General features: G+C 40.1%; 2 protein-coding genes across 3 annotated transcripts; one reads left to right on the top strand and one right to left on the bottom strand.

Moving 5' to 3' along the window:
* Positions 1–34762: 34762 nt before the first annotated feature.
* LOC139458763 (uncharacterized) lies at positions 34763–117421 on the bottom strand. Of its 2 annotated transcripts, XM_071240175.1 has the most exons (6): positions 117276–117421; positions 45764–45871; positions 39492–39558; positions 38842–38922; positions 37379–37423; positions 34763–36138 (listed from the first exon to the last, which is right to left on the bottom strand). In XM_071240175.1, the coding sequence occupies exons 2-6, from the start codon at positions 45831–45833 to the stop codon at positions 35925–35927; spliced, it is 477 nt and encodes a 158-aa protein (XP_071096276.1). In that variant the 5' UTR covers positions 45834–45871; positions 117276–117421; the 3' UTR covers positions 34763–35924. The 2 variants fall into 2 exon arrangements, with proteins under 2 accessions (XP_071096276.1, XP_071096277.1); XM_071240176.1 differs by lacking the exon at positions 37379–37423.
* On the top strand, positions 60414–63858 carry LOC139459415 (uncharacterized). The gene is made up of 2 exons (XM_071240866.1): positions 60414–60461; positions 63478–63858. Exons 1-2 carry the CDS (start codon positions 60414–60416, stop codon positions 63856–63858), a joined length of 429 nt encoding a protein of 142 aa, XP_071096967.1.
* Positions 117422–138518: the final 21097 nt, after the last annotated feature.

The raw sequence follows: 138518 nt of genomic DNA, 5'->3' as shown, positions 1-138518 counted from the left end.
TCAAGCTTATACCATCCATTCACTCATAAGAGCTTATATGTAATTCGTCAAAAGTCATCGTTTAATATTGAGGAATTCAGTCTTTGTCACATGGGAATATATAACTCACTGACACACACACATACACACCCTTGTTATATTCCCTATAATTAGCAAACCAGACAGGGACACGCCACACAATTGGACCAGGTGGTCAGACTCTGTGACTTGACTCATTGGGTGTAATTTTGCTAAGTCTTTTTAACAATATTTTGTCAGGTCTAAACATACTTATTTTAGGCTGTTGTGATATAGATGGACTATTGTTGACTGCAAACTTGAACATTGACTCACTCTATTCCCCCAGCCATCTACGGAGCTGCAATCTGCTGTGCAGAGTTGCCTCCCTTAGCAGTACCAGAAACCTATGATCACAGGTTCAAATCTAAGATTCATACTGATAGTGTTTCTAGGGTATGTGACCCAATACCATGCTCGTGGTTTCATCAATTTGGCGAACATCTAAGACCTGCATCACTTTGGGCCTTCCTCCCACATTAAGTGGACACGCTGACATATATCTGTAATACTGTTCAAAGCAACGTTGGACCAAATCGCACTTCACACATGATCGCACTTCACACATAAATAAGTACAAAACCTCTTTGTCGTATGATCAGTATGATTTATCAAAGAGAATCAATAACCTGACAAGCACACGAAATCATGTCTTGAGATAGGTTTCATCTGTTTTATATCAGCTCAGAATCAGTTTGCTGGCATATGTTTGGAATGATCTGGCTGTTCTAGAAACGCACCCACGGGGCTTTTTGATATATGTTGTGTATATGTGAAATACAAGATGAGTCATTCCAGTTGTGTTAATAGCACTTGCTTCAGGTAACAGTGGATTAATATATGTCACAAATGATAAATATCCATGTAAGACTCCACCTGCTGCACCACCCCCTTCTGTGATACAACATTCCACACAGATGGCAGATTTGCGAGTCCGTTGTTACATGGCGTTGTGTCAATCTGCTGCACATTCCCCTTCTGTGATACAACATTCCAAACAGATGGCAGATTTGCGAGTCCGTTGTTACATGGCGTTGTGTCAATCTGCTGCACATTCCCCTTCTGTGATACAACCTTCCAAACAGTTGGCAGATTTGCGAGTCCGTTGTTACATGGCATTGTGTCAATCTGCTGCACCATCCCCTTCTGTGATACAACCTTGCATACAGATGGTAGCTTTGCGAGTCCGTTGTAACATGGCGTTGTGTCAATCTGCTGCACCACCCCCTTCTGTGTCACAACATTCCACACAGATGGCAGATTGCGAGTCCGTTGTTACATGGCGTTGTGTCAATCTGCTGCACCACCCCCTTCTGTGTCACAACATTCCACACAGATGGCAGATTGCGAGTCCGTTGTTACATGGCGTTGTGTCAATCTGCTGCACCACCCCCTTCTGTGTCACAACATTCCACACAGATGGCAGATTGCGAGTGCGTTGTTACATGGCGTTGTGTCAATCTGCTGCACATTCCCCTTCTGTGATACAACATTCCACACAGATGGCAGATTTGCGAGTCCGTTGTTACATGGCGTTGTGTCAATCTGCTGCACCACCCCCTTCTGTGATACAACATTCCACACGGATGGCAGATTTGCGAGTCCGTTGTTACATGGCGTTGTGTCAATCTGCTGCACCACCCCCTTCTGTGTCACAGCATCCTTGACTGAATGTGAGAGACATTACTGTGTCGGTCTCTTCCACTGATAAATATGTATGTTATAGGAAAAGGCCAAAATTCAAGGCATAAAAAAGGAGTTTGGCCAATACCCTAATTAAACCAGTGATCTCTGAATGTAGTTTGCAGGGACAATGGATTATTTCCATTGTCTGCTTGTGTGTAGTGTTACAGACAAACCTATACTTTTCATTTTTATGTTTAGTAAACATACATGTGTAAACCTGCCAGCTGCAGCTGCTCCCGGGGAAATAGAAATAACAATTATAACATATTTCTGTGGCAGAAAGTTTTACATCAACTGACCTAGAGCTGAGAGTGATACAAAATATGGTATGGAAACATTTTCAAGAGTTTAATATTTTTTATGACCGACCCCATTGGTTTAACTTGGAAGACATAGAATATATTCAGTTTCAAACCTTCCCCCAAGGACAGAGAAGATTTTTAAGAAATCATTTCTTTGTTTTTAGGATGTTCGTAGGAGGCAAAAGTGAATGGAATTGAATGGATGTTAAGGTTGATTGTAAGTTAATGTCCTGCTTAAATATGAAAAAAGTGGTGTTAAAAAGAGCATAATGTCTATCAACGAAACCATTTTGTATTATTATTTTTTTCTTTTTGCAACATCTCAGCGGTGAAGAAAAAGAATAAAGATGATGAGAGGTGAGAAACTGTTGTTCAACACAGTCTTGATTTCAGTGTAGCTATTAATATTTCATGACTGAAGCACAGTTCTGTGTGATATTTCACAGAAACCTAACCATTTTTGTGGAGTTGTTTTCTTTTGTTTGTCAGCATACTGGTATGGATTTGGTGATATGGTTTTCTTGACCACTTTTGCAGAATAAATCACAAACTCTTATCATTTATTGGAAACTGACAAAGTGAAGTCTTTGGCACAGTACTTTAATAAAATCACACATTTGATGCAGAAATGTGAATTGTGAATTCTGCATATTGTTTTTCTTTATTTCCCCATCGCCTTTTAACCTTGATATCTGTCTCAAATACCTAATAACTGAGTGACACAGTCAACAACACGAGGCTGATATCTATGGAGTCCTCACGCAATACAAATCTCCTTGGATCAAGTTTTCATTTCGTGAGCAGATAAATTGGGTTGAGAATAAATTTTATCGTTTTGAAATGCATGGAATTTAATACTTGCAGCTCAGAGTTGTGAGAAATAAATTACAAATAGGTTGTCACAGCTCTAGAACTTTCAACTTAACCAAGTTACGGATTATTGAACAAAATGAGGTGCCAGTCGCACTAACTGAGTGGCATCTTCTTGTTCATATATTGACCCAGTGATAGTTGGAAATATATTTACTGGAGCAGTCATAATTTTGTCTGACTTTAACTGGTATTTTCTGTGGCAAAGTGCTACCATGACTTGAGATATGTCTGGTAAACATAATGTAGGAATGGTTGGTATTGCTTGCTATGGTAACACCATTAAAGCTAGTTTTAATAAATACCTAGCACTGGATAATCTGGTCCAATCGCATTAAAATCAGATCTTTGTACTCGCTTTGGATATAATTGTACTATATACTCTAATGACATGCTCACATTGATCCAGAGTCTCTAGCTGCTCTGATATATTCTGAAATATTGTTGTCATGACACCTAGTTTGTAAACTTTTATTACCCTGGTAATAACCATACAGCATTATGAATTATATTATATAATGGTTTGGAATATCAATTGTCAGGGTTGTCAGTGTATTGTTTTTTTTGATACAGTATTTTCTTCTTGCCACAATATGCCTTGTCCCCTTTGTAACACTATGTATCGTGACAAACCCTCAACAACACCAAACTCTATATAATTCCAATCTTTAATAATACCAAACCCTCTATGATACCAAACCCTCTATAATACCAAACCCTCTATGATGCCAACCCTCTATAATGTCATTCTGCTTTGCCAAACCCTCTATAATGCTAACGTGCTATAATACTAAACCCTCTATAATGCCAACTATATCTAAAGCCAAACCCAATATAGTGCCAAACTCTCTATAATGTAGATGTCCTTTTGTGTGTAGATTTTAATTGTAGAAGCTAGTTTTAAATGTGATACTTTTATGGGCCAGTTGACCACCAGACAATAATATTCATTTTTAAAACAATTGCATGTGTGTATATTAACATGATTGTTTAAATAGATGTGAGTTTATTTGGTTAAAAATTGCTGTAAAGGTGCAAGATAAGATTTGCATCTATTTTCCCTTTGTCCCTCGTTTGTGTATTCTCTTGGCACATCTTTTAATGACATATTTCGTCAACACACAAAATTCCTTACTGAACACAAAGAAGTCAGATCAAACACGCTCAGTCAAGGACACTGACAATCATGATTTGTGAGTCCATCAGATAGCATCAGATCTGCACAGCAATATGAGTTGCATATGTGACATATGTTACATTTGGGATTACATTTACTTATTAAAGTAAACATTTTAGTACTTTTCCTTTTGAGTGGGGTCCCATCCGTGATTTGGACCTACACTCTCAGAGTAAGGCATTTTATCACCAGAGCACAAAGTCAGCGACCTAACTCCACAGAATGGAAGTTAAACAACTGGTAGTCTAGATCACCTACTTTGTATACCCCTTAGTACAAATGGGTGCACGTCACATGCTGCAATGAAGCTACCCGTGGTTCCTGTTTGTTTTTGCATGGCATCACCTTAGAGCCCTGGAGACCGAGACAATTATCATATATTCTTTTTAGACAGCTATATTCAAAGATCTGTTTTGTTTAATGCTTCATAAATTCCTTCATTTTAATTTGTTCTGTAAATTTACAAAATGCAAAAACTTGGAAAGACAATCTTGCACCCTTGAGCTAAAACTTCAGTTTGTTCCTTCTGTGGTCAAATCTGCTGATTGATACCTTTAATCATTATATTATGTCTCCAGAAGATGTCCTTTATGAGCATTTTGTTTTGTTAAAGAAGAACTGCTGAGAATGGTTTCTATTTGTGAAATAAACATTAATTATATCTTTGTTTGGACTTGTTCTAATTTGTGACTTGTCAGTTGTCATCAGTGACAGGCTGGTCTTGTTCAAGAAGTATGGCCAGCTTCCGATAAACACTCCACGTTACAGGTCCCCTTTCGTAAGTCGATCGTTGCTTCTGCAGTTCAACAAACACATATAGACGTCGTAGAGCTAAGACGGCTTCCTGGATATCCGTCTCCAACGCCAACGTAATCGGCTACAAACATCACAGACATTGTCATGGGATTCCAATACGCCAGTCACGTCACTGGACCGCTGAGAAGTACTGTGATACCAGCAACGACACCATCACACGTGACTACAGTTTACCCTGCAACGACAGACAGTAACTGCCGCTGTTCTTCAGTGGAATGATAGTCTATGATAGTCTCCTTTCTGTGTTTTCCTTGATGGTGGAATGAAATAAAGCCACAAGGCACTGTAGCTCAGATTTATTCTGCAATATCATTTAAGATCAGAATGGTTATACAAGGGCAAAGATGGATACGCAAAAGAAAAGAAACCCAGAAGTTTCTACTTAGGCATCCTCGCAGCATGTTCATTGAATGAGACGATGACACATGAATAACTGTCTATGCAGAGGGACGATTGGCACCAACAGCAGTACATAAATGTGGAAGTTGAAGTTCTGACAAATCCCAACACACAGCAAATTATAATTACTGTCTATACGACTTCATAATAATGACTCAGAAATGGATGTGCACATTTTTTCCACCTGACTGCCACCTTGAAAGATGGATCAGAATGATGTGACCAAAATTTAGGAACCATTTTTGAGACGATCCAGCTTCAGAGGAGAAAATGCCGTCACACTAGAAAAGATTTAGGGGTGTGCGAAGGTCAAAGGTAGAAGCTGCATGGACACAAAACTTAAGATTTGCTGCATATCAAATTTCACAATGATGCACGCGGACCTGTCTGAGGAATGGGCCTTTTTAAATATCAATAGCATCGGAATTCTGATAGACACCGTAAGTGGACTCATTCATGCCTTGTAGTTTCAGAGGAGATGCCTTAAATGTATAAAGCGAATAACGGATAGAGACAGGGAGACAGGCATGATACCAGATGTTCGTGAAAAGGTGAACGTATCCTGCCCCGCCGTTGGCTCCCATCACAAACACATGCAAAGGCGAGTCAAGTGTGCATCTAAAAGTAACACGGAAACATATGCTACAAGCCAACATGGGAATTGCATTGGACACCACTGTCACTGAAAATACGTCCAAATGTCTACTTTTTGAAACCTTTTGAAAGCTTTGCTGAGGCCTTGAATGTTGTAACCCTCACGCATGTCCTGTCTTACACAAGCACAAGCATTTCTGAATTAAACAAACATCTGGGTCATCAACTGGCTGTCTGTGTCACGAGATGTTGATCGGATTAAGCACTTCAAGGACGATCGTGAACTACATGTTTTGTGAAAGTTATTCATGTTATGATGTGTAATTTAATCACATGCGTGGGGTTAACTGAGTTACCAGCCTTGCCGAACTTGGCTGGAATTTCTGAGCTCGATCGGAGCGCCACCAGTGGCCAATATGAGTTATGCCCCTTTTATGTCCCACCTACTGACCAATCAGATTCCACCTCTCACATCACTTTTCATCGGGGCGGGCGGGTAGCCTAGTGGTTAAAGCGCTCGCTCGTCACGCCGAAGACCCGGGTTCGAATCCCGACATGGGTACAATGTGTGAAGCCCATTTCTGGTGTCCCACGCTGTGATATTGCTGGAATATTGCTCAAAGCGGCGTAAAACCATACTCAATCACTGTATTTGCTTCAAACAAAATGGCGGCGCTCAGTTAATAAAGATCTTAATTGCAACAAAACGGAATTTACTTCGCGATGTGCATCATTTGGAAAATATGTGTCGACGCCCAGTTGGTGGTGTACATGCCCTGTTATTCCTGCAATCCAACAAATTCGGCAAGGCAGTTGCCATGTTCTTCATGAACCGGATTTCGATATCGTTACGGATCTTGATCGGACTGTGCATAGACTCGTTAGTCCAGCGGAACTCCATAATTTCAGCATGGTTCGGCAAGGGTACAAACTGAACATTTTAAGTCAGTAATCGCTTTTGACACGGGAAGATGACAGGTTGTTGGTTGAAACTTTTTATATAATCAAGACTTACATCCCCTGTCTTTGCAGTCAGAAAATCACCCGGAACTGAGATGTTTACAGAGATAAAAGGGGTCTTTAGTTTTGTATATCGAGACTCTGGTCAAGTTGAAATGTCAGAAATGCACACATTTATCTATCTAGTCTATGTACCTAGTTATTTCACAGTCTTGGCATTTATAAAAAACGAGTCAGGAGTTTTTAACATTGAAACTTAGATCTAATTTCAAATCAAAGTACGAGAAAGGTCTAGATGTAGACAGAGGAGTCTTCGTGATTGCATTTTTTAATGGCGGTATCAGGTCGATTTCAGAAACAATTCGTCGTTTTCCAACGTGAACTGGCATTTTCTAATTTATCGCATTCTCATTTTTTTGTAAAGATTTAACGAATAACAGATGCACAGTGGTTAGGGTGAGTTGAAATGGGATTAATGTCACGTTCAAGATTATGACACTTTCAAAGCAACATGCATACCCTATTCAGACAAAGCATGATGACTCCAAGCCGACCATTCCTTGTTTTATGTATGTAGGTATGACGAGAACCACAAGTACGTCTTTTGGTAGTCCGGTCCTCGCGCAGACGCTCTCTCTAGTGACCACTGATAGGGTCACGGTGCATGGCAATTAGAAATGTAACAACTTCTTTACCCTAGTCACATTAAAACGGGCACCGTGCAGATTCCGGGTTAGCATTTATCAACCCACGCCTGTCTGAAGAGGCGACTAACGGGAACGGGTGGTCAGGCTCGCTGACTTGGTTGATGAATGTCATCGTATCCCAATTGCGTAGATCGATGCTCATGATCTCAATCACGGGATTGTCTGGTCTGGACTTGAATATTTACAGACCGCCGTCATATAGCTGGAATATTGAGTGCTGAGTGCTGAACAAACAAAATGTCTTGACAAGGGTATGTTGTTTACACATTAATCAATCAGAAGAGCTATTTGTTATCGTTATAATTGTTATTGATTTTCAGTTGTCAATTTATGTGTCACTACATTACAGTCGAATGTGAAGAAGCTGTTAAGAAAGTTTTGTGCCATAGGCTTCTGGTTCTCGGACGAAAAAATGACAACAAGATGATCCTTTTACAGTACTTACTTGATACTTTCAGAGCTCGAATAACGAAGGAGACGTTTCTTATGTTTCATTATTTTGCTGCTAGAAAATATATACACGAAGATACATGAGAAGGCATTTAGAAGTTGGAAAAGCATGAAACATGACACTTTTGATGGATATCATCTTTTTTTTTGTCGTTGTCGCGAGCTACTACTTGCTCCTTCATCAGGTGAAAGCTGAGTACTTGCATATTGGCAAGTGGGATTTCTGAAAAAGGCCCAGTATAAGGTTCAAGGAGCATTTTGGGGTGGAAAGTGGGAACGAGACTTTTATTTACATAATTCAGGTATGCTGAATCCGATAAACCCGGTTCCCAAGTAAAAGTATGAGTTTTTTACCATCTAATTTGCATAAACAAAATGGCCGCCAAATTTCCAATTTATTACCTTTCTTAAACCATTAACTCTGTACCCAGGTAAGCAACAATGACATATAAAGTAGCTATACCTATGTATTGAAGGTCATAGAATAGGATTAGGACATATCTGAAAATAATTAATGGTAAACAATACTCATGAATATGCAAATTAGTGGCAGCCATTATAAAAATATCTTTTATTTCAATATCTAGGCAAGTAAACATGACAAATGAAGTGTCTTTATCTATGTTTTCAGAGTCAGGCTAGATACCTAATTATGCAAATTCAAACAATTGAAACAATGAGTTTGATTATCAATCTGTTGCTGAAATGCACACATTGCTGTGCATCGTAACCCAGATTTGTGGCATATGTAACGATGCGTCCTCCATTGTTTCTGGCATGCACACGAATCATTTTCATGAAACTTTCAGGGATTGGACTCAATGACATCAGTATGGGATGTAAACCTGAATCACTATGTCCACTGGCATAAATATATATTGAGATATATATATGGTAGTGTATGTTGTGATCGCAACTGTATTACTGTTTCTGTTGAGATTCGGCAGAGGCTCATTGCATTGTGTTTGGCCAATAATTTGTTGTCTGGGATGCAGTACTATATAATGTAAGCAGCTGTGAGGAAGTAACTATAGTTAGATGCTTGTGTGCAGTGTAAACTGCTCCAATACCGCAGACTGTTGACTGTTGATAAACAAAGACATTGCCTGCCACAGAAATGGGCTTCACACATTTTACCCATGTCGGGAATCGAACCCGGGTCTTCGGCGTGACAAGCGAACGCTTTAACCACCAGGCTACCCGACCGCCCCTTTTCTCTTAGAAATTCAGGTTCATAGTTTTGGTTAATAAAATATATCTGGTTTGGTAGCTGTAGCTGAAATTAATATCTAATCTCAATACAAAATGTTAAACAATAAAGTTTTATTCATGATATTACCCCGCACAGGATATTTGAATTTGAATCCTCCCCGTAATAATTTCCCTGCAGCTAAAGGCTGCCTTGCATTCCGTCCTTATTAGAAATTGTATGTCATTTTGGAAATGATTACACACTTTGTTCGATATAATTTCAACTTCTGACTTTGTAACTTGCGATGAGTAAGACATGATATGTAAAATGTCATCTGTGGACGATGCATTCACATTTTACAAGACTTACATCTGAAGCAATACAGGTCGTCGTTTGAAAGGTCGCTATCAAGACATATGAGCCGCATACCAACATATACCTCCAAAGAATACACCGGTATAATTAGTTATGTATCTGACAGGAAAGATTGTATTTGGGAAATTGCGACCACTGGCACGCAAAAGAAACGCAAAATTAATTTAATTAATTGAGCATGAGTTTTTGTAGGCAAATTGTACATGACGCAAGACGTCAGACGAGATGCAAGACATTTGCCCGGGGTCTGAACTTTCCCAAGCAAGTAATGAACAATCGGTTTGACTGATGCAAACGCAGTATGCCGAAGGAGAAGTTTAAATTCGAGGGAAGGTATTTGTGTACTCCTCGACCTTTGGATGAGATGGTGGTATGGAAACCGAGAGCTAAGTCCGACGATTTTCTTAGAGATCCCTGCTACACGAGGGATTTGCAATCCCGTCCAAATCGAGGAGGGGTGTTTTGATTTAGCTTTAATAAATAACTATCAAATTTGTGAGAATAAATTGAGAAAATATGTCAAATATGAAAAAAACAAAGTGATGATTTTAACCCCAGACAGAAGTGTACTTGACAAGCCCCTAGCCGGGTTCGCACGTGCAACACATGTTTCTCGTGACAACAACACGCTCTTAGGTGTTCCTTTCAAAAACGAAGAATGCAATCGCAGTTTGACAGCATAACAGAAATATTTAAAAAAAATGCCTTATAAGTTATATGCATACTGCATACGTACTGCATATAAAATTCCATGCAGAAGTGCCCAGATATGGCCAAAAATTATCATTTCAATATGGCTGTCGTGGCCGCCATGTTTAAAATCAGATCGGAATTCTATGAGCACCACAGGAGTTTCATTTATACAAAGTTACAGCACCATAGGTTTTGTAGTTTTAAGAGGTGATCTCTAACATCAACGACGGACGGACAACGAACAACTCCCCACGACATAAACACGCTTGTCCTTCAGTTATTTGAGCTAACATTTAAGGCCCAGGCAGATGTTTGTATATATCAATAACAACCCATTCATATCACTTCCGTGTATCGCAATGAAGAGCGTCGACAAACAGCATATCAGCACTACTAGTTTCACATAATTTTTATAGTACTTGCTAGGACAACATACACAGTTTGCAAAACTGAAGTCATCAGCGGCATATTTGATATTTACATACTTTCATGATCAGGCAATAGATTTGTAAATATTTAGAAATGGAAATTATCTGGTCCCGTAGCTGTTAAGTAATGTGACACCTCGTTAACTCGAAATCGACAATGAATTTGTACTGGCTTATATTAATGCCTCTTCATAAAATCTAATAAAATTAATTTTTACCCACCTATATTCATGACGCATGTTCACACTGGGGAAGTGTGTCGGATCTGTTATGTACCTTAGTACCTATATAAACTCGAGTTCAATTAATTGAATTATATGTGCGTTTCGTTTTCGGTTCAGTACAGATAGATACAAACGTGTTCACAAAGCGTATCGAAAAAGCTGTAGATCGAGATCAAACCCTAGAGCTGTGAAGCTGTGGACTTGTATATCGTTACAGTTATAAATGATACTGGACCACCTCTCTCACATCTCTGGATGTTTCTTCACAATTGCAGGCTGGTGGTATGCATAGGGGGCTCACTTCTGAATACATGGAGAACCCGCGTGTCCAAGTCCATATCAGACGTGCTGTAGTTCGTCTTTTTGTTCCACTGAACCACGTTCAAGATATCGGGACAACGTTATGGGGGAGAGTCCGGAATCTAAGAAAGTAGTCTTCAACGTCCAGCTGAAAAACAAGACCTTCAAGGCCAACCGAATACCTTCCTATTTGTGACGCACATCAAGAACGTGGTAACAGTAAACAGGTCAAAGCGCGCTCAACAATATGAATCACTATCAAAGAGCCATGATACCAGATGTTCGTATCCTGCCCCACCGATGGCACTCGTAACAAACACCTGCAAAGGCAAGTCAATTGTACACTTGAAAAAACACGGAAACATATGTTACAAGTCAAAATGGAGGATTCATTCTTGTCATTGATGCGTCAAATTTGGAAATGTCCCCCACATGTCCACCCTAAAACGTTTTAAAAGATAAACATTTGTTTCTATTATTTCGAATTCTATTGCAGTCCTACAAAACCCAATAGGGGCGGTCGGGTAGCCTAGTGGTTAAAGCGTTCGATTCCCGACATGGGTACAATGTGTGAAGCCCATTTTGCTGGAATATTGCTAAAAGCGGCGTAAAACCATGTTCACTCACTCACTCCACTGCAACGCGTCACATCGTGATATAACTTATATATTGTTCAAAGTGGCTTAAACTAAATTCGCTCACTGACCCTTAAACCGCCACATTGTGGGTGAGCGAGTCGAGATTTAACACTGCTATGAACAGAATATCAGTTTATTAAGGCGTGTCAACTTGAGTTGGACACGTCCGAAGTGATGCAGGTTGCAGATATTTACCATTTTGGTGATATCCACAAATATGGGTGTAGTGCTATCAATCCTAGACACATAATCAGAGAGAATCTGGGATTCGAACCCACGATCATGTTCTGGCCTGCGTAAGGGACTCAACTCTGCAGGGCGAGCTGGACAAGTCAAGAATAACCGAAAACTCAAAACCATTCCAAGAGCTGAGTAAATGAGAGACACAACCCATAGCTAGTGGCGGCGACCTTGACCCAAGGGCCATCCGTGCCCCATTCCCGATTGAATACCATCATCAGGCATGAGGACGTTGAAGTGCAATGCATTGTTCAAATGATCTGATTAACATGATTGGAATGATTAAAATCGCAAATCCTTCTTTAATGCAAAAGTATGGTTCAGTGGATAACCTACAGAGACGGCATGCAACAGCTCAGACACCAGCGTCACGACAAGAGCAGACAACGGACTTTCCCGGATTTTAAATGTCCTCAGGCGTGGTGTTTAAGCTTTCTTTAATCGACCTGGTCTCAAGATGGCGAGGCCTGCTGTGTCTGTAGCTGGAGACGTGGATGCTTGCTGCTGACGTTATCCCGACTGCGCAATCAGATAAGAACACACTGAAGCAATGCAAGAAGACGCCAGGAACCTGGTATCGTTAAACTGAAAATAGTGCAGATGTTCCACTGCTGGAATGAGTGCGACAAACGACAAACAAACGTTCCGCCGTGGTCTGCAATATGACAGCTATATCTCCGCGGCCTATAATTTATTTGTATGTTTTTTTTGTTTAACGCCGCACTCAGCAATGTTCTAACTACATGACAACGGATTGTAAATAATAAAGTATAGAACAGACAATCTAGTGATTGAGCATCAGTAATTAATTCAGCAGTAGACGACTAAATGGGTACTCAGTCTTTGTAGCTTTTCGATTGTGTGTGAACGCCGTTGTGATATTGGTGAAATATAGCTGACTGTGGCATTAAACAACAAATCAACGCATATTAAATAAAGCGACAAAACCATGTCCATATCCAACAGAAAGTCTCCATAAAGCAGAGTCGATTGCACAATTCCGACTATATCATGAACATGTGTTTATGAATCACTATCAAATAGTAATGATACCAGGTGTTCGCGAAAAGGTGAGCGTATCCTGCCCCACCGGTGGCACCTGATACAAACACATGCAAAGGCAAGTCAATTGTATATCTGAAAAAAACATTGGAACATATGGTACAAAGTCAAAGTCTTTTAATTAATAATGTAAAATGTCATCATGGGTGTTTATTCCTTGATATCCATATTTATAAGCAATCTCTGACAAAAGTGAATTTACAATTCCGACTAAATCATGAGCATGGGTCCATGAATCAATATCAAATAGTAATAACACCAGGTGTTCGCGAAAGGATGAGCGTATCCTGTACCCATGACAAACACATGCAATAGCAAGTCAATTGATCACTTGATGAGACACAGGAATATATGGTACAGAGCTACTTTGAAATCTTGGTAGAAAGGCCTTTTCAAGGCGTGCTAACAATCAAACGTTTTCCAAGGCTGAATGAAATATGATATGCATCCATATTATGTAGTTTGCAGTTATCATCCAACATGAAATAAAACCTTCAACTGCATCAGTTACGACAACGATCATATCCTCTAACCATCCTCTATGACTCCACTGAAGGAAAACTAGCAGGAGAAGAAAGAAGAAGAATACCATTTATTCTCATAAACCACAGCAGTGATACAGAGAAAGGTGTACACCGGTAACACACTACTAATAGAGCATAAGCATACCTTTTTCAACATAGTTTATCAGTTTAACTAGCAAGGGCTTAAATATGAACATTTAACAGTGGTGGGATATTTACAGTAATAATCTGGTATTAACATATTCTCATACATGAAAAATTGGAACATTCCAATAAAAAATGCATCTCCTCACCGATTCCATTTCTACACAATGTACTTGTTTTCTCTTCTTTAACAACATTGTTGACCACCATTAACCATCTCCTAGTTTCAGCAGCTAGCCTGTGATGAGAAGTTCTAAAGCGAGTAAGACAAAATAACCGGTAATTATATTATGTATAGCTCAGTATACATATCATAATAATGGCCTTTTGATGAATTTTCTTTGGAATCTCTCAAATAGTGAAAACAAACTATCAAATAGAATTGTTTTAACCTAAGCTTCCACTCTGGATAACTCTGAGATAACCAGATGTAATTTAAACCTGTAATTTGCAGAACAGTTTTTATTTCATTCAGAAGTGGAAAGTTGTAGTCTTAATTTACATTTGATAAATGAACATCAGTTGTAAACAATACTTGAGAGAGTATTATCAGATGATAATAATTTACACCAATATGATGTCATTCTCACTGTATTGACAATGCAAAGAGGATATGTTCCCAGTTCACCATACACCATATTCTCTGGCATTGACTGTTTTAGCTTAAGTTTATATTTACAAAATGTTAAATGTACACCTTCCAAAAAGTATTAATTTCTCAAAGCCCCATATTTCTGAAACTCATTACAATATGGGCTGAACAAGTTGGTCGCAAAATTTAAGCTGACTCTCGATAGGTATTTCTAACAGTCTAATCTGTCTGATTACTGCATACATATCCCTGATCATTGCCTGATCGGTCGGTCTTTTCCAGGCTTTACAAAATCTACCAGTGTTTGTATACATTACATCAAGATAAGCAAAATCATTTAACATAAAATTATATGCTTTATTTGACGACCATTTAGAAAATATTACCGCCTTTGTTTTACCTACATTGACCTTGAGTTTCCATTTATTACAGTATTTTTCAAATATAGTGAAATAAATCTCAGCAAATCGGGAGTTTCTTTCATTAACAGCATATAATACCAAAACAAGGGAAATACAGTTATTTACACTTTGCAGTCCATTAAAACCATTAAACCCATTCTGAGAGAGAAGGTTTCTCAGTACAGTGCAAACAAGAAGGGTGTCTCGTGTTCGCCTTGTCGTACACTAGTATTACTACTGAAAAAAAAATCACCATTGTGTAAAATACAAGATTTAATATTCTGATACATGCTATACATTTCTTTGAAACATTTTCCTTTGATGTTTGATTTTATCAATTTGTTCCATGGACCACATCTGTATCAAAGGTTTTACTAAAATCAACACACACAATCCTATATAATTATTAGAAATATCTATCAGTGCTTTTTAGAATAAGCACATTGTCAATGTTTGAGCATTGTTTCAGAACCCTGGTTGCACCAGTATCAAGGATTACTTGATTGTTGCAAAGTTGCAAAGTTTAACATAGACTGGTAGTATTACATTCACAGAAATTTATTTTTTCATTGTCTATACAACCTTAACTACAAGCCTTGTTATTCTGTTCAATCTTGTGATTTCTTTGTCCGTAATCTTACAATCTAGAATTTCATTGAAGTCAACATCATTGTGACAAACAATTTCTGCTTCCTCACTTTGCCATCCTTTATTAAGCTCTTAAAAAAAGTCTGTACATATTTGATCGTATGCTTTATACTCCTTATCAAATGATTTTGACATTTTCCAAAAGTTCTTTGGTTTACTATTCTTATTTTGCCGCAGTTGTTGAGTATATTTGTCTTTGTAGCATCTGAATGCACTTTGAAGTGTTTTACTGTAGTGTTTCCTTCAAGATAGGTGCAGCTGTTTGTTGGCTTGAAACAGAAGCAGCCCAGAATCGCCGCCATAATCCATCAATCAACAGAGGCTATTTCATCCCATTTGCCTACTATGAACTCATTAAGCAATCGCTCCATCTCCCTAATCCAATTATCCCACCTATGTGTACTTAATCCTGTTGAATTGGCTTCCTCATCATGTGCTCTCTGTCCATCATAAGACGTAAGCAATACATACAAATTACCCGATAAATCGAATATATATGTATACATAAGGTTAAGTGATAATAGTGATGGCCTTGATGTTCTTTATAGTCAGATGTTGGACACTAAGCTGATGACAGATTGTTATTAACAGGTTTTAACCTCATGGGACGACGCAGCAATGTTTAAGTTGATTAACATCGCTAGCTAATACGGAATCCAGTGCCCCGGGATATATATATCCCTATTGGGTCTGGAAGTGTGGAGGTTGCGTTGCAAAAACTGTCACCTCAAAATTGAATGTTACCTAAATCTGTAAGAGATGAGATAGATTTTCTCTTAAGTTTGGCTTTCAAATCTATATAGACGTCCACGAGATTGGTTGGTATGAGAGGGAATGTTAAGAGGATGATTCAGTAGGAGCTGTAATGTCGTGCATAGAAGGTTATTTCAATTTCATGGAAAGCCGTATAGAAGGAGTCTCCCAAACACTTTAATCGCAAGAGCGGGCAAATATTTAGCAGAGTTGCGCACGCCAGATATCTACAAGCCTAGGTTCGAATCCCCGTTCGCCCCTATTATGTTTCTAGGTTTGTCTGCACCATATCCCTGCTCGTGAATTTCCCCAAAGTGGTAAACGTCCGAGACGTGCATCACTTCGGGCTTTCCTCCCACATGATGCTGACACGGCGTGACGTAACAGGAATACTATTCAAAGTGGCACTAAACCCACCTCAACCACTCACTTATCGAAGAGTTCGGTTGGTAACAAATGCTGATAGACGATGGAGCTTCCGGCTTTAAACTGATCCCAAGTACTCTGTTGTTTATCGTAAGAGGCGACTAGATGGATCAGGTGATAAGGCTCGTAAATATGTTATTGGCGCGTTCTCGTACCACGACGGCGTGGATGTTTGTTCATAAAATCAACCACTGGGTTTCCTGGTCAAGACTCGATTATTTACTGGCTGTGATGTGGCTGGAATATTGCCGAGTCTGGCATGAACCAAATTCGCCAAATTACTATATGCTTGTCTCCAAAGGAAGCAAAATGCAGAAATGACGTGAGTTGACATTGAAATAGTTCCCAACATGAGCACAATGTGTGAAGCCCATTTCTGGTGACCCCCGGAATGCTGATATTGCTGGAATATCGTTAAGAACGGCGAACAGCTCAAAACTCTCACTCAGATTACTGACATGAATAAGAAAAATAGACTATATAATACTAGTATATAAATGTGAGCAATTAAACTATTCATCTGATATCTTATGTAAATAATGCATCCACATCTAATACCATGACATGAAAACATGTCGACATTGACGAAAAGGGTTTTCAACTGCATGTAAGTGCTAAGGTACTTTGTATGTCGTCATATCACCATATACGTAGCGTCACGCTATTGTATTTTACCTAAATGATACATACATGTACAATTTCACGATAAAATAATGCTTAAAGGTAAAGGAAACTAAGTTAAACAAAAAGACTTTGTGGAAATTACTTTATGAAGAAAATCATTTGTTGGAACTGTTGTATATATAACAAAAGCGCCAAATATTTTTTCTATAATCATAAGAACTCTCTAATAAATATCTATTATTGTACGATTCCGACTATTTCATATTCATGTGTTTATGATCACTATCAAATAGTGATAATGCCTTGTGTTCGCGAAAATGTGAGCGTGTCCTGCCCCACTATGTCACAAACACATGCAAAAGCAAGTCAATTGTCACTAATGCTTCAAATTTGGAAATATCTTCAAACATTTTGAAAACTTTACTGTTGAGTACTATTTTTAGTGCTCTGTTTGATGTCTGGGCCATTTGTATCACAGCGCCTCCATACCTCACCAAAGTATAATTAATTTGTAAAGCAACAGGAGCATGAATACCTCTTCAAGTTGACCATGTCGCTGATCACAACATTTGACTCATGTTAATAAAGCCTGCAGCATGTGTGTCATACTGATTTTACGAAAAGAGTGTCCGTGTTCTTGTTTATCCCGGGGGAGAGCGAGTGTTAGACATAATTCTTACACGAGTTTCCATGTTCGTAAAATCAGAATGTTTTTGTTTTGTTTGTTGTTTATTGTCACACGCAGCAATATTCCAGATATATTGGAGGCACGAGGGGCCCAGTCGTCTAAGGCGCCGCGATTCGCGTGCAGAGTTGCGTCCCTTGGGCACGCCAGTAACCTATGATTGTGGGTTCGAATCCCTGACCGCACCGATTATGTTGCTAGGTTTGTTTCACCGTAGTGGTAAACGTCAGAGACCTGCATCACTTCGGGCTTTCCTCCCGCATTAAGCTGACACGCTGTGATAAAACTGGAATACTGTTAAAAGCGGCTTTAAACCCAACTCACTCACTCACTCCAGATATATGACGGAGGTCTGTAAATCGAGTCTGGACCAGACAATCCATGATTGACATCATAAGCATCGATCTACTCATTTGGGATACGATGAATGCATCAACCAAGTCCCTGACCAAGCAATATCAAATCAGTATGACACACATGCGAGTGCAATTTTTTCTTTATTACCCATTGTTTCTTATTCCTTTTGATCTCTCCTTCAGAAACATGCACTGATCACGACAAACCACAATTGTCGAATGACGTCAACAATCTTCAGTTATCACATCGTTTCCAACATAAAATCACACTAAGATTCGAATGACGTTCAACAATGGCTACCTGATGACGGAAACAATACACTGGTACGCGCGGAGTGATATTTGCAAAAGTGCTCATACAATTTTTATAAACCCTATTTCTAACCCTATAGGTAATAACAGATGATAGGCCAATAACATTATTTTAGAATGAAATGATCAAAACAAATCAGATGATGATATTCTCCTGAGTATTATGAGGTATAAATAATAGACTATTGTTGGCATATATGTTTGAACTTTGTGAACATTTCTTCCCCGTTGATGAATATATTAGAAAGCAATGTTACATCTGAATCTTTCTCTTCTTTTCGACAATAGCGTGCAAAAATATAGAAAGTTTAAGATGACTGGTTGTGTGAGTGGTTGGGTGAGTGGTTGGGTAAGTGGTTGCGTGAGTGGTTGGGTGAGTGGTTGGGTGAGTGGTTGGGTGAGTGGTTGCATGAGTGGTTGCATGAGTGGTTGCGTGAGTGGCTGGGTGAGTGGTTGCGTGAGTGGTTGGGTGAGTGGTTGGGTGAGTGGTTGGGTAAGTGGTTGCGTGAGTGGTTGCATGAGTGGTTGGGTGAGTGGTTGGGTGAGTGGTTGCGTGAGTGGCTGGGTGAGTGGTTGTGTTAGTGGTTGCATGAGTGGTTGGGTGAGTGGTTGGGTGAGTGGTTGCGTTAGTGGTTGCATGAGTGGTTGGGTGAGTGGTTGGGTGAGTGGTTGCGTTAGTGGTTGCATGAGTGGTTGGGTGAGTGGTTGGGTGAGTGGTTGCGTGAGTGGTTGCGTGAGTGGTTGCATGAGTGGTTGGGTGAGTGGTTGGGTGAGTGGTTGCGTTAGTGGTTGGGTGAGTGGTTGCGTTAGTGGTTGCATGAGTGGTTGCGTGAGTGGCTGGGTGAGTGGTTGCGTTAGTGGTTGCGTGAGTGGTTGCGTGAGTGGTTGGGTGAGTGGTTGGGTAAGTGGTTGCGTGAGTGGTTGCATGAGTGGTTGGGTGAGTGGTTGGGTGAGTGGTTGCGTGAGTGGTTGCGTGAGTGGCTGGGTGAGTGGTTGCGTGAGTGGTTGGATGAGTGGTTGGGTGAGTGGTTGCGTGAGTGGTTGGGTGAGTGGCTGGGTGAGTGGTTGCGTTAGTGGTTGCATGAGTGGTTGGGTGAGTGGTTGGGTGAGTGGTTGGGTGAGTGGTTAAGTGAGAGGTTGGGTGAGTGGTTGGTTGAATGGTTGAGTGTGTGGGTGAACGAGCGTGAGCGCGAGCGCGTTCCGAATGCACATTACACTGTAAATGTGGTTCTCACATGAAAGCTATAATAATGTTTGGTGCTGAAAGAAAAGATAATGACAGCATAACATTTATTGCGCCCATAACTCTATATGCTACGTTGAGTGACTGATTAATATCATAAAGGACCGCCAGCAGCTATGCCATGAATGTAACCATTTGCAACAGTGTACATTGTGTGAAGGAGTTTTATTAATAGAGGCTCACAATGCGCAAGCAATCCTCCGTCACTGTACTCTACAGCTGGTCAATATACAGTCAAAGACAAAGTAGCCATGGTTGAAGTTCGAGAACATACTCGTTACTGTTGGCTGGTGAATAAGAATCCCTCACCAATGACAATTACCGTATTCGACGTAATAAGCGCCCTGCTCTAATAAGCGCCCACGGCCATATTTGCTAACATATTGGATAGTGAACAATCCCAATTAGCACCCGTTCCGATTGCTCAATGTACAAAGGACTTATCTATTCGCGTATAATGCGCACTCGTGTGTTATATGCGACCTTAATTGTGGGTATTTAAATTCTGGAAAAATATATCTGTCGTCTATAAACATTTCAGGCTGTCAGCATTAACCACGAAATTTATCTTTTTAGCTCAGGTTTTTTTCACCAAAATAATATTCTAATAAGAGGCCCCTATTTTTAATTTGGAGAGTGCCCTGCATGGGCGCTTATTACGTCGAATACGGTACTCGTTATTCTCCTCAACGAACTGTTGGTTAAACAGCATTTGGCAATGAAGGAACCTCTTTTTCCCCCATCATATCCCTTGATGATAGGGCAACATGTGTTGCCAGCGGGATTGGAACCCGCGAAGACCAAGACTAATAGTTTATCTTTTATAGCTATTCGATAAATCGCAAAGAACAATGAAGAACGAAGCGTGGTTTATATCACAATAAAACATTCTTCTATCATGATGTCATTTCTGGACATTCGAATATGCGCTTGCAGCGCGATGACGTCATATATTGGACGACGTTATTGTTGAGAGGGAGGTGTCCAGTGAGATGTTCCCCATCGATGTAGCTTGGCAACACAGATAAACGCAATGGCCGAACGATCGCAACCAAAAGTGGGAGAGATACGACAATCAGGGGTATTAGGAGAAAAGTACAGATAAATGACGTGAGGATTATGAAAATATGCTGGAAATACCAAAATCTTAATTTAACCTTCCTGTTCATAAAATGGACTTGTCCGACATTGCCGACATCTGATTCTACTCAGGGAGTCATCATTATTTAAATTAATGTAACTATTTTTAAAGCTTGCACATTTTATCATCATCCTTAAAGAGGCTGTACATAATGTTGATATATCATCTAAGAAATAAACGACACGTGGTCATTGTTTATCGTTCAATAAAACACTGCAGGAAGAATAAAACACTCGCGGCTGTGACCCTCACGGCTTATTCTCCCTTCAGTGTTTTATGTACGATAAACAACGCCCACTCGTTGTTTATTTCTTAAATGAACAGTGAAATGTGTGTTTTAATGTAATTCTATGCATTGTATGCACTCGTGATTTGGCAGTGTTTCGTTTAAAGAAACGCACATATGCATTATGGAAAGAAATTACTTTTATCCTGATCAGGGCAATGTTTGCTCATCATTGGCCCACCAACATGGGCAAGTAATATCTTGGCGATCAATAAATGTGCCCGACTAGGTCCTTATATGAACTGTATACTTGCCCCGGAACATGCATTTCATAAACCGAGTCGCCAAAGAGCGAGGTGCACGTGCGAAAAGCCAAGGAAGCACATTTCACGTGGATCCCATGCAGTGTTCCTCAACTTAAGCATGACGTTCTTGAACCTGCTCTAACCCGTACACGCATTCCTATTTTCGCAAACTTAAAATATACATCCCTCCTTTAAGACTTTAACAAAACATTCTTTCGTGGAAAATACTGTATGAGTCGTCTTTGCGTGGTATATGCTCTCTGCAGGTTTATTCGCCGCCTCCTCGTTTTGAATACATGCTCTGTGCTAACAACATGAGAACGGGTTAAACATAACTGATCATACGACAGATGTATTATAAGTCATATCATCTTTCCGTCTGGCTCATCACTCCACGTTTGTAATAATATAACATATTGATCCGTTCCGCGTTGGAATATAGCCATAATGACGTCACAAACTTGTAATATAATTTGTAAGGACACACCGTCAAAGGTTGCAAATGGGTGGATAAAACCCCAATCAATTTGTATTTAGGTATTTCAACCCGAGAAGATCCGGGTTAGAATATAACAAATCTTATATTTGGGATAACACATATCTAGTACAAGAACAGATTCCCAGGGGGCACGGGTGGCCCAGTCGTCTAAGGCGCCGCGATTCGCTGTGCAGAGTTGCGTCCCTTGGGCACGCCAGAAACCTATGATTGTGTGTCGAATCCCGGTTCGCCCCAACTATATTTCTAGGTTTGTCAGCACCGTGCTCGTGGGTTTCACCGAAGTGGTAAACGTCTAAGACCTGCATCACTTCGGGCTTTCCTCCCACATTAAGCTGACACGCCGCGATATGACTGGAATAATGTTAAAAGCGGCGTTAAACCCAACTCACTCACTCACTCACTCACAGATTCCCAGGGGTGGGGGTCGGTTGATCGCCAGCACACCAAGTTCAGCGATCTAACCCACTCAGCCACCTTGGCTTCCACAAAAAATGAAAGTCCGACAATTTACACTTAGCAGAGGGGTACACAAAGTTAGTGATCTAAACTAGTTGTCGGACTTTCATTTTTTTGTGGATGCCTCGGTAGCTGAGTTGGTTATCCGAAATATACAATTGACCACTTTCTAAATGACATTGGGTGTTCAGGGGATAGAGTAGATCTTCAGCAGCCCATGCTCGTCGAAAGAGGCCAACTGGATCGGGTGGTCAGGCTCGCTGACTTGGTTTGATGCATGTCATCGTATCCCAACTGCGTATAACCTCCTCCGTGGTCTAGTGCTAGAGCGTCCGCCCGGAGATCGTCAGGTCCGGGGTTTGAACCCCGGCCGCATCTTACCAAAATACGTTGAATTATGGTTCTTGTTGTTAAACTGGTATTATGGAATTGTGCCAGGGAATATCGCACAATGGAATATCGCGCAGACCGTTTTAAAACAACCATACAATTAACAGTAGTTAAAATCTACCTCTGCCCACAAATGTCATTTTAGGGAGGTTAACGTCTTTTCAATGGAATTTGGATTATGAAATAAAAATAATTAGTCAATTTCGCTCTACAATTGTTTCTGTTTTCTGCAGATATTCAGATTTAATATATTTTACGTTTCGCTCATAACAATACCAGCAGAAGGTCATGCGTGTCACCATTAACATCCATAGCAGCTTTGACGAATTGTCAGGACTGAGGAAGCTGTCACCATCGTTATCAATTTCGCCCATATTCTGAGCTGCAAACTGTGTTTTTGTTACCTTCCTCCAGGAATCTATCCTACAGGGAAATCAGTGGAGCTGGGTATAAGGCTGCAATACATTCACAACACGATCCACTCATTATGTGATGTAGGGGTCTGTGTTGCAGGTGCTGAACCATGTTTTCGTCATCATTCTGTGCGGACAGAGGGGCTTTAATGAACTATCAGAGAAATAATAATAATAAAAAAGAAATGAACCATATATACTGTTTTAAAAATAATAATGATGTAATTAACCGGACTGAATTTGTCATTTGCGGAACCATCTTCTGTTAAACCTCGTAAGGGACCCACCATTTAATATATATTAATGAACATATTTTCTTTACTTTTTTATTTTTTGGAGAAGGTTTCTGTTACTACTGAAAAGCGTGCAATTTCGTTTCGGCGAAATGAGGTGCCTATTTGTCCAAACACTTAAAACACACTTTGAGACATATTAAAAAGATGAAACTTCTGATACTGATCATCAAGGTTGAAATTAAATTGTCAAATGTTCCTAAAGTGAAACACAACATTAGTCTCTTAGAAAATGGCATCACAAGTCAGTATCCCGTGTGTCTGCCATGTAAATTGATAACTGCCTTGCAACGTCGATACTTGAGCCCACATTCTGAGGAACGCCCGACGCAGTTCAGCTGCAGTTGTCGGCCTTGGTCGGACGTCATTCAGCCGTCTTTGAATCTCGTCCCACAAGTGCCCAATGGGATTTAAATCGGGACTGAGGGCAGATCACTGCATGGTTCTGATGCCATTCTGATGGAGGAAGTCTCTTGTTGCTCTCGCAGTGTGGGCACGGCGTTATCATGCTGAAACTTATCATGGCGACGTGCCAAATGAGGTTTGGCGTGTGGTCTCAAGACTTGATCAATGTACCGAGCTGCTGTGACACCATTGCCTATCCCTGGATCCATGTTCTGGAAGACCACAGGGTCGACGCTTTGTGCAAGTCCAATTTAATCCCACACCATGATGCTCATACCACCCCACGAGTCTCTCTCTCTCTCTCTCTCTCTCTCTCTCTCTGTCTCTCTCAACAATACAAGCATCCGAATAACGTTTCCCACGGCGTCGCCAGACTCTCTCTCTCTCTCTCTCTCTCTCTCTCTCTGTCTCTCTCAACAATACAAGCATCCGAATAACGTCTCCCACGGCGTCGCCAGACTCTCTCTCTCTCTCTCTCTCTCTCTCTCTTTCTCTCTCTCTGCCATCTGCTGTTGAGATACAGTAACGGCTCTCGTCTTAGAAGAGTACTCTGGTGGCGTCAATGCTGGTGCTGTGTTGCCCATTGAAGAAGGTCCTTGGTCCTCGGTGTGGCCTGTGACAGTGGAGGTGTCTGCTCGGCAATCGTCGACGCACGGTGTCCACACTAATGTGTCGCTGGTGTGTCCCAATGGGCTGTCGAGCAGTTTCCGCAGCAGTAACAAAGCGATCTTGAAGATGCTGTCGCACAATCTGACGATCCTGACGTCGGTTGGTGACCCTTGGTCTTCCACTGCGTGGTCGGTCATCTGTAGTGTTGGTGGCCTGGTACCGTTGCTGGAGCCTGTATATGGTCCTTACGTGGACTTGAAATGCATTGGCTACTTCCCGGGCGGTTTATCTAGCTTGCAATAGTCCAAGGGCTTTGTGTCGCAGATTTCTTGTCAATCTTGGCATGTGGTAGCAATTCAATATCGAATGAATGTTATCCGATCTGGGTGGATTTTTATAGTGCAAGAAATGGGGGAACGCATGTGCATTTCAATTTGCACGGAACTCACGTGCATCGGGTTACCATGGCCGTTGCCGAGATGCGTTTGGTCGATCGGTTTTATTGTCGTCTCCTTTGTTTTTTATCATCAAATTTCATTTTTCCGGACAATGTAACGTTAAATTTTAGAAATTTTGACAAAAAGTGCTCAGATATTTATATGTTAACTTCATGCAATGTTACTTGGGGTTACTTTTGTGGGTCTGTATATCTCCGTGGTGGAGATCCGGGGTAGAATATGTCTTCAGGAACCCATGCTTGCCGTAAAAGGCGACTATGCTTGTCGTAAAAGGCGACTAACGGGATCGGGTGGTCGGGCTCGCTGACTTGGTTGAATCATGTCATTGTATTCCAATTGCGTGGATCGATGCTCATGATATTAATCACTGGATTGTCTGGTCCAGACTCGATTATTTACAGACCGCCGTCATATAGCTGGAATATTGCTGAGTGCGGCATTAAACAATAAACCAACTGACTAACCATAACCTTGCCCTTCAATTACCAGTAAGCTTACTTCTAAGACCATCCACCACCCACCATCAATAGCCGGAACTGTGACACTAAAGCATTAAAGTTGTGGGTTCAAAGTGTCGTTGGGTCCTACTTTCTCAATAAGGATGCCAAAAGAAAATAAGTTCTCATGGGAATTTGGTTCTCCATTTTTGTTGAAAGCATCTCGTGTGAGGGCTTCCCAAAAGGACGGTGCATTTCAGTTTATAAGCCCTCTCTTTGTAAGAGTGTAAACCAGAATCACTCTCATCCATTACATGCTTCTGAACAAGGATCATATCACTGTTTATGTACATTGAAATCCACATTTAATCACTATCAGCTTGAATGAGAATTAATTCTCGAAATTGGTAGGATTACTTCAACATTTTATACAGCAGGTGTGTTCAGTGGAAAGCAATACATCATCATAAGTTATAGATTATTTTCTTTGTCTCCCAGTGACAACAGAAAATTAGCTTTTGGAACTTCATTCCAGTTAATTCACTTTGACAAAGTGGCAGTAACCCAGTTATTGTTAATTGGTGTACAATGTGTTTGCTGTAGGCATGCGACTGGCATGGAAGTCGTTTGTAACTTTGACAGTACCAGTACACTTACAACTGAGCTACGGTACTGAAACTTACCCAGTTATAATGTAAAAGGCTTAAATGTTACGAAATGCAGATGCTTATTTTAGTTGTAAGTATCTCAAATTAATACCATAAGATGTGACACTGGATTGCCATGTTGCCATGCACTCTAGATATGTTTCCTTAACACAATGTATAACATTGTTGTCATGCTCACTACATGTTTCCTTCAGACAGTGTATAACATTGTTGTCATGCACACTACATGTTTCCTTCAGACAGCGTATAACATTGTTGTCATGCTCACTACATGTTTCCTTCAGACAGTGTATAACATTGTTGTCATGCTCACTACATGTTTCCTTCAGACAGTGTATAACATTGTTGTCATGCACACTACATGTTTCCTTCAGACAGTGTATAACATTGTTGTCATGCACACTACATGTTTCCTTCACACAGTGTATAAGATTGTTGTCATGCACACTACATGTTTCCTTCACACAATGTATAACATTGTTGTCATGCACACTACATGTTTCCTTCACACAATGTATAACATTGTTGTCATGCACACTACATGTTTCCTTCACACAGTGTATAACATTGTTGTCATGCACACTACATGTTTCCTTCACACAATCTATAACATTGTTGTCATGCACACAAGATAGACATTATTCGCACAATGTATAGTATTATTGCCATGCACACAAAATAGAATTGCTACAACACAATGTGTAACACACTGAAGCTATGCCAAACTGTAAAATGGTACTGATTCATTTCTCGCACTTTTCTTACACAGTGATAACATAACGCGGTATCCGACGAGAACTGAAGAAACATAAAACTATAGTTATCATCTTTCACTTGAAAAAAATCTTTGCGAACGTCAAATTAATTCAGTTTGATAAAGTAGCAGAAGCTGGTAAATTAAGCGGTTGAGTTTTTTCTTTGCGAGCGGATGTGCCGACCCTAAACTTGACAAATATGGAATATGATTGAATTATGAGGATAGTCATTATATTTCCTCCAATTTGTTTTCAGTCGCGATCATAAGGCCCCAAATAAAAAAAACAACATTCTGAAAACCAGGTACTATAAAAAAAACGCAAAGTAACAAGTTACTCGGAATTAGATCATAAAAATTGGATTTCATTTGTAAAATATACATTGTTTAGATACGGCTTTGGTAATGGTGTGTATAATAAGTTGACTTGGAGATATATGACATTATTTTATAATAGTCCTTATTTTTTATTATTGTATAAATCGATTAATAAAATATATTATTGACGCGTTAAATTAGTAATTGAAATTCAATTCCAATGGTTTCGAAGATCAGACACAAGTGAATCACACCGTCAACGTTAAACAGCCATGTTCGGTTGCTGTGTGTCTGTCGATTTAAGATTGTAACTATGACAACTTATCCGATGATGGGAAGAAATATTGACATACGTAAAAAGCTTCACTGATGATGATGAATATTATAAAATATTCACTTCGTAAGGCTGTTAAACGAGAAATGTCGTGGTTAGTGTATGGCTTTGAAACAAAAGTAAAACATTTGTTTCCATTTCACTGATTGCTTATGTCTTAGATAACATGAGTGTCAATTGCAAAGCTTCCGTTGGTCTACTGTGTCTCCAAGTGTGTAGACGGCCTGTGAAGCAACAATGAATGTGTGTGTTACAAAGATACAAAAACTAAAGTAAACAGTTTATGATACAAGTGATAAGGTAACACAGAAAAAAAGAATAATTCGTACATCGGGTTTTATTAATCGAGCACCTGGTGTATGTTAGGGGGCATTACTATTCTGTCAATCAAACGATAAAAAAAACAATTTTGAAACAAACAATTGTTATCTTCTAAAATTGCGAACACATAATTCAAAATGTTATCAAATTTATTAAAGTAATATACACTGATCCGCAAACGAAACCTCACCCCAAATAACATTGCATGAAAAGTTGTTATTTAAATATCTGGGTAATTTAACATTACCTTTTCCGGAAAAATGAAACGATAAAAAACAAAGCAGATGACAATAAAACCGATCGGCCAAACGCATCTCGACAACGACCATGGTAACCCGATGCACGTGAGTTCCGTGCAAATTGAAATGCACATGCGTTCCCCCATTTCTTGCACTATAAAAATCCACCCAGATCGGATAACATTCATTCGTTAATGAATTGCTACCACATGCCAAGATTGATAAGAACTCAGCGACACCAAGCTCTTGGGCGAATGCAGGCTTGACAAACCGCCCGACAAGAAGCCAATGCATTTCAAGTCCACGTAAGGACCATATACAGGCTCCAGCAACGGTACCAGGCCACCAACACTACAGATGACCGACCACGTAGTGGAAGACCAAGGGTCACCAACCGACGTCAGGATCGTCAGATTGTGCGACAGCATCTTCAAGATCGCTTTGTTACTGCTGCGGAAACTGCTCGACAGACCATGGGGACACACCAGCGACACATTAGTGTGGACACCGTGCGTCGACGATTAACGAGCAGACAAATCCACTGTCACAGGCCACACCGAGGACCCATTCTGACACAACGCCATCGCCGGGACCTTCTTCAATGGGCAACACAGCACCAGCATTGGCGCCACCAGCAATGGAGAAGAGCCCTCAGCCGTTACTGTATCTCAACAGAGAGAGAGAGAGAGAGAGAGAGAGAGAGAGAGAGAGAGAGAGAGAGAGAGAGAGAGAGAGAGAGAGAGAGAGAGAGAGAGAGAGAGAGAGAGAGGCGACGCCGTGGAAACGTTATTCGGATGCTTGTGCTGTTGAGAGAGACTCGTGGGGTGGTCCGAGCATCATGGTTTTGGGGTGGAATTGGACTTGCACAGAGGGTCGGCCCTGTTGACTTCCAACACATAGATCCAGGGAGAGGCAATGGTGTCACAGCAGTTCGGTACATTGAACAAGTCTTGAGACCACACGCCATACCTCATTTGGCACGTCGCAGCAACCACGAGTTTCAGCATGATAACGCCCGTGCCCACACTGCGAGAGCAACAGGAGACTTCCTCCGTCAGAATGGCATCAGAACCACGCAGTGATCTGCTCTCAGTCCCGATTTAAATCCCTTTGAGCACCTGTGGGACGAGATTCAAATTCGGCTGAATGACGTCCGACCAGGCGTTCCTCAGAGTTTGGGCTCAAGTGCCTATGGCCTTCATCAACCGCCTCATCCATTCCATGTATCGACGGCAGTCATCGATGCACATGGCGGGCACACGTGATACTGACTTGTAATGCTATTTTCTCTACGTCTCAAAGTATGTATAAAGTGTTTGGACAAATAAGGTTTCTCAGATATCTTTCCATGGTGACGTTTCTTTTACGGTTCAGTATATGTTTAATTTTAATTCAAAGATAAAATAAATGTCTTTTTGACCTATTTATATTACCAGAATATGACACCCCGAATTGCTTAATGCTGTAGTTTTAGTCAGTAAGATGTCTTCTCCTGACGGTTAGAAATAGAGTATGCGGCGCGACATTTGTCTTCTTCTCTTGTAAACAATGTTCAAACAAACAGGGTGTACGGGTCTGAGGCGCAGCAATTCGCTGTGCACTCCAGAAACCTATGATTACGCCTTCGAATCCTGTTTGGCCCCGAAAGTGTTTCTACGTTTGTCAGCACCATATCCGTGCTCATGGGTAAACGTCTGAGATCTGCACAGCATCACTTCAGGCTTACCTGCCACATTAAGTTGACACACCGTGTTATAACTGGAATATTATTAAAAGCAGCGTTAAACCCAGCTCACTCACTGACTCAAAAAGTTGAGCATAAACGTTTTATATATTTTTTGTCTGTGATAATGAACACATCTGTAATTGATAACTATAGTGTCATGTAATTCAAAATTATGATTGACACTAACTGATTCAAATATACGCTAATGATGGCAAAAGTATCAATAATTAGGATGTACCTAATTAAATTTCCAAAGGCAGTTTAATTGTCTCATTTAGAGTTTAGTTGTAGTTTAGAGGTCTATTTTGTGAACTGATGATATCACAGAACAGCGCTTCTTGAACTCAAAACTCATAAGAGTATCATTGTGTGGGTATATCTTGTGTTTTATTCAACTTCAAAGAGAGTGTTAAAATGAGGAAAGACATGTTGTCATTTTGTCATCAAGAAGGTTAAAATCATGCTTCAACCAATCAGATTACAACACACACTCCCATTCGTTTGACAGTTCTGGGTGAACTCCAGTTCGCTTGAAAACAACGACCCTTATCAATACTGGCACTTGAAACTGAGACCATACCAATCTGGAAAAAAACCTAACCCACTAACGACATCAGTGTATGGGTTGGTCTCCCATGGGAGCAGAGAACGATCCGGTTCTTCCGTTTGCCCTATATTGCCACACAGATAACGGGAGACCTGGGGCTTTATAGTAACACTTTCAATTATTAATGACCAAGAGCTTTCAGGGCGTACCTTCTTCACTCATGTAGTCCATGTGGACATTACTGAATGGTTTTAATGATAAGCTGTGGACACGTTGACGTGCACTAGGCAATAATTCATTCAGGTCGATATGTTTTGTCACCCTTTGGACTGATGGTTTTCGGGCTCTTCAGTGAAGACCCACTACCAGCTATTCACGTATAGGTCCCACAATCTTAATGTTATATTAATGCTCTGGTTGTATAACGTGTGCGTTTGATAATAGAACCAGCCAGGCTAGCTGCGGAAACCGACATCATGCAAGAGTGGACGTCTTACGTCGTTACTATATCTGGCATACAATGATTTCTGTTCAGGACTACCAGGGGTAAGGACTTCTTGCGATCACCGAGCGTTTAGCTTTACTTTTCGAAGATTAGTGAGGCTGTATGTCCCTTTTAGCAATATTCCAAAAACATCATGAATGGGGATGCCAGAAATGGAACACAAATGAAATAATGAACACATGAGGAGAATCGAACCCGGCTCTTTGGCGTGAGGAGCGAACTCTTTAGCTGATAGGGTACCCCACCACCTCTTAGATGACGGTAAATGTACACGGCCAATGCTAACGCTCAACGTCGCCTCTGACGAAAATAATTATGACTTTGGGATGAATGATTGAGCATTTTATCCTTTGGAAACTTTCATTTCGCAACAATAATTTGCCTATGAAGGTAGTTGTGAAAGTATAATCAAGTTGTTTGGCTTCCTGTAATGGTCAATCTGATCACTTCATGGCTACGATAGCCGCAGATACATCAGCCGGCGAGCTTGTCAAGCGTTCCAGAAACCGTCCTCCATGCGTTCTAAAACTGCGAAAGCTAATCAGGGTAATTTAGTACCATATGAAATTTAAGATTGTTTGTGACTGTCTTCAAAGTACATGAACTCGAATTACGGAGCAGATAAAAAAATAACTTCTTATGTTTTGAGAAATCAATCTTTTCCTCTTTGTTATGAGTAACACCATATTCAGCTGAATCAGACACTCATGGATTGAACAACGATCAACGCCGTCTGGGTGTGATCAACACAGTCACCGAGCCTGACCCACCGATCTATTCAGTCACATACAGTCAAACACCGCTGTGTCGCAGTTGAAGGGACCTAGATAAATACTTTGAGTTATCCAAGGTTCGAAATAACCGAAAATGATGAATAAAGAAGGAATACGCAGGATATGTGCCTCATATCAGCCATTTTATTGAGTTTGTATCCGGTGTCTGAGCAATCCCCCCTTTCAGAATTTGATTCAGTTTGTATCAATCTTCCCGAGGCAAAAGAGTTAACTGATTTTAAAAGTCCAGTTTCCACCTTTGCCGAACTTGGCTGGAATATCTGGGCTCGATTGCAGCGCCATCAGTGGCTATTACGACTTATGTCCCTTCTATGTTCCCCAACTGACCAATCAGATTCCTGCTCTCATATGACTTGCATTTGCTTCAAACAAATGGCGGCGCTCGGTCAAGACGATCTCACCGATAATAAAAACCTTTATTGTAACAAAACGGGTTTTAATTCACGAAGTGCATCATATCACTTGAGCACCTTGGTTAAAAACATGAAAAGGTTTGGAAAATATATGTCGATGCCCAGTTGACGGTACACATGCTCTGCAAATCCTGCAATCAAACAAATTCGGCACGGACATGGTGTTTATGAACCGGATGTCGATATCGTTACGGGATCTTGCCATATACATAGACTCGTTAACCCAGCCAAAACTCCACTATTGCAGCCTAGTTCGGCAAAATTGGATGAATGGTTGTTGATTAAAACGTTTTGTATCATGAAGACTTCCCTCCCCTGTCTATGTAGTCAGAAAAGCACCCGGACACCAGCAATGTCTACAGAGATAAAAGCGAAAGTTAGTCTTTAGTTTTGCATAAAGAGCCTCTGGCCACGTTGAAATGTCAGTCTGCACTCATATACCTGATTTGTCTATGTACTTGGTTATTTTGCAATCTTGGCATTTAGTAGTGCAAATTAGTAAGTTGGAGTTGTTGTTTTTTTAAAATTTGAAACTTAGATCTAATTTCAAATTAAAGTACGAGAAAGATCTAGCTGTAAACAGAGGAGACTTCGTGATTGCATTTTGTTATGGTGGTATTCTGTCGATTTCAGAAGCAACTGATGGTTTTCCGACGCAAACTGTCATGTTCTAATTTGTCACATTGACTAATATCAAAAGTGTGATTTACTTTGACTCATGTGTCTGAACAATGCCTCACATTAAAAGTTTGATTCAGTTTATATCATGTAAATGCATATCATGTGTCTGAACAATGTCCAATATCAGAAGTTGGATTCATTCTTTATGGAACTGGTGATGTCGGACATTGCTCAGACACATGATCCAGACTGTATGGAACTGGTGATGTCTGACATTGCTCAGACACATGATACATACTGTATGGACCTGGTGATGTCGGACATTGACTAGACACATGATACAGACTGTATGGAACTGGTGATGTCGGACATCGCTCAGACACATGATGCAGACTGTATGGAACTGGTGATGTCGGACATTGACGTGACACATGATACATACTGTATGGAACTCGTCATGTCTGACATCGCTCAGACACATGATACAGACTGTATGGAACTGGTGATGTCGGACATTGCCCAGACACATGATACAGACTGTATGGAACTGGAGATGTCGGACATTGACGAGACACATGATACAGATTGTATGGAACTGGTGATGTCGGACATTGCTCAGACACATGATACAGACTGTATGGACCTGGAGATGTCGGACATTGACGTGACACATGATACAGACTGTATGGAACTGGAGATGTCTGACTTTGACGAGACACATGATACAGACTGTATGGAACTGGTGATGTCAGACATTGACGAGACACATGATACAGACTGTATGGAACTGGAGATTTCGGACACTGCAGAGACACATGATACAGACTGTATGGAACTCATGATGTCGGACATTGACCAGACACATGATACAGACTGTATGGAACTGGTGATGTCTGACATTGCTCAGACACATGATACAGACTGTATGGAGCTCGTGATGTCGGACATTGACAAGAAACAGGATACAGACTGTATGGAACTGGTGATGTCGGACATTGCTCAGACACATGATACAGACTGTATGGAACTCATGATGTCGGACATTGACCAGACACATGATACATACTGCATGGAACTGGTGATGTCGGACATTGCTCAGACACATGATACATACTGTATGGAACTGGTGATGTCGGACATTGACCAGACACATGATACAGACTGTATGGAACTGGTGATGTCGGACATTGACGTGACACATGATACAGACTGTATGGAACTGGTGATGTCGGACATTGCTCAGACACATGATACAGACTGTATGGAACTGGTGATGTCGGACATTGAACAGACACATGATACAGACTGTATGGAACTCATGATGTCGGACATTGAACAGACACATGATACAGACTGTATGGAACTGGTGATGTCGGACATTGACTAGACACATGATACATACTGTATGGAACTGGTGATGTCTGACATTGACCAGACACATGATACAGACTGTATGGAGCTCGTGATGTCGGACATTGACAAGAAACAGGATACAGACTGTATGGAACTGGTGATGTCGGACATTGCTCAGACACATGATACAGACTGTATGGAACTCATGATGTCGGACATTGACCAGACACATGATACATACTGCATGGAACTGGTGATGTCGGACATTGCTCAGACACATGATACATACTGTACGGAACTGGTGATGTCGGACATTGACCAGACACATGATACAGACTGTATGGAACTGGTGATGTCGGACATTGACCAGACACATGATACAGACTGTATGGAACTCATGATGTCTGACATTGCTCAGACACATGATACAGACTGTATGGAACTGGTGATGTTGGACATTGCTCATACACATGATACACACTGTATGGTATTGCTTTGTATACTGTATACTGGATATTTCATAAAAGCTTTGAGTCAAACTAAATATAGCTACCCTGGAGTTAGGATCCACGTATTTTACTAATATTCAACACACTGATATCTCCCATTAAAGCCATTACAACAAGACACAATAGACCTCAAATTATAGTTTATTCATGATGTTTTGAAAAGCTGATAATCTGATGTACATAGCACAACCTTGTCACTGTGAGCGAAATGATGATATGAGTGTTTTTCTGTTTCTTAAAATATTGATGAAATGAGATTCATACATCTGACTTTCGACTGGCCTTGAAACGAATTGAACCACTGGTAATTATGAGGGTCATAATACCAATTAAACTCACTCTAATTAGTCAAATCGAACGAATATACAATAAAATAACATAAGAAAGACTCTTCAGATTATAAATCACGTATTCATCAAATACAAGGCCCAAATCTAGAAAACACTTCGTTTAAAGAATGTGTAGATGAAGTAACTAACGACCTCTAGATAATGTGTCCTTATACAAAACAATTTAGGACATGAATAATGACCTCACATGATTACTGGGACGATAATCATGAACACAACCTCTTGACCTGAAAAGTTTGGCAGTATATAATTTTCAAAACGATATACATATACATAAAATAGAATTATAAAATATACAGTAATAAGTATCTGAATATCCTAATTACAATTTACTTTTGCAAGGGTGTCAACGCGTTCGTATATATATGCATATACTTTGTCTGAATCACTTCGTGAAGTTCGTTGACCCGCTTCCATTTTCTTTGGAAAAGCATGTCTGAAATATTTTTTCTATGCATTGATCTAAATGTATGACTGTGACTTTGTAGCAATCACCTTTTGCAATACACATACTCAGTATATGTATTTGCATATGAAAATAAGTATTTTAGCCGATGCTATAAGGCTAAATAATCAGGCATAAACCAACAAATGAAGACAAAAACATGTTAATTGAAGCGATTTTCTCCATGATTTTGAAATTATCCTGGAATAATTTCTAGCCATACACTCTTTGGAATGTTGGACATCATGGCGACAGCTTTACGTTTAAGATAGGCGTTGCAGAGAACTGATTTTTGCGTTTGCGTTCTTTGTGTTGTTTTGGCCATGTTTTTTTCTCTACTGAAAATAGTAGAATATATATCATATCAAACTGATCTTTTTTACTTAATTTTGTTCTGGTGTACGGATTTAAAATCACAAGGCATAACGTGAATGTCGGAATTAATTGCAATACCATACTTAAAGCAAAGCCATCTCATGACAGTTTTTGGAACCGTGTATCAAGTTCAAGTGTATCTTTAATCCACACACATGCCCCTGTGCTTGTTGCAAGTGGGGTATTTTGCACAGCAGTCTTCATTGCGCCTGCACGGGTGCCCGTACCAGCAATCATAGCACAGTTTAGCAGCTGGGTTGCACAAGTTGTATTTTTTGCAGCAGTCAAAGTTGGATCGGCATCGGTTGCGGAAGCAGTAGTTGTCTGGAAGGTACTCCCATGGCATCTTGGGACGGCTGGTAAAAACATATACATATTTAGATGCATGAAAGAATGTTCAAGTCATTTGGAGAAACATGGTTTTCCTTGTGGAGCCAAGTTGAGGTTTAACAGGAGTTTCAAGTTAAGACTACGGAATACCCCATAAAGAGAAGAAAGATTACCAATCAACAAATATGTTTACTTTGATTTTGTATTATTTCCAAATAACCATGTCTTTGTGTATTTAGTTTGAGATTACGGAATACGGGAAAAGTTCCATTAAATTGTATGGACCGTCCCTACTTCGTTTCGTCATTTTACCTCTAAAATAAAATCATGACCCGATCATGCTATGCAACACGTTTGTTTCTTGGTACGTGGGTTTCAAGTATGACTTACAACAATAATTGCTGTTTTCAATATGGGAAAGTCACAGATGATTTGGCGCTTGTAATACATCTCTGTTGCAATTTGATGAAATTGCAAAATCAGAGTGCATCACTGGTGATCAAAACACCGAATATTTGATTTTAACTGTTTATATCCCCTCCGATGTTACACACGGTTGACCGTAGGGAGCCATTAATTTTGACACCGTACAACTGAAAATGAAAATTCCCCTAAGGCTTTCCGCGAATTGAAAACAGAAATATTAAATAAAAAGGCAAAGTTTTAGATGCTTCGAAGTAGTAATCTTTTTCAATGAGTGATATCTCAAATTAAAAAAAAAATATGAATGAAATAGAGCTATTACTATCTTATTCCACAGAAATTTATAGAAAACCGTAAAGCAGGTTAATAACATGTTATTGACTGAACTCTAGCCAACCGTAAACACCATACTGCACTAAACTGTATTAAAATATACGCATATCAAAACGTTGTTTTTAGATGAATAGGAAACGTAAAGTTTAGCTTGATAATATTAAAGGAATATTTTCACATTGCAAAGAGTAGTCTGTGAATCATATGTTTTGAATCTGCAATCGAACTATTTACTAAACGTGTATACAAAAATGCAGAGGAGTAAAATTAAATATAATTAAATAAATGTTACATATACCTTATAAAACAACAAATGATAGTGATCACTTGATCATTAACGAGACGAAAAGACAACAAAACAGACCATTTCCAATTCTACAATATATATATATGTGTGTGTGATTATGTTTTACTATATCTTAAACTCGATTGCAGGTTCTGAAATGCAAAGAAAGATAAAAGTATGAAAAATAGTTGCCACTTATTCTGTTTAGTGGCCCCAACAAATACCTTGAACGATGCCTCCATCCGTACATAGGTGATCTCTGTACAGGTCTGAAATACGGACATGGTTGTTCAAAGTGGATACAATGCTACAAAAACTACAACAGTTCTGTGCACAAAGTAACTTAAATTAACCATGCATTCTGGAACATACACAACGTTAACGTTAAGGGGAGTTTGTTAGAAGGGTACGTTAGAGGATTATGGGCACAAAGGGTAGTGATACAATTAAAGACGTACTACAGGTGATTTGGTTTGAATCAACTCAAGTTGGCTATTTAGTACGGCAGTTCAAACTAGACCTGTTGATTGTGACTACAATGCCATCTACAATGAACGATCAATATGTCTGGATGCAAATACATTATTTGTCCACAGTATACAGGTATAGTCATGCTAATTTCTAGTGTGGGAGACCGAGTTAAAAGAACATTTAACAAAGAGGAAACAACGGGAAATGCTACTGGTAGGCACTCTAACAAAGAAACTAACTATGCAGTTATACTATTTACTACATTTTCCAATGATAAACATGCACACAAAAACTCATTTCGAAAACGATTTACTTCTACACGTATATGCTCTATTCCAAGCAATGCCATCTCTTCTCGCAATCAAAATGATTGTCTGTTAACGCAATTTCAGACATGTCAGACTCTCCACATAAATATCAAAGTATCAATAAGTGTCAGTTTAAGTATTTTCTAAACCTTTTATCTGTTTGAATGACGATGTATTATTTTCAGATAAGTCAGAGTCTTTAAATTACGAAAAAGAGCACGAAGTTATCATAGCTACGCCTCTAGACAAAACATTATCTTTTCTTGTGCCATTTGTTCTGACATTTACAGAAAATACACCACGTTCAACCAAAATGATTTATCTATGACGATACCCCTTGACAGTAATGGTTGGTGATATTAACGAAGAAATGTATCTATACATATATAGATATAAAACATCCTTCATTACGACCATAGAGACACATCGTTATTCGCAAATTGATATTTTGACAACTGATTGACATTTAAGAGAATATCGGAAACAATGTGTTTTTTTCTAATACGGAACTGATTCAAATGAAGGATGTGTAACGTGTCATAGAGCTGTGTAAACAATACAAAGTCATTGCCGATGTGCAGCACGTTATGCACTCCACTGTGACGTGTACACTACAAGCAGGTGACACACCATGATGCTCTACAAAATCACTTGGCAGCATTGGTATGCTAGGTGGCATTGGCATCATTCCGTGTTTCCGTCTACGCAAAATGTAAATTGTTGAAGATGCAAATACATCAGTACCAAATGACATCCATTTGGAATTATAGCAAATTGGACTTGGGGTTATCGTATGGCAGCAAGAACCGCTTTCAAGACGTATGGCGACATTGCGTGTACAGAAATTTGGAAAGATGTTTTTCTGCCGTGATAAGGGAGGTAACTACCAACAACCCTTTAATCCTCACCTAGAGTAGCGTCCTCTTCCTCTATTGTTCCAGCCGTAACGTGGACGTGAAGGTGACCGGAAGTAGGATAGACGAGCGTACCTGGAAGAAGAAATTAAAGACTAATTATCTAAAAGGTTATGCATTAAGAAACCTTAAAAGACATGCTAAACTATGCCACGTGACCATTATATAATTTTTTTTGTTAGGGACAGAATATTTTTCGGTTATTTTGTTCTGTGAAAGGAGGAGTCTGTGGTGGTCTAGAAATTTATTACAAATTGTTAACAAAGTATTTATTGGGAGGGTTGGCGAACATTTTTGTCCCCCAAAAGTCCTAGCCCAAAACACCCCACGCACAGAATACCCAACGGTCGGTCCCTAAAGGATTATCATATTCTTTCACAGAAAATGAATTTTCCTCGGCTGCAATTCCCTTTTTAATGGTCTTTTGATTAGTATCTTTTTTACAGATTAATTTGGAAACCTATTAGATATATTGTTTAAAGTTCCCATTGAAGACAGCCATTCTTCACTTCCCCATGAAGATGGGGGCTAGAATTCAGCAGCCCATGCTTGTTGTGGGAGCCGACTAACGGGATCGGTTGGTAAGGATGGCTGACTTAGTTGATTAACATTAACCAAACAAACAAACAAAAATCATTGCTCACTTTTTCTCAATATTCTGTGCACTTTGCTGGTCCTCTTTAGTGTCCTCGCGACCAAACAAATTCATATCTGTTGAGAAAACAGCATACGTAAGAAAATATGGTTAAGGAAAAAACTAACATTTGATATATTATAACATATATAATTATTCACGAAAAATATATTCATATGAATGTCTGCGTTTCATTCCACTGCCTTTACCTGGATCTTGAGCAAATGAAAAAATCAAAATACCTGCAATGATGGGTCACACCAGACCTTTGCAGAAGAACCGTGAAGATCCGGGGTAGAATAGATCTTCAGCAACCCATGCTTACCGTAAAAGGCGACTATGCTTGTCGTAAGAGGCGACTAACGGGATCGGGTGGTCAGACTCGTTGACTTGGTTGATGCATGTCATCGTATCCCAATTGCGTGGAGCGATGCTCATGATATCAATCACTGGATTGTCTGGTCCAGACTCGATTATTTACAGAACGCCGACATATAGCTGGAATATTGCTGAGTGCGGCGTAAAACAACAAACAAGCTGACCAACCAACCTTTCCAAAAAATAAGTGCAACCTATCAAATACATGTATCAGAAACACGAAACCACACACATTACCTATGTTTCGCTTTACCTTCAGGCATGGTGACTGGTGGACCATATGTTACTCCGAAGGGACATACTACTACCAAGTATGATACAGGCACGAGCCATGTGTATAAGAACTCTGTTGTAGAAGTAAATCATAAGATATCTCTGCTAAAAGCAGAATCCATTGTAGGATTCCGATAATATCATGAGAATGTGTTCATGAATCACTATTAAATCGTGATGACACCAGGTGTTCGCGAAAAGGTGAGCGTATCCTGCCCCACCGGCGGTCCTATTTATAAACAACAGGCAAGTCAATTATTCACCTAAAAACACGGAAATATATGGTACAAGTCAAAATGGGGAATTGCATCAGACATCATTCTTGTCACTGATGTGTCAGCTTAGAAAATGTCCTTTAGAATCTATAAATCTTCGAAGAAAGAATATTCCTGATTGTACCTCAAAGTTTGTGACACCTGGACACCAAATGCTGGAGCTGGTGGAATATTAAAAGGGAGAATTGACTATTGGAAAGTTGAAGCCACCCCTCTTGTAATACATCCCTTTGGAATGTTTCTGTAACTGTAATCTGTATGCATCGATCAAAATATTCAAACGATGAAGAAGTTTTACTGATCTCGTTTATTTCTAGAACAGGTAGATAATCAGTGGAAGGGAATTGACAATTTGACCATTATTGAGCGATATCAGATTATCGACATACAATGTACCTGAGGCTTAGACAAAACTTCTTGGCCCAAATTGCCTCGTTTTGGCAATCATATCTATAAAGAAACAGAAGTGAGAAGGGAAGAACAGTTGGTGGCCATGGGCATGCCAACTTGAATTAGTCAAGCATTTCACGTAATGGTTTCTCAGTAAATGTCAGATGACATTGAGTTTTTGAAAAACCACATTGTCATGAATTGACTTGTCTCAAATACTTTCTGTTTACTTAAAGAAAGCCCTTCATTAGTGCTATTTAGGATTATGGTTAATCTTTGAGACAAGGATTCGGTGGCACTTTGCAGGACCCAGCAAAATCGCTCTTTGTACGTATCTTATGGAGATTTGGAATCTAGCGCAAATGAGGAGGGGACTTGTCTTCACGTTTTAGAGTCAATTCAAAAGTACTGTGCGTGGTTCCTGCGTGGATTTCTTCCACAGTAAACATACAGGCCTTATGTGAGGCATTATTTGATATGGTCCATATTTAAATAATAATTGACGAATGTTCTCATTGTCAACAATAGAGAAATTACCTGAGGTAATATTTACCAACACGTAACAGGTTGGTTGCAGTTTAATGAGTCTTCGCAGCCACAAGATTTGGAATGTACATCACTAGCTACACATACGCTGGATATGTATATCTTGTGGTGAACATTAAAATCAGACATAGGGTCTTATATGTGCAATGGCACCATCGGGACGACTCATTCCACAACATAGTGGCAGGTGGCATCTGTAGAGTATGAACTGTGATGAGACAGTGGTAAGTGGCACCTTTAGGGTCGAACATCCGACATTGTGATAAGAAGGGTCTGTGAGGTATTGCATGTTAGATATTCCATCTGGACGCCTCTCCAAGACTTCGTGTACAACATCGAACCATACAGCAAATACCGAATATTGCAGTGAATGAGTGAGTTAGCTTTCACTCTACTCTTAGCAATCTCATGGCGTGGTAAACAATGGAGTGGCATGATAAATTGGAGCCATTCCGTTTATACGACTCATTAAACAGCGAACCTTGTTGTCTCGAACGCCTTGGGACCTGGAAACTAGTTCGACTTATGCGGGTCTGACCACGCCTAACCTAGGAATCTCAATGGTTCCAGTACGTTTTCGTTCTTTTCTGTTTGGTTCTCAAATGAAGCCATGTGCTTTGCTGTAACACATTTTAAATAGTGAACACTCTATCAAATACTGTAGCAAGAACATCATAACAACACACTTCTCAATTGTAATCACATTGACATACGTGCTATTGTTGGGCATGGATATTGACTCTCAAATGTTAAAAGTCATCACTGCAATCTTGATGTCACAGCTAAAGTCAGCAAGACACGTTTTTGTTCGGTCCGAAAATGAGAAATATGAAACTAAAATAAAGCAAAAACGTGCATATGCAATCCATCCATAGGCAATCTGTCAGAAGTAGTTAATGTTCTAGCACTGCTTTGTTTTGCACAAGAATATTAAATGGTCTACACCTAAGTACTAAAATAATATAAAAGTGAAAATGAGCCCCGTAGATAATCATTAGCAGTGAAATTGCATTCTTCCTTATTATGTATGGTTTAACGGTAATAAGTTATCTGTATAACAATGCTTAACGATAATACATTGATGGGAATATCCTGCTCAGTGACCGGTTATCATTTTATTAATCAAGACTTGGACCATCCTTAGTAGGTTCTCACTAAACCATACAGAAATCTACAGGATACCAGATGCTCCCTTGAGATCCCCTTGACAGGCGAATTATATGACAGCGGTCTCATATTTCACATTACCTAAAAGCCTTATATTTGACATGACCTATATACAAAAGACTATTTGAAGTGCACACATTTCTAAAGTATTAAATTCCTATACTGAAATCGGTAGAAGCTATGATTATCCTTTACTACACATTGCAAGGCATGTGAAAATTGTGAAGTAATATTGTTTGTTTGTTTGTTTATTTGTTGTTTAACGCCGCACTCAGCACTATTCCAGCTATATGGCTGCGATCTGCGACAAAATTGAACAACCAAATCGCAAACTAAAAGGCAATGGATGTCTTCATGAATTCTGCAGAAATTCTACATAAGCTACAAACAACTATTCATGATGTTAAGGCTTAAGTGTCAGTGTGCCAGTTGAAAGCCACCTTAAACAGTAGTTCGTTTATATCACCATGTGTCAGCCTAATGTGGGAGGAAAGGGCAAAGTGGCGCAGGTGAAAGACGTTCACCATCTTGGTGAAACCCACGAACCTGGGCATGGTCTTGGCAGGCCGCGGATACTGCCTTGGTTAATGGTTGCGACGCCTGCCACGACTTTGTCACTATATCTGTACTTTAAGCACTACATGTTACTGTTTCAAACTGCATGATTCCCAACGTCATTTGTGCATGGAATTACATTCTACTTATTGTGATGCGTTAAGTTAGTCAAGAGTTTTAAGAGTGGTGTTCTTGTCACGCCGAAATTCCGGTGTGATATAAAAAATGATTAATAATTAATTATTAAAAACAATAATATTTTTTAAGTGAAGAACATATCTCGATAAGAATATAACTAATGAAACGTATTCCATGAAGATGGACACCTTCGTATTCTCCTGTTCCCAATTGCTAAACCCCTAAGAGATATGGAATTAAAGTTGATTTTATCTTGAGCTTTTGACTCCTTTCCACTATCCAAATTATAGTTTGAGAAATATTAAAATAACTCATTTGATAGACCCTATCTAATGAATCTGTCAATTATTTACCACCCCTGTAATGAAAGGCACGGCAAAATGTAAATAATCGAGTCTGGGTTTACACAATTAGGATACGATGACATGAAATCAACCACATCATCGACCCTGACCACCTGTTCTATTTAGTCGACTCTTACGACAAGCATAGCTGTAGATCCAAATTGTTAACCTCAACCCCCACAGCTTGACATAATATGCCAAACTGAGACCTGTTTACTGGATAAGAAGATCTGGTTATGTAACGGTTTAAATAATCAAATTCTGCACACTGGTTCTAGTATAATACTACCTGATGTAAATTTCATTTCCACTTTCTTAATCACATGCTTGAAAACTTCACATGAAGAGGAATAGAGAAGACAATATAACATCGCTTCCTCCTTTTTCATATAGCATTGTCATTACATATCTTATTGAGATAATGACAATGTTCCTTCTAAAGGAAGTGTTTCATATTGAATAAATCCAATAATTATAATCAGGAATCCATTCTAAATGGATACGTTCACATATGATACGCACAAACACATTTTGTTGTCCTTTTTGGATGAAAATAATGTTTTACATATAAGAGCGACATTGAAGCATTAATATTTTAATGGGATATATATAGATATTTCAGAATCAATTCTGGGCGATAATGCTGAGTTGACATTCTGTGTGGATCGATACTGAAGAGTAAGACAAGTCTGTGATTTGTGAGCTTTATTTAACCGTGCTCTAATGTAAAGGCATTCTACCATAATGGCTAATCCATCAGCACATTACAAATGGACACGACACAGAATGGACACCCCAGCTATATTTAACAGTATGTAGTGCCTTGTTGTCTACCAGAGGAAAGTCTTTGTCGGATTATTTCTGAACATGCTGCTAAAACGGACGTTGTAAACATGTACCATGTTGAAATGCTGATCAACAGTTTCAAGAACTGGTATATGCCATTTATTTGCCTCAGTCCCTTTAAATAAAGAGTTATGTCGATAGGCATTGTTATCATAGCACCAGAATTTCTAACAGTCGTTGCGTTATTTCCGTTTGAGACAAAATTAGTTCAAAGAAATATATTCAAATCATGTAGTTTGATCTCACAAGATTTAGAAATTTGCATATTTCCTCGTTTCCTTCATTATATATTGAACTGGCCGGTCCTAATTTGGTGCATTAGGTGCACACACACCCAGAAAAAAGAAACATGTATCCATTTCATCTTTTTCATACCAATATTTATCCTGAAATCCAGCGTTTACTTAGTTACATCTCATTGACACATATCCTGAAACCCATCGCTAGTTTCATCGTATTCTCATACAGTAAACAACGTTTATAACGAACACGCTTATAACGAACTTACGGATATACTTTTTGTATATATATATATATATATATATATATATATATATATATATATATATATATATATATATATATATATATGTATGTATGTATGTATGTATGTATGTATGTACGTACGTATATATATATATATATATATCCTAAAACCCAGGGTTCTTTTCATCTTATTCACATATATCCTGAAATCCTGAGTTAGTATGGTGTTGTATGGCAGTGTAATTTATTGTCAAACAGTGATTGTAACTGTATTACATTGTTCCTGTTGAACAAGTTCATTGCATTGTATTTGGACAATGATTAGTTGTCAGGAATGTAGTACTTGGTAATAAAAGCAGTGGTGAGGAAGTTTAGATGCTCGAATTATCAGAAACGTACGGGATAGCATGGTGGATGTCAAGTGTTCCACTGTTCTCACACTGTATTCTGCCATTGAATATTGCACAACCATTTTGCAAATTGTAATTGCTATGCAGTAATATGTATTGATTTGTTAATCTTGTAAATTTGTAATACAATTGTTGACTGGACATTTGTTGCTTGTTTTTTGTCTTTACACTGGTACAGATTTCTGGGTGAACATATCGTTTCAATTATCGACACTTAAAAAGATTGGGTGGGTGGGATAGTGAGTATCAGCCATAAAAGACTGAGGTTTCATCATTGCTGGAACACATATGTAAAGTTCCAGCTTCAATGGTACATTGGTTTCTGAGGGGAATATGTTCACGCTGTTGAACGATCGACAGACAAACATAAGCTCACTTGACTTACATTTTACCAATATCTGTAGCAGCTTATCAAAACCTGACATCATTACGGACACCTTGAAAACAGCTTCAGTGATTGTTTTACACGCTTACCTTGAGCACCGGCGATGACAAGCACCATTGCGAAGATTGCACATACGGCTAAGGCATAGTAGGGTTTCATTATGATGTGGAGGCCAATACTTATGGCAGGCGATGGACCTGAAATCATACAAAACTAATCATTCAGCTGTTGTCTCATCCACGTTTCTGCTCGATGGGCAATCTGCGCTATGCATATTGAGAAAGTTAGATGTTTTGAGAAGAAGCAAACAAAGGAAAATTAGCAAGAACCATGAAACTGGGTGACAGAGTCTAATCTCACTCTGATGGCCTCTTTCTTTGTGGGCAGCAGTTGTTAGAAATACTAGACTAGTTCAGATTCTTGCAAATATGTCCAGTACCCAGTCCAATGTGTTTTTTTGTCAGATATGATGTAACTATTGTCTATTCCAAAATTTCTGATAAAGGTTTTCAAATCATTCTTCAGGAACTGTGATGTTTTCTTGATGTTCTGGTTTAAGCTCTTATGTTCGACTTTTAAAAATGTATGACATGTATTTCCTGAGGTCAATCTCAGCAATTCCATGTTTAACGTTCTTTTGTCAGAGGTATCACTTGCACCCATTCATGTTAAATCCACATTTTCATATGTGCAATGCAACCTCGTTCACTCTATCAGTCATCGCCCCACATACACTATAGCATTATATCTGTCTTCTGTTATATCTTCCAGGGTCCTCATGGCTTAGCTATAACGAAGTGTCGGTGCTTGTATAATGTCCAGGCCAAAGCAGGCATGATTTTATGAAGAAAGATTCAAAGGGAACACATGTTTATCTTATTATGTCTAATCGTATGTGCAAAGTTCCCGTATAAATACAACACGCTCATATACAGTGAAACGTGGTTTATGGCAAATTCGTCTGGAGTAAAACAATTCTGGATTGACGAATTCATCGATATGTTGTAATGTATTTTGATATAGATGGGCATCCAACGGTCCTGTTTCCGGATTACCTAGGACAGGACAAACCATGTACATGGTACCGCCAGCATGTAAATAAAACAAAAGGTTCAGAAGAACAAACAAAGGTGTCATTTACCCAACGTCGTGTACCGTTGTTCATGTCATAAGAGGCGACTAACGGGATCGGGTGGTCAGGCTCGCTGATTTGGTTGATGCATGTCATCGTATCCCAATTGTGTAGATCGATGCTCATGATATCAATTTCTGTATTGTCTGGTCCAGATTGATTATGTACAGACCGCCGTAATATAGCTGGAATATTGCTGAGTGCGGCGTTAAACAACAAACAAACCAACAAAAATCATAATATCAATAATTGAATTGTCTGGTCCAGACTCGATTAGTTACACTCCGTCGTCATATAGCTGGACTGCTCTCTGTTTAATATCGGACGAAACGCACACACAAGATAACGTGAAATCTGAATACACATGCTGCAATATTCACAGGTCAGCAGTTCCATTTATAAACAAAACCATTACAAGTAAACAAGGAAGAACCTCATTAGCCGAAACCTTCATCGCAAGCCAAAATATAAAGATCGATGGGATGGAACAGTAAATCCGCTTGATAAAAAGTGCAGAGAGGTGAGCTTTTGAACAGAACTCAGAGAATGTCGTGACTCTAGTCTCAGATGTCCCGATAAGCTGTTCGTAACATCTGTATTCCATATGGACAATGAGGTGCAATGCTGTGTGATTGATGAACACCTATAATGAAATCTGGGAATGACCGATGGTGTCTGAGCTGTCAGTTGCATGCCAACCGATAGCCCAATCTTAAGGGGATAATCATCTCCAATCTGTCTTGTCTCTTAAGGCTAGCTTTCTAATGAAAATTGTCAATTAGATAGATTGACCATAGAACGAAACTTATGATTTGGTGATTTCCATGTTTGTTGCTGAATAGTGGTTTCATGTCATTGACCATAGTACGTTACTAATGATTTGGTGATATCCATGTTTGTCGCTGAATAGTGGTTTCATTTCATTGACCATAGTACGTTACTTATGATTTCGTGATGTCTATGTTTGTCGCTGAATAGTGGTTTCATGTCATTGACCACAGTACGTTACATATGATTTGGGGATGTCCATGTTTGTCGCTGAATAGTGGTTTCATGTCATTGACCATAGAACGTTACTTATATTATGATTTGGTGATGTCCATGTTTGTCGCTGAATAGTGGTTTCACGTCATTGACCGTAGTACGTTACATATGATTTGGTGATGTCCATGTTTGTTGCTGAATAGTGGTTTCACGTCATTGACCATAGTACGTTACATATGATTTGGTGATGTCCATGTTTGTTGCTGAATAGTGGTTTCATGTCATTGACAATAGTACGTTACATATGATTTGGGGATGTCCATGTTTGTTGCTGAATAGTGGTTTCATGTCATTGACAATAGTACGTTACATATGATTTGGTGATGTCCATGTTTGTTGCTGAATAGTGGTTTCATGTCATTGACAATAGTACGTTACATATGATTTGGGGATGTCCATGTTTGTTGCTGAATAGTGGTTTCACGTCATTGACCATAGAACGTTACATATGATTTGGTGATGTCCATGTTTGTCGCTGAATAGTGGTTTCACGTCATTGACCGTAGTACGTTACATATGATTTGGTGATGTCCATGTTTGTCGCTGAATAGTGGTTTCACGTCATTGACCATAGTACGTTACATATGATTTGGTGATGTCCATGTTTGTTGCTGAATAGTGGTTTCACGTCATTGACAATAGTACGTTACATATGATTTGGTGATGTCCATGTTTGTTGCTGAATAGTGGTTTCATGTCATTGACAATAGTACGTTACATATGATTTGGTGATGTCCATGTTTGTTGCTGAATAGTGGTTTCATGTCATTGACAATAGTACGTTACATATGATTTGGTGATGTCCATGTTTGTTGCTGAATAGTGGTTTCATGTCATTGACAATAGTACGTTACATATGATTTGGGGATGTCCATGTTTGTTGCTGAATAGTGGTTTCACGTCATTGACCATAGTACGTTACATATGATTTGGTGATGTCCATGTTTGTTGCTGAATAGTGGTTTCATGTCATTGACAATAGTACGTTACATATGATTTGGTGATGTCCATGTTTGTTGCTGAATAGTGGTTTCATGTCATTGACAATAGTACGTTACATATGATTTGGTGATGTCCATGTTTGTTGCTGAATAGTGGTTTCATGTCATTGACAATAGTACGTTACATATGATTTGGGGATGTCCATGTTTGTTGCTGAATAGTGGTTTCATGTCATTGACAATAGTACGTTACATATGATTTGGGGATGTCCATGTTTGTTGCTGAATAGTGGTTTCATGTCATTGACCATAGTACGTTACATATGATTTGGTGATGTCCATGTTTGTTGCTGAATAGTGGTTTCATGTCATTGACAATAGTACGTTACTTATGATTTGGGAATGTCTATGTTTGTTGCTGAATAGTGGTTTCATGTCATTGACCATAGTACGTTACATATGATTTGGTGATGTCCATGTTTGTTGCTGAATAGTGGTTTCATGTCATTGACAATAGTACGTTACATATGATTTGGTGATGTCCATGTTTGTTGCTGAATAGTGGTTTCATGTCATTGACAATAGTACGTTACATATGATTTGGGGATGTCCATGTTTGTTGCTGAATAGTGGTTTCATGTCATTGACAATAGTACGTTACATATGATTTGGTGATGTCCATGTTTGTTGCTGAATAGTGGTTTCATGTCATTGACAATAGTACGTTACTTATGATTTGGGAATGTCTATGTTTGTTGCTGAATAGTGGTTTCATGTCATTGACCATAGTACGTTACATATGATTTGGTGATGTCCATGTTTGTCGCTGAATAGTGGTTTCACGTCATTGACCATAGTATGTTACTTATGATTTGGTGATGCGTAAACTAACAAGTGCATCTACAGATTGCGATATCACGTTCAGATCTACACAGTGATTGCACATTGAAATACGCCAGGAATACTCTCATAACACTATGCACATTTATCCTTATAATATGTGCTGGATAATGTATGTATTCCGCAGTGAACACACCGACGTATTTCAATCTGCTTAGCTTTTTATATCAGTACAAAAACATAATTAAGTCTAAGTATAACATTATTTTTAAAACATCTCGTAATCCAATCATAATAGCTGTAGTGATTTAGTCCATGGATATCTGACATTTCTAAATTGTCTTTCTGTTGTTTTTTCGCACTACACAGATTTTGAGTATTAGATCTTCATGTGTGTGATGTTTACCTACTGTTTTATGTGAATTCTTATTTGCTTATATATTATCTTATTTCAGGTTTTGACATTTAGACATATGGCTATGGATACTCTGATAAATATATGCCTGATGCAGAAATATGTTGCATTAGTGAGTGAGTTGGGTTTAACGCCACGTTGAACAGTATTACGGCGTCTCGGCTTGGTGTGGGAGGAAAGCCCGAAGTGATGCAGGTCTTAGACGTTTTCCACTTTTGTGAAACCAACGAGCATGGATACGGTGCTAATCGGGGCGAATCGTATTGGTGTATTGAGCTTAGTTTCTCCTTAGAAACTACAGTTGAATATTTATCGGATTGTGATGCAAAATTGGTTTATGCATTGATAGCACCATTGATACGGTAAATAGTTTTATTATCTTTGAACTGCACACATTTATAGGCACATACGTACAAGAGTCACATGTGAGTCGTTTTGTGAATGATGATGGGGGATCTATAATGAACATGCTAACCGATGACATTAGCTACTGATAATGATAATCACAAACGGGAGTAGTATAGGGTAGCCCTGTCGTCTAAGCCTCCGCTCGTCACGATTCCCGAGAACGAACCCCCAACATGGATATTCTGTACAGATGAGATTTCCAGCTGTTGTGAAATGCGGATTTAAACCCTTCAAAGTCTCTTGGTAGAACTAATCGATATGTGTGGTGGTCGTGCCAGCTACTGTACTGACAAACACAAACATATCTAAACGTCCACTTAGAATACCACGCTTGCTTGTTATGAATAATGAACGTTTTAAAAGTATATACACCACAGAAACGCCTTCTTTATACAGGAAGCATGTTGAGCCACATTTATTCCGCAGCATTTGTGCCTGCAAAATTAAAGCTTCCAACAAAAACGTTTGATCGATGTATAAAGCAGCACCTTGAAAACATGCATCACTGGTCTGGTCTTCTATATCTTCAAGACAACGTGCAATGCCTGGATATGCTCAGGGCTAACTGTCTGCATAAAATGCAGCAGGCAGACAATAATGCCTCCATCATCAAATCAGTGACAGTAATTTAAATTCGATAATGCTTATCTTTCTTTATCTGTAAAGTAGAGTGGCAACGTCCTCTGCAATTGTATTCAGTGTTCTGGATCAGGTTCCCGTGACATATTACTAGGGTAACTTGATTGGTGTCTGTGTAGTTATGAAACATTATAAGTATTATTGCTTTACATGATGTGTATGTGTTTACATTGACGATATAAATATTGTTTAAAGCATATTATTAATGACGATCGACTGGACAAAACAAGTATATACATACTTAATTCTGAAAATAAAATAAACCGAAAAAGTGTGTACTTATAATTCTTCGACTTTGTATCTTGAATGTCAATCAAAGTCTCCAATCCATTGCCGCATCAAGTACTCATGTATACATTCCCCCAATCCTTCCTTTCAAAGCCATCTCCGAACTAAGCCTGTACTCTGTGCATGTAATAGCTGTTGCTGGTTAACGGTGAGCCCTCCAGATCTCCTCGTCACTACATGTCTGTCCCCCCTTCACATTTTGCTTTTGTCAGTTTATTCATTGTTGTCCCGACTGACGGTATCGCGTTCCTACTGTTCGGTCGTAGTTAGACTATGAAGCCAAAGTGGCGTTTATGTCACTTTTCGTACATACTATCATTATATTTTTATTCATTTCCAAATCGCCGCGTCTCCATGAAGAGTTTCCCACTAATTTATCTCAAAATGAGGGAGCAAAAGTTTTATTTTACGAGGAGGGAGTTGGGGTGAACATGTTATTTTTTCCTACAGAAACGGTATTTAGTTAATAGTTTTAAATAAACAGAAATAACGAACTGCATTCTTTGGACACTTTAATAAAGGCTGTAGGAAAAGATCACCTTAATTTTTACCGATAAATTTTTACTGTAAAACAAGAGCCTTGATTAGTTTTTGGAAAAATCCCGTTCCCCCTGTGAAAATCAAATGTTTGCTCCCTAGATATGGAAGACCCTTTGCAGAACAGAACAAGAACACAACATTTTGGATATTATCTGGGTCATCTTCAAAAGTCAAATGATCAGACACCAGTCTGGTTTCACATAGTTTATAGATTATGTCCAATCCTCTTGCTTGTGCGACAAACATCAATCTAGCTTCACATAATTCATAAATATTGCCCCATTCTCTTCCTTGTAAAGCAATCATCAATAACATTCAAAATAAACGTTTCTAACGTGTCTATGCAAGAATAAATTTCATTCATTTGATTATTCAAAAACCCAAGTCTTGGTAACACTTTTCACGCACGTATTAACCAAGAGTTCCAAACTTAATAGGAAGTTGCAATTAGGGTACAAGAAACTAAGGTCATAAACAGGTGATTTGAAACCTTAAAGATACTCACTAAATTTTAGCTTTCCCCTTGAGCGGTCTATCCTTCACGTCTTTCAGTTGTTGAGTTGAGTAAATGTTTGACAACTGGAGGTCTGAATGGCTTCGACCCACGCATCCAGATTCTCTCAGCTGTAAATCTTTATGCAGGACAGTAGCCCTGGCTATTTAATTTCCGCTATTTAATGGTAGACGCTCCCGCGACTTGATGCAATGTACAGATCAATTAAGTCTCCTGCGTTGAAACATGCTAAACACAATTAGACACCTTATTTTTCGTCTTCACCCACACGCCCGAGTAATTGCCTTCATTCAATAGATATAACTTTGAGATTACTGAAATGACTTTACGAGTAGAACAGTAAGTATTGTGGTTGTCAGGCAAGGAAACAATCAGTGCGACGTAACTCTTTCATCTATTGTATACTAGATACATGCTACTTGTTTTATATGCGACTCGGGTGTGCATTTGAAAGAGAATGTTTCAGTGTCTAGTGGTTGGATCATCACTTATTCATATATACTCGGAGAACGTGATGGCTACATAAGCCTTCAAAGACTAGGAAACAGGTGTTTGGAATTGTTAGTATCCAGCAACCTATGGCGACCAAATGGATCGTGTGGTCAGATTTGTTGACTTGACTTGTGAGCATGTAATCACAGTCAGTGGATCGTTACTCATACTATCAATCACTAGATTGTCTGGTCCAGACATATATATCTTAAGGCGATAACTGACTGTTTGTCTGTTCCCTGTTTCTAAGTGATCACTTTTATATGAGCAGCGGTGTTGCTTTAGACAGTAGTGTACCATACAGTAAGAATCGCACACCAATTCGAGACATCAATTTGACCCTCCAACATATTCAGAAGAAGTGTACTGTCATTCACACAGACGGGATTGGGTGAATGTGGTTTTCGATACAGGTGACGTTATTCCAGATACGAATATGTCACAGAGGCTTTTAAATAATCGGATCTGACCAGGTAAACCGTGAGGCTATAGTGGCACACAATCAGTCAGGTAACACCTTGTAACAAGCCGATCTTCGCTTCCTCATCTTTCACGACAGGCGTGGGGCACTGGGCCACGGAAATCCAACAGGTTAGAAACGAAAACAAAAGTCACATGCTTTATTTACCAAAACATGTTAATATTATACGGAACTCATGAAAAAAATACCTACTTATCAAATAAAAAGATGAATAATAGGTTGGCAAATGAAGAAATCAACCTTTCTTGTCATCAAATTATGTATAACTCTATGCTAAACTAAATACATTGAAAGTGCCAAGTTTTTAATAGTATGGTGAATATACGGTTATTAATAACATACAAAGCACACCAATAACGCACGGTCATGTCTATTACGCCCCTGTTCTACTTTGCTATGTTCAAGGTTTCCCAGAAGTCCCCCTGAAGACCGCTTCTCAACACATCTGTGTTCAAGGTTTCCCAGAAGTTCCCCTGAAGACCGCTTCTCAACACATCTATGTTCAAGGTTTCCCAGAAGTTCCCCCGAAGACCGCTTCTCAACACATCTATGTTCAAGGTTTCCCAGAAGTTCCCCCGAAGACCTTTTCTCAACACATCTGTGTTCAAGGTTAGCCAGAAGTCCCCCTGAAGACCGCTTCTCAACACATATGTGTTTAAGGTTTCCCAGAAGTTCCCCCGAAGACCGTTTCTCAACACATCTGGTCACACTAAGGGGATTACAATTTCAAAGCTACAGGGCAGCAAATATATTTCTTCAATACAACAACAGCTGTACCAGAGAAGAATATAACTGATATCAACAAAATAATATAAGACTTAAACAGGGTACTAATATAGTCGTTAAAAAACACTTACTGTCTTGCGTACTTTCAACATTGCGTTTATTTTCCTTTCGTGTAACAGGAATAAAAACAAAACAAAACGGCCCCATAATGTACTGTATACTACTGTGTGTAAATCGTTCCCTTAAATTTGTACATTGTGTTTTCCATAGAATTTGATACAATTTCAGGTTTTATCAGTGTAATCCCATGCCCAATAGCAATAAATGTGCAAACATAAAATACTAAAATGTTTCTTCAAAGTATTATATTGATGGTAGATGCCGATAGTTATATCAGCGTATGTCTACTCCACCTCCATACTATTCACGTCTGTTACAAAGAATGATGTACAACAATCGACGTAGTGCTTGATTTCCGTGTCCGTTAATATCTCATCCTATTCGCGACTCACACATAGACGGTTCTGATCAATGCTACTGACAATCTTACCTTGTGCTGTTCAGATCAAAGGGACAAGACGCAAAGACACTCAGTCATCAATCGCGCTGGTTGTGGCTAAGATAATTAATAGCAAGAATTTTCGCAACATGAGTGTTGCCGATATTGAACATTCCATTAGATTAATAAGAATAAGCTGCAATGCTGGGCAAGAAAGTCATTTAGTATTCATTAACCGTAATCATGACAGCAATATACAATGCATGATATATGCATACATCAATTGAACCTACACATTAATATACATCTATAGCTGTATTGAGATTATAGGGTTTTAACGGTAACCTTATTTAGCAAGAGAACAACCACTCAATGGATAATGCATGCGTACATCATTCGAACTTACTAAAACGTAGTATAGGGCGGATAGAGTTTAAATATGCAGCAAGTGCACAGCCACACAGAGCATTATGTATGCAAATATTATTCGAACTTACAAAAGAATATGGCTGTATTGGTGGATAGGGTCTCTACCGTACTCAACAAGAGCACAATCATACAGCGGCATGCAAACAACGAACATTGGCCAGACAGGCTTAGGCTAAAAGTGGCAAGAACAGCCAGGCTAGGGGATACAATGACTTACATCAATTAAGCCACCGGTCTGCAAACGCTACAGCGATTACTCGCCAACTCTATATTCATGGTAATACACAGACGCACGCAATCGACTCCTGAAACATGGGCCTAAGGTACCATGTACATGTAGATGTACCATGAGTTAACATGGTCACATTAAAGTTTCTCCAGGCTCAGTGTCTCGTTTAATGTTTCATCCGTCAGTGTCCAGGAGGTCTATTGAAGCACAAAAATTAACCATTTGAAGTGGGTGAGTCATGAAACGTTCAATTTGATCAGATACTGAATTTTTTAAGGACACTTGATGATTATTGCGTTTCCTCAGATACGCAAAGATGCAGGATAGCATTTCAATATCGGTTGGATCAGGTGAATTGAAAGAAGGACATCACTGGACAAAAAATTCACTTGGCTGTAAAGCGTTTTAAGAACCGGATTTATGAGGGGGGATAAGAGCCACGTGTGGCTACTGGGAATGTGGAGAGTTCAACTGTTAAAGAAAGGGTTTAGGAGAAGGATGGTACGGATGTGCCTTTCGGGAAACATATCCTCGGGGCAACGAAATTTACTTTTTCTAGCACTCTTCCAGCAATATTGCAGGAAAGGACACCAGAGATGGGCTTCTGTGGAAACAGTACAGGTCGTAGTTTGACATTATCAGTATCAGTGTAGTATGTGGAACACATGTAGCCCAGTCCTCGATGTCGCGACAATTTGTCATGCAGAGTTGAGACCCTTATGCGTTCCAGAAACATACCATGATAGGCGATAGGTTTGTTTCAAGGGTTGGCAACCCGTGCTCATGGGTTTCAAGTGGTTAACGTTCAAAACACGAATCACTTCGGACCTTTTTCCGCCATCGCTCTTGCATGAAAAGACTGAAGTTCTTTTCAAAGCGGCGTTAAAAAAAACTCAAATTAGGCATTGAAATTAAGAAACATACATAGCTGATCCGAACCCCACAACGTATTGGCATATACAATAAATAGTAGAACAGATAATATGATATGGCAGACGTGGGACAATATCCCGTGTCTACAATATCCCGCATTGCCGAAACTAATGCACCTCATTCAATTCAAATCCCCTTCCACGCAAGTTTTGTGTAACGAACTTGGAAAATCGAACTTCATTTCAGAGGCTTTCAAAATTCTGATGCCAAATCTAATCATCGCTGCTACTGTGTTTTCGCGTTTTTTTTGGAATTCAGCTTGTTCGTAAGGACAAAAAACACGCAATTGTATTGTCGTAGACGGTGGACGTTTGCAGCATGGATCGCAAATGTGATAACAGCTTCAGTGGTCATTCATCTGGTGCGTCCTATCACAACTGTGACAAGATTGCTTCAGCATATATTTGAATTAAAGCCAGATTTGTATGGTTGCGAAATGAAATAATATTATCGTGGATTCGTTTTGTTATTTCACACCAAAGTGTCATCAAACTACTATCCAATTTGAATACATACTTCAAAGTACTAGTAATGTCTCAGATGTTTACATCCAATGGCCTCTGTTGGGGTCCCGGGTTAGAATTGGTCCCAAGAAACCTATGCTGGCTGTAAGAGGCGATTTAATGGATCGGGAGGTCAAACTTGGTTGATTGGTCACTAATTACCCACAAAACTTGAACAGTGCGGGTTTAAAAGACACGCACGCACGCACGCACGCATGCAGGCAGGAACGCACGTACACACACACGCACGCATGCACGCACACACGCACGCACGCATGCAGGCAGACACGCACACACACACGCACGCACGCACGCATACACGCACGCACGCACGCATACACGCACGTACGCATGCAGACAGGCACGCACGCACACACACACACACACACACACGCACGCACGCACACACGCACGCATGCAGGCAGGCACGCACGCACACACACACGCACGCGCGCAAACACGCAGAAACGCACACACACTCAATCAGTCTACAAACTAGAACAATATATAAAACCGCTTCAAAATTATGCCAGTTCAATCTATTTGAAAGCCTTTCACATACACGACAAAATCACCGGCTATACATACTGTAACATAAATCAATAATTTAATATTGAAAGATCTCCCTGGAAACGCGTCTGAGAATGCTTCAGCACCTTAATTCAGTTCAGTCACTTCAATGGTTCACCTAACTGTACCCTGACTCAATGAATAAAGTCACGCTTTCATCATCTGACAAAGGGTTGACTGTCGACACGTCGAAGTAATGAAAGCTTCGTGGAAATTTAACAGACGCAACGAAATGGGAGAGTGAAACATGTTCCACATAGCCAATCGAATCACAACCAGCGCAGCCGTTCATTTGATTATAATCAAATATCCCTTACTAAAGTATCTGACCCTTGAAGATCCGGATTAGAATGGGTCTTCCGCAACTCATGCTTGCCTTTGAGGCGACTATGCTTGCCGTAAGAAGCGACTAACGGGATCGAATGGTCAGGCTCTCTGACTTGGTTGATGCATGTCATCGATCCCAATTTCGTGGATCAATGCTCATGATATCAATCACTGGATTGTCTGGTTCATAGTCGATTCTTTACAGATCGCTGTCATATAGCTGGAATATAGCCGCGTGCGGCGTGAAACAACAAACAAACGAAACAATCCCAATACATCGTCAACTGGTCATACATATCGTTTTGCCCGCCGTGATATTGCTGGAATATTGCTAAAAGCGGCGTAAAACCATACTCACTCACTCACATATCGTTTTGTTCAAATGGACACATTCAATCGGTTATAAAAAACACGTTAGCTATGCACTTAGTGGCTTGAGCACCCATCAGATGATGGATAACGTTTTGTTACAAAGGAAGGTACTCCCTGCCAACCAACGCAATCAGATGACCTGATTAAGCCAATATCTGATCCAACAACCAGACTATGCCACCTGGGCAGGTTGACAGCTTATTTTGTTATTTCGGGCTCCTATTTTATCTTTTTTACTGTATAATCAACTGGAAATTGAATTGCAAGGAACACTTTGGGGTTAATTCAAAGTAAACTGCAATAAACCCAAGCCATAAGAACGAAAACACCGTAAACTAACACCAAATTTACTCTGTGAGCACCATTCATGTGAATTATTTTACTAAAGCAATATTTATCATTCCCAGTTGGATTTGTCTTAACGCTTTGAATTTCCTCGTCGTTATTGATTGGTACGGAGCGCCGAGGTTGGAGAACCAGAGAAATATGGAGGTCTACGTAGGCCTCACATCGAGAAGTGATAACCTGGGTTATTATTGGAGTCATGTATGGTTTACTGAGCAAAGGGCTTGTGAGAGAGTCGTCTTACTGGTATTAATACTGTTTATTCTAGCAGGGCTCCTGATCACAACCAACAACGGAGGACCTATTTGAAAGAGAGATACTTCAAACAACGATTCGGTTACAGTTTTGACAAATAAATGATATTATGTATGCTGGGTAGTTCGAATCTGATTTCCTTTTTTTCCATAGGTTTGAGCATTAATTTGTTTTTGAATTGCATGATCAAAGCCGTTGGTATTATTTATTATCTTTGAAGTTAATGCAACATTAGAATTCATTAATCTTCTAACTGTATGTCCTGTTAACTATGATCACAACTGTTTTATTCACATTTATCCCATGAACTTCGCACACAGTTAATGTGATAATTAACCAACGCAATAATACAGCACTGCCGTGTTTTTAGTGTTAAATGGCTCCATAGGTCTCCGTGATAGGATGTTTATTCCCCCTGGAGATTCTTTCCAGGAGAAAGTACTATCCAAGGTAAACATTTCCAGTGGAATTTTTTGCCAAGGACATTATTTCCGCAGTCAGTATCTTACTAACACTGGAATATTTCCCCATTACTCCGGAAACAACAATTGTTCACACTTGTACTGAACTTTCTACATTAGGGACCGACATTTGATATTCAGGGTAGTGGGATCGTTTTCAATCTGATTCGTCTGATCCACATTTGATTCTTTTGAGGCCTTTTTGATAGAGCTTGAATAATGTTGGTTGGCTGTAACGCCCCACTCAGCAATATTCCAGCTATATGACGGCGGTCTGTGAATAATCGAGTCTGGGCCAGACAATCGCTTGAATAATGAGTGCAGCTTTAAACAACAAATCAACAACTTCTTTGATAGGCATTTAAAAGTTGGAGTACTAAACAGGGTAAGAATTTATGGATGAACAACTTCTTTATTACAATTAAGCGCGACGTTTCGGTGTAAGTTCTAACACCGTTATCAAGCAAATCACTTGCTTGATAACGGTGTTAGAACCTCCACCGAAACGTGACCGAAGCGTTATCAAGCAAGTCACTTGCACCACTTGCTTGATAACGGTGTTAGAACCTACACCGAAACGTCGCTCTTAATTGTAATAAAGAAGTTGTTCATCCATAAATTCTTACCCTACAAATCAACAAGTCCAAGTATTGATATGAGGTACACATGACGTCATGCATATGACGTCATAATATGTATGTAACAGAAGAAGAAAAAGTATGTCGTTGTCCTTCGTCGTTGTTAGTTTTGTTCTCCGTCTTTGTTGCCCGTGAAGACCGTGGTTAAAATCGGTCTTCAGCAACCCATGCTTGCCGTAACAGATGACTATTCTTGTCGTAAGAGACGACTAACGGGATCGGATGGTCGGGCTCGCTGTCTTGGTTGCTACATGTCATCTTATCCCAGTTGCGATTATTTACAGACCGCCGTCATATAGTTGGAATAGTGCGGCGTAAAACAACAAACACCATCAATCTCTGTCTAACATATTCAAACACTGCTTTAAATGATCATGGACCGGCATTTCGATATTTCGCAATGTTTATCAAGTAAAATCGCTATTTGAAATTGCCTACCGGTCGGATTATTGAAAGAGGTGATTTCAAGCGATTTTCCTTCAGAAAAATCATAATCAAGCGTAGATTCAATGCAGAATCCAGGATTCCAAATGTCACGGTGGAATTAATGGGTGATGGAGCCAAAGGCCCTTTCCTGCCCAACGGGAATGAATTCAGCCACTTTGGTCCAATTCCAAAATGTCTTCTGAAGGAAAACTTCTTGGGTGTTTCTAAAATTCTCAAGAGCGACCTCAGTCTCAAATCACCCACACCCGCCACGGCATTCATGTATTAAAAGATGATAACTGGTGCCGGTGCCGGTATTGGTCATAGGAGTTTCAAGAGGGTAGTGCATCTTATGTTACTTTCTGACTGTTTGAAAATCACGGTGATTTTCACATCAAAGTTCCATGACGTGTCTTTGTTTTCCCACTGAGCCACCGAGGCTGGTGTTTCTCGCCGACTGTTTTCGAGTTCGTTATTTACCGCGAATACACTATTGTTTCACTGTAAGGTATTCCGATGTTTCATAATAATTGTTTTTGGTATTTTTTGCATTTCGACTGTAAACAAGTTTGATAAAACACTTCTGTTATTTTGGTTGAAAAGTAATGGAATCACGATGTACGTGGGCTATTCCCTATCCCCCGGGTTAAATTTTCAATCGAAACCTCGCAGTTGTGGAGGAAATTTCCAAATTTCAAGACAAATCGACTTTGATCTCAGCAGAGATTTCTTATGAATATGGAATGGTTTTCTTCGGTATTATTATTATTATTATCATTATTATTATTATTATTATTATTATTATTACACAAGTTGTATTGTTACATAACTACTTAACTCCCTTGGAGATATGTTTCCACCAAATAATAACACAACCAAGCGCAAAACCCGTGAAGATCCGAGTTACAATAGGTCTTCAGCAACCCAAGCTTGTCCTAACGACAGACCGCTATCATATATCTGGAACATTGCTGAGTACAGCTTTTAAAAAGAAAAATAACCAACTACAAACCAAACGCAAATTATTTCAACGGAAATCTGCATTCATTTGGCCCTTGTACGTTTGATTGAAGTAGTTCACGTGTACCTGTCTCAATATGAATTTTGGGTTAGACGAGTAAGTAATTTTTTGTTTGTTTGTTGCTTAAAGCCGCACTCGGCAATATTCCAGCTATATGACGGCGGTCGGAAATGAAAAGCTAGTCTGGACCAGACAATCCAGTGATTGACATCACGAGTATCGATTAACGCAATTGGGATATGATGACATGCATCAACCAAGTTAGCGAGCCTCACCACCCAATCCCGCTCGTCGCCTCTTACGACAAATCATAGTCGCCTCTTACGGCAAGCATGGCTTGCTGAAGACCTATTCTACCCCGGACCTTCACGGGGAGAGCGAGTAAATGAAACAAATGGGGTATGTTCATGGAATGTGTTTGTGATTTTTATAACAATGGACTCTATTTCCATAACTATGGACACATGCACCATATGTTTCTAACATGACGTAAAGTACAACGTCATAATGCTTGACTAAAGAAATCAATTATAGTTTAAGATGTGAATCCAACACGTCACAAACACCATCGTCCCTGACTAAACATTGTCCCCGACAAGAGATACACACCAGGCACACTGAAGATGAATACAATGACTCATTGATTACATCAGCAAACTCTGCAACGACACTTTGAATCTATTATTGATGCACCCTGGCATATTCCATTCATTATCTGTCTTCTTAAAACACACGCCTGTCACGAGAAATACGCGCTTCTAACCGACGTTCAATATCTCGCTTGCGTATGTCATTCTAAATAAAGACTTAAGAAATCAGAATGATATTGTAAGAGCGCCTTGGGGATACCTGTCCAGTTTATCTCCAAGACGGTTGAGATTTTTTCACTTGAAGCAGATTTTTTTTCAGATGGAACTTATAAATGTATGTGCTTCACTTTACTTGTTTTTAAGGCGTCGTTGAATACATATTTTGATGGAGGCAGCGTTGTTTCTTCAGGGTTTACATTATGTTTTTGAAATATTTAAATCCAAAAGTTGGATTGCATGACCCTAGGCAATAATCCAGACCATACCGTTTAATTTTGATTTGTGATAGAGACATATAGATTATCAATAGAAAAAAACAAAAACGTGTTCTGCGAAAACAACAATTTGTCTGTAACAAAATGCAAAGGTCACCGCAGATACAATGGTCAGTCTCTTGACCATGAAAGAGTAAACATTCATTTTGTTCTAAATGACCATATTCCAAAATGACAGAATGCAGCCTTCCATTAGCATGACAGTAGGATATCTGTATCCTGAAGTAACCATTTACCAAAGGTTATCACTGACACGGTGGTCTCAAGGATAGTCTAGGATATAGGAGCGTAATTTGTAGGTACCCGATGCGTCTTTGACGAGACTCGTGTATACGTATGGTAATAATGAATGGTCTAGAATGACATGCCGTCAGTGTGAAAGAGAAAAACAAACAGCACAGAACGAATTATGGAGGAAAGAGGGGGCAGAAATATCCATTTCCCTATAGGACAATGATCCCTTGCACTTGGGCAATGATCTGGGATCAGTCAAAGGCCAGCCTTACGTTTGAACGTGCCAGACACGTCGACACATTGTACACAGTTAGTGAGCCCATCAGATCTTGAAATCAACATCACCAAAGGTATAATAGGGATATATCTACGCTGAGAAGGCTTCAGAAGATTACTGATGGTTATCTTCCAATCCAAACACGATGGTGGCCGACGCTCTAATTTGATAAACATGTTTGATCAATGCTGTAGCAACCTCGCGTCCCTTGTCCCTTAAGACTTGCAGTGATGGACTAAACAAGTCGAGTTAAAATCTCATAAACAAACCTTCTGTAAGAGGTCAAATTGATAGGGGCAGTGGAGATAGGTCGTTATTTATGTTGGTGCTATTATTCATCCAGTGCAGGGATAGAGACGCTCACGGATCTGTGTAGCGTTAGTGTGACGGGGAAGGGTTTAACGTCATTAAACTCCGACCACAACACACGCGGCTACTGGTATGGTTTCTACAGTTACAATAATTAATCTCATGATAGATAGCTATCAGATATCTAGATAAGAACTGTTTCGGTGACGTTTCACATTTGCATTAATAAAAAGCACTTTGGACGTGGGAATACGTTTTGCTATGAAATGTATCCCGAATGTATTATATACTATTTGAGAACTAGCTATCATAAACAATCCCACATGATGTGCATCGTCGTCCATACATATGTACTTGAAATGGTCTTTGCTGAGTTCAGCTTTGAATAATGTTTCAGCATTATATATCACAACTCGTCTTCTTCGTTTCAGAGGAAGTCCCAAAGGGAGAGGAAGTCCCAAAGGGAGAGGAAGTCCCAAAGGAAGAGGAAGTCCCAAAGGAAGAGGAAGACCAAAAGGGAGAGGAAGTCCCAAAGGGAGAGGAAGTCCCAAAGGAAGAGGAAGCCCCAAAGGAAGAGGAAAACCAAAAGGGAGAGGAAGTCCCAAAGGAAGAGGAAGTCCCAAAGGGAGAGGAAGTCCCAAAGGAAGAGGAAGCCCCAAAGGAAGAGGAAGACCAAAAGGGAGAGGAAGTCCCAAAGGAAGAGGAAGTCCCAAAGTGAGAGGAAGTCCCAAAGGAAGAGGAAGTCTCAAAGGAAGAGGAAGTCCCAAAGGAAGAGGAAGTCCCGAAAGGGAGAGGAAGTCCTAAAGGAATAGGAAGTCCCAAAAGGGAGAGGATGTCCCAAAAGGGAGAGGATGTCCCAAAGGGAGATTAAGCTCCAAAGTGAGATTAAGTCCTAAAGGGAGAGGAAGTCCCAAAGGTCGAACAAAAGATAACCTGATTCTGCAACGACTAAGGAATGCACAACGAACTGTGGTGTCTTAAGACCTCTTTGTTACCCTTCCAGTGACCAACCTGTTGAAGCAAGGAGCATGAGGTGGTGAGGTGAAATGGGGTTTAACGTCGCGTCCAAGATTATTGCACTTTTATAGCGACGTGCATGTACAAGTACGTGTGTGTGTTTGTGTGGCTGCTTGTACTAGTCCGGACTGATACCGATTTATAGTGCTAGCTCACTGAGATACCATGCCGCAGTTTAACATGAATACCCCACTCAGACACAGTATACTGACTCCGAGCCGACCAGTCCTTGTTTTAGCTCCTTAATGCCGAGCGCCAGACAGGGTAACAACAAGTACCATCTTTTAACGTCTTTTGGTATGAGGCGGACGGGGATCGAACCCCGGACCTTCCGCTCTCCGGGCGGACGCTCTACCAGCAAGGAGCATGAAGACAATAAACTTTATCAATAATATTATTAACCATCAGAACTAATTTGGTGAGTGATTAACGGCCAGGAAGAGGCCATGAAAAGTCAGAGTTACTGGGCTTAATCCAAGTAACATTTCCTGCTCTAATTGTATTTATTAGAAGAACTTGTGGAGTCATCTGCTCCTCTGACAATTTGTCTGGATCACTCAGGCCTTGTCTGTTGCCTTCAGTGCTGAGGCCAACAGCTTACTGGATCCGCCTGCAAATTTTGATTTAAGACTTTCAACCTTTTACGCACGATAATAAATTTTCGGGTAGGCCAAAGAAAGGCACCTCAGACGACTGTGTCTCCTGAATATATAGATTCGTGTGTGTAAATGTTAATGAATTTGTCGCTCCCTATTTAGCCTTGACACTTTTCATCAGAGATGCCACTATGAAAACGGACGTTTTAGACGATTGATTTATAAGATTTTTTCTAGAAAAAGTGAAAATATATACTTCAAAACTAACTCGAAAAGCAAACATGTTTTTGGAAAGTCCGCTGAAAGACGAACAGGTTTTGAGTTTTTGTATGTGTTAACGTATAAACCACCATTCCATCGGGGGACCATTTGCTCAGTTTCTAATGACGCCGCCCTCTCTGCACGGGGATGCGTCCCTTAGCTTTGCCAGGATCCGCTGATCGTATTTGTTTCAAGGCCATTTCTAATATGTATATTTCTTAGTCTTTACATTTCTTCGCCACTATCACTATCCCGCGGTTGCTAACATTCTCGAATAGAGTACAACTATTATGGTCCAATCAGTTTAATACAGATGGGAATACCTAACAGGTGCCCCAAGAGAGATCCTATTAGGCCCCAAATTCGTATCATCAGATATAGTCCGCCCACTTCGGCTGAAAAAATCCGTGAAAACCTGAAAGTGACACTGAGAAGGACGAATGCTCTTCCACGCGAGATAAATCCGCACTTAAACTCCCTATCTCTTAAACGTGACACACGTTTTATACATACACAGTAAATTGTCTGGAATCATCCATTCTAAAGGACAGATTAAGAGTCAGTAACATTACCCTATAGAGTAAAGTACTCACATGGCATTTAGGAACGACCAACCATCCAGTTAATCTGTCCATAGTGATTGGTGCTCCCAGTGTAATGCTTCCGGATACTGTGAACTAACCAGCGTCTAGACTTAAAAGAGGCACCTCACATTTGTTGATTCAAAATAAATATGTAGCTATAAGGAACTAGGCTTTATAAAACCATTTCCGGTGCCACCGGAAGTAGCGATAGTTTTCGGGCAATTTGGTTCCTCTTGGGGTATTGCACTTTCATTTGCTTTTACTAAAGGACACGAAAGGTAACGCTACACCAAGAAGAAGTGTAGACACAAAGTCATTAAAATATGAAGCCATGATGGCGTATATCAATATCTGTATGAGAATTGTCGACTGCAACATACGTCTCGTTGGAATCTCGTCTTACGGATCGATAATTTGTCATCAACTGCACTGAGAGTCAAAATGAGGAGGAATATGGGTTAATCGGTGTATTGCGATGGGCATAGTTTTCGCGTTTATAAGATTTCCTTTTCGTGAACACCTGGTATCATCACTATTTGATAGTGATTCATAAATACGTCAACGCCAGAGAATAACCAGTCTCGATTATCCGACGCAATTGATTCCATTGGGGTGAAAGGCGGTCAAAATTATATCAATGGATTACTGAAAATTAGTGATGACCCAAGAGGGTCAGAACGTCCATCCCTAGGGGTAGCACCCGCCATACACATAACTTGTGTAAAAAGTATGTACATGTATTTTTAAACACATGTTTAAAATATTGCCGTGTTCGTACAATGTGTTCGTGTTCGATTATGGAATTGTTGTGTCGCTTCTATTTATATGTCGTAGTCTGCAATAATCCATCAATGTCAGATGAAATTGTAAATCATCGAGTCTGGATCACGCAAACCAATGAATGAGAAGCATAAGCAACGTGGAAACGCTATCATTTCATGTGCGAGATAAATTCTGGGGGGAGTTGATGATTATAAAGATGAAGATGGCGACATTACTTCCCAAACGGGACAGCCTCTGTGGTCTAGTGGTAGAACGTCTGCCCGGAGAGCGAAGGTCGGGGGTTCGATCCCCGGTTGCGTCATACCAAAACACGTTAAAAGATGGCACTGTGTCTGAGTGCAGTATTCCTGTTACACTGCGGCATGGTATCTCAGTGGGCTAGCATTATTAAATCGGCATTAGTCCAGGCGTGTACAGGCTCCCATACACATATATAAGTGCAATAATCTTAACGCAAAGTTAATCCCCATTTCACCTCACCTCATTTCCCAAACGAAGCTCCTAAGATTTCCAACGCCACCAGAGATGTACATGTTACTGACAATAACAATATTGGATCCTTTTCTGATTACTGGCGTTGTATTGTACAATATTAGACTTGCGTCACCAAGTCTGGGGCAGAATAGAAGCACTTACACAATCAGTCCTGATTCCGTTGCTAGTCAGCTGTCCTATAGGATGCTATGAATATTGCTAACAAGGATGTTCCTTCAAATGTGGATGGGCTCAAAAGTATCTGTCTAAAAGAAGCATTACAACGGAAAACTACTACTAGATCGTGACATAGTAGTTGCTTCATCAACTGGTCACAAACAGTTGATCATTGGTCACAGCAACACATAGTCCCATTGTCATGGTAACACATCTGGTCATAGCAACCCATAGTCACTTGTCATGGTAACAGCTGGTCACTGGTCACATCAACACATAGTCCGATTGTCATGGTAACACATCTGGTCACAGCAACATATAGTCACTTGTCATGGTAACACACCTGGTCACAGCAACACATAGTCACTTGTCATAGCTACAGAGCTGGTTACAGCAGCACATAGTCACTTGTCATAACTACAGAGTTGGTTACAGCAACACATAGTCACTTGTCATAGCTACAGAGCTGGTTACAGCAGCACATAGTCACTTGTCATAGTAACACATCTGGTCACAGCAACCCATAGTCACTTGTCATAGTAACAGCTAGTCACAGCAGCACACTGTCACTTGTCATAGTAACAGCTGGTTACAGCAACCTGTAGTCACTTGTCATAGTTACCCATCTGGTCACAGCAACACATAGTCACTTGTCATAGTGACACATCTGGTCACAGCAATACATAGTCACTTGTCATAGTGACACATCTGGTCACAGCAATACATAGTCACTTGTCATAGTGACACATCTGGTCACAGCAATACATAGTCACTTGTCATAGTGACACATCTGGTCACAGCAACACATTGTCACTTACCATTGTAACAGCTGATCACTGGTCACAAAAACTGGTCATAGTCACAAATGAACCCTGACCATAGTAACTTCCCAATCCGATTGTCAATTCCAGTGGACAATACAATATAATTGATTTGCGCTTTATACACGCTAGGACATAAGCCGACATCCTTTAAGTCACAATATCAAAGAACCGAACCCTGGGACAAGCTTCTATATTTGTTTTGTTTTTTCCATATTTTTATATGAATTTGTCGTCTTCTTTCCCAACCAATGACCTTTAGTTGTACTTTGTTGTCGTCCATACTGGCCATCAGCTTCAATTAACCTTCTGCGAGTAGTACGCCTATGGCTTTTGACCAACCGCAATCAGACAGCCACTAAAAATGGATGTTTTATTGCGACAGTTGGGGCTATTCAATAGAGGTCAGAAGGAACACCATGTTTCTCGACTTTTGTTTTTAAGGGGTAACATGTCTTATGTCAAAATGCTAGACACTTTGATATGCAATCCATACGGCTATTATTGGTGGTGGAATTATTACGACTATTGGACTTATAGCGGGTATTGTATCCTTTACGAATTGGGCATCTATATACGTATGCACTCATAACGGATATTGCATCCATTACGGGTGGTGCATGTCTATTTCGTGTAATGCATCAAATACGGATATCGCATCCATTACGGGTGGTGCATCCACTGCAGATGGTGCAATCATAACGGATGGTGCAATCATTACGGGTGGCGCAAATACTACGGGTGGCGCATCTATTAAGGCCGGTGCATCCACTGCGGGTGGTGCAATCATTGCATGTTTTTTTCCACCAAGGGTGGTGCAATCATTACGGGTGGTGCATCCACTACGGGTGCAAATATTGTGGGAGGTGCATCCCTTGCAGATGGTGCAATCATTACGGGTGGTGCATCCACCAAGGGTGATGCAATCATCACGGATGGTGCCTTAATTACGGGTGGTGCATCCACTACGGGTGGAGCAATCATTATGGCGTTTTTTTACCAAGGGTGGAGCAATCATTACGAGTGGTGCATCCACTACGGGTGCAAATATTATGGGAGGTGCATCCCTTGTAGATAGTGCAATCATTACGGGTGGTGCATCTACCAAGGGTGGTGCAATCATTACGGTTGCTGCATCCACGACTTGTGATGCAATCATTTCGGGTGGTACAGTTAATACGGTTGGTCAAGCGCGTGACGCCGAAGGCGAAGATCGATGTTCGCTATTTCAGCCACTGGATTGACTGGTTCAGGCTCTATAAATTATTATAAATTCATATAGCCGGAATACTAATGGTTGTATTGTTAAACTAGGAACAAACAAACATAAACAAACTATGGTACCTCAAACACGTAGGGTAACACAAACTGTATTTTTATGGTGGACGAACATACACCAAGTCAAAAAAGGTGTATGGGCAAGGCAAGCAAGTCATTAGTGGTTTGTTTGTTTGTTTGTTGTTGAACGCAGCGCTCGGCAATATTCCAGCTGTATGACTGTGGTTTGTAAATAATCAAGTCTGGACCCGACAAACGAGCATCGATCATGACCATCCATCTACCCAATTTGGAAACGATGACATGCATCAACCAAATTACCGAGCATGACCTCCCGGCAAGCATGGGTTGCTAAAAAACAATTCTAAACCGGATCTTCACGAGTCTCAAGCCAGTGGTTTGAAATGTGTGCATCGTACCACGTCGGTGTCCTGTGACGCACAATCAACTAAATCAACGAGCGTAAACACCCATGCATTCCCTTACGTCGCCTCCTCAGACAAGCATGGGTTGCTCGGGACCAATTATAAGCAGGGTCTTCAAGAAGTTTGTTTGTAGCTTTTAAAATACTTGAAACTTAAGTGTCATAACAATACATGCTTAAGCCTGAACAAAATAAAGACAGAAATCATTGTGTCAGTGGGTAAAATGAAAATATTCCCAAATCACTTGTGTAAGGACATCATCAAACCAGTCTTTACGAATTCAGGTGCATCTCTAGATTTCAAAACCAATGGTCCTGAGTGATGATTCGTGTCAGCACTCAGCAGAAGACGGCCAAGCCGATCAGTAGATTGCGTATCGTAATATCGATAATGACCATCTTCATCCAAAAAACCACACGTTTGACGTATGTGCACGAAATATCGGCTGGGTATTTTGGTAACAACATCAAAAGACACTGACGAAAATACCTCTCATCAGAAATTCAAACACGCGAAAGCTAACCCCTGGGGGATAAGCGCACCTTGCATTAGCGATGGAATTGTATGGTTTTCTAGATTGCGTATGTCAGGCTTTGGATAAAACGGTTTAATACGCTCATGGGTTCGGGGTCTACGTTTGGTTTGATATTTCCATGATAATCGAGTCCTGACCAGAGATTGATAGTATGATAGCTGTTAACAAAGAGATGCTTATGATGTATTCGGAATCGTGCAATGGGATCTGCTTTAAGGGTATATTTCTTATGATTATGGAAAGGATTTTGTCAATTTTATTTAAGTCAGTCGTATCAAGGTGGCCTGTGATTAAACGAATCTTGATACCGGGGGGTTGCCATGTTGGAGTAAGTCCTCAACAACTTTAGCTGGTCGTAACTGGCCAAGTGGTCAGGCTCGGTTACATATCCCGACGACGTATATCGTTACTCAAACAGTGATGCCAGGTGTTCGCGACAAGATGGTCTACTCAAACAGTGATGCCAGGTGTTCGTGACAAGAGGGTCTACTCAAACAGTGATGCCAGATGTTCTTGACAAGAGGGTCTACTCAAACAGTGATGCCAGGTGTATGTGACAAGAGGGTCTACTCAAACAGTGATGCCAGGTGTTCGTGACAAGAGGGTCTACTAAAACAGTGATGCCAGATGTTCGTGACAAGAGGGTCTACTCAAACAGTGATGCCAGATGTTCGCGACAAGAGGGTCTACTCAAACAGTGATGCCAGGTGTTCGTGACAAGAGGGTCTACTCAAACCGTGATGCCAGATATTCGTGACAAGAGGGTCTACTCAAACAGTGATGCCAGATGTTCGTGACAAGAGGGTCTACTCAAACAGTGATGCCAGGTGTTCGTGACAAGAGGGTCTACTCAAACAGTGATGTCAGGTGTTTGCGACAAGAAGGTCTACTCAAACAGTGATGCCAGGTGTTCGCGACAAGAGTGTCTACTCAAACAGTGATGCCAGATGTTCGTGACAAGAGGGTCTACTCAAAAAGTGATGCCAGGTGTTCGCGACAAGATGGTCTACTCAAACAGTGATGCCAGGTGTTCGTGACAAGAGGGTCTAGTCAAACAGTGATGCCAGATGTTCGCGACAAGAAGGTCTACTCAAACAGTGATGCCAGATGTTCGTGACAAGAGGGTCTACTCAATCAGTGATGCCAGATGTTCGCGACAAGAGGGTCTACTCAAACAGTGATGCCAGGTGTTCGCGACAAGAGGGTCTCATTACCAGTGGCTTCCCTGATGCGTCAAATTTAGAAATCTCATCAATATGTCAATACTACAACAGTTCTTTACTGAGGCCTAGAATGTCGTACCCCTGATCAAACAACTTTTGAGCAAGTACATTTCCTCGGGATCTAATATTAATGGCATTTTTTCTCAATCAAATTCGGTAGACAGTTAAATTTGGTGGTAATGTTATCAGTCGGCAAAAGGAAAAGAAGATTCCAACGTTCCAAGTTTCAAGTGTAAATGATATCAGCTATCGGCATTTTTGGAACCTGAATCCGGCATCATCTTTTCAACAGCCTCTGAAAAATTTGAACGTGTGTAGAATAATGGCTCTTTTTTTGCTAACCAGTCTACAATGGTATTCACAGAATCGGTATACTTGGGAAAGAATGCAACTCAAATCTGGTTCAACATTAATTATTTTGTCTTGATACCAGAGAGAAAATATAAAGATTCCGAAGGGTAACACGATCGACTCTGTTGTTACCCTATCTCCATACGAAATGTAATAAAAAGCCTTTAGGATTTAAATGCCAGTACAAGCGAGTTTTAATATTGAATTTTATGGAGATGAACGCAGTATGATAGCATTAATCATAGCAAAACTATGTTGGTTAGAGATTCACCATGTGTCGTTAGTATAAATGATTTATAAATAAAAATACAACCAAGTAATTTGAAATATGGTTTTGTGAGCGTGCGCAAACCAGGGCTCAGAAATTTCATTTACTGTCAGAAGTAGAAACAGATAATTGTATACGCAGATGAAGTATCGCGGATGAGGGGTATTTTTCCAGTTTCATGTTTCAAGACCTGAGAGAACGGAAGAAACTCATTCTGATTGATGGAAAAAAGTTTGTGTTCACTACTTTCAAATAACATGGCACTGTATATGTTATAGGGCGGTCGGGTAGCCTTATGGTTAAAGCGTTCGCTCGTCACGCCGAAGACCCGGGTTCGATTCCCGACATGGGTACAATGTGTGAAGCCCATTTCTGGTGTCCCCCGCCGTGATATTGCTGGAATATTTCTAAAAGCGGCGTAAAACCATACTCAATCACTGTAAATGTTATAACTTTTGTTTAACGCAACATTCAGCAATACTGCTTGTAAGTGGTCGAGTCGGGACAAACCAGTGATTGATGTTATGAGCAACGACGTCTCATAACAAGCACAGAAGCACATTCTCGATTATCCAGGGTATGATGTAGATTCTGTAGTGACAAATACCCTGGACCCCTTTGTCACCATAGCTTCGTTTTCAGCTCGATTCGAAGGCAGGATTCTAAAAGTAGCCGTTCAATCAAATTACTCTCCTCTGCGGACTTATTACCGTAAGTCCCGATGTGTTTTAAATAGCAACTGCCAAATATATGTATGTGGGGAAAATCATCTTCCCGAGGCAAGAGAGTTAACTGACTATAAAAGTCCAGTTTTCACCCTTGCCGAACTAGGCTGGTATTATGGAGTTACATTTTGGCTGGACTAACGAGTCTACGCATAGTCCAATCAAATACGCGCACCGAAATCGAAATCCGGTTCGTAAACTGTCGTGCAGATTTCGGTCGATTTCAAGATTTGCAAAGCATGTGCACCGCCAACTCCTTGTCAGCAGATATTTTCCAAATCTTTTCATGTTTTTAATCGAGGAGCTCACGTGATTTGATGCATTTCGCGATGTAAGACCCGTTTTATCACAATATAGATCTTGGTTATCGATCAGATCGTTTTGACTGGGCGCCACCATTTTGTGTGAAGCAAACGCAAGTGATACGAGAGGTGGAATCTGATTGGTCCATAGGAGAGGTTTAGAAGGGACATACCTTGTAATAGCCACTGGTGGCGCTACGATCGAGCCCAGTAATTCCAGTCAAGTTCGGCAAGGGTGGAAACTGGACTTTTATAGTCAGTTAACTCTCTTGCCTCGGGAAGATTGGGGAAAATATACGTGAATCATTACGCAACGAGTTGACACTTCTTTTAGCTATGCCCGTTTGCGCTGAGACGGAACCCAGTTGCAAAACATGGCCGCGAGAAGGGCACGAGTCGCTATTCGGCTTGTCCCGGAATAATGCGAGCAGGTCACGAACGTCATGTGCTGAGAACGAGATACGGGAGATTGAGATCGTGGCTTCCGAAACGACATTATTGTGGAGACTGGGTCTAGGGCATTATTCATAAACATAGAATGAAGGTATTATACCCTAAATAATCGAGGATGTATTGACGACGGCTTCGGACTAATCTCCGGTGAGAACGGAGGTCTTGACTTTGTGATAAGCAACATTTGTGAAACTGGGACGGTGTTTCTTTGCAAGACTGTTGTAATCATCAACTATAAGGATGCTAGACACGTTCATCGTCAACACTGACAGCAGACACACACAATGGGTTTGAGTGACTGAAACAAGGGATGTAAAATTGACCGGAGTTGTTAACACAGAAGCGTTATTTTAGTCCCAGTATCAACAAGTCCAGCAAGATAATCACATAAACACGGCCGAGTCCCGCCATGTAACTTAGTTTCCTTGATCGGTAGGATTCTCACAGGCTGGGATAACACAATACAAGTTCTACCTGACGGATCTTTGCTGTTGTACATTCCAAGTAACTTGTTTTCTTTGAGATTGATATTGTCTCAAAATATATTAGTTACTCTCACTGTCGTAATGCATTGTACTACAATGGACCGGCTCATTAAATATCCCGCTAAATGCACAAAATTCATTTACAGTTTGACTAAAAGTATAATTAATATTATTCACTTTTTAGATATTTTACCCCACATTGAGAAAACGTTCAACTATTAAAAGAAAATATCTATAGATTTTATGGGCGAAAGAATATGTACAACTTATGTACGTCCCTCCATTTCTAACCTGCAGCGTCATTTATTGGATGGCGTCACTCAGTGTCATGACATCACGCACAGAGGTTGCAAGACCAAGACAAACTTCCCTCAGCTTTTTTTTGTTTGACATATAGCGCCGTGTCTTTAGCAATGTTACGTTCAGTTTATGATTATCAGTTCCAGTGATTCGTTTTGGCTTCAGATATGATTTAACGGACATACACGGCAATCAGAGTTGCGCAGTCATCACAAACATGAACGGATATTCTGTTAAAGCAAATGAGAACAGTAGAGAAAGTCTATTAATTTCCATGAACTGTGGTTGATCTTTGTGCAAAAAATAGCATCCTTAAAATATTGAGCTGCAACCTTTTCCCCGCATGTCAGGATTGGAGCTGAGATATTGAAAAAGATAAAGATTGTTTTTTGGCCATAGAGTTCAATCAACCAATACAATTAAACAGAAAAAGGTGCCGCTCTGTGTGCCCCATGATTATCGATCAGGCACCATATGGCAGGACGAGCAGACTCATCAACTGTAGGTTGACCGGCAATTTAACCAACGCGGTTACGACACGACTTTAGAAGCTACGAAGTCATTGGCATTCTGTCGCCATGACACCTGTTATTTCTTCCCGATCCTTCTTTCAGACCAAATTTGGGATGAGGGGCAAATTGGACTGTTTGGAAGGTTGCATGAAATGGGATAACTATGAAATTATTTCCATTTGACTTTGGGGATGATTTATCGATCAATGTTTTCTATAACTGATTGAGACTGTGTGTCTGTCAGACAGCAAATCTTCAATCTACTTGATGTGTTCTGTCAAATTGATTTTCTGTTGTTGGAACTCTTGACACGTAATGGAACTTTATTTGAAGATTGTCCTGACTGCGTCATGTGGAGTAGTGGCATCATTATTCATGATCACTTTACCAAACAACTTAAACCCTCCTCTTAAAACTTTAAAAACGGTGTTGTGATACTAACTGGGGCCTGTAAAGGTTAAAAGGTCTCAACAACGCCTTCGTCTACTCTTGTATACGTAATGCAAACAATATCAACATCTCTTTTTCGAAATAAACGTCTTAGAATAGTTATAAAGGTAAAGTAGTACTTTAAATGACGATCAATACGATATTTTTCTCAACAAGCGACGACCTGAACGCGTAGGTGGGCACATTACAAGGAATGACCTCTGTAACCCTTTCCGAAAGAAGTGCAAAAAGATGTGGAATGTTAAGCACCATAAGAGAAACAAGCTTCAATAAGTATCACATCAAACGAAGTACCTACAAGCATTTTATTTTCTGATCAGCTCGTATCAGTTTGGACGTTGCTTAAAGGAAACTTAAAAATGAAATCAAAATTCTTCCCCCCCCCCCCCCCCCCCCCACAAATCTGTAATGAGGTGTACTTCATATTTGTTTACTATGAAGTCTTTGATAGGCATTTTAAAGTTGGCAAAACTTGAATAAGTGACACTTTTTCTGGATAGCAGCTTCCTTTGTTCTTTGTCATGACGTTTCAGAACCACTTGGTGAGTGAAGGAGCAAGAAGTTGCTCTGAAACGTCGTGACAAAGAATAGCAGATGTTGCTATCCATAAAAGCGTCATTTATTTGTTTATTGTGTTTAGATATTTATACAATAATTCAGACAGTTACACGAAACCATAATTGGAACCGTTAATGTTCTTCGCGGTGGGTTGATGTTCTTGTCTATTGGCATCTGGGCGTATTGACCATATTGTTGTAGTTTGTAGAGATACATTAATCAAAATATGATTAGTCCCAAGATTTATTGGCAATATGATATTCTATATACACCACGATGCTTACTTTGGTTGTAACCTTTGGGACTGGCGATGAATCACAATACAAATGAACAACCCGAGACGACAACTGGCATTTCATGTTCACTCCTGACTTTCATTAATCTCCATACAACTTTTGTCTGTTCTTACCGGCGTCAATCGGCTTACCTGGCTTAAATGACCGATAGACATCTTGTGAGTGATGGGTGGCGGATATTAACAACTGTTGTTTAGGATAGATACGTCATGAACAAATCAAATCTGTGTTCATATTTCCATCATATTCTACTGTAGTTTCTTTCGGTTGTATTCCAATTTAATTTCAATGTGATCACTGACTTAAGTTGGAATCAAATGATCAAGAGCCAAACCTGAAACTAATGTGCCCTAGGCCTGAACCCAAATTAAATTATATGGACTTTGTCGTTTGTCACCGTAATAAATACAGTTTGCCACGTTGATATTGTGGTGACTCATTCAGTAAATGAGCACAACGCACTGGGGTTATTTCACAATAACGTCAGTGTAGCTAAAATATGTTATCAGGCTACTTTTTCCAATTTCAAGAGGAAATCGTAGGGAAAGCCCGTGTGTGTGTGTGTGTGTGTGTGTGTGTGTGTGTGTGTGTGTGTGTGTGTGTGACCTCATATAAAATACTGTAACAATTATTTTTACATTTGATTCTGTTAAAGGTCTAAAGGTCTACCACCTGCAAGTATTAGAAACACGAAGACTGTCAATCATATTAACAAATCCAATTTCTCCCCTGTCGTATTCCAAACGCTTTTTCTGATTTCCCAACCTATGCAGATCTTATGGGCGAAAACACATAATAGTAGCTTTATTCCATCAATTTTTGTCAATAAATACTAAATAATTCTAACAGATCTTGTTTTACTTTGATGTACGTGGGAATCAACCGAAGGCAGATTAAGTATCGATCCCCGCGAAGGTAGTTTTCTTTACGAAAATACCACACTTTTTTCTTTACAGATGATAGACCCATGACGATACATGTCTTAAAAGGCGACTAACGGGATCGGGTGGTCTGGCTCGCTGACTTGGTTGATGCATGGTAATCCCAACTGCGTAGATCGATCCTCATGATGTCATCACTGGATTGTCTGGGCCAGACACGATTTTTTACAGACCGCCTTATTGCTGGAATACTGCAGAGTTAAACAACAACAGGTGATGTACTGTTATTATATGCCATGTTATTGTACTGTCGGTTTAGGTCACATGGATATACAAATAGCTACAGTAAAATATCCCTTGCCACAGCAACATAACCCTAGACACAGCATGACCCAAGGCGCAACGTAAAAACGCTAGACATAACACAATAAATAACACCAGACACGGTAAAATAACCTTTAACACAACACAGTAACCTTTGACACAAAACAATACCCAGGGCTCTTGACCACATATATAGTATGGCTCCAATGTTAATAATAATATTAATATATAATTTTATTAAGGAATACCAATTAAACTGGAAGTCGTGGAAGTTAATTTAACATACTTTGCATATGAAATAAAAGAAACAAGACTATTGAATTGTCAGTATTAAAATCTAAACTTATGGCAGGGCACGTTTACTTGTACGTGATAAGCATCTTGAATTAACTTTGTAACGATACCGATAGGATTTTCTTTCTTTGTATTTACGTCATTCGGTTATCTGTGCTACAATACAGCAACACAAGCATTACCGATACGAACAGTTTGACTACTTGATGAAGATCTCTAACAAGGGTCCTCTTCAGATTTCAAAGACATTGCCCTGCCTTTCTTCCAAACACTACCAATGTAAATGATTGTTTCGCAATTTGTAAGGTTCAAGACATTACTAGGCTGTTCTTGTTGAATGGTTATTTGGACGAAAGTTTTCAGTGTATTGTGACGGTTTATCTCAGTTTCCGGATACTACATTCAACACAAACGCCAAGAACAAATGCCACAGCCAGTGTTTATACGTCCTATTTCTATTGTTTCCAAATTATAACATATATTGGACATGCTTGTATGAGTGGTCACTATCTTTTTCTTTCTATCGCTTGCAAGTTGTAAACTTCAGTATGGCTACAATGTGGGAACAGAATAATTGGTTTCAACTTCAGAAAAAAGAGAAAGTCCGTGACCGCAGATTTGTACCATGTGTGTTTGCTGACTTTACCACATCTACTGAGAAAATCAGCTTAGGGCAAAGTCTTGACATGTTCAAAAACTATTCCTGAAATCTCTTTCGATACATTACAGTCTTAAATTTAGATTTGATGTTAAAAGTCTAAACATGCAAGTCTGCACCCACTCAGTGTTTGGGTTCTGCTGCCAGAAAATGTAGACGTCAGATGAATGACAACATATAAAACGAAGAAGATTTCCCTTGGGACCAGCATCTGTTTTATCAATGACGTAGTTCAGGACAATGGTGTGGGTGTCATTGAGGGGGAGGACGACAGTTAACAGGATAGTGCCACTCTTTATATCAATAACTGGAAGGAAATATTACTTTTTAACCAGCTCCGGTGATCATATAGTAGTTCAAAACGAAAAAGGTATCAATTTCACATCACATTCTATTTATTATAACTTGAAAAATGTTTAAGAATAAAAGTTTTGTATGAATGATTGATATTTAAGCTTCATTTATGTTCAAGCTCTCTTTAAAGCTTTCATTGACGTAAAGCAGCCTCAGATATTCAAGTTTTTGAAAAACAACAAATAACAGATAAATAGCGTAGTTTGATACTCATACATCGAGGTGACGAATTAACAATTTGTGGGAAACATCTACAATGACATTCTTTTTTTCAAAAATCATTGACAGCTAGAGCGACATCTCTTATGAACCTACTCTATTCGCATGTGCCAAGTGGTCAACACTGATAATTTAATCGAAATTTGTGAACTATAAATTTATTAACTGGCTTAACAATATTCGAAATTATTCAATTTCGTTCATATGACAAAAGTAGTATATCCCCTGATCTGTGATCTGAGCCCAAATCAAACTGTCTTCTTCACTCACTTAAGGTACTGTATTTATCATATACATATGAATGAAATACTGGAATTTATCAGCGACGATAGATCAAGTTATCAGTCACTAGTGACTTATATAAAAAAGTTATATCAGTCACTAGTGAGAATAGTGGGGAGAGTCTAATATTTTCACGAGTGACGCAGTCACGAGATGAGATAAAAGTGGTATTTGAGAAAACACATTAAATATCCTCTATGTACTGTATCAAACTTGGCTAACAACGCTGAAGTTAACTAGTGTCTGGAGTTCCGCCCCGGGGACAACATATTGTTTAGTCTTCCCTGTACTTATATGTGCATCTACTTGTTAATGTACGCCTGACTCTGAGGGAATTCAAAGACACAAATAATGCAGATATACAGTAATCATATTAGCTTCGACGCGAGTAGTCATCATATAGATAAATATATGACAACACATTCCCATTTGGGAAATATCAGTATTGTAAGGCGCTGTCGTAGCTGCGGATTGATGCACTGCTTCAGCCTCCATTGGGAAATTCATAGTCATAGATCACCTTCCTATCATCAACCGATGTCCTGAAGTGAGATATTGAACTAATTCACGCGGTGAGATAATAAGATTTTCAGAGTTCTAGGTAATAAGATTTATTGAAACATTGTACTATTGCACCTCTTATTGTGGCCTTTATGGCCTGTATAGAACATTGTACATTGTTCTCTTTACAAGCATTAGACATTATTCATAGTTCTCGCAACACATATGAAACATTGTGATCTAACATGTATAGAAGAACATTTTACATTGTTTTCCTTATACATACAGAACATTGTACATCGTTCTCTTGACACACATAGAGCATTGTTCATTGTTTTCATAACACATACAGAACATTGTTCATTGTCCCAATAATACGTATGGAACAGTCTATATTGTTCTGATAACATTATGCATTGGAAGGTATGTCTTGTTGTAACGTTTTATTATGTGTCTGGCATCTATGTTTTCTCAACGCATGGTGAATTATTACGAGAAGGGTATGAAGAAGGGTTTTTTTAGTCCAAAGAAGATTTTAACGTACTGTACAAGGTCAAAAGGATACAGACAATGGCATGAACATGAGGGTATAGCCAATGACATCATAAGGGAACAGCCAATGACATATCTATGTGGGATACCTGTTGGTATGAAGTACAGACATGGAATACCAATCTAGTACTATCTCGTGCACATAATAAGAATAAAAAAGTAATAATGTAAATAAGTAAAAGTAATAATTCAGTTATATATTTTTGTAAAAAGGCTGAGTCTATGGTGGTTAAATTCCAACAAAGCACATACATCAACATGTCCGGAACCTATAGAGAACTATTTCTTATGTCCTGAACACATTGTTCACAACTGACGCTTTCATTTGATCGAGAGAGTGGATAGTTGTCGATGTCGGTTTTAGCATTATTCCATGAACATCAAGGCAGGGGTCACCAAGAAAGGGATTCACATGATGTAGAGATCCGAACCCGTTTCTTCTTCGTGACGAGCGAACGCTTAAACCATTAGATTATCCCATCTCAATCTGAATGGGACATTATCGTTGATAGAAACGATGACACTGTCCCAACTTGTAACTCTGTTCTAATTGCATGTGTCTGGAATATAGTCCAATAACACCCTTGTGTCAAATACCAGCTGCAGTTGGCAGGCAGGGCATTCTTAACCTTTAAATAATCGAACTTGACACTGCCAACTTCTAATCTGAAATTGATGTATGTGTGCACAATGTCTGGGAACACAGCTGATCTTTAGATGGCAGATGGTATCAACAGGTCACAAAAGCCCTTCTCTGAACGCATAAATTCAGCATAATAACCTCTGTACCGATGAAGCATTAACTAACACATTCTTCTCGACTCTCAGCATCACCTAATAGTTTACTGCTAGTCTTGCAACTTTGAAACCCTCGCCAGAGGTCGTAAAATGTAATTATCAGTCAGAGGAACGTCAATAATTGTCCTTGTTTTTCTTTTCGTATTTCCGTCCGACCTTGTCATATTGTGAACATTAGGTGTGGTTGAATGGTCATAATGGTGATTGTCCTCTGCGAACGGTGTCATGACACCGACAGGAAAAGAAGTGACGTGATTACATTTTTTGTTCAGGTTTACAATGACGTCCTTGGAAAGTAAGAGAAAATGAACTTAACTTTGCCTCAGTTCATATATAATGGCTCAGTTATGTAAGTGGGACAAAGTGGTGTATCAGGTTACTTGCAAACAGGTTTATTCTAAATCTATCTCTTGAAATATGTTTTACAAGCTTCTGTGGAACAATGCGATCCTTTCGCTACTGCAAATGGACGTGAAGGTTCAGTCGGTCGGCTGCTGAAGTTTTCGAACGTCATTCGCGATCGAGGGATTCCTATTTTGAACAGTAGAGTGTATACTATGAACAAATACATATGTTTAGGACAATGAAACGATGGAATTACTGGGACATTGGTTGGAGATTGGAAGTAGGCACTCTTTGATTATTGTTGATCTGATTTCATATATAATTGGTGTTGGGAGCACGGGTAGCTCAGTAGTTTAAGCTAAGTTTAATTCTTTGTGCATGCAAGGAACCTATGATTTCGGGTTCGAATCTCAGTTTGACGTTATTATTTTTACAGGTTCGACAACACTGCACCCATGCTCATTGGTTTCACAATATGCTAAGCGTCTATCACTTGTCTTTTTTCCCCAAAACATAAACCTGACACACCTTGATATAAATGAAAATATACTACTGTTCAGAGAAGAATAAACACACCCACTGCTGATGTGTGTGCATGACGGTCCAGGTTATAAGAACGTGAGAGTTGACAGTGTATCAACCTACATGTACATGTACCCAAATCTAAAGCACACGCGTACTAAGCATCGCGTCGTTAAAACCCCATTTCACCCCACCTTCACATGAAAGAAAGTGTAGTGTTTTACATCATTTGTCTCCACAATCAAATTACCAAACGGAGTGACTCATATCCATTATCCGATCCCATTACAGCTTACACAAAACATTTGGATTCTATTTCAATTCTTGAAAAAAAATCATTGCGACTTTTCTGTATTTCGATCGTATGTATTACAACTAACACTGGGAAACATGTGGTACAATTGTACAACATTGCAAGTCCCGGCTGATGTGAGTAACGTACTTTCCATTGACCGTTAGAAGATAGATTGTATTATCACCCCTATCCAAAGTTCAATTAGCGGTATGTGGTCCTGCATACAGTTCACAGATGGCAAATCAGGCGAATTAAAGAAACAATGGTTGCGGAGTGTAGGTGGATGGGTGACCATGTTCAGCAAGATGTCTCCTGAGAGTTTCTTGGGATTCGGTCCTGTCCCACAATGATCTCCACTGAGTGACATTGTTCGAAATATGCCCTGTTCACCTATTAAAGAATGGGTACCCGTCAGGATGAGATGGTAATGTGGCGGTTATCTTTAAGCGTCTCATCGGCAGATTTGGTTGTGTACTGCCCAGGTATCTGAATATTAAATTCGAGTGTACATTGATGACGTGACCGGGGTAATACCAATGTGTGTCGTCGCTGAACATCTATCCCTGTTGGAAGTCAGGTGATTAATAAATTATAATTCATAACACGTTTCAACCTCAATACAAATTTGGACATCACTTACACAATAAACCGTGCGCAGACAAGACTGAATGGATGGCCGATGGATTAAAGTAGCCAAGTGAATACACCTGAGCTTTGCCTCACTGATACTCTGTCAAATATTGATTAACCATGTTTTGTCCTGGCATTCTTAACGGCCAAAATGAAAGCAAGCAAACGTGAATTTGTGTTCTTTACGAGAAGGTTTTAATAACATATAACCCATTTTGAAAATCGCTTTTCATTCTTTGATGTTGTCGCAGCTCATCAATGGTTAATGTTACAGAGAACGAAATAATATTCAACGTCAGTCTTATTGCCTTTTGATGTTGAGTTGGAAATGACATGTAAATGTGATCGGTGTACAATTACTCTCGGCAGCTGTTACATATAGTTTAACAATGGAGTTCATATAAATTTAGAATGCTTACAGTTGCCAAGAATTGTGGGGAGGGAGAAAATTTATCGATCACCTGACATCATCGTCATAAAGAGGATCATGTTTTTCTGCCATTATTTGTTCTTGGAAATACCTTTTGAGATATAAATGTGCTTCATCAGATTCCTCGCAGTGAGGAATTAACCCAGCACCACCCGGGTCTTGTGTTTCAAACCGAGCATTTCTCGTCGCATTTATTGATTTGGTAAAATTTAATAAACTGGTTCCATTCCCTTTGTGTCTTAAATCGATAGTTGTCGTTGAGCGGGAAGGAACCGCCCTTGTTACACATCCATCGATATTGAAATATACTGTCCAGCATTAAACTCGGTATTTGAGATAAGGCACCATATATCGTATGTTTTCATGAACATGTATACGAGTAATGTGTAAAATGTTTTCAAATGCTTTATCCTCAATGGAACACAAGGGCGGTGTTGTAGCCTAGTGATGAAATATTTCGCTCACCACGCCAAGGATCAAGATTCCATTCCTAAAATGGTCAACACAGATGAAGCCAATTCTCGGTGTGATGCTGCTGTACAATGTAACTGTTTTACTTCCTTCTTGGAGTCATGGTGCCGAAATGGATTCTGCGGGCACCAGTATGTGACACCGTCTTATATAATATAAATGTAATAAATATTGTTGCTTTATTCTTTAGTTGTTTAACTTCCACACCCAGCAATATTCGAGTCTGTAAATAACCTGGATCAAACCAGTGATTGATATTATGAGCAACGATCGACGTCTTTCTGGGTATGATGACACGCAAACTAGTCACTAAAGCAGACCGCATGATCCATCAGGTCGCCGCTTTCAACCAGCAAAGGCATCTTCCCGAGACAAGGTGTCCAGTTTCTAGACTTGCTGAACTAGGCTGGATTCCAGCCTCGATCGTAACGCCACCAGTGGCTATTACGAGCTATGTTCCTTTTATGTCCCTCCTATTGACCAATCAGATTCTATCTCTCATATCACTTGCATTTGCTTAAAAAAAAATGGCGGCGCCAAGTCAAGACGATCTGATCGCTAATCAAGATTTATATTGTAAATAAAACGGGTCTTAGCACACGAAGTGCATCAAATCACTTGAGCACTTTGATTAAAGGCATGAAAAGATTTGCAAATATCGGTCGACGCCCAGTTGGCGGTACACATGCTTTGCAAATACTGCAGTCGACCGAATTCTGCGCGTTCAAATCCATGTTGTTTACGAACCGGATGTCAAGTTTGTTTAGCGATTGTGATTGGGTGGAAACTTGAGTTTTAAAGACAGTTAACACCCTTGCATCGGGAACTTGCTAGACTAGTTGGCAAGGGTGGAAACCTTGAGTTTTAAAGACAGTTAACGCCCTTGCATCAGGAACTTGCTAGACGAATTGGCAAGGGTGGAGACTTGAGTTTAAAGACATTTAACGCCCTTGCATGGGGAACTTGCTAGACTAGTTGGCAAGGGTGGAAACTTGAGTTTAAAGGCATTCAACGCCCTTGCATCGGGAACTTGCTAGACTAGTTGGCAAGGGTGGAAAATTGAGTTTTAAAGACAGTTAACGCTCTTGCATCGTGAACTTGCTAGACTAGTTGGCAAGGGTGGAAACTTGAGTTTTAAAGACAGTTAACGCCCTTGCATCGGGAAGATGAGCCAATCTTTTCGGGGGCCTACTCCAACACAGACAGCGGATTTATACGAAATATAGAATTTATATTATTTGAGTTGACATATGAAATCAAAAACGATTCGACCTAACAAATCTAGAGGAACACATACACAAGGAAGAATATCATAAGACCCTATAATTTACAGTGTCACCAGAGGCACCATGATTCTGTTCACAATCTATCTGTGATTGTGAAGAAGCACATACAATTACCATTTAAAACTAATCTTATGCTTGATGGACAAGTTGTTTTGTCTTTGTCCTTGTCTTTTTCATCAGAACATCGCACAACATCCAATCCTAACTGCAAAGAGAATGGCACTTAGGGGAAATGTTTGATGGCTCCAACTGTGTTGTCTCTCAAATAAATACAAATCTATCCGTATATGACAAAGGTTTAACTTCATCGGAAAACCGTTTGCGATTAAATATTTTCTGCTCTATCATAACTGTGAAAAGATAATGTATCGTCTTTTGAATCTATTTTTATTAATATTTGACAGAAAGAAGTTTTAATTTCTTGTCACAAAATACAAATACAGTAACTTTATTTGATTACTTTGCATGACACGCATGTTGTATAATGATCACAAGGTAACGCATTTGGCTGGTTCGTGGTTGAAATCTATATGAAATTTTAATGTAAGACATTAAGGAAAAAAGAAGATATATTTTTGCAGATCTGTTTCTTTATGCCTTTGATTCAGAATTTCTGCTCGGATTAGAAAAATCAAAACATGGGAATTAGGCCAAGAAAAATCTTTCCACAAGATTGTATGACTTTAACTTTCTCTTCATTGAGACATCTTCCAGCAGCTCCGGTCTTTGGCATCTACATTTTACAAATTGTATGGTACAATTAAGCATGCTCTTTCTTATCAAAGGGCGTCATACGACTCAACATTCAATGCTGCAGTAACGCTTTCAAAACGTTATATGGAAGGCAGATGGAAGGCGTTTCCAAATGAGACGCATCAGTGACAAAAATGATGCCCGATACAATTTTCTTGGTTGACTTGTACCATATGTTTTTTTTTTTTGGTGAACATTTGACTAGCCTTTGCATGCGTTTGTAACCAATGCAACCGATGGGGCAGGATACGCTCACCTTTTCGTGAACTCCTGGTATCATGACTATTTCATAGGGGGCGTTCAGGTAGCCTGGTGGTTAAAGCGTTCGCTCGTCACGCCGAAGACTCGGGTTCGATTCCCGACATGGGTACAATGTGTGAAGCCCATTTCTGGTGTCCCCCGCCGTGATATTGCTGGAATATTGCTAAACGTGGCGTAAAACCATACTCACTCATTCACTCACTATTGGATAGGGACTAAAAAACTACGTGCTTATGGTAAAGTCGCGATCGTACAGAGGACTCTGCTTTCAGTATAGATTCCTATGATCATGGAAATGTCTCTTTTGGCTTCTATTTAGGATAGGTTTCCATAAAAAAGATTTACATAAATGCGTCGTTACGAGTTATGTAGGAATACATTACCTACATGTTACATTATGTTGCACATAACCGTGTGGGGGGCACGGGTGGCCCAGTCGTCTAAGGCGCCGCGATTCGCTATGCAGAGTTGCGTCCCTTGGGCACGCCAGAAACCTATGATTGTGGGTTCGAATCCCGGTTATGTTTCTATGTTTGTCAGCCCCATACCCGTGCTCGTGGGTTTCACCGAAGTGGTAAACGTCTTAGACCTGCATCACTTCGGGCTTTCCTCCCACATTAAGCTGACACGCCGTGATATAACTGGAATAATGTTAAAAGCGGCGTTAAACACCCAACTCACTCAATCACTCACACCATACCGTGTGTCGACACGGGCGGCTGTTTCCAATAATCGCATCGACAAGTGCATTATGTATTCCTGAATAGGTCTTGCCGCACGAGACATACTGGTCAGGCTCGGTGACTGGATTCATTGGGCGACACCCTGACGGCGAGGAACGTTGCTCATGATATCAATCACTGGTATGACTTGTACAGGCATCCAGTATATAGCTGGAATATCGTCCAGTGCGACGTTAAACAACCTAAAAAACACAAATCGCACAAAACAACTTGTCAACAACTAGTATTCACTGTTTCTGTTCGTGACTGCAGCTGTCTGTTCGTCCGACCGTCCGTACAAGTGTATGAAAGCGTTACCCGCTTCTCGTCACTCCTTGAAGTCTTCAAGATGGCTTCCAATACCTTCTTCAAATCATCTGGCAATGTTCAGCTTAGTTGTAGCTGCACAAATCTGACACTACCTAAGAGGATCACAGTGACGATGTTACCATCTACACAAAGCGATCTTAGCGCTAAGATGATCGTAACTCCCATTTTTTAACATAGACTTACGACAGTCGAAGCTCTACGATCGCTTTGTGGAACAGGCCCCCGGTGCAATTAATGACGTCATGACGTGTCTTCCTTAATGCTTAAAATCTTGCACGTCGCTGTAAAGGGCAAATTCAGTTGGATGCTGGAGTTAAGAAGTTTCGCTCTTTTCAGGCGGGTCTTCATTGATACCATCTCTCAATTAACTAGTGCGCGGCACGACACCGTCGTAGTCGTCAGTCGACAATGAGGAGTATGGGCAACATCCACCACTAATTTACCTTCATTGGAGGTCGTGACGTATAATAGATTGTGGAGATGTCCACAGAGAACGAAGTCGACGGGACGTCTCAACAATTAATTGACTATAGGTCAACCACGTTTACTGTTGTCTGGGTATGCCCAGTAATCAAGACGCCGTGAATTCGTGAATGTAAGTTTCCAAGTTTTGCAGATGGAGCCAACGTCGCTTTGAACAGTATATTTAGTTTTACCAGGGCGTGTCAGCTTGAGGTGGGAGGTGAGGTGGGGTGAAACTCGCTTACACACACACACAATGCATGTATTAACACGAGGATTTAACTTTTTTTTATGTCAGTTTATGTCGGACATCTTCCCGGTGAGCGAAAGGTCGGTGGTTCGATTCCCTATCCGCGTCATACAAAAAGACGTTAACAGACTTACCCTGCATGGGGCTCGGCATTCTTGGGATTAAAAAGGACCGGTCGACTCGGGGTATAATGTGTTGAAGTGGGATAGACATGACCGATGCATAGTGTCTCAGTGGGCTGGCGCTTTAAAACTGGCAGAAGTTCTGACTAGCACAAGTAGACACTCGCTATATAAGTGCAATAATCACATCGCCGCATCTGTTCTATGAGGATTCATATGCTAAACTGACATTTCAGGTTTATTTTAATGCCACTTTCCCACTCCACTCCTAAACATTCTGTTTCATCGGGAGAAGCAAGACCAGTACCAGTTGTCATCAATCTGCGAATTGTGAAATGTTTGGAATCTTTAGTTATTATTAATATTTGTCAACGTGGTATTGTTAATCAGATGTGTCAAGATCTATAATCTAAACATGTGGGACAATTAACCAGGCATTATCAAGTCTGAAATTACCACTTAATGTTTTTGCTTCAGCAGATTAATGCATCCCTAAAGCACATGAACACGAAAAGTGAAACGGTTAAAACATCAAGCTGCAGCTCCCCTGATACATAAACTTTAATTACATAATTCTCAGAAATTCCTTCGAGGTGTTTCTCCAATCACGAACCAACACTAGACCTTGAGTCAATAATAACCTCATCTATAACGCATCACTCGTTGGAATGTTCATGGACGCTTCATTGTTGTGCCTTCACGAACAGCAGAGAGGTAACCTTCCATCATGACAATGAATGGTAACGTTGCATGCCCGGGTGTAATGTTACGTCTATCAACCATAATGAACCACTCTCGTCTTTATTGGCATCCTCTGTACATGAATGTTTAAAGCTTCCCCTGCCCACGGTTTTCCATTTCTACACGATCCCGTCTTACCCCTTGCTTGGGGTTGGCTCTCTGAGAGATGAAAACAAAGCTCTTGGGAATACCGTCCTATTTCGCACATCATTAATAGATAGACACCCAAATCTGTGATTTCCTTCTTGCTGTTCGAAGATTGTCTCGCTAGCCATCCTGAGCCTCTAAGATCATTATGATGGATGTTTTTTCAGCAACATAGGATGTCAGAATAACCACGTCTCGTCTTTTGAGTAAGCATTATGATCTAAGAATGATAAGGAGGACTACAAGACATGCCCAGTATGAATAATTGAAGCAAGTATGGTTGCATTGCCAAGAAGGTGCCAGCAAAGCCATGGTGTTAGTGATCTTTTCTTTGTAATCACAATCCTATATGAATCATTTACAATACGTTGTCAAGTATAGGCACTCTCTCAAACACCTTTGTGATTAATAACCTGTCATTGGCAGAGATGAGGTAGGCCAGTGCTTCACTTTGACACACGGAAGGATAGCAGTTTCCCACATGGGCATAAATCGTAATTAATCGTAACTTGATGTGTTCCCGGTCGCAATTTGGTTCCGTTGTGGCTGGAATTAATTTTGTAAAAATAAAAGACTCCATGTGTCTGCTGTCTGCAGTCCAGGTATCACCCACTGTTGCCGTTGATGAAGTTTCAACACGAGTGAGTGAGTGAGTTGGGTTTAACGCCGCGTTGTACCATAGTTCACTTGTATTAGCTTGGGGTGTGAGGACATTGATGTTTGTTGGTTTGTTGGTTTGTTTAACGCCGCACCCAGCTATATTCCAGCTATATGACGGCGGTCTTGAAATAATCGAATCTGGACAAGACAATCCGGTGATTGATGCCATGAGCACCAGTCCTCGCCATAGGGATACGATGACATGCATTAACCAAGTCAGCGAGCCTCATCACCCGATTCCGTTAGTCGCCTCTTCGACAAGCATGGGTTGCTAAAGACCAATTCTAACCCGGATCTTCACTGGTCGGAAATGAAGAATATGGGAATCGAACTCACGATAAGAGGTTTCTGTTTAAGGGAATCACCTCTACACAGCGAATTTCGGCTCCTAATATAACTAGGCACCCCTGCCCCATTTATCGATAAGTGTCAAATACGTATGCAGCTTATACGATATACGCCGCATTTTATTTTGACAACACCAACACAAGAACTGGATAATTATCCTACAAGAGTCCGCTTACAGACTGCATGGCCTGTGGGTCAGATAACTCATCCATAATATCTAGCGCCTTGCGTGTGACATTAACTTTTGGGGTTTAGGGTTAGGATAGGTCCCCAGGAATATATGCTTATAAATGAAATTTTTTAATTAACCTAAGAATATGTAAAGCGCATATTCCAATTAACAACTGTTCAAATGCGCTTTGACCTTGATGATCAAGTCAAAGGCAGAGACAATCTTGGAGAGACAGGTTTTGGTTGTCTTATTAAAATTTGTCGGACTTTCTGTTTCTCTGATTTCTTGTGGCAGATTGGGTCGGCATGTTGAAATGACCTAACCCATAAGATTTGGTATGTGACTTTTTTGACTTGGGTATCAACACTAGCAGATGTTGATCTGATCACAAAAGACATAATGGCTCGGGTTTGTCTGAGCCAGATTCTATTATTTACAGGCCGCCGTGATATTGCCGATTGAAGCGTTGAACAACAAAGAACTCAGAACGTTGTTCAGGAAAATGAATTTTACTCTGATATTTCACCAAACATTAGCAAGTATGACACCCTAATGTCAGAAAAAAATAAACGTTAGCACCGAAATACATTTTTTCAACATAAAACCAAGAAACTTGAAATCTCCAAGGTAAATTTACACAATTCACAGTCATTAATTCCTTGAGCAGTGATACACATGAAATGCATATATATGTGAAGGCGAATGCCAGAGATCATTTGCAAAACGTTGTCATTAATTAAATACTCATCAGCTTCCACCGAGACTTCATCTGTTGTGTTGACCTAAACGAAACACTCTATTTGGATACGTCAAAACCAGATGAATAAATGTTGAAACTGATAACGCTACTAATCACCAATCACTGTCATGGCCGCAATAAGACCGGTCTGGTGTCGGGTGTTGTCTGATGATGATTAAGATTCAGTGATGTATTCATGAAATAACCAATATTAACCTTAAAACACGACGGGTGTTGACTGCGCAGAGGCTGTAAGACCTGATCACGTTCAGTGATTGAGGTTCCACTTTCGTCGCTTCTAGTTCTGTTGCATGAGATAAGACTATGCTTTTGAATATCCTCTTGACAGTGTAATTGACAAAGTAATTGAGATCCATTAAAAACAGTTTTTGAATGATTCATCAAATATATTTCGACGGATTGGTTTTATTTCAATACCTTTTTAAATAATTAACACAAGGGGAAGGAATGAAAGTGACTTCACACACGCAAACATCTAAATCGTCATCATGATCTAACTGTATAACTAGAATTAATAACCCATTGTGTTTCATGTAACGTGTTCAACTGTTTAACTAAGTATGGCATAACTTTTTTTAAATTTCCAAGAGCGCTCAATCTTTGGTTTATAAATATGATCCGCCGAAGACCCGGGTTCGATTCCAGACATGGGTACAATGAGTGAAGCCCATTTCTGGTGTCCCCCGTCGTGATATTGCTGGAATATTGCTAAAAGCGGCGTACAACCATACTCCCTCACTTATAAACATGATCAGACAAACCTGAGGCCATGACATGAGCAGCCATCTAAACCATCTGGGAAGGGAGCAATGCCACGCAATCAAATAGTCACCTTGCCTTACCCTCCTGTCCATTAAGTTACCCTTACGACCAGCAGTGTTTGTTGGGCCTATCCTGACCCGGAATCCCCACGGGGTGCAAATTAAAGAATAGCGTGGACATTCATGTGTGCACAGCAGCAGACACATTATGCATGTGCCGTTGGTTTTACGCCTCATTTTTAGCAATACCCCAGCCATCAGGTCGGGGGAAATTGGTTATTTTGGACCAAATCTAATCCCTGCGTGCACACCGTGATCAAATCAATTTATATTGTATTATAACGAACTAAACTCCCTGTAATTTCAACAGACCGAGCCAAACATCTTCGCACCAAATTAATATTAAAAACAACATTGGCCTACAGAAACTTATTTTCATTTTCATTTCGACCGACCCAATCATTGTGGTTTCCACAATTTCGCCTCTGGGACAAGGAACCTCAAACATATTGGCACAGGTAACTTCCTGCTTGCTGTCTGAAACGCGCACCGACTTATCAAAAGGGGCATATTTGTCATAGGCGGATCCAGATGAAAACGTTGTTATGGGATTCGAATACCGGAAACATCTCGTATTGCTGAATATTTTTCATGATAATGGTCGCGTCCCCAGTTTGAAAAACGCGACACAGGGCATTGCAACAAGAACACCACATTCATTATGTATGTTTTATTACAATCAGAAAAACTTCAAGTTTTTTTTTTCTTGCATTCTGCAAACAAGGCGGAGTCAAGGCGGAGAATCCATGGAAACATATGGCGTCATCACTTATATCATTACGTCATAGTATTCCGAGCTGACGTCATATATGTCTTACAGCTGTTTGCGCATGCGCTTAAAGAGAATTTAACGGGAAATAACAGATATCATTTATAATGTTGACAAACGTATGCTTTGAGATTTGGAGGTTGTTATCGTGTATTGATGCCCGGAGATTTATTATTGAGTATTGAGGTGATTTATGAGGTAAATATAATTGAATTGATGTGATGACTACAGGGACAGGAAGCTTAAGTAAGACGCGGTGTGAATCCACATTTAATCCATTTACTATCAGTCTGCAGTGGAGTGCGATAATCCGATCAACGATACATGTGTTGCCTCCTACAACCAACGCTCGAGATCCGGCGAGTGGCCGAGGTTCCAATAGGGTACGTGTACGCATCAGCTGCTATAGGCACGGTGTTCTCGGCGCACTAATCAATGTAATATTGCTACATTGTCCATGGCTCAGTGCATGGAAATATAATCCGCTTTTGCAATGTGATATGCGTGACCTGTCCCATAGGTAGGCAGTTCCTGAACGGCTGATGATTCCCGTTTCTTCAAGAGAATCGATTATTCATTAGCCAGAGGACAAAAATGTTTTACATACCCTCTGAAATATAACCTTCAGGTTCTATTCAACAGTTCTCAATCTATACTCCTGCAGGTTGGTGAATATACATCCATTTGAAACCTTTATTTCATTCTATGTAATATCTTAATTTGATAGCATCCAACTTATCAATGGCTAAATCATATTAACGTCATCCAAACTAAAAACCTTGTTTCAAAACATAAAAACAAAATGTGACCCTTCAGTGTCGGTATGATGAGAAGATATCAGAAATAATTCAAATTCTCTATTTTTTATTCGGCATTATTTGAAATTTGACAGGAGTGGTTCAAGTTTTATAGCGTTTTCAAAGCCACACAGTGCTTGGAGTACCGGCGAATCCATGAAACGTATGCTAACATTCCCTGGTTTAGGGCCCCGTTCCACAAAGCCTGTAGCAGTCGCGTCGCCCCATGGGGACAACTCGAGTTGTCCACTGGTCTTGAGGAGGAGAAGGGTTTATGTTCGGCCTTCGGGCTGGAGGAACATCAACAACACAGATGCTACTTTATACGTTGGAGCAGGATCACGTGGGGTACATCGGGTTTTATGCGCCTCTCGTTAGGTTTTATACCACGAGCCTCGCCGTTTTATTGTGACATTGTCAAAGAATAAACACAAATTCAAAATTGATAGAAAACTGCTGTTCGATTGAGCTGAGGTTAACTTGTGCTGTGTCACGCGACATCCATTGACTCGGAAAAAGGGTGTGGATTTTTGCTTGAAAGCGTGGTATAAGGATTTATTCTGCTTTTAATAATTCCACATGCAACCTGTATTGCTCGTGTATAAAAGATTTATTTCCCCGCCGAGAAATTTATTACCCTCCAAGGCGGGTGACACAGTATTTTATCAAGATCACGTGGGCCAATCAGGTCTCATCATTCTGACGTGGAGGTATGATAACAACCCATGTCTCCCTCGAGACCGGTGGACAACGAATCTTCCTCCCGCAAATCAAATAATATTGCCGACATATCTTATGCATTCTTTAGTACGATTCTGTAAGAATACCACAGTTAGGCATTAAACTTAGATTTATTCCCCCTAGATCTATTATATTCTGAAATAAATTTAGAATTCTATAAATATACGGGGATAGACGTCTTACACAATTAATTTGAGATACAAAATTGCGGTTGGTATGTTGCTAATGTAATGACAACAGTTCGGCAATTAGAGCAGGGAACATTAAGAAATGCACCTAATGTGTTAGCGGGCTACATTGAAAATAGAATGGGTTTCGACCAATCAGAATCCAACATTTATGTGTAAGTTAAAATAAATCCGTATGTATTAAGTTATGAGGTCTTTCATACGTTGCTTCAATGTATGCCTTTAAAAGGATTCAGGCATTTTATAAATCTTGCTGAATAAGTATGCCAGCATCTCCATATATTATGCTGTTAACCGTTTTAACGCCCCAACTATATGACGGCGGTACGTAAAAAAATATAGCAGGGCCATCCAGTGATTGATATCATGAGCATCGATCTACGCAATTGGGATACGATGACATGCATGACCAAAGTCAGCGACCCTGACCACCCGATCCCGTTAGTCGCCTCTCAGACAAGCATAGTCGCCTGTTATGACAAGCATGGATTGCTGAGGACCAATGCTAACTCGGGTCTTCACGGGTGGTTCATATAATAAGCAACTCCACGCCGTCAGGGTATGGTCACACCCAATCCTCCATATCCGAGCCTGTCCACCGATCCATTTCGTTGCCTCTCTAGACAAGCATAGGTAGCTGGGGCCTAACTCTAACCTGTAGTTACAATTGGGCTGGTACGGGGAACTCGTCTTGTCTCGGAAATGATGGTCGTCCAAACACACCACTGATGTGTTTATAAGCTCCGTACAATCTTCCAATGGAAGCAATGATGCCGAGTGTCTTTCAAATTATCTACTCTGCACTTCCTTACTTCAGACTGCATAACACTGACTTGAAGGTGTAGAAAATGGGCTCGCGTGATGCTATTTGTCTCAGTGCAAACTCATCACTGATATTTTTCAGGAAAGTTCTTATCATGCTGTAGCGTTATCCGATAGGTCATCAATCACTTACAGCCCAACCCTGAAAAAAGTCTATGTCCTATGGGATTCATTCACAGATCGATTTTGCTGTGACACTCTCAGATAAGTGTCATTAGGACTGTAACATAACACTGCATGGACAAGGGTACATGTGTCAGTGTACATTACAATACCTTACATTTTAACACAAAATATCTTAAGCCATCGACTGAGAAAATGTCTCAGGCATGATAATTTGAATGTAAATTACCTATTCGCGTTAAAAAATGGGAACTAATTGTTTAGGACTATACAGTATCGCCAAGCGAAACAAGTTCATGAAAACCAAGCATTACCAAGTGGTCCTTGGCGCCGCAATTTTCTTTGTCGTTTCGAATTTTACCTTTGTTGTTTGACGCCGCGGTCAGCAATATTACAGCTATAAGACGACCGTCTGTAAAATAATCTAATTTGAACCAATCCAGTGATTGATATTATGAGCAACGACCCACGCTTTCACCGGACCTGGCCACCGATCCATTTAGTTGCCTGTAACGGCCAGCATATGTTGCTGATGACCTATTATAACCAGGAATGTGACGGGGTACGTCTCTACAAGCAATGCCAGGAACAGGCACATTCAAATTGGAACTGGCTTTCTCCTTTTATGGATATTTCTGGACATTTTTGGTCCCTTAATACAAACTGCAGTCGTGGAACCTGCTAAACGATTTCATGAGTTTCACAATGTGTGATAGTGACTGATTGTACGCTGCCGTTGGCTCGTGCTTGTCTTACACTATCATCCAGTCGCTCACTCGACTCCCAGCTTTGACTATGAGAGAATGAGTGAGCGAGTAGGGTTTTACGCCGATCTTTAGCGGGGAACACCAGAAATGGACTTTACACATTGTACCCATGTGGGGAATCGGCGTGACGAGCGAACGCATTAACCACAAGGCTACCCCCCCCCCCTCCCCTTGTCCCGTTGTTTGTGACTCTGTCAGCCTCATCTTCTTGTTCCTGGGTTTCACTGAAAGGATGTTGGCTTTTATCCCACATCTCGCTAACGTATCGTCTTGTAACTGACAAGAGTTGAAAGCGGTTCCTCACTCAAATATTCATTTGTCCAGATCTCTCACTGGAAATATCGCAGCACGTCTTAATGGCTTATTTTTTCGCAGCTTAAACGACCTAATTGATATATTCACAATGTAACGACTTACAAGGATTCCAGTACGGTATTGGGAAGTGTATTTGAGAAATAAGAGACAATTTGCAGGCGTTCATCTACCAAAATCAATATGGTTTCAATCGATATTACAGAAATACAATAATTTCGGATGATCTATAAACAAATCTTGGTTATACAGGATCCAGATAAAAGAGTGTTCATTCTAATGTCGATGTAGGATGCGTATTTGAAAGGTAATATGTATACATGTGTCCAGAGTTCGTTGTACTATAAAATGGTTTCATTGAAATGAATAGTACTTCCAGAGTGAGTGAGTGAGTGAGTGAGTGAGTGAGTGAGTGAGCTTTTAACAATATTCTAGTTATATCACGGCGTGTCAGCTTAATGTGGGCGGAAAGCCCGAAGTGATGCAGGTCTCAGAAGTTTACCACTTCGGTGAAACCCACGAGCACGGGTATGGTGCTGACAAACCTAGAAACATAATCGGGGCGAACCGGCATTCGAACCCACAATCATAGGTTTCTGGCGTGCCCAAGGGACGCAACTCTGCACAGCGAATCGCGGCGCCTTAGACGACTGGGCCACCCGTGCCCCCACTACTTCCAGAAGATACAGGTGTGTTTGAATAGTATTGTACCCCGCTTTTAGGAAGAATCGTGGGAGACTTCAAGAATTGGCTTCACAAATAACCATGTTGGGAATCGAGCCTGGGCCTTTGGCGTGATGTGGGCATACCTTAATTACAACCAAGCTGTGACAGGTTTGAATCTTACCATGGCTGCGACACTGGGATAAAAGAAACGTTTCAGTCATTCGTATCAACAGTGCACTGTTAACTCTTAAACACAACCAATATACTCCGTTCTCTTTCAGAATCTGCAAATGAGATGTTGCTGATGAATATTAAAACAATGCCAATTTCTGACATGAAATATTTAGTGTTCGACAAGATTAGAACACGGTCTCTTGCAACTGAACGACAGTCTAAATCATTCTTCGCTGCCCTACCTAACCTATCCCGAATATATACCGTGTACTGTGTTAGTGTCTTTTTAATTTAATTCTAAAAGGATATTGGTGTAAAAGTAATTATCCACGTGAGCAATTTTAATACTTTGAATCATATGTTTGACTGAACCTACATTTCACCCTAATTTCATATTATTTGACCATAGTAGTTATTTAATTTCAATTTCAATTTCTTTTCATGGCACCTACGCTAAAAGTTGTCAACCGGAGATTGCAAATGCAACATTTATTGTAACTTCAGTTGCTGTGATGAAATGGATCTATCCGCACTTGCACAACACTCACGCCCAATCCTGCTTTGAAACATCTCAGGGAGCAGTGCTTCTATAAACGTCACACTTTGTACAGCCACACACGCGGAGCTGAAGGTGACGGATCCACCGCGTTGACATCAAAGGCAACGAGTGTCACAGCGTTGGTAATTACTCCTGGATTATAACTAGTGGCTGAGTATTTGAACTGACACACGACTTCCAAAGAACTCTGTAAACAAACCGCTTAACTAATATGTGGATTGAATGTGTTTAGCATTTCGCGTCACTGGTCGGATGGTACTCTACGGATGCTCTTGTGAGAGCAGTGAATCAATTGTGTTGAAAACACAGCAAACACGGGTTTATGGTATGGGCTGAAACCAATTATGACCTGATGCACAAAGACAACGCCTATCAACACGCAGGGTCCACTTGCACAAAGCGATCTTAGCGCTAAGATGATCGTAATTCCCATCCCTTAACATAGGCTTAAGATAATCTTAGTGCTAAGATGGCTTTGTGCAAGTGGACCCAGATTATGTGCCAACTATCAGTCATATCAACTTATGGTAAGCCAAGATAAGTCATGTTATGTTCTGATAGTTAACCCATTATGACTATGTATGAGGTGCGCCCACTGCGGACAATTGTAAAGAAAGGGGTAGCGGGTGGTCCGCGACAAGTGGTACGATGGGTATGTGCGTGACCTGTCTCGGCTAACTACGAGTTCTAGTTGCGAGTTCAATAACACATAAAAGTACGTGTTGATGTGTGTCCACGAGAGTATAGTCACTGGTGTCGCCGTCATATTGGTGGAATGTTGCTCAAGGAGGCGTAAAACCTCACTCACTCACTCACTCACTCACTCACACAATTGGGATACGATGGCATGCATCAGCGAGCGAGCCTGACCACCCCATCCCGTTAGCCGCCTCTTACAAACATTGTCACCATTTACAGCAAGCATGGTTTGCTGAAGACCTCTTCTACCCTGGATCTTCACCGGTGACCTCAAATGTTGCATCGGCCAATAGCGACGAGGAGACATTACACACGCATTAAACAAATTCTCAGTACAACATCACGGTGAGTATCACAGGTTCAATACGCAACAAAGTAAAACTTTGTCTCTTCTACCATCTCGGAAGAAAAATGAGTCAAATATTTATGAAAAAATCTCTTTCTGAAAACGCCTGAAGCCTCTAAAACAAACATGTGTGAGTGCTGTCCAACCCTCGTCAAAATTACTATTTCAGATGAGCTTGCATAACGATTGTATTTCTTATTTCTCAATATATATGCAAATCAAGTGGACCAAACACTTTCCATACCTCGTCCTTTCTGAAATAATTAAATTATACTAAAATTCAATCAAACCCAGAAATACAAATGTGTTATACATTTTTCACAGAGTATTTGTTTTCAGATTCAAAACAATTCCACTGGCATGGACTGCATATGATAACGACCGCCTCCATTGTCTAGTGGTAGAGCGTCCACCCGGAGAGCGCGCGGAAGGTCCGGGGTTCGATCCCCGGCCTCGTCATACCAAAAGACATTAAAAGATGGTATTTGTTGCTACCCTGTCTGGCACTCGGCATTAAGGGGCTAAAACAAGTACTGGTTAGCTCGGAGTCAGTGCACTGTGTCTGAGGGGGGTATTCATGTTAAACTGCGGCAAGGTATCTCAGTGGGCTAGCACTATAAATCGGCATCAGTCCTGACTAGTACAAGCACACACACAAACACATACACACGCACACGCACACGCACACGCACGCACGCACGCACGCACGCACGCACACACACACACACACACACGTGCATGTACGTCGCTGTATAAGTGCATGATACCGTCTCCTCGTTCGAAATGTGTCTCAGTTCATACGGTGAATGGGAACCCGGTAGGATTAGATGTCAATGTGGCGCCTCTTAGGCAGCTTGAGTCGTATACTCCCCAAGGACCTGAGAATGAAAATAAAGTGCACAGGAACCCAGGATCTGTTCATTCTGTCATCAACCACAGGAACACCCTTTTGTAACTGTTCACATTCCAATTGCATTTTGTTCCAAAATTACGAAAGATAACCGTAAGATAACCTGTATGAACTGTTCATGTTCACACAACAAACATAACGTCAACCAAAGGTGACGAGCTATACAATCAGGAGCAGAGGATTGGAGAAGCCTTGTTAACATGTTACGAGGGCTGGCTGAGCCTAAGTGGGATATCTCAATCGGATTGAAACAAACTTTTGCCACCAACAAGTAGAATCATTTAATGAATTAAAGACATAAGAACTACAACTGTAGTGTTATTATTTTCTTTGTACCAGACCGTCTTGTGAACCTACCCATTGAAATCACCAGAAATGGAAAAAAAATGGCTATAGGGCAGTCATCAAATACCTGCAACTGAAAGGGCTAACTCCAACACAGATACATGCTGACATGGTCTCCACTTTAGGGGATGAAGCCCCTTCCTTTTCCTCTGTAAAGAAGTGGGCTGCGGAATTCAAGCTGGCAGAAATAGCCTTGACGATGACCCGCGCCTTCAACAGCAACCATTCCGGTAAACATTACCCGGGTGCATGACATGGTGATGGCTGATCGACGATTGACCACTCGACATATTGCCAGTGTTGTGGGCATCTCTCATGAGAGGGTTCAGCACATTTTCACCAACGAGTTAGGAATGACAAAAGTTTCTGCAAGATGGGTGCCAAAGCTCTTGACAGCGGATCAGAAACGTGTCAGATTCTTACGTCCCGTGACAATTTATGCCGTTTTGAAGCAGATCCCGATGATTTTTTGGCCCGATTTGTAACCATGGATGAGACCTGGGTTCATCACTTTCAACCAGAAACCAAAATTCAGTCTAAACAATGGAAGCATCCGGAATCACCAGCCCCCCCCCCCCCCCCCCCCCCCCCCAAAAGCCAAGTCAGTTCCTTCTGCTGGAAAGGTTATGGCTTCAGTCTTTTGGGATTACAAGGATATTCTGCTGATTGACTATCTTGAAAAAGGGCAGACTATCAATGGAAGATATAATGTTGACCTACCGAGACAGTTGCGTGAAGCTATCAAAGCTAAACGACGGGGAATACTCACTAAAACAATGCTCCTGTTCACAAATCAGTGAATGCTCACCAAGACAATGCTCCTGTTCACAAATCAGTGGTTGCCATGTCAGCGATCCATGATTGTGGCTTCGAACTCATTGACCATCCCTCTTATTCACCCGATCTGGCCTCGTCAGACTTCCACCTGTTTCCCAAAATGAAAAAGGAACTAGCCGGTCGCCATTTTCCCAGTAATGATGAAGACATTTCCACTGTGAATGACTTTTTTAGGGTGGCTGAAGACAATTTCTTCTCGACCGGCATCTAGGCCTTGTAGCATCGCTGGCAAAAGTGTGTAAACCTGGAAGGGGACTATGTGGAGAAATAAATGAAAACCATCGACTTGGTGCGGGTCTTTCACAGTTGGGCTTAGAACGTTTCAGCCAGCCCTCGAAGCTCATCTCGTCGATTTGGGAATCGGTTTCATTCCCAACACAACATTCCTGGTGCTCCAATCGTGAGAATTGCTAAATTCGGCGTACAATTCCCAATCAAATGTATAACCGGGCATCGCTGTGTCGTAATGGATTGTTTCGAACTGATTGTACAGCGTGTTTGTGTGTGTGTGTGTGTGTGTGTGTGTGTGTGTGTGTGTGTGTGTGTGTGTGTGAATTACGTATTTTTTAAAATCATTATTTGACTTAGTTATTTTCATTTATTATATTTTTATTAAAAACTAAGCACTTTATTGCTTATTAAACGTGAATGTTATACTTCTTTTGAAAATTTGATAAGGCGAACGATTTTCTAAGGCCCATTCGAGTTAAACACAGCGACCATCAACTGTACATGTATGTGTGGCGCGTGAAGACACGGGTAGAGAATAGGTCTTCAGTAACCCATGCTTGTCGAAAGAGGCGACTAACGGGATCGGATGGTCAGGCTCGCTGACTTGGTTCATACAAGTCATCGTATATCAATTGCGCGGATCGATGCTCATGATATCAATCACTGGATCGTCTGGTCCAGAGTCGATTATTTACAGACCGCCGTCATATAGCTAGAACATTGCCGAGTGCGGCATTGAACAACAAACAAATAAACAAACAAACATTATCAAATTTATACTTTTAAAATTCTTTACCTTCACGACCCACATAGTACTCGCTAACTATGAATCACTGGCCAAACAGTCTCCGTCTAGCCTCATTCTTGCTTGTTGCACTCATTCAACAAACACATGCTATGATATTGATTGACAGAGTAGATTAACGACAAGACCTGTTAATGTACCCTCAATGATCTATTGCTCCCCCAATATTTGTTAATTATCCTGTTTCATTTTCCCTCAGTAGTTCCATCTCCCATGGGTGGCCTTTGAATATGGAGCTGCAAGGACAATGCAAGGCAATGATATGCGTTTGTTACGATTGTGTCACTGCTGCTTCACATTGTAACACTGTGACTCCTCGTTAGAAATCAGTGTATGCTGCCACCAAACCACTGTTCGATCTTATTTTCTGTAACAGCTCAGGCATGTTCTAACGCGTCCTACACGAAACGAGGGTTCTTTGTGGTTTATGATTGCTTTAATGCTGGGGGAAAATTTCATTGATTCATGTGACGTCAGCCTCGCTGTAGGTGACGAATGACATGCTATCAGATGCAATAAAGGGACAAGTGAAGTGCAACATATAGGGAAACTGTTCAAGTAAAGACACACGCATGAAACTTTTGATCAAGATTCCAATATTATATATATATATTGAGAAATAAACATTAGCTACACAGAAATCCAAGATGTCTGCCAAATTTCAAGATAGACACTTTAACTGAAATGTTCGATTTTTGTGGTTTGCAATGTTTGAAACCTCTTAGAGGGTTCTTTTAAACAGTTCGGACGTCTGTCATTAAAATAATGACAATGAATTTTGAATCGACCTGGCTCGCAATAATGACTAACAGTTCTTCATAAGACAGCGCTTTTGTTTTTATTCCAGTTGGTTTGGCACTATGTGCGTATCTGCACAGAAGGAAGTTATTGTTCTTTCTTTGAAATTGCTGTTTGTTTGTTTGTTGTTTAACGCCGCACTCGGCAATATTCCAGCTACACGGTAGCGGTCTGTAAATAATCGCGCCTGGACCAGACAATCCATTGATTTATATCATGAGCATCGATCCACGCAGTTGGGATTCGATGACATGTATGAAACCAAGTCAGCGAGTCTGACCCCCCGATACCGTTGGTCGCCTCTTATGACAAGCATGGGTTGCTGAAGACTTATTCTACCCTGGATGTTCACATTGATATGGACTATGACAGATTATTACAGGTACTATTGAAGTTATATCGCGATAGTTAGACTCGTACCAGCAGCTCAACATGTCTTTGCACGTCCTCCAAGTCTTTCCGCAGATGACTGTCTGGTAAGATTTGAGGAATCATTTTCTCAAAGGATTCACAAATGTTTCTTCAAGCAAGGTGTATTATGGATATAGTGTAGGGCTAGATCAAGTTTAGATAGCGGTATCTTGACTGTACGAAAAGGTCTTCGATCGATCCTTACACCTTCCTTATATATATACTGTCAAGCCAGTCAGGAGTAGTCAGAAGTACATGTAGTTGCCTTCCAACAACTTCTTAACAACCGCTCAGATTTTCACTCTCAGCAATTTGCATTTACAATTTCTCACGTAATTAGTCTCCGAAATGTATTCATAGCTTCAATATGTTTTCCAAATATAATTTCCAAATTTCGTATGTTGACTTTTTACTATGTTTACGCTGAATTCATTACCGGGTTAGTTTTAGTCCCCAGCGACTTGTGCTGTCCTCCGAGACTTCATGGATCGGGTGGTCAGAATCGGTGACTTGTCCGGTCCAGGTTCGATTATTTACAGGCCTGTTATTTACAGGCCGCCATCATACAGCGAGAATATTGCCGAGTGCGGGCGGCACTGAACAACAAACACAAACATACTTCCATCTATCCATGCATCATTGTGCATCACTATTGTTTTGGTGTGTGTGATCAGGAGTAGTTCCCGAAGAGCGGAAGGTCGGGGGTTCGATTTCCTCTCTGCTTCATACCGAAACACGTTAAAAGTTGTACTGTTATATTTCCTAGATGTCGGCATTTATAGGGATAAAACATTGGTTGGTTCGCAGTCAGTGTAATGTGTCTGACTTGGGTGTCCAAGTTAATCTGCAGCATGGTATATCAGTGGGCAAGCACTATAAAATCGGACCGGTTCACACACACACACACACACACACGCACGCACGCACACACGCACGCATACACACATCGCTATATAACTGCGGTAATCTTGACCAAGACCTCAAGTTTAGATATTCTTAAATCATTATCAGATGCCCACGTATAATGGTAAACACCACTTTCAGACATACTGCTTTATAATTATTTGTAAGGTCAACAAATACCACAAGATGCACAACATATTGATGTTTTTAAAAATGAGTTGAGACTATAGAAAACCGATCTTTTGCCATGAAAACCGATTTGGACCTCAAAGCTATTACACGTCAGAAGGTCAGGCTATCAACGTCTGCTTACTCTATTAAACCAATCGACCCGTGAAGACCCTCTGTAGAACAGGTCTTCAGTAACCCATGCTTGCCGTAAGAATCAACTATGCTTGTCGTAAAAGGCGACTAACGGGATAGGATGGTCAGTATCGCTGACTTGGTTCATGCATGTAATCCCAATTGCGTTGATCGATGCTCATGATATCAATCACTGGATTGTCTGGTCATTGGAACATTGCTGAGTGCGGCGTTAAACAACAAACAAACAAACAAAAACCTTAACAAATCTCTTCACCTCACGAAGGTTAAGCCTGAACTTGTAAGTCGTGCCAATCAGCACTTACAAATATGTTCCCAAATACCAATAACTGGAAATGACGACAAACAAATAACTCTTTGCATATGGATGGTAAAACAATCAATAGGGCTAATAGTCTGAAAGTCTTTTATCAAGTCACGGAAATTATATAAGCTTAATTGCCCGGATGTAACCCGACACTTCATAGGCTATACAGCCATTTCACCCAAAACAGCTCGTTTTCAGCACGATAACTCGTTTATGTTTTCCCGATATACTTTTCTGAGACTTTTTTAATGTTTTTCCGACCTACTTTGTACATGAAAGCCTTTCGTTTTAACTCAGATTTGTGATCGCAGCAAGGAATCAAGTGCTTTAACGGAAGTCACTTTACAAGATGTCAACGTGATTCCTGTTACCCTGTCAAAAATCACTTCGGTTTGATTTACACACACATGATAATGGCATACCTTTGTTTATGCTTAAGTTTTATAATGCGCTTATCGTTTTTATCATTTCCGGAAAATTATCGCATTACCTTGAACCGTATATTGAATGCTCCAATATACTTATGGTATCTGAAGCAATTATGAAGCCAAACTCCGGTTGTCATAAATATGGTTGAGGTTCGCTTCTATAGATCCACATGGTGACACATGGCATTCATATTATTCCGGAATTCAAAATAACGTTCTGAGCTTTAATGTGGAAAAACGATAAAAGGTAGTCTGTACAACGTCAGTATGGCCACTGAAATAACCTACAATCTCCAAATTGCCTTTTGTAAGAAGGACCTCCGGGTTAGAATAGGTCCCCAGAAACCTACGCTTTTCGTAACCAAATGGACCGGCTGGTTATGCCTGGTGACTTGGTTGAATTGCGTGTCGGTGGATCGCGAACTCGAGGATCGTTGCTGATCACTGGATTGTCTAATCCAGTATCGATTCTTTTGAGGCAGTTGTCAAATCGCCGCATTATTGCTGAGTGCGGCGTTAAACAACAAACAAGCTTCTTCTTTTTTTTAAATCCCAGCAACCTCCCCGAAATTAATGGTTTGTTTGGCCAGTCTTGAACATTTGAAGGCCACCGATTGTGATCTGTGGTGTGTCAGCATCATGCCTGTGATACTCGTTGTTATTCACAGATCAACAGCTGACATCACCGTTAAACTACTACCCCATATTCGTGAATATGAACTTCATATATATATATATATATATATGAAGTGAGTTGTATTTAGTGATAGTCATATGTAAGAAAATATATGCATAGATTTATGTATGGAAGTTTTAAAGGAAAAATTGTTCATATTTAGTTATTTTTCTGTTCATTCTATTATCGCCATCTATTGCAGTTTCTTCTCATTCGGGCTGCTTAAAACTGATGATGAGACAGTGTCAGCATGTTCTGGATAGTGCTTCCCTCAGATTGTCATTGCGCATTGTTAATTATGTGAGTGAATGCCTTTCACACAATTCCAAAACACGTTCACACTATCCAAGAACACTTCCACACTATTCTAGAACACGTTCAAACTACTAGTATTTCAGAGCACTTTCACACTATTCCAAAACACGTTCACACTATTCGAGAACACTTTCACACAATTCCAGGACACGTTCAAAATACTAGTATTTCAGAGCTCTTTCACACTATTCCAGAACACGTTCACACTATTCCAGACCACTTTCACACAATTCCAGAACACTTCCACACTATTCCAGACCACTTTCACACTATTCCAGACCACTTTCACACATGTACAATTCCAGAAAACGTTAAGTGATTCCAGAACACGTTAAGTAATCCCACTGCCACACTATTCCAAAACACTTCCACACTATTCCAGAACACTTCCACACTTTTCCAGAACACTTCCACACTATTCCAGAACACTTCCACACTATTCCAGAACACTTCCACACTTTTCCAGAACACTTCCACACTAATCCAGAACACTTCCACACTATTCCAGAACACGTTCAAAATAAGTGAACAATCACACCATGAAACACCAAAAGGACCTTCACAAAATGAACACTAAAATCTAACCTGGATTGATATTTTAACCACTGGGTTATCCCACCGCCACTTGCTTCGAATCAAAAGTACAACCCCAAGAATAAAAGAAACTTTCATCTCAGTTATATAAATAATGCACTCTCCCAGACACTCGGGTACATTAGCCAGATACAGGTCTGATTCTGGAAGGCCTGACATGTTAAGTTGTTAGTAAATATAAAAACACTGTCAATTTCGGCCATAAAATATTCATTGCTCTTCGTCTAGACGAGATCTCATTCACTGGAATGATAAATGAAATATGATGATTGTCTGACCAATATAGCTGTTGCCCTTTACAATCATAAAACCTACTTTCACCGAGAACAACATAAAAGTAATCAACTCGCTAAATGTGATACTTGCCATAGAGTATGAACATGTGCTAATTATCAAGCAAATAAACCCACCCACCTCTCTCTCGCTCTTAGCCGTCTAGGGGTAGAGTAGACACTGCAGAGTACAGTTTACAGTGTCACCCTTCGAATGACCACTTTATACCACAGCTAGTCCCGTGTATAAGTTAACTTATTAAACACAGCTCTCTCTCTCTCTCTCTCAGTCTCTCTCTCTCTCTCTCTCACTCTCTCTCTCTCTCTCACTCTCTCTCAGTCTCTCTCTCTCTCTCTCACTCTCTCTCAGTCTCTCTCTCTCTCTCTCTCAGTCTCTCTCTCTCTCTCAGTCTCTCTCTCTCTCTCTCTCAGTCTCTCTCTCTCTCTCTCAGTCTCTCTCTCTCTCTCAGTCTCTCTCTCTCTCTCTCTCTCTCAGTCTCTCTCTCTCTCTCTCTCTCAGTCTCTCTCTCTCTCTCTCTCAAAAATACCCTCGTAATTTCTCAAATATTTTAGATTATTACTATGAACACATCACACAAAGTCAAGAGGTATAACGTAATAGCCCCGAGTGTCTTTACTTAAATCTCGAGAAGAACATACCACATATTTCCTTTGGGAGATCATTCGAATTTCCTTTCCAATGCATGCAGTCGCCATCACTCCAACAGAAATGTAAGCTCAATATGTAATTGAAACCACGTCAAAGTAAAAAGCATCTTGACGAATGTATTCCCAGCATTATTTTGCCTCAAGATTATCAATCTACTGTTTTGAAACCCACCTTGTTAGACTCAAATGAGAACAAGATCTATTCTAGTCGTGCATGTTAAACTTCTATAGCGATAGTATTAGCGACACGGGAATGTTTTCATGATCTTAAGAAATAATTTGTCTGAATAAAACAATACAACGTTCATAACATGTTAATTATGAACAAAGCGCTAACGTTTCATGCTTAAGGGTACAAGCATCACGTACCACGGATACCAAGGCATTACAGAAGTACCAAGCATATACAGACAGAAAGACAGACACAGAAACACACACAGACACACAGACAGCTCTCAGACACAGACACACACACAGCTCACACCCTACCCATAGAAGCGTTCCCATAGTTGTGTGTATGTGTGTGTGTGGGGGGGGGGGGGGGGGGGGGGGAGGGAGGGGAGAGATAACATGCATTTCTTAAATTTTGGTAATTCCTCGGTATCCTTGGCCCATGCTCATGTCCCGTATCCCATATGGCAATGATTCAGAATATTCCGAAGACGTCCCGTGTTCATGAAGTCATATTCGTTCGGTTCGGAAGCATATAATCCGTACGTATGTAGATGTTGCCCAATGGGTGGGTGGGGCTGAGCAAACTTCTCCTTTTGAAATTATGTTGTTAAAAATATTATTCAGTGGGAAAGAGTGGATCCCTGCGACTACGGGCAAGCTTGGTGTGTGGCGATGATATGGGTCTTTGTTAACGCTCTCAGCCACGAGTTTGCATGGTACAAACAAGATTCCATATACAGGTTGCTGGAATATTGCTGAGTGTGACATAATGACTTGCTTTCCTGTAACCATTTCTTACCATAAGTCAGCTAGGACTGTGTCAGGTGATGTGTGTCAGGTTAACGCGTTCGTAGCAAGGGTTTCACATAAGTGGGCGTCCATATTTCTTTAAAAACGTCAAAGGTAAAATGAAAGAAAAAAATCTATACATGAAACAGGTGTAGGTCTTTGATCTGAAATTCACTTTTGCAACATGATCTGAGAGCGTTGGAAGCGGTTTTCATGCTGTGAGCATCATACGACTGTAGAGATAACGACTTTTTAATTATTTAAGTGTGATAAAGGTACATGTTTATTAATCGTATAGCGCATTGTGCAAAAGTCACGATTCAGTGTATCTCAAACTCTCTGTCTACCATATTGAAAAAAATGCCAAGTGCGTTGTGATTGGCAACGTGGTTCGTACAATAGGTAAACAGAGTGATGACGTTAACGCTGTTTGCATGCCTTTGTTAACGTAGGGAGTGTATATAACGTTGAAGTAAAATGATTGAGGGCAAATTGATTGCCTTGAACATTGGACAATACTCCAGAAAATAGATTGTGTCCAAGCACACATGGCATGCGTCTGCATTGTAGTTTTAGGTTTCGTGTACCATTGTATACCCTTAGCATATACAACGCGTGGCAATATATCGATATATCGCGATTCCATTTCCGATATCAGACTCACTATATACCGCAATTTTGATGTAAAGCGTTTGTTTGAGTGTGTTCTGTTTGCAAGAAGATTTGCCAAACAACATGAGGGAGAGAGAGTTGAGTTGTGTTTAATGCGATTAAGAACAGTGGTGTGGTGTCATCACCATTTAGTGAGTGAGTTGGGTTTAACTCCGCTTTTAACTGTATTCCAGTTATATCACAACGTGTCAGCTTAATGTGGGAGGAAAGCCCGAAGTGATGCAGGTCTCAGACGTTTACCACTTCGGTGAAACCCACGAGCACGGGTATGGTGCTGACAAACCTAGAAACATAATCGGGGCGAACCGGGATTCAAACCCACAATCATAGGTTTCTGGCTTGCCCAAGGGACGCAACTCTGCACAGCGAATCGCGGCGCCTCAGACGACTGGGCCACCCGTGCTCCCCATCACCATTTAGAAGGAAGGACCAAAGTGACACAGGATGCTGAGCATGGGTATGGTGTTGCCAGAACAGGATCATTATCAGGACCGAGTCTTGGCATACCTATAGGATGCAACACTACACAGCGAACTGCGGCGCCTTAGATGATCCGGCTAGCACTTTCCCTTACGAGTCATGTTGGTACATAAGTATAGTATTCGGGCAAACTATTTTTTTGTAAGTTTCGCTGAGAAACATCATTTTGGCTTGTACTGTTGTATTAATAGTTTACGAAGCGGACAATAGAAACCTCATATCAATGCTAATAATTTACGATGACGTAATAGAGAGAAGTAAATGACGTTGATGCGACAAAACATTGCTCAAGATGCTGTAACTAATATTAAAGTTGTTCAATTGTTATAAGCCCCGTAAGACCGCGGTGACAAAATAGGTCATCGGTATCCCATGTTTGTTAGAAAGACGAAAGATGAGGTCATCAGTATCCCAAGTTTTTTTAGAATGACAGCTGATGAGGTCACCGCTTTCCCATCTTTGTTAAAAAGATTAAATATGATGTCATCGCTATCCCATCTTTGTTAAAAAGATTAAATATGAGGTCATCGCTATCCCATCTTTGTTAAAAAGATGAAATATGAGGTCATCAGTATTCCATGTTTGTTAAAAAGATTAAATATGAGGTCATCGCTATCCCATCTTTGTTAAAAAGATGAAATATCAGGTCATCAGTATCCCATGTTTGTTAAAAAGATTAAATATGAGGTCACCGCTGTCCCATCTTTGTTAAAAAGATGAAATATGAGGTCATCTGTATCCCATGTTTGTTAAAAGGATGAAATATGAGGACATCAATATCCCATGTTTGTTAAAAAGATGAAATATGCGGTCATTGCTATCCCATGTTTCTTAAAAAGACGAAATATGAGGTCATCGATATCCCATGTTTGTTAGAGACTACCGAGGATGGCGTGGTCACTATAACATGTCTTGACCAACTGCGAGTCATCTTACCCCTATGTCTCGGGACGTTGATCACGTTATTAACCACTTGCATTGTATCCCTGGCCCAGCCTCAATTACATAAGGACCGAAGTATCTGGAATATTGCCGACTCCGGCATTAAACAACATTAATCACTCCCTTACTACAAACTGGCATATTGTAGGACAGACTGCTCCCATCTCAGAGAACGAAGCAATGTTAAACGCCCTTAGGTATTTTCCAAATCCGTTCACTGTGGACAGATAAGACATAATTCCTTTGTAGCCCATGGGTATTTCTTTAAGAGACAAATGACATCTACATATCAGCACAATGTTATTGGATAACTCAATAAGTGCCACAGAGCATATTTCACATTACACTGTTCAACAAGGGCATGTGTTACTTCCTAATATTGACAAAGTAATAACAACCTTATAACAAGTTCTATTTCCGCGCAGACTGTTAATACCCTACAACCCTGGAGGTATTTACCGTCAACACATCTCTGTCACTGGTGCTATGATCACGGCAGCTGCTCACTTCATAGTGAGCCTAATCTCTTAAGTACGATGTCATGTTCTCCGTCTTTATTGACGACATTGCTGCCAGCGATGACCATCGGGGACGATGGTCAGACTGATGTGATTCTGTATATGGACAACAGTGACGTGAATGTTTGTTGAAAAAAACGGAACTTGACCTTAACCTAAAGACGTCTTCACTGTATCTTGACCTTCCACGTTTACCGGTCATAGTTGAGCAGTTCAATCTTCTTCCTCCTGACGGGGTAAATACTATTTTGAGGATTTGCGGTTGGAATGACACTATGATTTGATTAGGATGATTTAATTTAAAATATCATCGACTTTGTGAAAACGATAAGGGGACTCCCTCGGTTGTATTGTCCTAGCGTGTACTTTTCATACAGTGTTGAATCAAAGATGTTTTTGCAGAGAAACATCAAATGAATCCAAATGAATATAGTTTTCATTTTTTCTCACATTTGCCACTGACAACTAGAAGAAAATGCATACCTTTTTCATTACTGCATCATGGGCCTTGGCCTTGAGTGTCAATAAACGGTTGTCATTTCTTTCACGACTCGGGGTCAGTATATTGTGTCTGAGTTTGGTGAGGTGAGGTGAAATGGGGTTTAACGTCGCGTCCAGGATTATTGCACTTATATAGCGACGTGCATGTACGTGTGTGTGTTTGTGTGTCTGCTTGTACTAGTCCGGACTGATGCCAATTTAGAGTGCTAGCTCACTGAGATACCATGCCGCAGTTTAACATGAATACCCCACTCAGACACAGTATACTGACTCCGAGCCGACCAGTCCTTGTTTTAGCCCCTTAATGCCGAGCGCCAGACCGGGTAACATCAAGTACCATCTTTTAACGTCTTTTGGTATGACGCGGCCGGTGATTGAACTCCGGACCTTCCGCTCTCCGGGCGGACGCTCTACCACCAGACCACGGAGGCGGTCCTGAGTATGATATCCTTGATAAACTCAGGCAAGGTATATCATGGTATATAATACGAACAGACACATACACACACAGACATATGTAGAATAATTATATATATATACACGCACGTGCAATGATCTTCCTCACCTCACCTCACCTCTCCTCACCTTACCACGCCCCACCCCACCTCACCCCACCTCAACTCAACCCACCTCACCTCACCTCACCTCATCTCGTCCCATCCCACGGGCGGTCGGGTAGCCTAGTGGTTAAAGCGTTCGCTCGTCATGCCGAAGACCCGGGTTCGACTCCCGACATGGGTACAATGTGTGAAGCCCATTCCTGGTGTCCCCCGCCGTGATATTGCTGGAATATTGCTAAAAGCGGCGTAAAACCAAACTCACTCACTCACTCGTCCCATCCCACGCAACCCAACCTCTTCATCTCACCTCACCTCGCCCCAGACCCACCCAACCTCACCCCACCCCACCTCACCTCACCTCACCTGCTTCTAACCGGCGGGAACTCAATATGAATACTAGTCCCCAGCAACCTGAGCTTCTCTAAATGGATCGGTTGGTCAGGCATGTCATCGTATCCCAGGTGCCTTGATCGATCAATGACTCCATTATTGACAGAACGCCGCCATACAACTAAAATATTGTTAAGTGCAGTGTTAAATGTCCGTATATCGCGGTTTATAATTGATCAACAGAACGATATTCAACTGTCAACAAACTGCAGTTATTGACATGTTCGCGTACAGTGGTAGTGATCATCAGATAAGAAATCTTCTCGTATAAGGATTTTTATTTTCGTAGTTTTTATTTTTTCGTAGGACCTACATGTGCAACAGCCCAAATCTTGAAATGTTCAATTCCACATCGATCATGAAGTTAATCATTTCAGTACATTCGTCCTTGTATGAGCGAGATATGCAATCGAAGAAACGCTGAAATATCCTCAAAACCAATACCTCTGATTTTCACTGATCCATTCATGTATTTTTTGTTCTATTTCGCCTTGATCGCCCGATGGAATCTGTTTCGGCGGATAATCTAGACTGCTTATTCTCTGGCGATGAAATTTGATATTCTTTTCTTTCTAAATGAAATTTCACATTTAAGAAAATGTAGAATTGATCTACATATCCTGTTTATTAATTATTCAGTGTAAAAAATACGAAAATAGCTTTAACCTTCAGCTTTATCTTAACAGGGGGAGCAATAATTTTTTTTTTTTTAGATCGAATGAAATATTAATGGCGCTATATTTAAGATTACCCTTTACTTTACGTGATAACATTGAAGGCTTCCATGTACATGACGCAGGTGCCTGAAAGGATAAATGCTGCGATCTCTGACTATAAACTGGTGAGAATCGATGGTAACTGATCCCAATAGTTCGTGGTGAACCCAATAGTTCCTGGGGATCCAAATAGTTCGCGATGATCCCAATAGTTCCTGGTGATCCCAATAGTTCCTGGCGGTCCCAATAGTTCTTAGTGATCCCAATAGTTCGTGATAATCAGAATAGTTCATGATAATCCCACTAGTTCGCGATGATCCCACTAGTTCGCGATGATCCCAAAAGTTCCTGGAGATACCAATAGTTCGTGATGATCCCAATAGTTCCCGGTGATCCCAATAGTTCCTGGTGATCCCAATAGTTCGTGATAATCCAAATAGTTCCTGGAGATCCCAATAGTTCGTGATAATCACAATAGTTCCCGATGATCCCACTAGTTCGTGATGATTCCAATAGTTCCTGGAGATCCCAAAAGTTGCTGGAGGTCCCAATAGTTCATGATAATCCCAATTGTTCCTGGTGATCCCAATAGTTCCTGGTGATCCCACTAGTTGGCGATGATCCCAATTGTTCCTGGTGATCCCAATAGTTCCTGGTGATCCCACTAGTTGGCGATGACCCCAATAGTTCCTGGTGATCCCAATAGTTCGCGATGATCCCAATAGTTCCTGGTGATCCCAATAGTTTGCGATGATCCCAATAGTTCGTGATGATCCCAATAGTTCCCGGTGATCCCAATAGTTCTTGGTGATCCAAATAGTTCCTGGTGATCCCAATAGTTCGCGATGATCCTAATAGTTCGTTATGATCCCAAAAGTTCGCGATAATCCCAATAGCTCCTGGTGATCCCAATAGTTCGCGATTATCCCAATAGTTCATGATAATCCCAATAGTTCGCGATTATCCCAATAGTTCGTGATGATCCAGGTAGTTTGCGATGATCCCAATAGTTCGCGATGATCCCAATAGTTCATGATAATCCCAATAGTTCGCGATGATCCCAATAGTTCCTGATGATCCCAATAGTTCCTGGTGATCCCAATAATTCGCGATGATCCCAATAGTTCGTGATAATCCCAATAGTTCCTGGTGATCCCAAGAAAACTTAATGCACACCTTACGAAACTACATTTGGGTATGTATTATCTACAGCTAATATTGCATGTTTGTTTGTGAAACTGTTTGTTTGTTTGTTTAACGCTGTACTCAGCACTATTTCAGCAAAATGACGGCAGTCTGTAAATAATCGACACCATCATCCATGCATATGGGATACAATGACATGCATCAATCAAGTCAACGAACCTGATCACACATCCCGTTAGTCGCCTTTAACAGCAAGCATAGTCGCCTTTAACAGCAAGCATAGTCGCCTTTAACAGCAAGCATGGGTTGCTGAAGACCTAAAATAATATGTAAGACAGATATGACAAGATATAGGTGCGACCTCAAGTCTGTTTTCATGTTTTTCCTTGTCTAACGCCGCATTCTGTAATAGTCCATCTAAATGACGGCGGCCTGTAATAATCGAATCTGGAATACACAATCCACTGATCGATATTGTGAGCAGCGATCTACGCCGTCGGGATACGAAGAGACGCCATCCACTAAGAAACCTAGCTTGGCCATTACACTAGTTCAGTGCAAAATCATGTTTACATGGAGATCGATAAACCACTCTATTTTACCGACAAAAAGCAAGGGAACAGATAAAATGACATTGAATGGAGATAGATAAAATTATTTTTTGCGTGCAGGTCAATATCTTGGGCGATACATGCACGACACCTTGATGGCATACTGTTGATTACTGTGCGTATAGTTGACTCGGTATTGCTACCCCAAGAGCTACCCCAAGTCACTTTGGCGGGTGTTGAGTCTCTGGCGAACACTCTCCGCCCAATAACATCCCACAGATGCTGTATTGGGGACGTGTCAGCTGGGCATTCCAATGTCCATATGATTCTCGTCGGAGATAGTCGGTGACGACCTGAGCACGATATGGTCTGGGATTGTCATCTTGCTGTTCAAAATTTCGGCCGATAATTCAAGTAAATAATGGAACAACGACAGGACGAAAAACTTCAGCAACATATCTCTGGCCAGTTAAATTTTTATTTACAGTAACCATATCAGTTCGCCTGTGTGATACCGCCCCACACCATGACACTATCGCCCCCATACCGATCATGATAAAAAAATTGTTGTTCCGGCATCCCACACGCCGCTACGTCGCCAACAATGTTTCCTGCCATTTTTCAGTCGGAGGCAAAACGTTGATGCGCCTGTTAACCTAGTTTAACGCCATTAGCCTAGCCCACCCCAATCTTTGCCGCCTATGGTTAGCTGTCACAGGATGCCTTGCTTTCAGGCCGCCTGCACATAGACGGCTTTTAATGGTAGATGTTGAAATTCGCCCCCCTATTGATAACAGGAGCCGATTTGAATCTGCTGCGTTGTACAATTAATGTAATAAGACGATATTGTCCAGGTGTCGTTTTTAGGGCTGCCACGACCAGATCTCATTGCAACGGTACTTGTCTCACTGACGAGAAATTACACTTTTTGATTTTGCCCCTTTCCGTAACCTGCAAGAAGACTCGTCCCCCTATCGATGAATGTAATGTGCGAAAATACGACAAACCAATCAGAATGGGCGTATGATTTCCAGTTCTTCGTAAAAGAATCCCTCAAAAATATTTTTTGATTTTACATATGTCTTGCATCTAAAGATTTATCCAAGACACAGTTAGATGTGTTTAATCATACTGTATAATTCCGCACGTCCTGTTTTGCTTTAAATTGCATCTGAAATATATATAATATATGGGGAAATATATGTGAACCATTACGCAACGAGTTGACAATTGTTTTAGGTATGCCCGTTTGCGCTAAGACGGAACCCGGTCGCAAAAAATGGCCATGAGAGGGGCACGAGTCGTTATTTGGCTTGTCCCGGAATAACACGAGTTGGTCACGTATGGGGATACCGATGTCCCCACTCAATCGTACCCGCAATTCGCCATTTTCTATGTTCATTGAGATAGTCTCGGGTACGCTTTAAGCGTCTGCCTGGCCCAATTGCATTAGTCATGGTGAATTCCACTCTTGAGGCTCACAATTTGGCTCTAGTGTGCACGTGCATCACATGCTTTTTATTCATGATGTGAAATTTCATCGTGATTAGATGTTGCAATGCCACGGTATTGTAAATGTGCATCTCAAGGATAGCAACATTGAAATCATTATATCCCTTATATTATGTCGGTCGTGTATATATGAACACCGGCAAACTTAGCTTTATCGAAAATGAATCAGAATTTCCTGAATGTTATTCATGAATTATTTACAAGCAATAATACATGTTTGAGACCAAATATTTACATACATATCCCTTGTTCTGTTGTTGTTTTGGCACCTGGATATCGTAGTTCCAACAACGACAACATTTAGCATCACCGTCTGAGCGTTAACGCTATCCCCCAGTGTATACCTACTCTTACCGAATCATTTACTGCCAATGACAAGTATTGTTTAACAAAGCAGCCTTAATTCCTGGAGCACCGCCCCTAGTAAAAGCTGATTAAACATTAAAGGCCCTCTGTTATTGGAGTCTATGTATTGCTACAATGCGGATCCTTTAATAATGTATGTGCCACTCACGATCAACCAGGGGCTATTGAAGAATGTACAGTGCAAAGTGTTCTCGAAGAACTATAGAAAGCCGTAGAGTTAATGCATGGTAAACACATACGAGTTTGATCACGAATTCAACATATTTCATTTACTGTTACAGCAATAAGATAATAATCAATTTTGCCTGAAATTCTATAGAAGGTACATTTAAAATAATGTTTTCTCCACTCCAGTACGGTGATGACCAGTTTATTTAAGAATATATTCGTATTTTGAAATACTATCAACCTTCAAGAGAGATCTAGACATACACCATATACCCGGGATTCATATTAAACATTGAAGTAAAAGCTACGTCTCTGCACGACAGGCTATATGCGTTTCCGATTGAAAAGGTGCAGTGCAGTCTTGTTCGTGTTTTAAACATTTGCTTGTTTTATTCAGCAATTCCACCTATGAAAAGTACCGTTTCCTTACCGTCCATTGTGAAGCCAAATGCATGTACTCACAATATGATATTTAACTGATAACATCATGTCTAAAGTCGCCTACATAAAATGCAACACTCCGTTCAGTAAATACAGTCAAAACCTACGCGAGCTACTAATAAATATCGCAGGATGCACATGGCCATATTCAACAGGTGTGGAAAATAAACTGATTCTGCAAAAGAAAAAAAAATCCCTTTTGATGAACTGGCTTGGGAAGTTAAAGCTGGCAATGCTAAACATGTCTTACCTTCGTTTGATAAAGCACCGAACTCGACTGCAAATTTCTGGCTTGATTCTGTAGTTGTGTCCAACCAAACAGAAACTGTACTCCTACGTTCTGGTAATGCATCTACTACAAACAGAGAGTGTGGGAGAACCTCCGCTTGTGCACGTCACGTGACTACCGACGTCACAGCACGAGCCCACACTTTCAATTCCAGAAGACCAGGCGTAGTGATAGTGCCCTGGCACCGCTGGTGCGGAGCGGTCGTGACAGACTAAAGCGGTCGATACGTTCTAACAGAAGTCTGAGCCTGAAACTCGTTGATTGGTCTTTGTGTGCCATCTATTTAGACGCATGTTTAAGTATGAGAGCGGGATGTGTAACTTGGTCTTGAGAAATGGCATTGCAGTATCGTCTTTATAAACAAGACCTGTTAATATTTCAGTCCGTTTGTTGTCCTGCATGTCATCGAGATAGTTAATGAGTTGGTTTTGAGTACCCCAATCGTTTAATGTGGCAATACCTGTCGAATGATTGATTCAGTTTATTTAATCGAAGAGTAACATGAAAACATGGGTTTCTAGAAAAAAGTATCATTTCCTATTTGTCATCGGGGATAATGTTTTCTGTCAATTCCATTAGATTGTACAGCAATTACAACCGTAGACCACTGAATTGTTGAATAATTCATGATGGTCGCTTGTCATCCGAGGTTTCCCCGGTGTTACAGAAATGACTAAAGGCCAAGCATTCAGTAGGACAACATGATGACACAAGATACAAAAACAAATTAGAGGCTGCAATAAAATAAGGATGTACTAGTCACTGGTCATAATATATATTTGATAACTCAGACCCAATGGGAGTGAATGTGTTGTATGCATTAGTGAGTGTGTAGTGTTGTATGCCACTTTTATACAAATTGTAATTTCACAGCGTTGGAAGAGTCAGTGGTCTCCGTCGCCCCAGATGGCGGTGCAGGTTTGAGTCTTAAAGTGCAGGCCTCAAGGGTAAAAACAACTCTGCAGAGTTGGATAGATCTAACATTTAATGCAAAAATCGCATTAAAAACATCGAAAGCGGTGCGTAAGTCAGGTTTATTTGCATTTTAGTCCTGTCTATCAATTTCAAAGGCTGAAACGACAATACAAAGGCTCCAATTATTGTCTTGGAAGAAATGTCCTCCAAAATTAGACGCTTGCACAAGCCCACCCCTTCATTCCCACCCAAGCAAGCAAGCCACCTTTGGCGGTCATGGTCGGCTGCACACGTTCTAAGCAAAGCCAACCTATTCTTCACCCTTCATAACCCTTAGACATTTTTCTATCCATAATTAAACAATGACTATTTGTACACTGTACATTCCTTCTTATGGATGGGATTAAATAATTAAAATATACTCTTCTTTCCACAACTGATATGTGACAAAGGTCATATATATATATTAACAAATTCGGTGAGTAAACGATGTGCCAACACGTTTTTATTCCGATGCGTTTATTGTTTGCATTTCGGTACTTAAGGTTTTTCTTCTTTTTCTTAGACCTTTCTTTTTCAAAAATTTGCTGATCTTTTAGGTAAGCGTGGGTTGCTGAAGACCTATTCTCTACCCGGATCTTCGCGGATTACTTGGGTTTGTACAAATACAGACCTCAAAATACGTATTTTTAATCAAGAGCAACAGCTTACGTTTTTATTGTTTTCCTCGGCCATTGTATTGTACATCATACTGACTGCATAATAATGTTAGAAAAATATATTGCTATACTTCACTTTAAAGGGGTGTTATAAACACATGAACCACACAGTGATAGAGCGTCCGCCCGGAGAGCGGAAGGTCTGTGATTCGATCCCAGGCCGCGTCATGCCAAAAGACGTTAAAAGAGGGTACTTGTTGTTACCCTGTCTGGCGTTCGGCATTAAGGGGCTAAAACAAGGACATGGGCGGCTCGGAGTCAGTATACTGTTTCTTATCACGAGTGGGGTACTCGTGTTAAAACTGCAGCATGGTATATCAGTGGACTGACGCACAAATGTACATGCACATCGCTACATAAGTGCAATAATCTTAAACGCGACGTTAAAACCCCATTTCACCTCACCTCACCCCACCTCACCATGCACAAACATATGACTGTTGGTTTGCCTTGTTTATGAATATATAATACTTTTTATGGAATGCAACTTCTTTCATTGGTTGCCACGACGCTCCCAGCAGATTTTTAACTTGATCAAATGTGTTTTCAATGAAAAGTCTGTTTTAAACAACTACACTAAACGAGCTTTTACATCTATCAAAATATGTATATTTAGCATTTACCACTTTGAATTCTAAATCTTAATGCACACAGCCTTCTAGATAATACATATTATTTTTAATTTATTTCAGTACTGTATATGTGCACCGTCGGCGGTCTATCAAGAAATAAAGAACCTGAATCTAGATACATATATATGTATATATTTATATGTTTACACAAGGTGCATGCACTGAACAAAAATGTACAAAGATAACAAATAATGACAAAGGATTAGGATTAATGAACAAAGATAACAATATAATGACGAAGACAATTGGGTTAACTGGATAGGATTCGTCATTGTTATCTTTGTTCATTAATCCTTTCTCATTGGCTTTGTCATTATATTGTTATCTTTGTACATTAATAATATCTCATTGACTTTGTCATTATAATGGTAGCTATATGACACTGGGATGTTGTTGTGCTTGATGTAAATAATAACGTAACTGTGTTTATGAAAGATAATCCAGTAATTAAACACTTACAGAACAATACTTATCTTTAATGTCAATTATATAATATATGCTATTTCTTATGTCACTTTCAAAACATTGTAATTTGTTTATGTATCATGTTTGGGAGAGGCATTCAGATAAGCAAAATTTGCTTGTTTGCCAATCCCTCCACTTTATGGAAATATATCATCATATTGGTATCTTTGTATATTTTTGTTCAGTACATGTACATGCACCAACCAGCTTTCTTTCAGTTTCGTACACAACATGCAGGATTCCCAGGACTTGCTCAAGTGACCATGGCACAAGCATCCGAAACACAGCCAAATTTTCGGAAGAAATGCAAGTCTATCATTTAAAGTCTTCTTGACAATCTGATCACAACTTATGAGAATTACTGTTACAGTATATACACAAGATCTGCTGACCTTCAGGCGTGCTTGACTGGGTATTCTGAGCTGTGTTTTCTACCATGTCTGTGCTGAAGGATGGCTTGAATGAAGACTGTGAAGCACTTCCTGTGTTTCTTGTCCTGTCATCATTCCTTAGAGCATCATTTCCATACATTGGATCTGTTGCTTTTCTCGCTTCTCTCTTCACAAACTTGACTAGGTTATGGAATGCTACAGTTCCACCCGAATCCCTGATAGATATGACATGAAAGAGATTCCTCCAGTTCTCATGGCAATGGAAAAGTAGCTTCATTACAAGCCTTCTGATGTTGTCAGGATACTTCAGGATCTTCACTGCTGTGATGACGCTTACTGCATTCTCACATTCTTGTAGGAAGATGGCATATTCATTCATGGATTTAGGGTTGTCTACTTTTACATAAGGCCATCCCAATGCTTTCTTGACGAGAGCAGATGCAATAGCTTCTTCATTGCCGTATCGTTCATCAAGTCCCTGCCATACCGTATGATACCCTTGATTGGCCTCCAGGTAACTAAATCACTTGACAGTTTCCAGCGCTTCACCTGAAGTGAACTGTTCTAGATATGACATCTTCTCATTTTCTGTTTCTGAGTTGACAACGATCTTCACATTGAACTGACGCTTGAATCTTTGATAGTCAACAGGATCCCCAGGGAACTTCATGACTTCAGGAGGCGGCTTTCGGAGCTGTTGCACTACATACTAAATATGATTATCACTGCTTGCTGCGGTAGTTAGTGGCGACAAATGTTGATTGAAATCTTCTTGACGAGGTAAGTTTATCAGGTAAGTACTGTTTACACTCAGTGTTGAAATGTTCATTTATATTTTCTTCATTCACAGGAACAGGGACATATGGATCTTGTGGCTCTAGTGAAAGTTCTGATTTCACACTACCTCTGTCAGAGAAAGAAATCTTGAAGCACTTTAGATTTGAGAAATCTCTGTTTTCAGTTCTAACTCTTCTTCTTTCATTTTCAATTCCATCTTAGCTAAGTCTATTTTCTGTTTCTCTTTTTATGCTTTCATCTTTGTCTCTAATTCAACATGCTTTTGTTTTTCTTTCAGATGAGCTGATTAAACACTAATTGTTAGTGATGAATGACTTCTTTTAGAGGAGACTGAATTTTCTTTAAATATGCAAACACTTTTCAAGCTGACTGAACCATGTCTACTTCTACCTTTCTTATCAGTCTGTTTAACTTCCGGTTTCTGTTCATCTTCATTTTTGTCATTCAATGAATCTTTCTTAGATGAAACAACATATTTTTCCCTGTTTCACTTGGTTCACGGATGTGCTTGAGAAAGAATGCTCCTAACTTTGATTTACACGTTAGCAGAACAAAGTCTTGTGATTCACATTCTTCGATAAATGGACTAAGTTCAACTTCATCTAACAGCGACGCAAAGTCTTTGCGAAGATCTAACAGTGTTCCGTAGAATTTCAACCAGTTTCCTGACTACATCTAATCTCCTCTATCTCTTCAGAAGTGAAAGTTTCAACATGAGATTGGGCATAAAGTTGATCAAAATCATCCAACAATTTGTTTATATAAACTCTTAATTTTCTTATATTTAGTTTGCTAAGTATACTGCAAACCCTTTTCTGTCATCTTCCTCAGTCTCTGTTTCAAAACATTATCCTTTTCTTTTTCATCCATATTTTTGTCTAAACAATGTCAATGCAATAATAAGCAATTAACTAATAGGTCTTTCTTTCTAGTTATGATTTCTTCATTCTTTCCTATTTTGCATTCTTTCTTGTTACATTCTTTTCTTTTCCTTTTACAAAAGTGTCTTTCTTTTCATAACTAGTGTTATTTTAAGATTGACTGAAATACAAAAAAAAAAAATACAATAATTACTATTTTGATCAAATGATGCATTAATGCAAATACTAGTAATTATGACATCATAAATGAATTGACTTAATGATATTGACTACCTTTTAGGGACATGAAATACCATGCAAAATGTAAACAAACGCTGAAAAACACTTTATAACTCAATAGTTGCTCTTAAACATTTATACACATGTAGATAAGGATAAAATAATATATGTAACAAAATGTGGCAAACTCACAATTGTTTCTTTCAGTCTCTCATGCATGCTGCATGATTTCTGAGGCCACATCATTCGTCACCACTCGCCGCTTTCCGTAACCTGCAAGAAGACTCGTCCCCCTGTCGATTAATGTTGTGTGCGAAAATACGACAAACCAATCAGAATGCGCGTATGGTTTCCAGTTCTTCGTAAAAGAATCCCTCAAAAATATTTTTTGATTTTACATTTGTCTTGCATCTAAAATATACCAAAGACACAGTTAAATGTGTTTAATCATACTGTATAATTCCGCACGTCCCAATGTGCTTTAAATTGCATCTGAAATATATATAATACATAGGGAAATAATATGTGAACAATTACGCAACGAGTTGACAAATGTTTTAGGTATGCCCGTTTGCGCTAAGACGGAACCCGGTCGCAAAAATGGCCATGAGAGGGGCACGAGTCGCTATTCGGCTTGTCCCGGAATAACATCGAAAATAATACATGATACAAAGTAGTTATGCCCCTTGGCATATTATAATGAGTAAACATAAATTTGGAATTGAAAAGAAATGAAATATGAATTATACGTGCCAAAAATGAAATATGATTTAAATTTTAATACTTTTATAACAAAACAAACGAAATATGATCTTTGTACATTAATCAGATCTCATTGGCTTTGTCATAATATTGGTATCTTTGTACATTTTGGTTCAAATTACTAAGTGCCTGCCAAAGGACACCTTGAATAGGTTTCTGGCTTTTTCAGGACCATATCAGTGCTCATTGGTACTAAACGTTTACAGCTTTGTTGTAACGCACATGCATGGGTATGGTGTAAACAAGCAACGGTTCATAATCGGACTGCAACCGTGAATCGAACCTAAAATCACTCGGTCCAGGTCTAATTATAAGGGACGCAACTCTGCACAGCGAAATTTGGAGCTATAGACTACGACCTTGCCAACTTAATACGATGTAATCGTTACCGACAGTAATTACTCTCCCTACAGATAGCTCTACATAGTTTTGATTATTCCACGGATTTCAAGTTAACGAGGTCATCTGTATACGACCTGTGGCTAAGCCAGTTACCATAAAGAGATTTAAACGAGGGCTATTTGGTGGTCTTTTCTAACATCCACGGCGTTCTGGCCATAAAGAGAATGGGGGTGATGAGCTGGCGCCCAGTTACGGGCAGGATATTTTTACTGCCACAGCTTCAGTTAAAACCTGTGTTTCTCGTGCTTTACTACAAAAGAAATCCACCGTCGGGTAAAAGGTGACCAAATGGAGCTCATGCTCAGGTTCGATGACTTGGTTGATTTCTTGTCAACGGGTCCCGACGGCGTGGTTTGTTGCTCACAATATCGATCACAGGAATGTCTGGTCCAGACTCTATTCTTCCCAAGCTGTCTTCATATCGCTAGAATACTGCTGAGTGCGGCTTTATGCAACCAACAAACTCAATTAAAAAAACAGCAACCGCCCCTACCCACGTACATTAATTATAAACAGATGGTTGCTAGGATGCGTATGGGGGCACAGTGTATTGCACAATGTATTGTAAATTTTCACCAGACCATAATAAGTCTACTTAAAGGCATTAACTTCGTTACCTTTGTCGCATCGTAGCTTAAAAGGTTTAGAATAGTTCCCAATTAAACACTTTCACCAAAATCAATTTAAACATGGAAGGTGAATAAAGCTGTTATGTGTTGAACCCCGTGTCAACATACCGTGAGTTGAGTATCACGAAGCCCGGCCACCTGTGGGTTCGTTAATGTGCAGGACATTGAACATAGGAATAGCTTCACACATTTATCTGAGCATAACACGTGATTGGTGCATGTTTCTGAAACACACAACGAAAGGTTTGTGCAATCATATTTTTCTTTATATTTATGGCACAAAGCCAAATTCGATCTCTATGGTGATATTTTAGTAGATAATATTTAGTGGTTTAGGAGATAAACATACCGTTTTTGCAATGTAGAGGAAGGTCACCTGAAGATTGATATATTTAGGAGAAAAACATATCGTTGTTGCAATGTAGAACTAGGTCACCTGGAGATTGATTTATTTAGGAGATAAAAATACCGTTGTTGCAATGTAGAGCTCGGTCACCTGAGATTGATATATTTAGGAGATAAACACACCGTTGTTGCAATGTAGAGCTAGGTCACCTGAAGACTGATTTTTTTAGGAGATAAAAATACCGTTGTTGCAATGTAGAGCTAGGTCACCTGAAGACTGATTTATTTAGGAGATAAAAATACCGTTGTTGCAATGTAGAGCTCGGTCACCTGAAGATTGATATATCTAGGAGATAAACATACCGTTGTTGCAATGTAGAGCTCGGTCACCTGAAGATTGAAATATTTAGGAGATAAACATACCGTTGTTGCAATATGTAGAGCTCGGTCACCTGAAGATTGATATATCTAGGAGATAAACATACCGTTGTTGCAATGAAGAGCTAGGTCGCCTGGAGATTGATATATTTAGGAGATAAACATACCGTTGTTGCAATGTCGAGCTAGGTCACCTGAAGATTGATATATTTAGGAGATAAACATACCGATATTTCAATGTAGAACTAGGTCACCTGAAGATTGATATATTCAGGACATAAACATATCGTTGTTGCAGTGTAGAGCTCGGTCACCTGAAGATTGATATATTTTGGAGATAAACATACCGTTGTTGCAGTGTAGAGCTAGGTCACCTGAAGTTTGCAATTAATATATTTAGGAGATAAACATATCGTTGTTGCAATGTAGAGCTAAGTCAGAGCTAGGTTACCTGAAGATTGATATATTTAGGAGATAAACATGCCGCTGTTGCAGTGTAGAGCTAGGTCACCTTAAGATTTATATATTTAGTAGTTAAACATACACAACACTGCATACTATTTTTGTACATACCATTATTTAAAAAGGACTAATGATTGTGAAAGAATTTTTCTACTACATTACCTTCTGCGGTCACGATGGGGATACCAAATCAGCTGAGGTGTTTTTTTTTATATGAAACTTCTGACTGGCGAATCTGAATCAAGTATCTAAGTGACTGGTTTGCCTTGTTCAGATTCGATTCCTGACATATAGCTGGTATTTTGCTGAATGTGGTGTACAAAAATATACAAACTCTCAAAATGAAAACCAGAACGATGTTAAGTTGACCGACATAAATTCTGACTCACAGTGAAAATGAAAGCTACTAAAAACTTTTTAAACAAATATTGCCGTAGGTGAGGTGAGGTGAGGTGAGGTGAGGTGAGGTGAGGTGAGGTGAGGTGAGGTGAGGTGAAATTTGGTTTAACGTCGCGTTTGGGACTGGCGATGAATCACAATACAAATGAACAACCCGAGACGACAACTGGCATTTCATGTTCACTCCTGACTTTCATTAATCTCCATACAACTTTTGTCTGTTCTTACCGGCGTCAATCGGCTTACCTGGCTTAAATGACCGATAGACATCTTGTGAGTGATGGGTGGCGGATATTAACAACTGTTGTTTGGGATAGATGCGTCATGAACAAATCAAATCTGTATTCATATTTCCATCATATTCTACTGTAGTTTCTTTCGGTTGTATTCCAATTTAATTTCAATGTGATCACTGACTTAAGTTGGAATCAAATGATGAAGAGGCAAACCTGAAACTAATGTGCCCTAGGCCTGAACCCAAAATAAATTATATGGACTTTGTCGTGTGTCACCGTAACGGAGATTAATAGTCTGCCACGTTGATATTGTGGTGACAAACGACTGATTCAGTTAAAGTGCACAGCACAATGGTCTTAATTCTCAATAACTACAGTTTGGCTTAAATATGGTATAAGGTTTATTGTTCCAAATTCAAGAGAATCGAAGGGAAAGCCCGCGTGTGTGTGTGTGTGTGTGAGAGAGAGAGGGGGGGGGGGAGGGGGGGGGGGGGGAGGGAGAGAGAGAGAGAGAGAGAGAGAGAGAGAGAGAGAGAGAGTGTGTGTGTGTGTGTGTGTGTGCTAGTACTGGTCCGATTAACAGTGCTAGTCCACATGCCGCAGAGAATGCATGAATACCCAACTCAGACACAGAATACTGACTCCAAGCCGACAACTCTTTGTTGTAGTCTCTAAATGCCGAGCGACATGCAGGGCGTACCATCATTTAACGTCTCTTGGTATGACGCGGCCGGGGATCAAACCCCGGACCTCCCGCTCCCCGGGCGGACGCTCTAACACTAGACTACGGAGGCGGCCCGCTATCGGTGCAGTGAGGAAGTGAATCATATACTCTACAACGTTAACACATAGCCCCGTGGGTACCCGAGGTAGAAATGTCCCCAGCACTTCATTGCTGGTCGTAAGATGACAATGTATTGGGAACCTGGTACCAAACAGCCTAACAGCCTATACTGGTCGTAAGAGGTGATCGACCGGGTGGTCGTGCTCGATGACTTGGTTGATGGCGTGTCAGCCTGGCCCAGCGTGGATCGTTGTGCATGCCTGGCCCAGCGTTGATCGTTGTGCATGCCTGGCCCAGCGTGGATCGTTGTGCATGCCTTGCCCAGCGTGGATCGTTGTGCATGCCTGGCCCAGCGTGGATCGTTGTGCATGCCTGGCCCAGCGTGGATCGTTGTGCATGCCTGGCCAAGCGTGGATCGTTGTGCATGTCTGGCCCAGCGTGGATCGTTGTGCATGCCTGGCCAAGCGTGGATCGTTGTGCATGCTTTCAGTCGTATCCACAATATCCACAAGAATGTATGACAAGAGGGATGACTTCCACTCTCCAATTGTCAACGATTGCGTTTATGTCGAGCAAATAGCTCCAGCCTTTGGTGTTTACATTTCACAAAGTTTGAGATACATTCCAGCATGCTCTTTCTATACACATTTCAAATAGTGTCACACGGCTCTTGCTCATAAGTTGTTTGATTAGGGTCACAACATTCAATGACTCAGTAAAGCTTCTAACGGTTATATTGTAAACATGTGGAGTCCTTTCCCCATTTGGACTTGTTCCATATGTTCCCATGTTTTGTTCAGGTAATGAATTGACTTGCTTTTGCATGTGTTTGTGACGGGTGCCACCGATGGGGTAGGATACACTTGCCCTTTCGCGAACACCTTGTATCATCACTATTTGATTGTGACTCGCAAATACATGCTTCTGTTATAGTAGGAATCGTTCTATGGACTCAACCGTAGGCTGAAATTGCTTAAGATTATGTAAATGTTTTTGTCGCTTCTATTTACAGAAAGCTTATATATTGCAACAACATATCAACTGCAATAAAAGAATAGGATGTGTTTGTTGTATAACGCCGCACTCAGCAATAGTCCAGCTAAATGACGGCGGTCTGTAAATAATCGTGTCTGGACCAGACAATCCCGTGATTGATATTAAGCATCGAACTACGTAATTGGGATACGATGACATGCATCAACAATGTCACCGAGCCTGACCACCCGATCTGTTAGTCGCCTCTTATGGCAAGCATGGGTTACTGAAGACCAATTGTAGCCCGGATCTTTAAAGAAATAGGAAAATGAATGAGTGAATTAATAATAGTATCCATGTATCTTGTATATTAGATGTGATGTCTCTTACACAATTGACTATTTCAATAACGTCACACTGTGATGAAAGCAGCTGAAAAACCTGGAACATAGGACCTATACAACCATAAAACTTGATGCACATATTACCAATGATAAAAGAACTTTTAAAATTGTAAAACTTCCCACACACTTTTCAAAACGTCAATTGTACTCCTACCTCTTCAACCAAGTTTCCCTCTGCTACAAAGCTCTTTCATCCACAATCAGAAGCACATTTAACTTAACTAAATCGACAGTCCACTGTTTCACCGTATCAACCGATTTTCTTGATTTTGCGGATTTAGATGATTTAAGAAGCGGTTACTCCCAGACTTTGTGTCAATTTGCCATAAGCCTTGATGGTCTTGTCAAAGTAACCTCAACGTTTGGTATTCTATAAAACTCTAACCTCACCGGAAGATCGGGAATTTGATTTTACAGACTAATGTCATCAAGTCTTAATGATTAGACGAAGTAAAACCGGTCTAGACGTGAGAAGTGGACTGGATGTTATACCGGGGTGATGTCCATGTCCCCTCTAGTGAAAGTTCTTATCGTTACTCGTTATAAAAGGTAGAAATCTGACTGGCCATTAGCCATCTTGTTAACCCAATACCAGTCACTGAAGCTGCGTTACAATCGACTCTGTTCACACTTTGAAATAAACTGCTGAGTGTCCGAATTGCCAGACACTCGATAAATCTCATTGTCAACCGGCCTTTTCTCCGAAAATGGATTTTGCCTTACCAGTGAACAGGATTTCGCAATGAAACAAAACTCGCATGTTACTTCTGTTGTCACGGGATGAATGGGTTTGCATCGAAAGAAACTTTCACTCAGCCCTGTCAATATATTTTGTCTAACTTCTTACAGGTAATTTTAAGTTTCGAAAAGATTTTGAAACCCGGGTTGTGGAATTGGGAAAATACTCTCGCTGCTTATGTTGTTTATTGTTGATTGAGACAGATGGCTATGGATGTGTGTTGTGTTCAAATACTTTGAGAGAATATGATGAAATAAATGCAACGAAGATACACGTCGGAATTACAAGTTAAATGAAATCTGTTCAATTACAAAACTAACTGCTTGTTAAATAATGGTCTCTTAAAACAGAAACATTAGTTAATAGTGAGTGAGTGAGTTTGGTTTTACGCCGCTTTTAGTAATATTCCAGCAGTATCACGGTGGGGGACACCAGAAATGGGCTTCACACATTGTACCCACATTAGTTAATACACATAATTATATTAAGTGTGTAATTTGAGGTAATTCTTATAAACAGTATAAACCTTCAAATAACAAGTAAATTAGGTAGGGTAGGTCAGCTGCTTTCTTATATTCAATATGTCCTAATCAGCGTATGTTGAGAGAATTTACATCCACATGACACCATCTGAGTCTAACTAAACACACTGCCGGACAAAAGAAAGTACACACCCATATTTGACGGTGGCTGAAAATAAAACAACATGTACAAGGATGGGTTTTTCGATGGTGATGTTTTTAGTAAGTGTTACCTAGTTGTGTTTTGACCTTAAGTTTGCAGTGTTTCGGCGACTGCTTTCAGCCTAGTTATGTTTTGCTCAGGTTTTAAAAGTTTGATCAAACAAATTTTCAAGCGCATTTTTTTCTTTTGCACGGCAGTTGTAGCTGTACAAAACCGGACGTTCTGGAGCAACGAGGCTTCTTGGTTCCTGACGTTGTTAGCAGATCAATTTTGTGTTCTACAAACTATTATTAGTGCACAGTCAGCAGTACTGTATCAATTTTAGAATTATGACGGGGAATTTGAGCATGGACGGTATGAAGAAGCCTACACATGGTGGAATGGTCTTTCAGCAACTATTTACAAAGCAATTAAGTGGAAATCTCAACAGCTGTCCTGATTACCGTGTTGCCTGCAGCTTGGGCTGTGATGCTGTCTTGGGCAGCAGATTAAAATGTCTTCAACAAGTTAACATGTATAATTATTTCCAAGGATGTTCTGTTCAGTATGGTATACTCTATTGGAATGAACATCAATCTATCTGACGTGTCATAAATGAATATGAGTTTCACAAAGGAATGTTCCCATCAATGGTGCATTTGAATTGCTTGAACGCTTGACGCCTTTTAACTTTGTACAATGTCATCATACTTCATTAGGCTTTTAATGGGTTTGTGTTGGTAATGTCCTACATTTCTTATTGTGTCCCGGAAGACCAAAGTTTCATTCCTAAAATTGCTACAGTTTATGAAATACCTTTTCTGATTCTAACCCAACGGACCCGGAACTCTGCATAAATGGCTACATTCCTGGTTGCCACCCCACAAACTACTGAGTATGAAATTTATAAAACGTCAATGTGCAAGAAAAAACAGAACCCATTTCACTTTGCAAAAAAGCTGTGGAATCTAAATGAATGGATCAATAAAAATCAGCGATGACACCATTTGTAATAGGTAGCACACGCCATTTACACAATTTGCATAAAAACGTAAGTATAGAAAAACACGTTCATGATCTCCTCTGCCTCAATATTGTGAAACTATTTCGTAATATCGAGTAAAACAATTCTCACCCCAACATATTGGGAATCCTCTTTGTGGGAATTCCTCTTTAATATCTGTTTTGTTCTGAAAGTAAACATCAGTTTTGTCTATTGTGTGATTCCAGTGATCTATTTTGTAACACTATACAAATGGCAAACAACGTCAGTCTTCAGTGTTTTGTCAGGGTACAGTTTTGTATATATAATATATATATATCATGAGATTTAAAAAGCACTTTTGTGATCTGATACAGTTATCTTTCAAATTGCGGGAATGCCAGTGAGTGTTTCAGATCGATTTTAGGTTTACTTTACGTTGGAAATGTTAAACCTACATTACGATAACATCAGTAAAAAGTCCAAATATATTTACAAAAACGTCGACGGCTTTTTCAACACATAATACGTTAACATTGTGATTTCAAAGCTGTTGTTGTTAAAACTGGTAGATTTAATGAGTATTTTATTTGTTGCCGGGCGAGGGTCATTACACAAGGGATCCCTTAGGGACACCGTGTGCATTAGCTGGTGAGACAATTCATCGTTCTTTAGAAGAAACAGAATCAATAACCGTGTTGGAGGAAATGGCTTTGATGACATTCAAAAACTAAAAACCTAAAATAAAATCTGATAATGTTTTATATATTTCCTGAACCACATACACAATGGCCATAAAACATTTTTTTACCAGAATAATGTTTTTGCGTTGTTTTGCGTGTCTTTTTCTATTATTAATACCAAAATATATACACAGATCACACATACGCGTACTGATGTGCTCAATTTGATCCTTAAGTTAAAAGTGTGTTGCTTGACGTGTGGTCCGGATCCGAAAAGACGACGAAACGTTCAGATCGAGGATGTTCAGTTATGCTGCCATCCACGTGTCATCAGACCTCACTATCAGCAAGTCTATATATTACATATCATGGATGAAGGAACACAAATGTCGTCACACCTGTAACTGAATTCCTAGATTCAACCAAATCTGATTGACGAGTTTCCACCGTATTGCTTTCATTTGTTATCCACAAAGAACTCACTACAAGCAATTTGAGTATAATATAGAAGAAACAAAGAACCTGCCTACCTGTTATCGATTACCTATATTGCTTTGAAGGCGTATGATGCTAGGACAAATGCTAACACCGACCTCATGATGGTTTAATGGCTCAGAACAGTTAATGAGACATTTCATGTACTTCAGCTTATTGATGTTGTGTAAAGTGTTTTATTCATTTTAGCTTTTTAATGGATTTTAATCGGGATGAAGCAGATCAGTAACGTCAAATTTCCTCCCTACACGTTTGCGATGGCGGTAGGAGTGTCGTGGTGGCGTATCTGGTGCCCCTCCTTTTCCCATGGAATCGGAAACAGATTGAATTATTGTAATGCTTGGCAGTATAATCATGATCGATACGGCTTACAGCAGTGAATGGAATCAAGGTTGACGTTAAAAGGAACAGCACTTTCTATCGCATTTTTATCAGTGTGTGGCTAAATGCGACGCTGAAGCTCGACATGAGATACATTGTTTTGCGATCCTGGCCATACTAGATGTTGTAAAATGTCGCGTTGATCCTTCAGCGTTTTCACGTCAATCAAATTCACCATTGATAACCCATCACCTAACGTTAACATTTAGCGTGACAGGAAATATAAAGAAGCTGCAGCAGTAATCCCTCTTTAGCTCACCTGCTCTAAAATTATGTCAAAATCTATTTCCTTATTACATAAACATCATCTCCTTGGAAACCACTAAAGCAATTAAGCTGAAAATGTCACATGCTCCATATCACCAATAACACACCATGATCTGTCCTGGGGGTTCAAATCCGATTTGCAATATGGCCACCGCGACAGCCATTTTGAAAACAACTATCTTTGGCCACTGTTCAGAATGTAATGTAACACTCCTAAATTCTCTCAAGATGGAGTTGTCGCCCCGTAACTCTGACATTGTCAGACTTAAGAAGCTGTATGATTCTCCAAATTGTGGCAGTATATTTTGTTCAAATCATTATCAATTTAGTTTCTTTTTCGTGAAGTGGCATGGCATAAGAAACAGTACTAATCAGAAAAATAGAAAGAGTATTTGGTAAAGAAGGCTCAAAGTCGAAACTTTGTATAAAGTTGTGTATTGCAACAATTTTATGCAAAAAGTACATTCATTGATGCAGATTTTAAAAAAAAACACTTTAGTTTCTTATTTCATCATTGATAATTCTTGTCATCAATATTTATTCAGAAAATATATTAATAACAATGCTTTCATTGTTGATATTTTCAACTGTTGACTAAATAATTATCAAGGTGAGCTACAGCGCCTTAGGACTTTTTGGTACTAAAAGGAATTTCTTCACCATTTTATTATTTTCGCCTCCAAGATTTATCTGTGGCATGTCCAAGCAATCCAGGAGAGTGTCGAGATAAACTGTTTTTTGTTTCATTTTGATTAAAGGCCAGCCAGTAAGCACTGAGCCTGACCATCTGGATCTCATTTAAGTCTGCTCTAACTACAATAATGAGGTGTTGGGACCTATTCTGACACGGAATTCGCACTGGGGCTACACCGTAATTCTGACTGACTGTTTCTACCACTACTGAGTGAATATAACCGGATTTGTAATGGCAATTATTTATATTCCGATTTTGTTACATCCAACAAAGACAGTTTTCTTAAATAACAGTCTTATAACGAGACGCTTATGAGAAACATCATACTTTTAATTAATTCCCCCGTGAAACGGACCTGCTTTATGGTTTTGTCCCAATGTTTTAATGTCTACGACAGATCTGAGTTAGAATTGGTCTTCGGCAACCTAATAGTATGCTTGTCGTAAAATGCAAAAAATGCTTTGGTGTTTCGTTTTGTTTGTTTGTTGTTTAACGCCACACTCAACAATATTTCAGCTATATGACGGCGGTCTGTAAATAATCGTGTCTGGACCAGACAATCCAGTAATTGACATCATGAGCGTCGATCCACGCAATTGGGAAACGATGACATGCATCAACCAAGTCATCTAGTCTGACCACCCGATCCCGTTAGTCGCCTCTCACGACAAGCATAGTCGCCTTTTACGGCAAGTAAGGGTTGCTGAAGACCTATTCTACCCCGGATCTTCACTTGGTGTTTCGTTAGGCAATTCATTCAGCAGCAAATGGGTACCGGGTAGGATGAGATGAAAATGTGAAAGCTGAACCTTCTGACATTAAATCATTATTTTTATATTTCGAATGTTAGACTGGTCTGGTTCGACTTGGAAATATTTGTTGTAGTTTTTTTGTTTTTTTTTGTTTAACGCCGCGCTCAGCAATATTCCAGCTCTATGACGATGGTCTTCAAATAATCAAGTATGGACCAGACGATCGAGTGATTAATATCATGAACATCGATGCACGCAGTTGAGATACGAAGACTCGCATGAACCAAGTCAGTGAGCCTGACAACCCGAGTCTTACGACAAGCATAGTCGCTTTTCAGGACATTCTACCCCGGATATTCACGGGCGACTTGGAAATAGGCTCTATCAGACAGTGCATATGCAAGAATGATTTTTTATTTGTTTGTTGTTTAACTACGTATTCAGCAATATTCCAGCTATATGACGGTGGTCTGTAAATAATCGAGGCTGGTCCAGACAATCCAGTGATTGATATCACGAGCATCGACCCACGGCATTATTTCGGCCATATAGTAGGGATACGATGACATGCATCAACCAAGTCAGCGAGCCTGCCCACCCAATCCCGTTAGTCGCCTCTTACAAGCATAGTCGCCTTTTATGGCAAGCATGGGATGTGGGAGGCCAATTCTACCCCGGATCTTCAAATTTTGAGAAAACGCATATATACTTTCTTTAATGCATCGGGTCGTCAAATGGAGTATTTGAAAACATGCCTTTTCTTTAAAAGAACGCAACAGAATCTCGTTAGTATTCCCTCACGATGATTCGTTTCCCGCGCAGAGAATGTGTAAAGACATTGAATTATTGAATTATTGTTCAAACTGCAATGTCTCTCTCTTTCAGGTTGAATCCAACCATCGTGACCAATGTCCTCGGACGTATTTAACCAGACGTAAAGAAACTATACATGACCATCTTATTGTGACAGATGTGACAATTCCTACTTGTTCTGTGGTGCATCACGCTGCTGGCCAAACGTTTCATTGCTCGTCAACTTGAGGCGTTTCTATTGCTACGAATTCACACTACGTTGACTTTTATGACAGTCGACGGGTTATGTTTGATATATTTCCACCATCGCTTCAGAGAAATGTGGAGTGATCATACCTTTCTAGATATAAGGATCATGAGGCTGAAGAGGTGAGGTGAAATGGGGTTTAACGTCGCGTCCACGATTATTACACTTAAATAGCGACGTGCATGCACGTGTGTGTGTGTGGCTGCTTGTACTAGTCCGGACTGATGCCGATTTATAGTGCCAGCACACTGAGATACCATGCCACAGTTTAACATGAATACCCCAAAACAGACACAGTATACTGACACCTAGCCGACCAGTCCTTGTTTCAGCCCCTTAATGCCGAGCACCAGACAGGGTAACAACAAGTACCATTTTAACGTCTTTTGTTATGACACAGCCGGGGATCGACCCCCGACCTTCCGCTCTCCGGGTGGACGCTCTACCTTTAGACCACGGAGGCGATCCATGAGGCTGAAGACATTATCATGTCATCTTCTTTTTATCAAAAAAAGGTACCTGATTCCAGACTAGAAGTCGCCATAGCAACCTATGTCGTTCGCACGAGGCGCCTTGATAGACGGGTGGTCTGACTCTATGACTTGGTCGATGACATGTCCACGTGCCCCTACGTTGTGGACCCGTGAAGATCCGGGGTAGAATAGACCTTCAGCAACCCATGCTTGCCGTAAAAGGAGATTATGCTTGTCGTAAGAGACGAGTAACGGGATTGGGTGGTCGGGCTCGCTGACTTGGTTGATGATGTCATCGATCCCAATTGGATTGTCTGGTCCAGACTCGATTATTTACAGACCGCCTCATATAGCGGAATATTGCTGAGTGCGGTGTAAAACAACAAACCAAAACTAAATCATAATATCAATCACTGGAGTGTCTGACTCAGACTCGATTATTTACAGGCCACCGATATGTATAGCTTGAGTGAGTGACTTTGGTTTTACGTCGCTTTTAGCAATATTCCAGCAATATCACGGCTTGGGACACTAGAAATAGGCTTATATAGCTTGAAAACAGAAGAGTGCTGCGTTAAGCAACAAACACACACTCGTATATGAAGAGTCGACAAAGATACGACTTATGGACGACGTTGGCCATGCTTAGGTTATCGGTGACAGGGTTGCGTTCAAGACTCGATCCATATCCTAGATACATGTATCAGCACAAATATTTCGGCAATCTCTAGAAATTGATTTCTATTTTGCTTTTTCAACATTCTCTATAAGACCGAAACTGGACATATAACTACGCGTCAATATGATTCACGCCACGTGTTCACTATCTTGACTCTGTGTGCCCTGATAAAGAGTTGTTTAAGCATTATATTGTTAGAGTTATTGTTCAAGATATTCCTGACTTGAGTTGCTTTTTCGAATCAGACTTTATTTTCCTTGTCCAATCCAAATAGAAACAACCTCAATTACATGAGGCTATATATATATATATTAGACGTAAAAGGCGACTGTGCTTGTCGTAAGAGGCGACTAACAGATCAGGTGGTCAGGCTTGCTGACTTGGTTGATTCATGTCATCGTATCTAAATTGCGTGGATCGATCCTCATGATATCAATCACTGGATTGTCTGGTCCAGTCTCGATTATTTATATATTACATATAGCGGGAATATTGCTGAGTGCGGCGTTAAACAACAAACAAACTATATTAGAAGCACAATACACGTGACATAACGTCATTGTTTTTGGTGGCCAAATGTTTTGTATATATGTGTATGATAGATTGCAAACTCTTAACTACTGTCAATGTCATTGTATTCTCAATGTCACATTATAGACTTTACGAGAAAATAAATAACTGCAATTTGTCAGTATATGTCGATTTAATACAAATTGCATAATATATATATAATAAAGACTGTCAGTGGTTCATTTTGTCTCGTAATTAAGTATGAGCTTAAATATGATTTATGCTGCTAAATGCTCTTGCATGTGACATAAGCCTGTTCTACACCGGAATCCAAACGCTGATTTATCTACATACTTCGTTGTCAAACACGTCACATTTCCTCCAAAACGTTTCCAAACTGTTATATGGCAGTGTCTGTCATTGTAAAACAAGGATTGTAACTGTATAGCATTGTATCTATTAAGATTCAGTGGAAGTACATGCATTGTACTTGGACAGTGATTAGTTTTTGAGGTGTTTTGTTTTGTTTTGGGGGGGGGGAATTGTTTGTAAAAAAAGAAGTATCTGTTACATAGTTGTCAGGAATGTTGTACTATTTAACAGTAGTGAGGTGAGTGAGCGAGTGGGGGCGGTCGGGTAGCCTAGTGGTTAAAGCGTTCGCTCGTCACGCCGAAGACTCGGGTTCGATTCCCGACATGGGTAAAATGTGTGAAGCCCATTTCTGGTGTCCCCTGCCGTGATATTGCTGGAATATTGCGAAAAGTGGCGTAAAACCATACTCACTCATTCACTCACTAGTTGATAGGGACTCAAAAACACGTGCTTGTGGTAAAGTCGCGATCGTACAGAGGACTCTTCTTTCAGTATAGAATCCTATGATCATGGAAATGTTTCTTTTGGCTTCTATTTAGGTATACTCACTCACTGATCATGAGTGAGCGAGTGAGTTGAAATATAAAATCGGCATATTTAAGCCATATCGTGACGAGACAAAATTATACATTGATAAGACATACATTGAGATTGAATATAAACCTGTCATCGATGGACAGTACAATAACTAAATTATCATAGTTTCGATTTTAAAACTAGTTGAGAACATTTAACAGAATAAATCATCACTCAACAATACAATATAAAAAAGGGCTGTAGATGACCTGCAACCAATGTTAGGCCCCCATACCAGGGACCATGGGGACTTACGACACTCCTGCTACCTGCACGGTTCCCCAGCATCCTTTCAGCTGCTGGTGATGGCACGCAATTCAGTCATCAGTTAGAATAAACAAATGTACTACGTTTAAACTGTGGTATGAATAAACGTACTTGATGTGGCCTTACACATTCCCTCATGGGAAACAATAATTTTACACTAGTTCACCCCCATTTGAGGACCCCCAATTTTAATCACCAACTATCTAAGTTACAAATTACATACACTACCAATTTTATATAATTTAACCATCTACACTATTTCAAACATTATCAATAAGTTCAATTTCTTTGAAGAAACCCATAATTAAATGCGAACTAATTCAGTCTTGCTTGACAACGGTATAAGGATCTATACCGACACGTCGCTTTTTACAGTATTAAAGAAGTTGTTATCCATAAAATTGTGTCTATCTTGTCATCTGTCAACTTCTAAGTAATGCCTATCAAACAATTTAGAACTAATGATATTAAAAAGATCCTAAATTGATGGTGATTTGAATTTTTTATCCCTTTTGATGGTATCAACACGGACAAGCGGGACATGCATAGTCACTGTACAGGATAAGAATTGGTGTCACAGATGTGTTAAGTGCTACTTTAGCTGCAGCATCAGCCATTGTGTTGCAACGATTCCAACATGCCAGGCAACCAACGAAAGATGATGTCGTATTGGCCAGTAGCAATTATGTCAAATAAAACTCGATGCTGACACGAAGTATTTTGTATTGCCTGAAGACAGGACAGTGAGTCTGAAAAAAATAATGAATTCCTTACGTTGAGACTGTTTATTCACATATTTGAGATGGCATTTGAT

This window comes from Haliotis cracherodii, unplaced genomic scaffold (assembly GCF_022045235.1).
Source record: "Haliotis cracherodii isolate W230 unplaced genomic scaffold, xgHalCrac1.p SCAF_13, whole genome shotgun sequence".
NCBI classification, from domain to species: Eukaryota; Metazoa; Mollusca; class Gastropoda; order Lepetellida; family Haliotidae; genus Haliotis; species Haliotis cracherodii.
The sequence above is the reverse complement of the archived record's forward strand: the minus strand, read 5'-3'. Positions and strand labels throughout refer to the sequence as shown.

Excerpts from the sequence above, each read along its gene's own strand:
- LOC139459415 (XM_071240866.1), top strand. The coding sequence starts at position 60,414 with ATGATAACTGGTGCCGGTGCCGGTATTGGTCATAGGAGTTTCAAGAGG. Across the intron at positions 60,462-63,477 it reads GTCATAGGAGTTTCAAGAGG|AGGAAGTCCCAAAGGGAGAG; the intron begins GTAGTGCATCTT and ends TCTTCGTTTCAG.
- LOC139458763 (XM_071240175.1), bottom strand. The coding sequence starts at position 45,833 with ATGAAACCCTACTATGCCTTAGCCGTATGTGCAATCTTCGCAATGGTG. Across the intron at positions 39,559-45,763 it reads TGTCATCGCCGGTGCTCAAG|ATATGAATTTGTTTGGTCGC; the intron begins GTAAGCGTGTAA and ends TTTTCTCAACAG. Across the intron at positions 37,424-38,841 it reads GGAAGAGGACGCTACTCTAG|ACCTGTACAGAGATCACCTA; the intron begins GTGAGGATTAAA and ends TCCGTATTTCAG.